The sequence below is a fragment of the Manacus vitellinus genome, unplaced genomic scaffold, assembly GCF_001715985.3.
Source record: "Manacus vitellinus isolate BGI_N305 unplaced genomic scaffold, ASM171598v3 scaffold_4_pilon, whole genome shotgun sequence".
Classification (NCBI taxonomy): Eukaryota; Metazoa; Chordata; class Aves; order Passeriformes; family Pipridae; genus Manacus; species Manacus vitellinus.
The window spans coordinates 12976740-13101439 of NW_021940604.1; the positions used below are offsets into that span (position 1 = coordinate 12976740).

General features: G+C 37.8%; 2 protein-coding genes across 2 annotated transcripts; one reads left to right on the plus strand and one right to left on the minus strand.

The window, feature by feature from the left end:
* The first annotated feature begins 9993 nt into the window (after positions 1–9993).
* Positions 9994–47739, plus strand: SAMD3 (sterile alpha motif domain containing 3). Its single transcript, XM_018078237.1, has 11 exons — positions 9994–10060; positions 10735–10840; positions 11565–11754; positions 14545–14655; positions 23780–23965; positions 24269–24353; positions 31322–31489; positions 44646–44849; positions 45231–45402; positions 47087–47169; positions 47422–47739. The coding sequence occupies exons 1-11, from the start codon at positions 10007–10009 to the stop codon at positions 47737–47739; spliced, it is 1677 nt and encodes a 558-aa protein (XP_017933726.1). The 5' UTR covers positions 9994–10006.
* A 1924-nt stretch (positions 47740–49663) lies between these two features.
* On the minus strand, positions 49664–117771 carry L3MBTL3 (L3MBTL histone methyl-lysine binding protein 3). The gene is made up of 21 exons (XM_029962792.1): positions 117665–117771; positions 105143–105254; positions 102818–102977; positions 101694–101832; positions 100316–100400; positions 98037–98128; positions 94364–94468; positions 92611–92746; positions 91089–91180; positions 90406–90557; positions 81734–81810; positions 80253–80338; positions 77972–78082; positions 76223–76337; positions 72898–73000; positions 65593–65739; positions 64045–64209; positions 60001–60092; positions 54983–55146; positions 54047–54109; positions 49664–51557 (listed from the first exon to the last, which is right to left on the minus strand). The coding sequence occupies exons 1-21, from the start codon at positions 117764–117766 to the stop codon at positions 51414–51416; spliced, it is 2442 nt and encodes an 813-aa protein (XP_029818652.1). The 5' UTR covers positions 117767–117771; the 3' UTR covers positions 49664–51413.
* Positions 117772–124700: the final 6929 nt, after the last annotated feature.

Consider the following 124700-nt stretch of genomic DNA (forward strand, 5'->3'; position numbering starts at 1 on the left):
AGCACATCTGAGCTCCAGCACTGCAGCACTCCAGACCTCATGGAAAGAGGAGGACTAGAGATTTGGAAGATGTTATTAAACATTCTAAACTCCCAACTATACTTAGGCAAGAAGATATGAAAAAAGAAACATCTGTCTGCACTTATAAGGAAGACAAGATTTGCAAGTGTAATGTGAGAAATTCTAAATGCCAGAAGTCTTAAATAATTCAAGTTGCCTGGTAATGCTGATTTCCCCCTTCACCCCTTATCTATTGCTGAAATTTATCTCATCCACATCAAAATGATAATGAAACCTGTGTGCCCACCAGAATCTAATAACTTAAGGTAAACTCCCAAGGAGGATTTAAGCCCTGACTTTATATTGAAGTGACCATGAATGCATTCTCTTCCATCAACTGTTTGAGACCAGGGAGTAGCAAGCTGCCAAGCAGCAGTAAGCTGCAGTCTGCCCCAGCCAATTCTGCTGCAAACATGTAAATGGAACCCCACAGGACTCACATCGGGCCTAAAGACTGAATCTATTCTGCACTAAATTTGGATCTGATGAACACTCATTTTTCAGAAGACTGAGTCTGAGTGGACAGCAGCAGCAATATCACCCTCAGAAGAACAAAGAAACCACAACACCATTCACTGCCCAGGACTCCGAGAGCAATAGGACGTGGATGAGATGAAATATCTGGAGGATCCCAGAGGCAAGCCTAACCTGCAGGAAATCCTACTTTCCCTCATTCAGCTCTTACCAGACATTCCTACCGATTTGATTTGTAAGAATTGCTGCAAACACAGAGATCAGCATGACTCTAATGATGATAAAGACTCACCCACTCAGCATCCGAAGTTTGCGTCAGGCTCATTGTGAAAAACAGCTGTGGCGATTTAAGGTATCATGCCTATGGTGCCAGTGATTACCTACTGCATAGCTAAACTGGTGTACAGGAGTACCCAAACAGCTGGAGTTTAACAGCTTTCCAGCTGAGAAACAAAAAGCAGCTGGAGGTAATGCTTCACATCAGGACAGCTCTTTCCAAAATGACTGTTTTTCTACATCCTTATTTAAGTTGGACACTAGTTCAACAGATATTTTGAGCCAAACTATTACCAAAGTGAAAAACCCTTCCCCCATAGACCCCTGGTAGGCCATTGCCACCTGTGCCAACACCTTCTGTTCATCAGCACAACTATTAGTACGACTGTTCAGTGAACCTGACGGGGGACCAGCTGTGAGAGAAAACTCAGCATTGTGTCAGTTTTCAGTGCTGTTGATCCCCTGATCTGGCTTGTATGACCAGAGAGCATTTGAGTTGGCAGAAGGGAAGGGGGCAGTGTGGGCAGGAAAATGAGACAGAAGAGGGGATAGGGACAGCTTATTCCAGTGGTGGTTGCTCGTTTCTTGACAGCATCCCCAGTGCTTACATCAGCGAAGCAACAAGAGCATCCAAAAGGGAGCTGTCAGGCAAATGGACTGGGCAAGATTTTTTTTTTAATCAAACTGAAAAAAGGAAAGAAGATTAGTTTTTTATGACATGTATTAGGATAAAGTTTTGGACTAAACTTTCATCTCTGAAAGTTTTTTGCTTCTGTACTAAGCATGGTTTCCACATCACAGTATTTCTCATAAATGGTCAGTTTTAAGTATTCACCTAGGCTGTATTTGACAGCTTCATTAGTAACATCTTCCAATATACCCCTGAATAGTAATCAACCTCGTAACAGATACAGTGAAAAATAAGAGTAACAAATCCCAAGCAGTTTACTTACTGACATAAAGTTAATATAGTATTTTTAATTAGATCTTGGGTGTTTGGGGAAGTGATTTTTCTGCTCTCTCATCCAAAAAAGGAAAACAAAGTAATTTCAATATGTTTTGTTGCATCCTGATCACAAATGCTATGATTTTTATGGCATCCATAAATACTTATTTGAATGTGTATGTCTCTACTACTGCATCCAGAAAAGCTTACTAATACATCTGTGTGTGAGTATGTATATACTGGCTCTGTGTGAGTGAGCTGTTTGTGCTTTTTTTTGGTATGATCCCAAGGATAATGCAAATCAAAAAACAATGACTGGAAATACCAATACAACAATATTGTTACATATTTATGGAAAAGGAAAATTCTTACCAAACAGATTTTTCCTGCTGTTTGTCAGAGAAAGATGAAATGCAGAATATGGCAACATTGACTGTCACAGAAACACCCCTGTGCCGTTTTCTGGGTAGAAAAGTGCCTTCATTCCTGGTTTTGTTAAAGCCAGCCACTTTGACTGGGGAAGAAAAAAAAATCGTGGTATTTACTGCTTATCCCTGTGTGATAACGAGGAATGTTAGTTGGGTCTTGGCATGTGTCCTCCATGATTTGTCCTAGGATAAGAACATCAGATAGGGCTGGGTGCTTGCATAATGAGTGCATTTCAGTTATGGGGAAGCTGCGATGATTGTGATTGGCTTTTGGCCTCCATAAAGGTATAAAATGCTGCTGGCGACTGGGCCAATTGTTCACTTGAGGTTGCAGGCAGTTTCTGAGTGGGTTTCCATGTTCCTCCCCCCGTCAGGGATGCCTGCAGGGTAATTCCAGCCTAAAGATGGGGAACACTCACTTTTGGATCAGTGAGTGAAAGCACTAAGATCCAGTCACATACAGAAATAAAATCCTGAAGTAGCTCCATCAGTGGTTTGTTGCTTTGCAATTGTACACTGTGTAAGGTCAAAGTCTGTGACCTTGTTTGTTTCTAGCTGAACCTTCGTATATTATAATGCTTTAGACCTGCTTGTATTATATACTGCATAGGCAATATTTAGATACTGTATTAGCAATAAGTATAATAATAATTATCCATATAATCAGTGTCATAATTCTCACACCTGTCTGAGAGTCTTCTCTCTACTACTCTGCCACATCCTGACTGATGAACCATGTATACCAAATTTTTATTGTATTTGGCCAGTGTGTATAACTAAATGCAAATAACTTACAATATGTGTAGCTGTTTGGGGTATGGATTTGCTTAAAGTTATTAGTTAAATTTTAACAGTGAAATGATGTTTTGACATTAGCACTCTACTTTAGACCCACACAGAAGAATTTCTCACCTCTTTTGGTGTTGTGTTGCTTCAGTCTGCCTGCAATGTAAACAAGACCTACAGTCAGAAAAGATTTATTTATAAAATGCGTAGGTTTCAGAGCCACAGAATGAGTGGAACAAAGCTAAATTGGTGAACCTTACATTTTCCCAAATATATTGTAACTGCCTGAGACTGAATTGCAAAGCTGATTTCCTTTAGCTATTTTGGAAAAGAAGTTTAACTTTATTAATGCATCATACAAGCATAAATTGAACGTGATGTGGCTGGTTTCAATGTACAATATCCACCTGTCTTCAGCCTGGAGAAAGGTGTTTACTTGCCCTTGAGATACTCACTCCAGCCCTTCTCCTGCAGAAGGTATTTAAGCTGAGATCAAGACTTCTGACATATCCTCCCCTGAAAACGACAGTCCCACTCTACTCTGTAATGGCTGGCAATCTGAAAGTTTAAGGTACAGTCCCAAATCCCTGCTCTGCCTAATCTGAAGCAGGGATTTAAGAGCAGTTTTCATGTTTCCTATGTACTAACCAAGAGGCTCTTGGCTCCACAGTGAAACCGGGAGGTTCCTCTTTACATAAATGATTCAGAAGTCCTGAAAAACACAGATTACAGCAATCAACTAGAATGTGGGCCCACTAATTGATACATTCTTTGAGGATACAATCTCAGTAGATTGTTAGACCAGAAAATTTACACCCTTGTCAACAGAACAAATGTCTAGGTCCTTTTGTGTTTGGGGTGGTGTTTTCTCCATGGAATCGTAAATTAGGACAGCTGTAAAGGTGGCAAAAAGCAGGATGAAGCAGTCCTCTGAAGTGGGCTTGTGAATCCTTTTACTTATGTCATAATTATAGTATCACAACAAAATATGAATTTGCACATTTTCAAACTTTCCAGTTCCCTCTATATCCATCACGTGGGTAGAGATTACTGGTGATTTCAACTAACATTCTGTATCAAATATGGAGTGCTTACACGGTTTCTTCATCTGGATATGTTGAGGAGAAAATAGCACACAGGCAGAAATGACTGGTTACTGTGGTAATATTGTAAGAAATGGGCTGTGTATGCCCTAAATATCAACAAACTAAATAAATGCATTCACCCTGTAGGGACATCTATTTTGAATTAATACTGCATTACTTAATTCACTCTTTAGAACATCTTGTACATAAAGAGTTTGCACCAATGGATGCCAAATCAGTTAAACTGTTGCTTCTAGCATATAAAATAGGCCTGTGAGACAGCCTGTTTTTACCATTTAGCTCAATTACACCCACCTCACCTGGTTTCATATGCCAACATAATTCCTTAACACAAAAATCTATGACTGACTGGATCCATCTTTATTTAACTAATAGAACAAACTAAAAAATGTGCATTATGAAATGTGTTAAAATTTAATTATTCATCATCATCTTCATATTTGTGTGATGCATAAACTGGAGGAGTGCTGTAAGTGGTTAGTAACCATATGATTCAGCAACTCTCAATCATGCTAAAACAGCAATCCAGGAGCAGTGGGCAGGAGCATGCACTGCTTAGCAGCAGCGCTCCACTCCACGGCTCAGTGATTCCTAAAAGAACTCAGTATCCAGTATCTCTTATCAAGGAGGTGCGTGACTCCTCCTGAACAGGGGTGTCTTGCCCAGCTCACTACAGGAGGAAGGAAGGAAGGGCTGGTGTGGGAGAGAGCGGCAGCGCCCCCCCGTCAGCCCACAGCTGTTTGTCTTCAGCACGAGCCAAACAAAACCCAAAGGTGTCTTTGCTCGAGCTAGTCAGACCTCGTTCCTGTGCTTCAAACTCTTTCACTTGCTTTACTCTTTCAAAATGCTGATGAGTTTGCCTGCAGCCTAATAACTATTCCTACAGTGTAGCAAACTATTTTTCCCAGTTACACAGTGACAATATGAGAAGAGGCCTCTGGGTAGGTTCTTATTGGCTGGCCAAAATTAATGTTATGCATGCACCTGTGTTTACAAGGGCAGTTTGTTCACTTTCAGGGTTTCTTTTTATGTCTTCCTATAAACTTTCACTCCTCTACTTCGCTGATTCATCCTACTGAATAAATGCCAGGAGAATCAAAAACTTTGTTGTGGTTCTTGTTTCTTTGCTGCCTGGTAAATGTTTCTGGATATGGCTTGTAGCTCTTTTTGAGGTCGGGCTCTCTCAGACATGTGGCCATGCCTGATGATGGTATATTTCTCAGAGACTAGCCATGACCCTTCTCAGCAAAATGTACAATCCGCCTGACAAAATCTTGCATTGATAAAACACGGATAAAAAATCTTACTTTGAATGCAGATTGTAATACAGAATAAGAGGAATTACAGCATATGAACAAAATTCAAGTGATATTTTATAACAACTCTCATGTGCTAAAAGTATAAGAACTGTGTAGATCACTTATTGAAAAAAACATGTGCATGCCATGTAACCGTGTGGTTCCACACGGGAGCTGCAACTTATGTCAATGGGAGCCCCAACTTGTGTCATAGTTCAGCTATGTAGACTCACTTAAGGATATGCATCACTTTCTAGACGTTACTCAGGCTAAAAAAGGTTTCTGTATCCATCCCGAGGGAACAACAGGAAGCAACTTTGTCAAACGTTAGCACCTTTGAGGATCTGCCAACTGATCCTCTTATAAATTACCACCAAGTCTTTTGCATCAGAATAGATTTGGTAAGCTGTTGTTTTCAATTAGCCTTAACCATTTTTTGTAAGGTCGTTATGACTGACTGCTTGTTTAGCTCTCTGAACTGGTTGGTGATTCTAAATCGAGTGGAGCAAGCAAATAACAGAACCTTGTACTCATCCTTCTTAGCAATTAATGGATCAGCCTCATTATTAGTCTTATTCATCAGACAAGCTCGAAGAGTAACCTTGCAAGATGCAGAGACAGTATAATTCAAGCAGAATGATTTGAGGGAAAGGAAATAGGTATATCTCTCAATTTTGTTTGAAGGTGGAATAGTTACTGCTCACAGTTTGGGTTTCTGGCCTAACTTTACAAATCAATGCTCCATTAAGATAGAAATCTTCCCTGATAAATGTATTGAAACAAAGATGAATCTACACTTTGATTAATCTAGAGATATGATTCCAAGATCTATTTTCACCCAATTGGACAGGAAGTTGGTTAAAGACACTGATCCATCCAAAGCCCACCATATGAAAAAATTGATGTTTTCAGCTTAGCCTGCACCACTGACTACATGGTCATATGGATGGCTGCAAAGAAGAGGGCTGGATTATGACTGCTTTGATTTAGGCTACTGTGGATGGCACTGCAGGGCTATAGTGTGCGAGGTCTCTGCACTGCCCAGTGACAGGAGCTGGAGTTCTCTGCTAAGCCAGCAGTGACGTGATCAACAGTACTGATAGTCCTGGTGGGAAACTTGTGCTTTCGGGGAAAAAAGTCAGTGTGATATCACTTACAAGACAAAATGACTTTTTTTCTATAGTCTTCTGAAGCAGTCCCTGTGTTGTACTGAACATCCTCAGTCTGATTGCTTTCTTTGTGGTATATGAGATTTCATTTTTGTGATTCATGAATTTTTAACCTTTACTTAATTCTTTTCCTGTTCTCACTATCCAGTAACATAGTTTTTTTAATTTGATACCATTTTCTTAAAGATAATATAAAAGGGTTTGATTTTACAGGGATTCATTTCTAGAAGGTTTTCTTAGAAAAAAAAAAGACATTTTCTTTTATGACTAACTGTATTATTTCATGGCTTGTGCACTGTTGACAGTAATAGCAAAAATGGAATCTTATCTGTGTTACTATTAAATAACCTTAAAACACAGTCAAATTAACTTTCTTTTCTTCCTTTCAAATTGCCAAATAACTTGCACATCTGTAACAGAGAGAACTTGGTACTTGTGTTGAATTTTGCTGTTGAAGCAGGACAGCTTCTAGCACTGTAGATAACACAGATGAAAATATTTGAAGTTCATATAGTAAAAACTTGAATATTAGAAATGGCATATTTAATCAGAAGCACAGGTATTAAAGAAAGAGTTGATTTTTTACAATATTCTTCAGAGTTAATTCCTGCCAGAGGAGTTGGTCTGCTTAAAAAGCTCAATAAATGGGCATGTTCAGAACCCTTGAAACTTCCCTTAATCCTGTTCAAACTTTAGAAGGATTGTCTGGCTTGTTCCCCTTTATTTACAGCTGACTAATGGTTGTGCAGGTTTTCTTCCTAGATCTTCTTATAAAGCCTCACTTCTAGGCAATATGGGTTTTCTCCTGCATCTGCTGTACATTTGCATGTCTCCTGATCTTGCAGCTGCGTGTCTTACTCTACAATACCATAGAAATGAGAACTGATATGTTGACCTTAAGATTTGCTCCTGCTTTGGTATTGGAATATTTTTCCCTTTCTTCCAGGTGTCTCTTTGAGCATTCAGTGCAATGGTTCATTCTGGCATGTGCCTGACAAATGTCAGCCATAATTCGTTGGTGTTTTCTTCAGGGAATGGGGAGGGTGATAAAAGTGCTGCCTTGGAGTCTTTCCCTATGTGTTATTGAAAAGGTTTGTGGAGAACTGACGTTCTTTTCATGATAACTCAGTATTGGATCCAAGATGACATATTCTGGCTGCAATAAAGTTGCTTGAACATATTTTTAATTGTTTTTAAAAAAGTTTGGTAGTAAGTGGAAAGAAAATAATAAAGTCTCTGCAATGCATAGAAAGATGAAACCAAATAAACAGAGCATAAGAAATGCACATGGGATACTTTGCTGATATCTTCGGTATGCACAAATTCCTACTCATCACACTAGCAAATTTGAGACCTGGCTCTGTACAAAATGTGCCACACAGCTGTGATGTAAAGATATGCATGTATCACATTCCTTACTCTTGTACTAAAATGTACTAAAATTAACCATAATTCTGATCTCGGTGACATCCACAGAGAGACCTGTCAAAGGTTGTGCTATTTGTATTCTGTGGTGCCATAGACTCTCTCACGAGTCAACATGTGAAGTAAATACAATAATTCGCTCTTCATGATGTATAGGTTTGTTCATTGAGAAGATTATAAATAGATTAATTTAGAATTCAAGAGTACAGGAGCTTATTGTATTTTCTTGTGAAGCAAGCTGCAGGGTAAATTAGTGCATGTGCAATATGGATGTGCCAAGCACAGGTGTGCTGGTCAGGAACTCCATCTCTTGCTACTGTGTAACCAACTACATCCGCCAGAAATCTGTACCATAGATAGGTCTTTAGCTTGATATGATTAAAACCCAAGATTTTTATCCTTTGGTCTTCAGGGACTTTACAGGAAGTAGAAGTGTTGTCCTGTCCCATCCTAGGGTAATGTAATTTTCATTGATTTCATTAGTTTCATTAACCACGGCTAGTTAAGTCCTAATGACAGATATTCATCCTAGGTGTGTGAAGAAATGGGTCTCAGTGATTGGCTGCATTTCTTAACAAGCAGAGATCACTCACACTTAGAACTGCGTTGAATAAGTTATGCTGTAAATTGCTCTCTTTAAAATGTTGCTGCTGTTGGATTTTTTTGTTGTTCTGACTTAGAGTTGATTGAAGAATATAAATATTCACAAATTTCACCACACTGAGCACAGGCAACCCTTCGCTGGATAGTATTTTGATGTTAATGTAATAAAGAGAATCATTAATGAAGACAAATATCAACATCTGTGCTCAATCTTTCTTATTGTCTCCAAAATGCTGCTAGAAGATCGGTGTGCTCTTTTTCTGACTCCTTTATCATAGCATAGGCAAGTAAGTGAAATCACTTGTGAGAAGCATTTCAAAATATTTATGTTTCCCACCCTTAATGCATAAAATCTGATTTTTTTTTTAAAAAAAGCCTCCAAGGTATAATCACTTCACTCAATAAAGTGTGCAGCCTGCATTTCCATGTGCAAGTGGCCATTTTGCTGTAGAATTAGCCACCTGGAGCTAAATGTGCATATTGTTTTGCATGGCTATAGTTCACTTGACACTTTTTCAAGTTTTAGTATCTGCCTGCATGCTTTAGAAGTGCTCTAGAATGTTAGTCTTCTTTCGCAAGGGAGAAGTGACCTTGCCAACATTTTAATGTATCTCTCTCCTTTTACACTGCTTGTTAGATAAAGGAAGTATCTTTCTGCTCTGCATCTGGTTTTATCTTTCAAGTTTTTGGAGACTTTTTTTCTGCCCTACTCTTCGCAAGGAAGTAAGAAGTGTGACAGAAAGGTGTGATTTTTAATTTACACCAGAGTTCTCAACAAATAATGACTTTTCACACTTTGTTCTTGCTGCTTAGCCTGGGGGAGGAGTTGTATGGCTACTGTTGTCATATCAAATCAAATCCACTCATATAATACAGAAAGGCATTCCTCTCAAACTTAACCCCTTTAAGTTGCTGAACTTAAAAGGCCATAAGAGCATAAGCATGAAGGGCAGGTCTTTTGGAGGGTGTCTGCTGTTGAAGAATGAAAATGGAAATGCTTTTATTCCAAGTTTTTGGTTTTGTTTTTTTTGTTTTGGTTTGGGTTTTTGTTTGTTTGTTTGTTTCGTTGGGTTTTTTTGGTTTTTTTTTTTTTTTTTTGGAGTGCAGATGCTAATGAGGTTTGTGTGGGTGAATCCTCTTGTTAGCCTAGAGTTTGGTGCAGGCTTAGGGTATGGAAGGAAATGTTTGGCCAACGATGCCAGACACATGTATTCTCATCTGAAAAATTGACTCGAACAATGTCCTGTAGTGTTGTTTGCTGTGCATTGCAAGCATGGTCATGAAGCACTTGGTGCTCCTTTACGTAGTAGAGCTAAAACATATTAGTAAGACAATCCCCCTCGGAGAGAGTTTGCTGCTGCCGAGAAGTTTGCAGCGTGGAACAAGCTGTCTTCATCAGCAATCTTCCTCTGGGGAGTTTGCTGTTGTTTTTGGTATGCGATGTACCCCTCTCGTTATCCAAGTCAGTCCTTCGGACTGGAGGCACTCGGTATGTGCAGGACGGATTCACCTGGAGGGTCGGGTGTACGCATCCCGGCTCTCCCAGAGACCCCCATGCCCACCCTCTACCTTCCAAGGGTACCCGCTGCATCTTCCCAGGTAGCACTGGAGGCTGGGGAACAGAACTAGCAAACAAGAGGAGATGCAGTCCCCTCCCCTCCATCTTTATTGTCCCTAACTGCTGGTAATTGAGGGTTAAGTATTTGCTGGGTACCTGCCCTGGGTGGTGGTGCAGAGAGGGTTAAGGTGCTTGATTGACTATAAACGTATAGGTGATAGACTCTTATCTGATGGTGGGGTGGTTTGCTTTTTTCCTTCTGTAAAATGTCAGCCATTTCCTGATGAGCCTTATGGTGGTGGTGAATTTCACACCTTTTTTCTTCTCTGTGAGGAAATCTGGGTGTTAATGGTACTGGAGCAGGTCGTGTTTTATAAGGAATGAGGCTGTCTCAGAGCAGAGAAAAAGCAGGGAAGGGAGAGGAGGTGAGGAAAGGGATCCAAGGAAACTGCCACTTATAACAGGCATTAGCTGGATTATTTTGCACTATTTCTATTCAGAACATGTAGATGTATCTTTATTTGCTAAGTGCATTTTTTCCTATGAAATGTTGGAGTTCAGTTTAGAGTTCAGCATAAAAATAATCTTCTCTTTCAATTTCACAGGGAAATTTAGCACTGCAACAGCTGAAGATGGAAAATTGGTCGGTTGAGCAAGTCTGCAACTGGTTGAAACAGAGAAATTTAGGAGAACTAGTTCCTAAGTTCCGTGGTAAGCATTTTTGTTGTTTGGAGGGGGGGCTTGTTTAGTAATTCTTGCTATGCCTTTAATTGGCACTGCCTACCTTGTTTTGGGGCATGTGTGTATATGCCAACTTCGGACTTTTATAAAAATTTATTAGGGTGAGAACTGACATAGATCTGATAAATCAGCATATGTGTACCGATTTATTATGAAGTCTCTGAGAAATCATGGGGGATGAGATTAAGCCTGTATATAAATAGAGACACCTCAAATCAGAACTGGCAGTTTAAAAGTCTTGACAGGGCCCATTTTTTGTTGTATAAATCTTTTGAAATAATGCAACTGTAGTGTGTAAACGTTTTATGTCTGAGCATATAAACACTCTGCAAAAGAGTGCACAAGAAACTGTTATGTGAACAGCCTATTTATTGTGTGTTCTCTTAAAAAACTTGCCTTCCTTCATTAACAAGTGACAGTCTCCTGTAGTTTAAGCAAGGCCTGATTTAAAGCATTAAAATAGTCACCTCTCAGCCTCTGCATATTTCAGACTTGGCTTATTGTTAGGGGAAGGTATCTGACCAGTGATTCCTGGCACTGCTTAGGAAAAGACAGTAGCAGTTGAAAGTGACAGCTGGCAGTAGAAAGCATCTTTACCTTTGACCTGCCTTCCATCATGTTTTTAGGCATATAGAATGTAACTGTAACTGTAAAGTTATTTTACAGTATGTCTTTTATCCCCTTCAATCTGTAGAAGAAGAAGTAAGTGGTGCAGCTCTTCTGGCACTTAATGATCGTATGGTGCAACAGCTGGTGAAAAAGATTGGGCACCAGGCAGTGCTGATGGACCTGATTAAAAAATACCATCAACAAAAAAGTGGGCTGGATTCCCTTACAGGCTGTTGTGAAACCACTTCTCAAAAGTTTCCAGAAGTAATCAGTGGGTGAGTTTGTACATGCACAGAATATATCAGTCTGGGTATAGCTGTGTTCTTTTCGTGGCATTTTAAAAACTGGCATTTACTAGCTCTTCAGCTGTGACTTTTTTAAATTTTAAGTATCTGTAACAACATGTGAAATGCAAAATTAGATACTACCTTGTGGTTTTAAATAGGGCATCAACATTCCAGAACAATGCCATTAATTAACTTAAACTTTTCTTCATATCCAGTTCTAGGACCTAGTTTTCATTTGGACAAAGCACTATCAAACTTTCACTATAGCTAAAATTTTCACTATTTACAATATTAAGCTTTTGAAGAACTTACTTTTAAATACTTGCAAATCTTGGAGTAAAATAATGATTTAGCCAGAGATAGTGTTTGTGTCACAGGCGTATTGAAATTCAGTTTCTCAAAGGAAACTCTGAATTTGATCTTGCAGTTAAAGTAGTATGAGGGCACAGCTTTGCTGTGCAGTTCTGCAGACTCCAAAAAAATTAAGAGCTTAAAATATCAAATGTTAGCGAATATAATTTACATTAAAATCTTTCCCTACCTAGCCTCCTTCCTGGAAAATAAGATGCTGGCATCCTTCTATTTACAGGGAAGTTGAGTAAATGACCTACTGTTTCTGAAAACTTTTCTGTGTCACCAAGAATGACAGAATAAAGCTCAAGCACGTTTAAGATGCATTCAGTCATAGATTTTAGGATGAGTAAAAAGTCAATATATTCTGTCCAGTTTGGGGTATAAAATGATGGAAAAGCTCCTGTAGTAAAAGTAGCATTTTGTCATAAAACTAAAAGATGTATCCTCATAAGCAGGTAGCTGCAACATTTTTCTTAACTCTGCAGTGCTTGTCTTGGTGATGTAGTATAAAATTATTTTGTCTATTTACTACATTTTGAACAAAATCCTGTAAGAATAATTTCTTTTGATCTAGTTCAAGGACTCCTGACTAAAGTTCATGAGACACTGTTTTGAACAAATTCAAAATTCATAGTTCCACAATACATGTGAACACACATTTCCTCCATCGCTCAGTAGTGTTAGGCTGAATTGCAGTGATTAAAGTCACTATGGCAGGGTTTGCACTTAGTAGGACCCATAGCTGAGTGTGTGGTCCCACAGTGGCAGGGAAACAATGGTGAAAACTGAGTGTGTGTGTTCCTAGCCCTTCTCCTGTGGTGCTTGAACCCAGGTGAAAACCAACCACCTTTTCTGTTTTGCAGAATTATTTCTCAGTCAGGCCCATTTCCAGAACCAGCTCACACCGCCAGGAATAGTGATAGGGTTGAGAAGGCATTGCTCAGGGCAGGGGAGAAAGCAGCATCGTCACAGTGTCCTTCTGAGTCAGCTGAAGTCACTGTGGAGCTTCCAGGAGCTCTCAGCAGTGTTTCCCTGTTGTATTTCTCAGGTGAATGCTATCCCCAGTGCTTGTTGGTGCACTCCTGGCTGTAGCCTCTTTATCCTGATGTCCTTAGCACATCTTCTGACTGTGTGTGAATTGTGCTGAATTCACCTCGCTGCTAGAAACAGAAATGAAGTCGTTGGTTGGACATGGAGTTTTGAGTACAATAGGTGAACACTTTCTGTGTGGAAGTAATAAATTTTTGAAAGGACACTGAGTGTGACTTACATCTCCAGCAGTTTGGTTTAGGACATGGAAATAGGATCTTGTGTCTGTCACTGGTAAGGTGGATATGTTCTAAATCATGGAGTAGAAACTGTGTTTATGTGTGTGTGAGGAGTTCAAAAATAAATTTCACAAGGTAAATATTAAGATGCTTTCCAATTTCACAATCGGTTGTTTCTAGGAGCCACTCAGAAAACATAATAGGGGGTTTTTTTGTTTGTTTGCTTTAACTGCATAGCTGAAAAATATTGATTCATAGAAAGGGAAAACTCCCCTTATAAATTTGGTAAACTAATGTCACTTCCAATAACAGCCTTTCATGTGTTGAGTGCAGCTGAGGCCAGAAGAGTTTCTAAAGCATCTTTAGAGTTTGGATGTTCTGAAGAGATGAAGTTCAGAAATAAAAAAGTGGTTGATGACTGCCATGAATTCTTGGCAGCATAACAGTATCCCCTATCTAAGCTCTGCCTATCCCTCAGTACAGGGTAAAACTGTTGATGTTGGCTTCTATCAACAAAACAAGAAATAACAGGAATATGAGGAGGAAGAGAAGTGGACACAACTGTTAAGTGGAAAGCAATGGTTTGGTGTGGCACATAGCAAAGTCTGTATCTGGAGTTTTTGGTGTTAGTGACGAGCCAGAGTTAAAGTAGATAACCATGAACAGTGGACTGTGGGACCAGCTGGCATTCGGAGCTGACTTGAAGCTTTGGACTTAACCTCTAGAAAAAACAACTTTTCAAGGTTCCGGTTCCGGTTAAATAGAAACTTACTTGCAATACTGTGTAAATAGTTCTTTCAGCCTACATCTTTCAACCTGTAATGGTTAGTTACTCCCAGAGATTAGGAGATGCCAGGCTATGAGGATAGCAGTTATCCCCTGAGAAGGTTGATTTTTCTTGGGTTTTTAACTGTATAATAATTAGAATATCACTAGGCAGTACTATATATATTTTTCCTTTTAATTTGTCAGAGTCTGATAATTGAACTGATTGATTAGGAGACATTAGCATCATGTAAAATCATGACTATTCAATATGTTAATTTTTGTCCCTTTCTATTTGTGCCACTGGTATTTTAGAACCCTAAAGATCCTCTTTTCTGTAAGCTGCAGAAGACCTGACAGTAAATTTTTTGGTTTTGTTTTTTTCTTTCAGGGCTACTGACAGACAGATGTTAAATTCTTCTGGTCATGTAGAGCAGAAAAAATATCTGTGCTCAAGTGAAAATGAAAAAGGACTAATTGATCACAGAGTGCTAAAGCAGAAGTGAGTTTATAATATATTCATTACATTTTCATTGCCTTTTGAAAATGATGTAAACACTTCTTTTTGCTTCATTTATACTTTACAAAAAGTGTTCTTAATTATTGGAGGCCGGGTTCCGCTATATCCAGGTATATTTAGAAAACAGCAGAAACAGAAATTTATTAGGATTTGGCTGAATGAAAAAGCCTGATGGTGTGTTTTCTGCCCTCCATCCTCAGTCCTTGCTCACTGTTTCATGTTACCTCATGCAGAGGGCAAGATACAGGTTTGTCTTTATTTATATAATTTTTAAAAATTGTCTTTTACAGATGTGTTTTCAACAGCAATCTGACAAATTAGTCATTACAGACTGGAGTATGGCTATTAAAAAAATTGTGTGCTTGATGCACCTTAAATATAGCATTAGTGAAGGTAGGTATGCTGATTCCGTTTGGATGCTCGTTTTACTTGGGTATCAAAACGAGTGTCCCTTAGAAACTGGAGGCAAGACAAAGTGTGGGGTTTTTTCTTTCTGTTTTTTTTTTTTTCCCCTCCTACCCATGCTTTTCTCCTTTGAGATGGGCAGTTAGTGTTGGAAGAGAGTCCTGTTCCTCTTACAAGGCAATTATTTTCTTGTTTGCAAAGCTTTGTTTGCTTATCGTTATCCCCCTTTATTTCCACCTGCTATAGTGTCTCCCTCTGCCATTCTCCCCCACAGATGTGACTGATGGCCTCACAGTTCTGAGATAAGGGGAGATCTTCCTGCAAAAATGTCTATTTTATCACTTTAACGAGGAGTTAGTGATAAGACTGACTGGGAACGGAGGAAAGAGTTTAGTGAATCACGTAGTTAATGCTTTTAAAATAAAGTCTTGCTGCTTCTGTTCTTTAAAAGAACAAACCAAAAACTCCAAACCCAAAGATCCCGTCAGCATTGTTATTGAAGAAACAAACCCAAATCACTTAAACCCTCAGAATAAACTACTAATATGGTCTTGCAATGATGCGTTTTAACCTGTGCTTCCAAAGGATGCTTATTTTTAATTAATTATGACTAATTTGCCTTGTGCTGTATAAAGAGTTTTAAATGGGTTGTGTGAATCAGGGTAACCAGGAACAGGAATAGACTGACTTTAGGAAATGTTCTCAGCAAATATTGTCATTACAAACCATTCAGAGGCCCATAATGGTCTATTAAGGGGAAGAGACTGCTAAAGAACAGTGCCATTTCAGCTCAGGGCAGAGAAGAGAGGGGAAGTCTGCTGCTGTAAATGAAGTGCCCCTTCTCAGTGAAGTAGTAGATGTCGTAGAAGTCAGTGGAGCTGTGATGATTTGTAGTCTTGAAGACCTGAGTAAATTTGATGAGGGCTTCTTTCTAAAGTTCAAATGAAAATCTGGAAAACATCTTTCTCAGAAACAGCTGTTTTATCTAAGAATGTGGATGGAGTTAAACAGCCATTGCATTCATTAACTACTGCACTAGGTTCATCCAAAGCTAAATACTATTTTTAGAGATCAATGCTGTTTAGATGTGTCTATGACTTGACCTACGCTGATAAATGTCTTATGATAGAATTTAGGTTTGATTTATTTTTTTTGTTTTTCCTTTTCTTTTCCTTTCCCTGCAATATTCACTTATTACATTTTCAACAACAAATGGAAAATTTTAATGTTTCATATGCTTGAGGGAATTATGAAAGCTGTAAGCAGGTTATGAAGGGTTGAACAAGATGTTTGTTTTAAAAAAACTATTACAAGAACAGAAAAAGTTTCTTTGACTGTAATATAATGTTAGATTCTTAGCCAAGAGCATAAAAGTAACACACACACCCCTCCCTGCTAATAAACTTAGTTTGAAGCTGGGTGAGCTGGTTGGTTTGTTTGTTTTTCACTCAAGTTCCAGATTTAGGTGCCCTGGTGAAAAAGGGTTTTTCACATCAGTGTTATTAATGGTGGCTATTTTTTGTATTTTGGCATAATGTCAGTTGATATTTCTGATAGATCAACTAGTGTGTTGTTTCTACTGATTTTAAGTCTGTGCATTTGTTTCTCTCCTGTAGTCTCTCATCTTAATTAACAGGGAAAGGAAAGCTGTAGTAATATATGGAGGTTGTTTTGCAAATAAAACACTCTAGACTGTCTTATTCTGTTTAGGGAGGGTAGGGACCCATTTCTCATGAGCTAGGCCAGAATTGGAAGAGCAGCTAAGAACAAGGTTGACTTCCACTTTTACTTAGTGGGTGTTCCCACATCATCCACTGTAGAGCAGTTACTATAAGCACTTCTAGAGTCTGTTCAGCCAGGGGGTTAGTTTAATGTGACGGGATTGATTTCATTGTACAGTTTAAATTATTGATATTTGGCTAGGGTTATACTTATAGCCTCATTAATTTAATCCAATCTGTAAAAGAAGAACTTAAAATTTGTGGGTTGGGTTTTTGGTTGCTTTTTATTATTATTATTATTATTATTTTTATGTGGTGTTGGTTTTTTTTGTGGTTTGGTTTTGGTTTTGTTTCTGTTTTCCCAAAAGATTCATGGAACTACAGCTTCAATAACTGCATGGTTTTGCTTGAAGTGAATTCATGGGTGCTCTTATGGATTATTAATGCTGTGAATTGGCTCAAAGTTTCTTTATGTTTCCTGTGTAGGTAGTCCTAACAACTGTGTTAAATACACTTTTCTATATTACTAAATCTTACCAAAATATCAAAGAAGATTGTTTAAACATAAAAATAAAGAGTAAGCGGATGAAGCAGTTGTATAATTTTATTTTTCTTGTATTGAAATTGTGCATACATATAACCAGATGAGGTTTGCAAGCTACTCTAGTGAAATAACTTTTTGCTAGAAATGACAGAAGTAATAACAACCAGTTTTTTGTTAACCTACCAAGAAGATTAATCTTGAAATAGCGCTTGTCTGTGAAGACAATAAGATAGCTAAAGAGGACAATTCAATAGATATGTTTCCTATATTCCTGCTTTTCTGTATTGGAGTACTAGCAGTTTTATGGCTTGTGGAAGCCTGGTGTTTATCTTGTTGCTAAGACAGAGGCTTGCACTACTTGTAAATACCTGATAGTGCTGTGAAAAAGCAACCTTTTATTGGTTGGTTTATACCTTCTGTCTGCCTTTCCTCAACATGTTTGCTTAGCAAATGACATCCCTAATGTATCTCTTTTTTACTGTTTCCAATATGATGGCCCAGCTGTTTTCCTTCAAGAGGGATGTCCTGGTACATGTTTATTTGTACATTTATTTCTTCTGTAAAAACATGCTCTGTAGCTCTTAAGTGCTGTGTAACAGATTTACTGCCTGAATGCCTTGGAGTAATTTTCTCAGAACACAAACAGGATAACGGATCTTCCATCCGGCCTTGACAGGTTTGAACTTTCCTATTTATTGTGAATTTGGAAGATATGGTCAGTGCTCAACTGAACCTCAGCCTCCTAAGTGCTCATATACCAATAAAGCTATTGCCAGCAGTGACAGAATATTGGTGCTGGTGCCTACATATATTTGAGCTGGTAGCAAGGACAATGAATTGGAAGATTCATCTGAAAACGAATTTGGCATCCATCTTCATGTCCATGATGGGCCTGCATGGGTCATCCATTTCCTCAGTGGAGGAATTCTCCTTAACTAGGGCAGTCTCATCTATTTCAGTCAGGCTACAGGCAACTGCCCTCACTGCTGGTTAGCTGCATCTGAAGTGTCTTTTAGTTTTGATATGTCATTCTGCTAATGATCTTTATAGACCTTTTTCCTTTGCTTCCCCATTACCCATATATAAGTATTGTTGGTCTATTTGATGTGTTTTATCAGAAATACACTTGTGCTTTAAGAAGAAAAGAAAATTTTAAAAGGAAAAGAGAGAAAGAGCAGCTAGCCTGAAAAATTGTCACTTAGTCAACTACTTTGGATGATTTTCCTCCATTTATACAAGAGAACAAATATTACTTTTATATGCATACATATACACACTATAGTCCTACAATGAAGACTCAGCAGGACTGTGCTTTTTTATGTATAGCTTAAGAGTTTCTTAGTTTCCATGCAAAGACCTCATTCTGGATATCATCAGTATTACTTTTAGTACATGTGATGGTCCTTTTTTCAGTTAACTCACAAGGACATGAGAAGCAAACATAAAAAACCTCAACATGTTAAGCCTTTGATAATGGTCAATAATAGAAGAAAAGAAGTACTGCCTGTCTATTTTCAGAAGTACAGTCATCACATGCTTCATTTGATTATACCTTTGGGGATTCCAAAATCATAAATTGCATCTAGCCCATTAATTTTAACAGTGATAGATTGGTTGAATCTTTCTGCTATGAATTTGTCTCAATACTTCTGAAGCTATTTATTGTTTCAATAGTAGATTCTCCTGGTGAATGACGTATCATAACAGAAAAATAATTCCATTTTTATGATTTCTGGTTATTTCAATTCAATTGTTATTCCATCTTCACAAAACTGTTCTATATGTGGGTTTGATTTGCGTAGGGTTTGGGAGACATTCTTTAAATTTACATTTTCATTTTATGTGGATGCAAGAATTTCTGCACTTTTTCTTTAAGTCAGCATTTCATGTCTCTGTCATTGCAGCAGGATGTTTAAGAATGCTAACTTAAAATTTAAAAGACCAAGAAGAGTCATAATAATAAATTCTCTGTGCTTGTTGCCGCAGTGTTTTGGAAGTCCAGACAACTGGACTTATGGTTTTAGAGCACTTCAGGTCAGCAGAGCTGAATTTATTGATATGGTACTGTGAGCCTTCCACAGAAGTTTGCAGGGAAAAAAAAAATTGCTAAATCTCCTTTATTCCAAACCAGAAATGAGCCAAATCTTACAAGTGACTTGTGAGAGACACGAACTACATTGCCTTGTTAAGATCTAGCAAAGTCATAAAAGCAACAGCAACAAAAAAACCCCAAACCCTTAAAATTCTTTGGATGGAGTATAGCACATTTAACGCAGGTGAATATGAATAAACTCTGGGTTTTTTTAAATGGCCCAACTTAGCTGGCAATTCTGTCAGTCAGATTCCCCAAGGAGCATTTTTACTTCCCCTGTCTGTATCCCACAGCTGCTGCCCTCACATGAGGTGGAAGTGCAGAGCCTTCCCTTATGTGATGCAGCTCCTCAAAATGGGAACTGTCAAAAAATCTGGACTCCTTCTAGAAGAAGGTTGTGTCTGCATCTCTCAAACTTTTTTGGAAGTGGATTAATTTTGTCTGTAACTTGTTGCTCATACTGAATGTGATGATTTCTATAGCAAGGTTACTGCAGGAAAAGCTGAAGTGGGAGCTGCTCTGGGAAATGGGCAGCTTTGATGTCTGTCAGCTCCCAGTGTTAGTCTGTTGGCTAACACTGCTGCAGGTAACTTCTTGTTCAGTTTAAAGGGTGCCTGCCCTTATGTATAGTGGGAACTGAAAAATAAAAGCGATCATCAAGCACTGGGCAGACTGCAAATCCCAGGCTTTAGGGAATAACTGGGAAACTCTACATTTGAGTTCAAAAGTTGGAAACGACAGTGAAGCGCCTGAAGATAATGGCATGAGGATTTTTCAGGCACAGATCTCATAACTGTGAATAGGAGAGCCCTTTTTTATCAACTATTGAAAGGGAAAAAAATTTCTTTTGATATTTCATCTTCTGTGATAATTTCTTCCTTTTGATGGAAATTGCTTTACAATCTTAAATGTTGTCATAACGTTGAAAGCATATTATACATATGTTCGGGAAATGGTGTATTTTCTACAGCCGCAGACTTTTCCTTTCCTTCACATCTGCCAGTTCCATGTTTTCTCCTCTGTGTCTTCTTTGACTTTGTAGACATGGACTTTTTTCCAGCCTACAAATCTTTAGACTGGAGTCTTGCCAATGTGTGACGTAGACATGTGAAAGGTTAGACCTTCATCTGTGAAAAATGGGAATCTATTGAGACTCCACCCATGTGCTGAGTTTTATGTGAATGTACCGAAAATGTGAACCCACTGATGTCAGCAAATTTCTGCTCAACCTTTTTCACCTCATGGGAAGCCATTTTGGGGACCTAGACTGTGAAAAAACTAAACCAAAAAGAAAAATCAAAAATTTTATCACCATAGCTCCTTGTAACTTGTTGCAGGACTAGAGGCTTCCCAGTACCAGTAAGAAAGAGTTGTAAGTCGGATGTGTGACAGCAGAGAAAGAGGGGGACTGAACTTTTGCCAGAGCTAGCCATTGGATTGATTTAGCTGTAGAATCAAAAGTCTCAAGAACTGACAGACCAGAAAAGATATAGTAGCTTGTGTTTTGAGATTTTGATCTAATTTCTGTCTCAGCTTAGCTAGAAGGCCAGAGAGGGATGGCTAGAAATGGGCTATATGTGTTCGTACCTACATCTCAACCTGTACGTGCACTGGGATTTATGCATGTAGCCAAGGCCTTCCTTGACTGTGGAGAACAGCTTTACAGCTGAACTGAACTGTTCTTTTAATTAAACATGTTTGCATGTGAGCATTTCTGAGGATAAAGTTTATGTGGAGTTGTGTCTTGTTTCAAACAAGCTTGTATTTCATCGTAAAATATTACTGCACATCTTCAATGTGACTGCCCAACAGTGATGAATCCAGCAAGAGCTAGTAAAATATTTAATCTTGAACAAGGAAGTATTTTGTGTTGAATGAGGCTGAAGATAAATGAAATTTGGAGTATTTTTGTTGTGGTGGCAAGAGTGAAGGGACTGGTGGAGGGGAAACTTACCATGCCTCTCTGGCTATTAGCCACCCCAACTGCAAGAAAATTTTATTTTCTCAAGTAGCTGAATATAATTCAGTTTGCCTGAATTGAATCAGCTAAACCTTGCCACTTTTTGAAGTGGCTTTTCAGCTTCACTGGTGTTACCATCAAAAGGAATTTCAGTGCTGCTAAGATACAAAGGACTGTAAGTTTTAAACTTCTGTCCATTTTTTGAGCTAGTTTAAATGATAGCATGTTGAAAATAGCCTGTCTGCTATGTCACTTTTGTCAGTAAAATTGGCAAAAATACAGGATGCAGACTTACAGGCTGTGGAGTGGCTCACTGATGCTACATTGAACATCTGCACTTCATTTGCACAGGAGGGGTTTCCAAGTGATTTCAGAATGTGAGTTCAATTTTATTTTCCCATTTGTGTATTAATTTATCACCAAAAAAGGACATGAATGTGTCTATGTGGATATGTTGTCACTTCTTGAACAACTTTTCCTTCTTTTGAGACTGCAAAGTACTAACAGAAGTTCACTGCCCTTTGCATCTGCTGTTAACCATTTGTGTCTCAAGAAATCCGATGAGCTCAGAAAGACATGACCATTTTGTACCTCTTTTGCATGGGGAAATGGTAGTGCTGTGAGTACTGCTACTACTGCTAAGATCAGATGAGAGTACCCAAATGATACATTTTTTTTCTCAGCACTATATTGCCATATGTGGTAGTGTTGGGGTTGGTGCAGTTATATCATGGCTGTAGAGTTTTTGATAGCCTACAAGCTACGTTAAAAGATGCCAAGATGGTGTCACAGCATAAACAGGTCAGCAAGGTTGAGACTTACACGCTAATCTACTCAAGAGGGTATTGAGGCTACAGGGACCCAAATAAGCTGCTGTGCAGGTATATAATAGTCTTTAAAAGCAGTGTAAACTAAGGTATTTCAAATGCTCATCCATTGGTATTGCACTTGATTTTGCTGTCCTAAAGATATTGGCTCACATTGAGTAAGTTATTAATTTTTTTTACATCCCTGTCTGAAAAAGATTAGATAGAAAAACCTCCCCATTAAGACCTTGCTAGAACTCTTCACAAGTCTTGTTTATATACCTAGCTCTTGTTATAGGTTACCATAGAGACTGGACTGAAGTCTAACAGTATTTCCTTCTGTAACTTTCATAGACTCAAAATGTAGTGAAGTTTGGGAGGGACAATGGAGCATGCCTCATCCAGCCACAATTCTTTTTGTGGAAACTTTTATCTGCATCCCTCAAGTGGGGAATCCTTAACTTGAAATCTATACTGTATATGTCTCAACAGCTGCAGTAGCTATCTTAATTTTCTTCATAATTAGTGGAAAGAAATAGATGAGGGGGATCATCCAATCTGATTTAGATGTATTCTGGTTGTTCTGTCATACTTCAGTGGTGCTTATGTCTCCTTGGTGAAAATAAAGAGACTGAAAATGATTAATTCAGATATCTATATCTGTACGTTTATACCATTTAAGCATCTACATATGTCACCTATAATTATAGCATTTTATTTTAGAAATTTTTTTTTAAAGTCAGCTAGGTGTTTTCAAATTGCTCCCTGTAATTTAAATTAAAGCAAACATAAACTGCAGTGATAGCACATCTATAACAGGACTCTCTAGTTGTCTTTGGCACCTCTCATTTGAAATTTCTTTATTGAATCTGCACTACTATGACTGGGAAGCTGTCCGGGACTGCCAGAACCACTCCATCTTATAGGTGGCTTTTGACTGACTTCAAGCCAAATTTATCTCTACTTTTCCCTGTGTTCCTTCAGAATTAGGGTTTGAGTAGCCAGAGGTGATAACCTGCCTCAATTTCACCCCAGCTGGGGTGTTACATCTGTAAATAGTGGTCAGGGTGTTCTTGACCAGAACTTTACTGGCTGTGTCTGCTTTGTTCCCAGACATGTGCTGATGATAACTGCCCTCATCCCTTCATTGCCTTCCCCTGGGGAGGACAGTCTTAGGTAATGTCATGTATAGTATTTTATTCAATTAAGCTCTTTGTCTTACTATAGTTCTAGTTAGCAGAAGTGGTAGGAAACACATTAGAAATGAAGACAGATAAAGTTATTTTGCAACAGTACAAGTCCGCAGACCTCTGCTCTGCCTTCCACTTTCAGTTAGAAACCACCTTCTAGTGTCTGCTGGTTATAACATTTCACATTTGACATCTGGTTTAACTCTGTGTGTATTGATTGCTGCTTTTGTAGGTATTTTTTATGCAAAAACAAGGACAGCAAGCCTTGAATTTCTATAGCTGTACCTTTCCTGCATGTTGAGTTTTTCCTTGTGTTTTTCTTCTCATCTTGTCTGCATTTCCATGGAAGAAGGATGTGATTGTGATGATATAATCTTCTCTTTTACAGAAAAAATGTGAAATCATTTTTTGCAAGACACAAGATGTTGCAGTGGACAAGTTCTTATGCTTTGCCAGACTTTCCTTATGATGTCAAGTGTGTATTAGCAGAAAAAAAATGCCCTGATCACAGTATGAGAATAAGGATTATTGAATTTTTACAAGCAGACATGACAAAATACCTAGAAGGATCACTGTGAGTAAACATCAGTAGATTTATATGGGGCCATTACCTATTGGGTGCAGAGGTAAATTTTCAAAAGGATGTAAAGCCGTTCTCTTTAATACACTTGTTTAAGTAGAGGAGGCTAAGGGTCTGAAATCTGTTGAAGACAAGAGGAAGATTTCATGCAAGCATTAAAGCTGTGCCCTTTGTTCTTTGAAGAGGAATTGATTGCCTGAGGAATAGTCAGTTTAATATAGATCAGTATAGACCCTAGTGTTTGTTATTATCCAGAATAACAACTATTCCTTTTACGTCTCCATCTTGTTTGCACAGATATCCGAACAGTCAGCAATATAACGTTGTTGTCAGTGCTCTGCTGCAGGCATACCCATTCCTTGATGAAGATGGGAATGGCTTTGTAAGTATTGTGGGGTTTTTTCCACATAATCAATCACAAGAAAATAACCTAGTTCAGAAGAAATCAATAACAATTTCTTATATACTGGCTTTATTCGGAGCTGTAAGCTTCACCTGGCTGCATTTGGCAAATCACATTCTTATTTCATTATATTAATTAAAGATTAGTCCAGTTATCGCCATATCTCAAAGCCACTGTGAGATCATACAGACCTGTACATGAAGTCCCTGGTTGGTTGTTGGGTATGCTTTCCTTCTGGAGTTATTATTCCAAAAGATAAATTTAAATGTGACTTTTTTTTTTTTTAAACAAAAAAGCCAACTCTTTAGAAAATTGTCTGTATGAGGACTAACATCTGACTGATGGTCTTGCAATGCATTATGTTCATTTATGTGTTAGATATCAAACTACAAAATTCAGTAATACCAGTGGTTTAAGTATGTCTGGAATCTAGGCCTAATTTAAAAAAAAGTTATCTAAACCCACTTTTTGTAATCTCAGTGGGGACATAACTGAAAGCAGTGGAAGGAGATGACTTAAATTTGAACTACATTTTTTTCACTCTTGTGACCCATATCACAAGATATATATATATATATAACTCTGTGGTCTCTGAGGACAGTAGTCACCTTTTGACTTCACATCGTTGCTTTGCCATGTGATACTTTTATAGCACCTTGTGAGGCTTGTGAGCCTCAGTGGGGACTGTTAGCTTTAAACATGTATAAATATATATCTCATGTGCCATTACTGTAGAAAGCAAAATAATTTTGAAAACAAAACAAAACAGAAAAGGTTAGGTTTACGTGGTGGCTATTCTAATTCTCTCCTGAGCCCAGGCATTGTAGAAGGGAAGGGACTAAAGGAAAAAAGCACATCTCAAAGAGGAGAGAGGGAGCAAAAGGATCAGATGGCAACAGTCTATCCTTTTTTAATTAGGGTACCTCTCTGAATACCCCAATGTTGGTCCTCGGGTGGGGTTCTGAGTACTGTTATGGCATATCTGGCTCCCTTTATGTGGGGGAGCTGGAATGATATTCAAGTCAGGTCTGAAAACCATTTTACAGCCTTTAACTTTTAAAAATTGTTTTTAAACAGAGGTTCTTAAGCTAGGTTTCAAAGGCCTTTAATTGCAGCAGGGCCATAGACTGGGTGAAACTACTTTTAACTCTGTTCTTTAGGAAATGGTATTACTTTCCAGGTTGATCGCAGAATTGGTGCTGGCAGAAATTATGTGATGGTGCAGAAACTTCAGAGAAGTTGTTCTTTGTTTTTTGATCTTTCCATCATGCTTACTAGAAAGCACGTCTGGCAATAACCACCGCAAATAAGCAAGCAAGTTGGAATTAGCAGTTTGCAATATTGCTAGTCTAACACTTTCTGGGCCAGCTCCCTTTCCACTGCCTGGGTTGAGACAGGAAAAAATGCACTGAAGGTGTATGCCTGTATACTTAAGTTTGGAGGAGGACGTGAGAATGAACTGCTATTTTTATTGGCCTTAGTGTTAGACATTATGTTCTTATGTATATCATAAGGGCTATAAATACTTATTTTTTTCTTGATCTGAGATAGCTGTGTGTTACAACAGCAGTGGCTTAAAACAAACCCTGCAACATATGTACAGCTACTTATCACAAGACTTGCAGTAAAATTGAATTCATATACCTTTAAGAAACAAATGAACAAAAAAAATTGGCAACTGCCATTCTTTCTTTTTTTTTCTCAGAAATGATCTTCAGCAGCTCAAGAAAGCAAAATTTTTGTAGGCTCTTCTTTTAAAAATGCCTCCAGCTATCAAGGGACAATAATTGCTGCTTGCTGTTCCTGACAATAGTATTAAAATGTAAGATGTAAAATATTAATTATTGAGAGGCTTTGTATACCTTAAACTGGTTGTCATTATTACAATTTTTTGAATAGTACATTGAAAGTATTTAAGGAATCTATCATCAATAAAATTCAGAGGTAAAGCAGAAAGGTCTTTGTTTGGGGACTGACAGGTTAATGGAGAAAAGGAAAACTGGCATAGAGCAGTATTTTAAGCAAAAATCCTAGTTAAATTCCTTATTAAATAACATTTATATATAAACTTCTGGAGATGCAGCTCATGTAATATGGTTTTCTTTTTTACCTTGGGAAGAGAGGAATAGCACTACATAAGTTCTTATTTCTCTGTGGACTCCAGAGAGCCTTGGGTGACCAGCTGTGCACAGCTGTCTGCGTCTGACAGATAACAACCTCCTTTCACTGTTTTGTAAGGCTGGAGGATGGGACACACCAAACACGGCAATTTAGCTGGGCCAGCCTCTGAAAACAATGATTTTCAGCACTGGTAAATTAATAAAGTTATTCAGGTTTTTTTTAGAATACCAACAAGCCCGTTTACATTATTTGGACTTTTAATTTCTTGACGAAGTTGCAGGAAGAATTAATTGTTGCATGTATTTTAAAAACCAAAAGGGCTCAGCACAGTTTGGCATACCAAGTTTTGCATTCACTCTGGTGTGCTGGAGCTCACTTCTGCAGTTGAGTATTTTCCTTTCTGCCGTGCAAAATGCTCTATCCCAATGTACTGTTAATGACATTTACTGCTCTCCATTTATTGCTGTGCCATGTCTCAGTTCCTAGATTCAGTTTAAATTTATGCTTAAAAGGTTCTCTTACCCTTTGGGGTGGAGGAGCAGCCACAGCATCTGCTGGGCTCTGCAAAAGGCTGCAGTAGTTCTTAAGGAGATGTCCTGAGAAGGTCTGTAGTGGTGTGACTTTAATTTTAACTTGTGAGTCTTGCAGTTTTGAGCCCTTCACCAGAAATGGATGTGTCCTGGCTGCTGGAAGGATGCAGCAGAAACTGTTCTGGGATCTTCCCTGGGCCAGTGTGTGTGCCTGTGCATGGTGTGGGTGGGCCGGGGCAAGCGGTTGGGCTTCCTGGATGAGAAAAGGGAAAGCTCATCACATGAAAGGTCTTGATATTCCAGAATCTTCTGACCAAGAGCAGAAAATCAGTAGGCAAAGAACTTGATGTTCTTGATGTACATGGGTGGAGAACCTTTGAACTGTAAATGTCAGCACTTTTGTTGCAACATTTTTGTTAAAATGAAATGACTTGAACAACTGAGAAGGGGAAAGATCTGCTGGAAAACATAGAGGAACAAAACCAGAACAACCAAACTTAAGAGCACCGAATTTCGCACGAGTATTTTCATGACAGGAAAAAGAATTACTTGCAAAACTTTGAACATTCCATTTTTTCAGTTTGTTTGTGAGGTTTATTTTGTTGGGTTTTTTTTCCCTAAAATACTGGAGAATTCCTATTTACAATTTCAAATTGTTTTAAACAAATCATTTAAACAATGCGTGTGTTATGTAGAAATGCAGTCTGATATTTTCAATCTCATACTGTTGCAATGAGAGGCCATTAAAGATTTGTTGTTTCAGGACTTATTAGTAGATTATCCATAATTCTATTTTCTTGGTTAAAAGGTTTCCCATTTCATTTTGCAGTATTGAAAAAAATATGCTTCTGTGCCATCCACCCTTTTTTGAAGGCTATCCAATGCAATATAGTCAGGACAATGAATATGATCCTAAATGAATTAATTTACAAGTAAAGTCACAAATAAGCTGCTCGTGTACCATGAATTTAAAAAGAATTTTATTTATGAGGTCACCATAGAAGCAGGGATTAAGAAAGAATTATCTGAAATTCTAAATAATATTAAAAATAATCATTTTATATTAACGACAAAACTCACTTAAGAGGTCTATAGAGTACTTGGAATGAAATTAATTCCAAGATTAGCATTTGGTGAAAAGAGTTTTCAAGTGATTACCTAAGGAACTTTTCCCGTGATGTTTCCTTCTACTTACAGAACAATGCTATCCTAATCTAACATACAGCATTTAAAAAATAAAAATCTTAATTTAATCATGAAATAGCTTACTAGATTTCTAATGTATATTGTAACCAATGCAACATTTGTAAGTTACAGACAAATAGTTTGTACAGAAAAAGCCAACATCATAGACACAGCAGCCAAAAGCAAATTGGAATGACAATGTTTCTTGACAACTTGCAAGATATTCTCTTTGTATTCTATTCCATCTGTATTGGTCACTTTTACAAGGCTTAAACCCAACAATTCGGAAAGAATTACTTCCCTTATTTAATTTCAGCATGTCGAAAATTATACGGTTTCAAGAAAACCATGACATAAAGTAAAAGAGAGGGCTCTCTCATTCGCAACACTTGCCAGGGGGCTTTACATCAGCGGCTCCCTCGAGCTCGTGGCTGCCGAGCAGTGCTGGTGCAAACCAGCATCTCAGTGCTGACATGCCTGATTTATGTAACTGCTGCACACAAAATGATTATTTGCTAGGAAATTACTGCTTTTAATCTGCATGTAATCCTTTCCCTCCAATGTCAGATAGACTAATCCTTCTACTCCCTTACAAGCATGGTAAGCCTTCTTGGGATGTTTTTTTTTTTTGGAGGGGTGTGAAGGCAGGGAAATAAATAGAAAAAAAGTTATCGGTTTGAAAATGGTAAGGAAAGCATAATTTTTAGAAGATGCATTACCCACTAGGGAAACCACATAAATGTATGTGCTTGCAGTCTCATTCTTAAAATGGGTATGTAAGAAGGGACTTGGCTAAGTTTATGAGAATTCTATTACAGAAATAGATTCAGTTAAAACTTTTAATTTATTGGGGAACTGGAGGATGAAACAGCTGAATGTTTTGAACTTTGAGGGATATTTAAAGCCTTGTATAGGTGTTAGCATATTCTTTCATGCGAAATAATACGAAAAAATGTCTTCTAGCCAAATAAAATTTTCAAAAGAAAGAAACTGCGCAGAGCTCAACTACGGAGATGTTTAAATTGTCAGCTGCTAATAAATTCCATGATGATCATGTTTTAAAATATTATAACATCTGTTCAACACTTCAGAGAAGCATTAGCTAAAGTTTTTGCTTGCTTCTTTCTTAACAGCTTTAAAATAGCAAGCTTCCAAATAAATTTTGCTAGGCTTATAATGATGGGGTATTTGCATCAAAATGCATAGGTCAAGAACTGTAAGTGTATTTAGGAACCCTAAAGATTCAGGTGGAAAATAAGGGGGATTTTCAAGGCATGTAGTCACCCTACTGCTTTTGAAAATGGTGCTGACATGTAAGCCTCCAGATATGGAGGCTGTGAATATGCCTTGTGAGAAGACTGGGTGAGCAGTTGTACTGTATTTCTAATCATTATGTTTAGGTTGATCATGACATGACTCCTGTTCTGGCAGAATCCTAAGTCTGAAGTCTACATACTAGAAATGCAGATGGGTTTGGTCTTTTTTTCTGGTTCTTGGATGTTCAAGTGTGACTGGCAGTGAGAGGATACTTCAGTAAGGGCTCATGTGCCCCTAGGAAGGGCATACCTGCCCTGGCTGGCCCAGGTCTGCTCAAGAACAGCTGAAGTAGACACCACGGGGGTTATATTCTCATAGCTCTTCCACCATTAATAGAGGTCTTGCTTTTAGGATTGAGGACCTGTAAGTCAGTTAGTACCCTAGGGAGGGGGGAACAGTAAGTTCAGCAGGAGAAATGCAAGGTCACACTGCCTTCACCATCACCTCTTAAGAGACCCTGTCAGCTGTATCCTGTGAGTGAGAAGGGCAGGCATGTCAGACTAACTGCAAAGAAAGATACCATACTACCTGATCTACCTCTACTGAATTCAGGTTTACACCAAAGTCAACCTTTCAAATCATTTGACTTTGACTAATAAATGACACAATTTTGGTAAGAGATTTAGGGTAATCATATTTCTGTTTATATTTTGTTTTAGCACGTCAGTGAGTACAGGCTTAAATACAGTCTTACGTGAGTATAGTATTGGAGTAAATTTTAGAAAATGAGGTCAGAGCTATTTGAATCTCTCTTGCCACATTCTGTCATTTACAGTCACTTTTCTGACCAATTTTTGGTCCCTCTGACTGTTGATACCCTTCAATAACTTGAATAAGCAATTGCTTTTGAGGATTGACAAAACTATTCAAAAGTGCAGGTTTTGCCTGCAGATGTGTTTAACAGCCTTTGCTTAGTAATTTGTTCCCCACATGTCAGTAGTTGGCATGTCTAGGTCCTGCCGTGGGACATCCAGCTGGGGGCTGCATGGAAACAGCCATCAGTCCATAAGGATGCACAAGGAAGTTGCTGTCCATCTAATTTTCAGAAGTGACTTTTCAATACCCGAGTAAAGAAAGACAAAAGTGTGACAGAAGCTGTGGGACCACATAAACTCTGCCTTTGGTTGCCAAGGAATCTTGAATTTACATACCTTGTACAAAGACTAGGACCTACTCAAACGATCCTCTTAATTCACTGATTTTGAGTTCAGTTTAAAAATACAGCTGATCCAGTATACCTGTAGGCTCCCAGCCTGTCAGTGCCCCGCTCTGTCTTTCCCTTCTATTAGATACAATCATCATACAACTGTGCAACCACTTAGATGCCGCCAGAGAAAGGGGAAAAATAATGCACTAAATTAAAAAAACCCCAAACACCAAAAACCCCAAACCCAAAAAACCCACTGCACAATTTCTTCGGCATCCGTGAGCTGATCTGCTTCCCTACGTAGTTTTACGACCCAATGTCATGAATGGAGGATCCCAAAGTAAGACCTGAGAAAAGGAAAGCAAACTGCAGTTTCACTGACAGCCCTTGTTATATAGGAGAGATCTAAACCCTAAGGTTCAATAACTGTTATCCACAGCAAGTCACAGCAGTGCCATTGCCCTAGCTGTTAGTTCCCACAGAGTCATATACCACAAGTGCTTGTGTTTCCTTCTGTCCTGAAGCCACCAATGTGGTGATGCCACCCTATGAGTCTTTTTCTGCTTAATGGCAAACACTTCTTTGTAGAGTTAGATACAAAAAAGTGACCTGCTTTAGGTAATGACAGATATTTCTCCCCCACGCAGTTACTATGGAAACGGGCACTTAAAGATCGTTTCAAATATGTGCGGAGACCCATTGAAGACGATGAGCAAGTCCTGAGGAACAAATGCAAGTTTGGGCACAGGAGAGGACAGACCAGAAAATCTCCATTTGCTGAAAACAAACTTGGTGATGTCCAGGTGCAGATAGAGGTAAGATTTCTTGGTGTGTGAGTGAGTTCTGCATCTTTCAGCTCCTCTGTTGACAGTAAGGCAACCAGCCAATAACAGGGAGAGCTGAAGTGATCTCATCCTATTTAAACTCATTTTGTATAAAGCTTGTCCTAAATCAGACCCTTGACTTTTTTTCCCATTTCTGGAAAACTAAGTATCAACAGTACAGCCAAACCTCATACTGGATGCCTTGAACATTTGTTGTCACTTGAAGTTATTGCCAATTGGACACAAAGTCCTAGGGTTTTTTCAAATGCAATATTCCTATTATGCTTTAGTTTATACACCTCCAATTAGAGGGAAAAACAGTAGAGACATATCTAAGAGCTGAAACATCTGTACTAATAAGAATGCAAAGAGGTATTTGAGCTGATAGCAAATGGCCATATTCTACTGTCACATCGCACTTTGGTATATAAAATCTGTTTGTGTTGATGTGTGGTATATGTAAGGATGCTTACAGATCTATGCATGCAGTTGCTTTGTATTCCTTTAGAGAATTCAGAGAGCTATTACTGTCCAGTAAGTGTTTGAAGCACACTAATTAATTTATACAGTTTCATAAATACATTAAGGTTCCAGCTATGCTTTGTCAATGCTCCACACACTTCCTTGTGCTGCAATTAAAACATTTAACTTACATTCCTACAATTTAAACAATTATAGGAATGCAATAAAGAAGATTTGTAAGGAGATATTTGACTTTAATTTACCCACGTCTATCTTGCTGTTTACCACACCATGTATTTAGGGGAGCAAGAGTGGTTTATTGGATGCATTTCTGAATACATTATGTTTGAAGGTAACTGTAGTTTCCTACTCAAGATGCAGATACATGTTTGTTTTGGGGTTTTTTAGAAGTTTCACTAATTTCTGGTTGTCCCCTTTGGGTTAATGTGTGTAGGAATAAATATTTCCCTCCTTGCCTGCTTCAGTTGAAGGGTTGGCAGAATATGTGAAGTAAGAAATCTGTAACTTGGGTGCAAAACAATAAACAGTCTTGCTTGCAGTAAAGAAGAAATTATAGGCTCCTGGTTTTGGGTGCACATTAAGAGTTAGTCATCCTTTATCTGCTAAAGCTTGGAAAGGGCAAATGTGGACCTTTCCTGTCTTATGAGCTAGTTGAGAAGGGCTTTGAGGAGTTCCTGTAGGGACTGCATGCTCAGCTTCATTTTTCTACAGAGAAGGTGTAACTGCCTGTGCTGTATGTCTGTAGACTAGAAATAACCACTCTTCTTAACTGCACTGCCCGAGGCCACCACTGGTCATCCCTTGCTTGTTTTAGATATTGAAGGAGAATTTTACATCTCTTTTAAAGGCCTAGGCATTTTTTTGCTAGCCTTAATGTTGTAAGCAAATTAAGGTTAAAATGAAAGGAGGTAAGAGGATGCTGAGTGTCCCTAAACAAATTTTCCTTTCCTTCTCGCATTTTCCCTGTCTCCCGAACACATATATATATAAATAAAATACAAATATAAATGCAAGAACAACACTTGTGAAGCCTATTAAGGCTAAAGAATGAGTCCCACAAAGCGGAGGGAATCATAACATTTTTAGTTATGTTTGGCTCTGAGATCCTAAATTATGTCACTACATATGTGCAAAACTGAACAAAATGTTTAGTATTTTAAACAAATGCAGCATGGGTTTTTTCAATTTGTATATTTAGGAATACACATAAAGGCACCTTTCTGCCAATCCTTGGCACTAATTACTCTATGAAAAATATAAACTGTTAAACAAAGTGTCTTAGCCTCAAAAAATAAATATTTGATCTAGAAGCCAATACCACCAGCAAAGCCAAATGATATTCAAATTATCATTAGCTAGATCTCCTTGCCTTCATCCCTTTTCCAAGTCTGGAAAAATGAATCAGTCTTGTGTGAACTAGAAGCCAACACACTAGGAAAAAGAGTGGGAAATGAATTCCAGGTTAAGGAGACCTCTGGACAATAATCCCTTTGGGTCACTCCACTCGCTTTAGATAGGCAGAGTAGGACATTTAGGGCATTATAGATCAAAGCTGGCAAAGCAATGCAGATGAGAGAGCACATCTGTTCCCAACAGATGACCTACTTACCAATCACACAGCTGACTTCTATATTGAGCTTTAGGTTTTGAACAGTCATATGTTGTAACTCTGTCAAGTGTACTTTGTGTCAGTATAATCTTGGATTGCTAATGGGAAATGTCTCACTGTTATATCTGGCATTTGTTTTTATATAAAAAGAAAAATAAAGTTATTATTATTAATAAAAGCCTTAATCAATCTTTCTATTTCATAATTTGAAAATCCAGTTGCTTGCCAGGACAAACTTCCTGTGATTTTTGACTGCCCCTCAGTCTGTGCAAGCCCATTACCTTCCAGAAGGCATTCTTCCTCTAAAAGCAGCTCAAGCGTTACTCATCCTCCCATGCAGGGCATTGCTTCCAGGTGCAGCATCTGCCTTTCTCCTCCAGTTTCTTTAAAACATCTGCTGACGTATTCCTCATTACAGAGCATTATATTCAAACAAGACTGAAGTGTAGCTACTCTTTTTAGAGTGACTAGCATCACATGAAAGGTCTTGAGCAAGTGCAGGGCAATGAGATGATGGTAAGTAAACACATAAACCCATGCTGGCGGTGCCTGTCACTGAAGAAGATTTTGATTTAAATTATGCTCCCTACAAATGTTCATCAGGTTGCACCACCATGGAAAGAAGCTTAGACTGTGCCTGACAGATATTAATAGGAGCCTCTGTGTCTGAGGGATATTCAGAATTTTATCAGGAAAGCCTCCATAAGTAACAAATTTTATGACTACGGTGTGAGAATCCTCCTCAGTCATTTTCCATAGCAGCTGCAGTAATCCCTCATCTGCTGCAAATGGAAGGTACTTTCCATGACAAGGGTGATCACACCGTGAAAATACCTAAGAAAAGCAAGCCTGCTTTAGCCAGCTGTGGGATTACTGCTAAACCAGCCCTCCAGTGGCTTGTTCTGATTGATCTCCTTTTTTTTAGCACCTTCCTCTGCCCTAAGGTATTATTTTGTTTATGGTCCTTCAGGCTATGAGGGAAACCACCTCCTGCCAGTTGAAATAGGAGGGGCCCTAGACTTGGGGAAGCCAAGAGGGGTAGAAAGATAGGACTTTCTTGGTGTGCATCTTTGGCCAGAGTATTGTCAAAAGGCAAGAGGTGATGGAGAGAGAAATACAGTTAAAGCTGATGATTGGCTTCTATATGATGAAAGCTTGTAATTCAAACACTATCTTAGTCATCACACCAGCAGTGACCAAAGAGCAAATTGTTCCTTTCAGAATTTTAAGCTTGGAAATCTTGTCAGTCTTGAACAGTGCTGTTCATGGAAAGTGTGACTACATAACCAATTCAGTTAGCTAAATGCAGACATGAAAAAAGCCACAGATATCCTGCATGGCTCCACCTGCCAAATCAAAGGCATGTGTTTCCAATAGGTCCTGTGTCATATTCTGCTACTTCTAGGGGTTTGATACCTCAAATATCATTAAATAACTACATCTATGCAGCTGGATTAAGCTACTTCAATCCATCCCAGACATTAAATGGGAAAATACCTCAGTAAAGGGACTACTGAAGGGCACCTTAAGTTACCTGAATTGTAAGGGAACATAACAGGCTAGAAGACTGTTAGTAGTCCATGATCTTAAACAGAAATGGAGAGAGTACAGTCTCTCTTCTAATGCCTCCAATTTCTCACATCCTATGACAGCCTGTTTGTGAGGTCATCAGGGTTTCTCTGCAGCTTTCACAAAAATAAATTTGGAGTTAGGTGTGAAAAGGAAAAATAGGCTCTGAGAAGACTTCAGTTAAGATAGTGGTAGATGTTTGCAGATAACTGGGCGTATTTGCCACACTCAGCAGAGCTGAGAATAACATAATGAAAACAATTTATAAAGGGGGCACCAGCAGGCCATCTTCTTTCTGTGTCTATGGGACAGAGATTAGAAATGTTTTGATAACTCTCTTAGACTGGGAGAGGTGGAAGGATTCTGCCGAAACTTAAACTCATGAAGTTGGGCATCTGCTGATATTATTTGTGTACAGGGAAGATAAGCAGGAATGTTGAAAATGGTGAATGTGCAAATCCTCTGCCAAGAGGACCAGATGAGAAGCAGAGAAGACCTCTGGCCCATAAAGCAACCAGGTAGAAGCTGAGTACCATATGTGCTTGCTTTGGTGGTATCGTGCAGTCCAAGAGTGGTGAAATTTACCCTCTTGGCTTTATGCTCATCATGATCTGGAAATTGTCTTTTCTGATGAAAGAAGGAATCAGGATTAAGTGATATCTGCACTGTGAGCTGGAGTTTTTTTTACCTTGGATTAGGTAAATTAGGCAAGTTAGACGTTTCCTAGGAATACGCCTTTCTTTGACGTGATAAATAACATCGTGATTGTCAATGATCTTATGCCACCGCAGGAGTTAGAAACTTGAAACAAGATTTCAAGGAGTCCGGAGAGAATAGGACTCGGAAAGGGATGGCTGGAGAAAAAGGGAGGACTGAGGAGAAAACAAGGCAACAGCAGGGGAAAGAGGAACCCAAATGTCCGGAACAAACTCTCAAAATATGAACAGCTTGTGCACGAGATGCAAAAACTCTCTTGGCTTAGTCTTGTGACTGAGACACTATTGGCAGGTACAGCATTAGGTGCCATCTATACTGTGAATGCCATACACAGATGACACAGGGCGATAGCACCTTTTCCTTTAACATTAAAAGTCTCTAAGTGTTTGAATGTTTGCACAGCTAGAACAGGAGGATGCATATATAAATGATCATCCAGTGGCTGTACTGTACTGTTATAATGTGATTTTTCCACTAAAACTTTGATGTGCATACAGAGTGTGTAGTGTTACTTAGTTAATATTTTAAAATGCTTTTAAGTCAAAGCAAAAGGTTTAAACACAAATTCCTGGTATACATCTTGCGCTTCACCTTCTTATTTATGTAATTCAGTATCTCCATTGTTCTGTGAGTTAAATTGTCAAATACTGGTTGTCCCTTGGAAGAAGAAAACAGATTTTACTCATTTTGTTTATGCAGCTTACAAATCAGAAAGCAGTTGTGATCAGAAATAGACTGATTTACGTGGCTTTGAAAGTTTTTGGTTAGCATGTAAGTCTAGTTATTAAATTGCCTGCCTGGCTCAAAAGGGTAATTATGTGTAATTAAAGCAAAGCCTGCTTTAATTAAACATCTCATTTGAGTACAAGTCAGTGTGGATCCTGCAGTAGGTTACATGCTCATTTTGCATAAAAGCAGCCTGTCCATGCAGTTTCACCTGTCTTTGTGTTCAGCATTTCAACATGAGAGGTGGGGTACAGTTGTGATGCCTTCTCAATTCTCTCCCACCATCTGGGGCAAGAAGTTGGGCCTTGCACAGTGTCCAGCTTACTGCCTGCCTTTCAGATTCATATTTGTTCCAGATCAGGCTGGGGTGTTTTGGGGTTTTTATTTGAGCAATTCTTCAGTTTCTAATTGCCATAACTTGTTTTGAGCATTCCTCCTGACATAAAACACCCCAATGTTCAGCATAGTAATGCCATTCTGATGAACCTGAATGTCACCACAGAAAAAGGGCTGTCCTTTCCAATAGCAGTATAAAAAACTGTTAAACACACTGTGTTTTTGTGATGCCTTGTGTATGTGTTCCAAAATAGCAAGACCCACTTTTCAGTATTCAAAAATCAAGACACGAGATTCAGATTATGCTCACTTAACTAACCGTGAAAGCTGTTTCTCACCTGAAGAAGTTATAAAAGCCAATTAATGGAAAAGATTATTCCAAACAAGGGTCCTAACTTGCAGAGAGTGAGCATACAAGCATCGTATCCTTTGTTCAGGTATAGAGAAGACACTGAAACTGCTACTGTCAGGCTTTCTTGTGTAAGTACCTTAAGTTAGCGTTGATGCTATCTCTGATGCAGGTAGACTCAGCAATCAAGAAGTGTCAGCAGCATCAATGCTCTTAGCAATAACATGACTTGGAATATGCACTGGCATCTAACAAGGAAAATTTGAAATGTTTTTTCAAAGGGAACATTATTAGCAGCTGCAGGGAGCTAACAAGAGCAGTAGTAATGAAAGACAACAGCTGTACCAACACTACTACTCGTTCCAGTCTCAAAGTATGGTGTAAAAGGAGCTTCCATTCAGTGCTGACACCAGTGAACCTGTCTGCATGGCACTGCCTTTCCAGGAGATGGTTCTCATTACCATCACATTGTTTTTACCACATTGTTTTCAGCAAGCAGGTTAGTTTCCATTCAAAAGAGTTCCCTCAAAAAAATATTCCCAGAGCACGCCAGGCGAGGAACCTAGATCCATGATTGGCAGTGAACAGACCAACAGTGTGTGGTACCGTGTCCTCATATCCACTGCTTTAACTCCATTGCTCCTGTTTGAATCCACTCTCTCAAATTGAGGAGCCAGTAGGTCCTGTTGGCATTCTTCAAAAAAGAGATCTTGATCTTTGCCGTTAGCAACAGTTAGGCTGCATTTACCATTCAGGAACTGGTGTACACCCTTGTAAAAGAGCAAGAGGTGCCTGCTGTCCTCACCAAAGGAGCTTTCATCACTTTGTGATTAGGCAGTCATGTTACTTATGTGTTGACATTAATGACTTTTACGATTTATGATGCTGTCTTTCAACAGTAACTGGAAGCTTAGACCTTGGAGATCACATCATGCATAAGAATTGCTCCCTTGCTCCCCACAAAGTGATGTAACAGTTTCACTTCCTTGGCTGTGGCACTGACTCATGAAGTGCCCTGCTAGCTGGGGCTTTTTTACAGTAATGTGGTAATACAATCTTGTATCTTGGGAAGAATCTAGATCCATCACAAGGACATTAAGGAATCAGGTCTTTAGTTAGAAATATATCTCCAACCAAATGATTAACTATTCTCTTGCTTCAGTAGATGGGAGAAACGAGGAATTTAGAGTCTAGTTGTTTTATGCATGTATGTTTTCTTGCTTTAATGTGAGCATCCTAACACAATCCTCTTGTGTATGGTTCCAAGTAGAACTATGAATATTGAGTGGGGGTCACTGAAAAAGTCATCTGGAGCATAGGCAAAGAGCCTAACAACTTGTGTGGCTCCCAGATCTAGTGTCTTTAGTCGAAGATGCCTCAGATGCCAAGAAGTCAAGGGTGGTTGTGGATGGGCTACCTATTGCTGTCACCCTTTGCACGTGATTCCAACAGAATGACCAGGAGCTTTGGCAGGACCATCCCGCAGGCAAGGGCTAGGTCACAATGACATACAAGTACTGGATATCCTCTGCTTACCTCATCAACTTCCTTTCTGCATCCTTTTGACCTTTTTCTCTGTTTTGCTGTATTTCTCATGAGCTTGTGACAAAAAGGCAGCTTCTTATTTAAAGAGATCGAGGTAAATTCTCTTTTCTTCCAGAAAGATTTTTTTAATAAATCAAAATTTTATTGTTCAAAAGGAAAGGAAATTCTTTATATTATATACTATGTACATCACTAAATAAAATTTTGTACAAAAGAAAAATTAAACATCACCAATTAAGATTCTTGTAGTTGCAAGTGAAATGGATGTTACTGGTGACACAACTGAAAATCTGACCAGAGGACACTGAGTGACCTCAAAAATTAAGAATTCCTCATTTAATGAGGCTATTTTTTTTTAAGTTCTGTCCTGCGTATACGCTGAACAGTTAGCTGTGGCTTCTTCAGACATTGGGACAAGAGATCTCAGCTTTGGTTTGCTAGGATACTTTTCCACAGTATCAAAATAACTGAGCTTTAACCTTATTATCAAATAAGGTCAAACAGCCGAGCTGTAACTAGCTTTCTCAATTTGATGGTTAAAGAGTCCTCCCTAAATAAGCATGTGATAGGCTGATAGATCAGCTCAGTAACCAGCTCTCCAAACCCAGATTCTTCCTGTTCATACTGCAATGTTAACTATAAAAGATTTTAAATCACACTTGGAATCATCTCCAATCAAATTTCAAATACTTATAAAATGGTGTCCCACCGAGATAACTTATTTCCCCAAAAAGGAAGTCACCTCTCACCTTTCCACTTACCTTAAAAACCAACTTGTTCACAAACTAAGAAGTTGGAAAGATTACAGATGGTGATTGCTCTAAGCAGGATAAACTCTGCAAGAAAACCAATTCTAACACTGACTTCTGCTTGTGTTACTCAGAGGTGGTAGATGATTTACACTACAAAATCTGGCCTACTATCCCCTTTTTTTCCCCTAGTAGATAGGTATGACAGCAATTCTTCCTTATGCTACTGCCGTATTTCTATTGGGAACTTGCTATTGATGTTTATGAAAATGTCAAATGGTCTCCTTTAGCTAATTAATAATGTCATTAGCTAAACTAGCTCTCAAGGACTGAGATGACTACACAGAAAGTCCATCAACTCAAGCAGCGTTTGCCTTGACAAGGGGGATGGAGATAAGGCAGAGTAAAGGTCACAACTTTTTTTCCTCAGTGTTCGTTTCTAAGCAACCCAGTCAGTCAGTCTGTGCTTACAGCACACTGGGTCGACTTTGTTTTGCTTTCTTGTCTCCGTAAGTAAGGCACTGAAGGTGACAGGCCCTCTGGGAATGAGCCACCATGCTCTGCATCAGCTGGCTGAAGAAGCTCCTGCTTTATGGGCAGGAGGCTTGGAAGTAGACCAATAGGAGAAACCAGTAATAAAAGAGCTGTTTGGAGTCAGAGACTTCAAGCTAGTTCTTGCAGAGTAAAAACCATAAATGTAATTAAAACAACCCCAACAACTGTTCAAGTTTGCATGTAGGCACATGTGAGAAAGAGTGAGCCTCTTGAGACTGACAAGAATGGACCAACCCCTGATTCTGTGCAGTGGTCATACTGAAGCAAAAGACAGTCTGTCTGACTTAGGGCAAGTTAGCAAGTTAAGGAACAGCTGAATGGCCCAGTTGGGGATGTGTGAATACTAGGATGGTATTCAAGGTCAGTAGTTGATACAAGTCACATACCAGAAACAACCAAATGCCAATGCAGGGAGCTTGTAGAGATGACACATCAGCAGCAAAACAAGACTGATGACTGTGAGTGATTTGATGGAGATTTACACAAAATTCTCGTTGTGGTTTTCTGCCTTTTCTGCACTGGTTATAAAGGCTTTTTCAACCACGTGAGAAACAAGAAGCCTGATGCAGCTAAGGGGCAGGAGCACTCAAGGTGCACTCCACTCTATAGGCACAGGAGGGCTGACAGAATACAAACCCATACCAGAAGAACTAGACAGATTTTGCAAGAATTCTCAGGAGTTCAGATGAACACATTACTGGGATCATTCCTCACAGATAGCATCAGGGCATCTGTTTCAGACCAGCATGTCAGTAAACGGGTTAGAGAATATTACACTAAAATGAGCAGTAACACATTTTCAGGAACAAGTATTCATGCACAATATTCAGCTGTGTCCAAGGATAAAATAGGTCATTTTTTATTGTGATGTGCAATTTCTCTTACGAAACATGACACTATACAATTGGGGGTAGCTAATTTCATATCAGTTTCTAGAGTTTCAGGAGAGAGCTAGGGAACATAGTGACCAAGAAACTTGCTGTCTTTAATGGTCAAATTGGCAAGAAGTGTAATGCAGACCCAAGAGATGAACACATTAGGAAGGAATCAACAAAGTTTCAGTAAACAGAAGTAATTCTTCATAAATTCATCAGTTCTTTGAAGCACTCAACAACCCTGAGGACACAGGAAATCCAGCTGATATAATACTTTAACTTTAGAAGAGATTTTACCACATGCCTTTCAAAGGCTCTTAGAGGATGTAATCTAAAGGGAAGGTCCTTGCATGGATAAGCAGTTAAAAGATAGACCAAACAAGGCTAGACAGAAATAGTTGGTTTTTACAGCAGAAAAGATTATTAATGCTTAGTTTAAGCAGTTCAATATATTTCTAGATGACATGGAAAAAGGAGAACAGTTGGCAGGCTACATTTTGTGATGCTACCAAGGATACTAAAGACAAAGATTGAAGACTTCCAGAAGGACCCCATACTACTGAGTTTCAGGGAAAAAAACCCCAGCAGATAAAATTCAACAGTGATAAATGAAAAATAAGGCACAAGGAGAAAACCCAGTCCTAACAACATTTATAATGATGGGCTCTCAGCTTATTAGTACCATGCACAAATGATATTTTTATACTAGGCCAAAGAATATTTGGCACAATCAGTCTAAAAAAGCATGTTGAATACTTAGAATTATTTAAGAAAGAAAGAAAAGGGGATGCATTATTCCACTGTATGCCCCTGTGTTGTTCCAGTATCTCAACAAATACTTTATGTTACACTGTGTTATCCTATGCCCATTTCATAAAGGTTACACTGAAATTAGAAAATATGCAAAGATATTAACAAAGATAATTGAAAGTATAGACCAGCTTTCATACGTGGAATAATTAAACAGCTTAGGACAGTCTTGGGCAGAAAAGGAATGGCTGAGGACAGAATATGACATATCTATAAAACTACAGTGGCTAGGAGAGGGTGAATAGGTTTTGAATCCAGTATGATAATTAGACAGCAGAAGCAACAGGAGAAAAACAAAAGAATGCATTTCCTCTGACAGTGCATAGCTAAACCGCCAAATTTAATGCAGCATTTTGTGGCAGGTATGATTTTATGACAGTTTGAAAAGTGACTGGGAGAAGTAATTGAAAGAGAAAAATCTACTGAAGGTTATTAAATATAAAAACACAACCCTTGGGAGTCCACAAATCCCGGTGTAGTGGAGTCTTGACAGAACTCGGGATCAGGACCACTACACACCCATCCTTCTTTATACTTCTTCCTAGCACACTAAATCGTTCTGACTTCCCACCTCTGTTCTGTGCACTGAGGAAGAGGACAGAAAGGCCTACTCAAGCCGGTCACAAACAAAGATTACTATTTGGCAGCCGGTCACTAGTGGTGTCCCCCAGGGATCAGTGTTGGGCCTAGTTCTATTTAATATCTTTATTGATGATTTAGATGAGTGGATTGAGTCCACCATCAGCAAATTTGCAGATGACACTAAGTTGGGGGGGAGTGTCGATCAGCTGGAAGGCAGGAGGGCTCTGCAGAGGGACCTGGACAAGCTGGACAGATGGGCTGATTCCAATGGGATGAGGTTCAACAAGGCCAAGTGCTGGGTCCTGCACTTTGGCCACAACAACCCCCTGCAGTGCTACAGGCTGGGCACAGAGTGGTTGGAGAGCAGCCAGGCAGAAAGGGACCTGGAAGTTTGGATTGACAGGAAGCTGAACGTGAGCCAGCAGTGTGCCCACGTGGCCAAGAGGACCAGTGGCATCCTGGCCTGTATCAGGAAGTGTGGTCACTAGGTCCAGGGAAGTGATTCTTCCCCTGTACTCAGCGCTGGTGAGGCCACACCTGGAGTACTGTGTCCAGTTCTGGGCCCCTCAGTTCAGGAAAGATGTTGAGGTGCTGGAGCAGGTCCAGAGAAGAGCAACAAGGCTGGTGAAGGGACTCGAGCACAAGTCCTATGAGGAGAGGCTGAGGGAGCTGGGGTTGTTCAGCCTGGAGAAGAGGAGGCTCAGGGGAGACCTCATCACTCTACAACTACCTAAAATGAGGTTGTAGCCAGGTGGGGGTTGGTCTCTTCTCCCAGGCAATTATCAGCAAGACAAGAGGGCATGGTCTTAAGCTGTGCCAGGGGAGGTTTAGGTTAGATATTAGGAAGAAATTCTTTACAGAAAGGGTAATCAGGCATTGGAATGGGCTGCCTAGGGAAGTGGTGGATTCTCTGTCCCTGAAGGTTTTTAAGATGAGACTGGATGTGGCCCTTAGTGCCATGGTCTAGCAACCACGGTGGTAGTGGATCAAGGGTTGGACTTGATGATCTTGGAGGTCCCTTCCAACCCAGCTGATTCTATGATTCTATTATTCTATTGTAATACAATGAAGACTAAAATGCTCTATTAGAAAGAATGCAGACTGTGCTAATACAGCATCTTAGCAAGGGCCAGGGTGACCTGCTGGGGTCACATTAGGTAGCTGAACTGCATGCAGGGCTTATTTTCTTCTGTGATGCCAATGGCTATGGAAATCTATGGATATATACTAGGAGGGAGACAGTTTCTTCACTGTATACCTTGTGCAACCATTCTTGGAATACCACATGCACAATTTTAAAAACTGTTAATTAAACTAGAAAGTTTAATTGCACCTGCAGAGAACTGTGAAGCGGTTTGAGATGTTGTATGTTTCACAGTTCCGTGTCTTAATTGTTCTGGGGAACAGTATGAAGTGTCTCAACTCCCTCTGGTATTGACCTACAGACCACCCATATGTATTGTCACAGCTGCAACAGTGACAATACAGATGGGAAAAGCCAGTGTCAATGCAGCCTGAGAATGGTAACATGTTCTTGGCTTGTTTCAATGAGCAAATTCATTGCATCCTCTGACAGATAAACTAAACAGACCCAGGCTACTGCCACTGGTGTACTGCTGTCAATAGCCACTCTTCTTCTTAGTAATTACTAGCTTTGGAATTACATCAGGGACACTAATAATAACTTTGAGGAAAATTGTTAACTATCTCCAAGTACAAAAACACTTTTTGAAAACACTAACAGTCAAATTGCTCAAATAATGATTTCCAATAAGTTTTCTTAGTTGAGCTGGTCTCCCCGGGGGTAAATGATTCAGTTGTAAAAATGTAAAAGTTAGTTGTCCTGCTTTTAAGACCTGTGTGAGTATGAGAAAAATACTATCTATTCTAGTAATACAGAATTAATATTGCTAAACACAAGGTCATCATTAGAACTCACTATTCATTTCTAATAAACCATAATGAGGCAAACCAGACACAGGCAAAGGAATTTCACTAGTAGCCTCAAATATCTAATTTGAGCTTGGGAAACTTGGCTGATATATACTTTTATATGAAAACAGTCCTTTATCTAACTATAAAAATATGAGGATGAGCTCACAGAGCTGGTACTGAGACCACACTACACATACTTTCTTCTGAGCTTGACTACACTCAAATCACAGAGGTCACATCAAACGACACAAGCCCCATCAGATAAAAAAGCTGATTTGTTACAATTCTGTCCTTCATTTCTTCATAGGAAGAACCTGCTTATCTTAAAGGCAGTACAATGGATTTACATATTAAATGGCTTAAGCAAGAATATATGAAAACTCAGAGGAACTGGAAAGAAGTGGATAACAAAATGAATGTGACAATAGACATACGGAGAAAGATGATCAGCAATAAGGCACCTTTAAAAGATATTCTTAGGCTATTTCCTTTCTTAAGATGCCCTTATCAGGTAACAGAGCTATTTTTATTAATGACATTGAATTCTGTGTTATAGATGTGACAGAACTGTAGGCATGTTATTTTACTGGATGCTTCCAGTGAAGTATCCATTGGTATTGTTCTCTTTAACTCAAATTTTTGCAGCTAATCCCTCTTTGAAAGGTTCACCAGCTCTGTGTTAAATGTGCCACACACACTACCAGTGGGTTATTTGAAGTATTTTGGTGTTACTTGATGTATTTCTTCCCTGCTTTGAAAAGAAATGAAAACCATCCTCTCTAGTTTATAATCTTATTTAAATGAGCTGGTTTTATCCTGTCTTCAAAGTGCATGCATTGTTTACAGTTTTGGGTTTGAGTTTTGAAATATCACATATTTGTTTTTCTTTTAGCTTTTTAGGGAGTTCCAGCTTCTCACACACATGGACATTTATAAGAAAACAGTTGGGATTTTGGAGATTTATTCAGAAAATATATTATCTTTGTATGTCGTGAGGAATAATCCAATTAACATTATGCTACAAGAAAATCTGAAGCAGCACACAGAGGAAGATGTTCTGAAATGTCAGTACTAATCTCCTATGCTCTGAATACCAAAGTTTTGTTGTAGCTAATTGTTCTCATTTATGTACCTAAACTAGTTTCAATTTTACTGCAAAAATATTTTAAAAATGTTACAGTTTCTCTGAAAATATACAGTGATGGGGAAGCATTAAGAATAAAAACTAGTAAATCAGTAGAAAAATTAAGTCAATCAAGTATTGAAACTTTTTTTTCTATTGGATAAAAGACTGTAGGTTTGATAAAGTTAGTAACTCCCTTAAAGTAAGTATTGCTAGATGAGCAGATACGTATTTCTAGATACATAAGAGTGCTTATTATTTTCTAAAAATACCCACAGAAAACTTATTTTCTGCTCTAGAAACAGTCCCATAAAAAAAGACACAATTTCCTTTAGAAAGCAAGGTACTGTTTCTATGGTTAAAACCTTTATCCTAGTGAAATCAAAGTAGTAGTTCTCACTAACAATTTCACGTACCTCATCTTTGCAGAGACACATTGCAGGAAAAAAGGGCACAGACTGGTACCTCTGGTGAGCAGGTACCAGAATCATGGAGATTTATGTACCTCAAAGTGTTTGGCTCCCTGGCTGCAGGGGATCAAGTACCTGCTCTCACTCAACTTCTTTCAGTCTGAGAAGTCTGGAAGCTGCAAAGACAAAACCTTTGAAGTAGTTACTTAGAATGGTTATTCTTCCCCAGCTGTTGCTGCCTATGCCCAAGCTTAGCTCTTTTAAGAAGTGCTCCTTAGACTCATTTTCTATCAAACAGGCCTAATGCCACGATGTCAAATCAAAGGTCATATGATACAACATATATTTCCTATAGCGGTTTCACTCCATTTATTGCCAGGTCACTTCTTAAAGAAGCAAGCAGCATTGGTTGAAATACTGGGAGTTAAGCTTAAAAACACAAGTACTCGATAGCTCATGATAGATTAAAAAGTATTAAGGTATAGACTAATCCAGAAAGCCTTCATGGACTTTTTACTCATAGCTTTGACCTTAGAAAACTATGGATATTGTAAGTAATTTCCCCTTTTCTTATACAGTATGTCCACAGAGATCTTAACTCATACCTTATTAAAGTCCCAAGGCCTTCACTTTTCTGTTTTACTCTCACAACCAACTTGACATGGCACCTAGATAATAAATGCTGGACGAAGTCAGTTCAGTGAAACACACAACACTAGAAGCTTGAGCTGCAAAAAAGATGTTATAGTCAATAATAGCTGAACCAGAGGGGTAGCAGGTACCAGGTCTCGGGAGGTTCTGCAGCACCAGCTTGTACTGCAGCCTTCAAAGCTGAGTCCTTTGGCAACAGGACTCCCCAGAGACATCCAGTTGACTGGGGAAAGGGGCGTCTGGGGACGCGTGGTGGGGACAGGAGGACTACTCAGCTCACAAACTCCACTAAAAGCAAACCAAAGGTCAACTTATTGTGAGAGAAACTGAATTGTAATACTGAGTAGCAGAATTCCATGAATTATTTGAACACTAATGTCCATTACCAGCTGAGGCACCCAAATATTCACTGTGGTACAAACTACTCTTCCAAATGGACTGAACAACAGCTCCACTACTCAGCTGTTAACTATTACATAGGCTGTGTTCTGTTTTTCCAGGATGATACTGCAGTGCCAGAATGTTTTCATTTGTAATTTAGTAGAAATCCTTGCCTTTTGACAGATATGAAAATGACTGCTGCATGTTTACTCCTGCCAGATGTCTTTGGAGATGATTCCAGTCTGTTTGTTGCAGTAAACGAGGAGGTAGGAGACAGAGTACCAGCAGTCTTGGTCTCTTTTCCTTCTATCAGCTCCCTGGGCACATCACCTGGCCTTTTGGTGGCTCAGCTTAGTTCCCGGAAAAAGGTGACATTAGCCTGTTTTCTGAGTAGAAGGCAAATACTCATAGAAATACTAGCTAAATTCAAAGCAGTGTTATCAAGCTTACTTAATTCTCTGAACTATTCATTTTAGCAATGCTGTGGCATCACTTGAAATGCCCTTCTTTTAATTTAGGTAAAGGCAGTGACACCAGTGTTGGAAGTAAAGAATCCCTTCAATGTGAATTCATGTGAGTTTGCACTGTATGTGGAAAGGGAAGAGCTGGCCCAGCTCGATGACTGCACTATGGCCCTGGCAGCACTGGTAGCTGCATTTCATGTATTCGACATCCCGTGCCCAAAGAGGATCCACAGGACACTAAAATTCCTGGAGTCCCTGGTCTTTGAGGTGAGGAACCCAGCATCCCTGCCCATCCAGGTAAAGACAGGGCTGGAGGCACCCAAGTATCCAATATCTGATGGTGCACACAGCACTCCTCTTGGGAGCATTTGATATTTTGTCAAAATAAATCCCTTTGTTGTGAAGATAAATCAGTGCCATTATTTCTAGTGGAAGTGTATGTATATTTAAATTGTTAACAATGCCCTTTTTTTTTATTGTACTGGCTACTTTAAAAAAAAAAACACTTCAGTTTTATTTAAAATGCAGATTTTAGAGAAGTCTAGAGATAATAAAATTTTCTAGATTACTTCATGTGTCATGTATTATTTTTCTATATGGAGCATTTGACAAATTCAGATAATATTTTGACTGTCAGAATTAAAAAAAAACATATTGTGAGCCTATGTGGGCACATCAATACTTCAGATGCTAATACAGTTAATGTTTTGAAGTGGTACAAATTAAAGATTACCATCACTTCATAATACTATGATCACTGAAAGCCTAATTTAATAATTTTTGTGGTTTAAAATGGTTGGTCTGACTTTTAATTTGCAGAATGATGAATTTTCACTACTTTCTCCTTGCATGAAACATTATTTTCTTTTGTTTTAACGTTAATCCTGAATTTGCTAAATAGGGTTTCTAAAATGAGCTCTGAAAGTAGCAAGAATGACTTATCCGCGATGCTGCCATGTGCATTTGTAACCACAGCTTTGGTGCTTGAGAAAGAATGCCTCATTTTCTTTCTGAATTTGTTCCCCAGAACGCATTAGCCTTCTCCACATGATGACTCCCTCTCTGCCCACACAGAGCAGAGGCCCTCTCTCTTTTTTCACAGCCTCCTCTTTTCCCTAACATGCTCCTCTTAACTTGTGCATGTCTGGAAATCCCAGGGGATACTGCCTGGCAGTGCACAGCTTTGGACAAGTGCCTGGCAATAAACAGTAGCAGCAGCCAGCAGACATAACCCATTGCGTTCACTAGAAATAAAAAATGGCTTTTTATTACAAGCCTACGTTCTATAAGAGACCAATCTCCAACCAGTTCTAAAAATGTCAGTGTAGGCAAAGCACAATTCTTTAAACACTCAAACACACAGCCTGGAAGACTACAGAAGCTTTGTTAAAGCTTGGTTGTGCAGGGGTGACTTCAAGGTAGAGAATACAGTGGGAGATCCTCCTGTATGAGAGGAGATGGCTCCATTTAATGGCCAAACTCTCTTGCTAAAGTCTCAAGACTTTTCACATGGCTCCCATGGAAATGAGGGGACAACCTCGAGCAGTGTGATGGCTGGGCTACCTCCAATCCAACACACAAAACAAACCAACTGCCATTTTAAAGATTCAGTAGGTCTCCTGAATGTTTTTAGTTTCTAAGTGAATTTGTTTGGCGCAGTTTTTGTAACAGAGGTGGCTACACCCAGCTACCTCATCACATAGGATACAAAAGTAAGGATTATATATATGCCCTCACTATTGTATGTGATAGCTGTATGAATAAAAAATTGGGCTCTTTAACACTTAAGTGAGCTTTAGTCTACATCTTATAAACACTGTTAATTCAAATCCATTTCTTAAACCACAATACTTTGTAAGTAGGTGTATATAAAAATTCAGGGAGCTGCAAACATCCCCGAGTAATCTCTGTTGAGCTGCAAGTCTCCTCATTGGTAAGCACTGCAGGCTATAGACCTGGCACACAAGAGAGACATAGAAGGTAAAGGAAAATAAACTACATGGAAGTACAGAATGAAAGAAAATGGAAGAATTTGACATTTTAGTGATCTGCTAGTGCAACTTCAGCTGCTGCCGGTGACAAAGTCCAGGTCTATAAATGGCATTCTGACTATGATGGCAAGGGGCCTGTAAGCCTTAGGAGTAAGTGCCAAGGGAGAGGGCAAACAGGAGTAGCCAAGCTGCTCTTTAAAACTCATGGCCACATTAAGCTACAGTGAGGAATTACTCCACAGTACCATCAGGAACAGCTGGGGTTCATGTGGGAATCCTGGGCACACACAAAGGTAACAGACGGCTCCAGTTCAGGTTTTATTGGTATTGTAGTACAATAAGAGTGCAATTTGAATGTACAAATATTCAACAAAATGTAAAAATATTATTTATGCAATGCTATGGAAGGAAATTAACAGAGCAACGCAACTTACTTCATACTGACCCTGTTTCACCTTGTATTATGGCAGGTACCAGTCACCTACACGATCTGGAAGGGGCATAGAGTTCTTGAAAACTTAAGAACTCCAGCCAAAGAACAGCCTAGCAAAATCTGTGGGAAGATGTAAAATTCTCCCAGCTCTGTGCAACGGAAATACTCTGTTTGTTCTCAGCTCTAAAGGCTGAGCAACTGCCCGCTGCAGCTCTAAAAAGAGGGCTGCCAAAAAGCTTGATCCAACTCTTCTCTCTTTTCTTTCAAAAGTAACATTCTGGAACAGTCCTTGGTATACAGGTAGCTAGGCTTTCTCCCATATAAAGTGCATCTGGTTTACATCTTATGTATATATACCAAGTGCAACGACTGTCCCTGACTTTCCCTGACAAATCGTTATAATAATCCTCCAAGAAAGGAGGTTGCCTCACCCAAGTACCTGCTGGTAACATCTGCAGCCTGCTGATGACCCAGTGAAATGCATGCATTTTACACCTAGGATGTGCCCTCGACTAAAGGCATTTAAGCATCCCTTTTCCTTGAGCTTTGTCTTTCCCCTCATGTTTTATTCATTTACAAATCAGACTTTTCAGCTAGGAAGTGGTGAGTGAAGTAATTCTTCCACCACTGGGAAAACAAACCTATGTTGAATATGAAGTCAGAGTAGCATGGTTTTTCTCCACTGTTGTGGTAACTGTACTGGAGACTGAGAAGTGCAGACATGATTAAATGTAATTTCTGTTTTGCTAATCTCCTTGTCTCAAAATCCACCTATTTTCATTCATGTGCTGAAGGTCTGTAGCAGGCTCCCGCATAAAAGGCTGGGACTCTACTGCGCAGCATAAACAAAAAGTCTTCTGTGAAGTCAAACTTTATTTTTCAGTTGCAGCCTTCTCTACACTGGTCTTTTGATAAAATACATTAAAGATGCTGGTGGCAAGACTCACGTAACATTTCTGTAATCGTGCAAAAGTAAAAACATTCAGTTATTAAAAAAGCATTGTAATTTCAACCCCAACAAGGTTTGTTTTGTTACAAGCAAAAAGACAGTTTTATAATCTGTAAAGTTATATGCTGTAGCATAAAGTGTCACATATGTAACATTAAGTGTTTCATTTTTCAACTATGGTACAAATACATATTAGCCATAACAGTCTCCTCTGGCTACCTGTAGCCTAATTTTTGGCTAATCAGTTTTTCTTTTGATAGAATGAAGTAAAAGCTTCTGAAAAGTAAAATGGATACATGAAGTAGTATTCAAGAATCCTTAGAAAATATTAACGTTCCCTTATATAATACAGCATAAATAATTTTTCTTGAATTTTCTTGATGTCCAGAGAAAGTTAGGGATCCTAACCATCCATGAGAATTAGCGCCATTGGTTTGGTAAATAAGACCAGCTGACTCAGTTGTTACACAGTACCTTCTCAAAAGCTTGAACACTTCCCAGAAGGATTCAGATATGTACTGGCTCTAGGAGAATATAAATAGTCCACCAGTGCTGAACTTATGTTTCTTCCTTTCTGAGAGTCCTTAGTCAACAGTTCTAGTGAGTCTTTGTGCTTTGAATAAAACATGAGCTCCAGTGGAGAAAGCTGGCTCGTGCACATTTTCCATTATCTTCAAAGTTCATTGTGTGAGTTTTTCTCTGCAGCTTTGAACATCAGAATGGAATTAAAGATTTTTAGGGCTGGTCCCAGTTTAATGCTCATTATTTTCACTATGTCTGATTGAGTCATTAGCAGAAATGCTTCTCCATCAATTTGCTTTAAAAGAAAAACACAAAGCTATTAATAGGTCTGACAGTGCAGCAGTATAGACGGTTTCAGAAAACATGAAAAGTCCCAGCAATTTCAGACAATGTAAAGGACTGTCTGAATACAAACATTTTCAAATGCTTTGAAGAGAGCTTTGACTTCAACCTTTTAGGCAGATCAGCTAGTCCAAAAGAACAGGATGATCTTCCTTCTGCTTGAAAACAACTGTCTGGCTAATTTTTAGCTAAACAATTCTCATTTTCATACTGACAGTTTAAAAGCTATTGGAAAGTAAAATGGGTAAATGAAGTATAATTCAACTGTACCAAACCACAGCACTGCTCTTTAACCTCTTAGCTATTCCTTTTATGCAAGCCTCCACAGGCAAAGCTGCTGGATTTCACTCCCAGCTACAGAGTTGGAACCCCCTTAAGGCCACCACTTTCTGTTCATTAAACAATAAGTTAAAATGAATTTTGATCCCACATGAAAACAGGGGCCAGGCTACATAAAACTGCCTCTTTGACACGAACACAATAGAACTTTTAAAAACGTGGAGTATTTTTTTCTGCCAGCTTGGTAGTGTTGCTATTTTAGTAAACAATAAAAGTCAACATTCTCCTGTAAGCAAATCATTCTGTCAGCAGGAGTCCTAAATCTGAGCATGAAGAGACCCAAGGTTCTCCCTTCCAAGGGCCTTCTGTGTATACTTCAGGTCACTTAGGTACCTAGAGGTAAGTTTTCAGTGGAACCTAAGCTGGATAGATATACATAAAAGGCAACTGTGGTTAAACCAGGAGTACTGATTAGGCTTAAAAATACTAACCTGAGACAAAAACAGTGTAAGTTTCTGTAGGACTAGAAAACAAACTTTCTGAATCAGACACACTGCAAAGGAAACCTGCAAGGTATACCCCAGCACTGTAAGTTGAGGAACACTGCAGTCAGAACAGCATCACGTGTCACTACAATTACTTTCTACTCATTTTGTACACGAAGCCAGACTTGGTGGGCTCAGAACCTGAAGTGTGTGAAGCTGGGTGTGCCCAGATAAAAAGCTGCAGCATCTTAAAATAAGCAGGATGAGGGTTCATTTCCACAGCAGAAGTTTGAGCCAGCATCTTCTTCCTACTGAAAGACCTACTGATGTCAGCCAGTCCATGCCAGTTACTAGTCACAGAGGAAGCCTGAGGCTGAATTCTGAAGAGGGGAAGTATTTTCTTACATCTCTGAGAACAGAAGCGTTAAGGAGTTAAGGATATATCCACCTCCATGGCACTTGCCACTTGCTGACTTAATTAGCAATATGCCAGCTTTTATTCTTAAACTCATTGATGAGACACCCTAAGTGACACAGGGGATGATCTAGCCTTGCATACCTGCTGCAACCCGTAAAACACCCAACATTTGAGCAAGTGCAAAATGCCCAGAGGTTCAGCCTGTTCGTCCTTTGATATGCAGCCGTATTAGCCATTACAATCTACAGCACAGCCTGAAAACTTGTTGCAGGAGATTGGCAGGGCCATCTGTGTGCATTTTTCTCAGGAGGTGCCTTCTCAAGTCTAAATACCACAATTATTCTTCACTTGAAAGGCTGGCTGACTCTGCCTATTCACGTTGTCTGGCTGGGATAAGCACCTCAACTATTCACTCTGGCATCTGTGATCAAACTACCTTCTTCAAACTAAGCATTAACAGGAATAACAAACTTCTGAGCAGAAAAGAAAAAGCCAACCTAGTTTAAAACGGTCTATTGTACCTAAAAGCCATATCCATTTCTAATGACAACTTTGGAACAACAATCTCAGATACTAGAAATGCAAACCTGGCATGCTCAGAAAGTGAATAATGCCCCTTTGAACTTCATCAGAACCTTCAGATCTTCTCAATTCCTGCTCACTCAAATCATATTCATAAATTGACTATATGAGGAGGAAGAGCATCAGGAGCCAAGTGTGATCAGACAAGATGCAAGGAGTTACGTTGAACCACTGTTCTGCTTTATTTTACTTATTAACATCCTGCAGAACTAAAATTACATACCTGCTTATTAATTTCCTCAGACCAGATTAAGAGACAACAGTAGTCAATCAGAAAGTTCCTAAGTAATTTCAATTGGCAGGAAAAAAGCTAGAAAAGCACAATAGACCTCACTGACACTTTTCTTTCCTCCCACTTCATGAGCTGCAAACCAACTTAATCTTTCATACATTTACATCTGACTTTAAACAATGTGGCACTGGAATTGCTTGCCCAGGAAGGTGGTGGAGTCTCCATCCCTGGTGATATTTAAGGAGGTATCTGAATTTACAGGGTTACGGTGACAATGCTGGGTTCAGGGTTGGACTTGATGATTTATAGGTCTCTTCCAACTGTGACAATTCTGTGATTCTGTGCACTTCATCCTACTTCTTTATATGCATTTTTAGTTATGACATAAAATTAGTATTTCCACCAAGCTTTGTACTCTGTGTCTTTTTGCAATAAAATTCACCCACCTCATCTTTAAACACCTTGCCATGTTCTTCACATCCTGGTAAACTCCGTATAAACTCAGAGACCTATCACCAAAGTATACAACAGAAGATTTATTAAGACCTGTGTTTTCTCAAAATGGTCTTTATGATTGACAATCATTAAAGTCTTTTAGCTATTGTTTTTATAGCCTCATATTTGGTGGTCCACCTTCTTTGGTAAGTGCACGGAGTCATGCAGATGGGTGTCTAAGGACAGGATTCACAAAATCAGCAAACTAAAGGAATACATCCCACTCTAGTCCACAGGACTTTTTTCAAAGTCCATGCTTCTTTTTTTCTCTGATTAGAGGAGATCTGACTGCCTCAGGCACAGAAAACTGCCTTAAGTCATATGTGCTTCTGAAAGTAAAGCAGTGACAAGACTGCCAGTGCAAGCATTATTGCATACTTGAACAGAGGCAGGGCTCTAATCTTAAAATCAGGTGTTATGGCCTGACCATACCCATACCATTCCTCTCTGGACTATATTCTCACCCTCCAAAGCAGTGTGCCACATCCAAACTATGAACCAGGAAGAGCTCTTGGTTCATGTTGACCCCTAAACCATTCCTCAGAACATTTGTGTGGGTACTAGCTATTAGTAGTGTAGACTGTGAGCACTTGATATGCTGGGCCGTACATTTAGCACTTTTCTTTCCCTTCCCTAATTAATGCCAGTTAATACGTTTTTATATACATACACATATTTATCTGTCTCTATACACATATGAATTAACACTTCTGCTTCCAGGCTGGAAGGCAGCGGAACAGGCATTTTGGGGATCAGTTACATTAGGTCTGGTTGAGTCTAATCCTCTGAGTACTAATATATTATTCTTAATATATGGGAATAATCTAAACCTCTGAATCAACCTTCAAGGGCAGTGGTAGTAAGACAGAAGATAAAGGTGAACCTACCTCATCAGTACTCCACTTAGAAACTTTACTGGCTGGAATTCCAGCTACACTTGGAAGGAGCTTGCTCTGCTGTTCCCAACGCAAGGGTAGGCCAGGGATTTGCAGCTTGGAAGACACAATAACTGGTTGAGAAAGAAGCCTCTGTGCGCTGGGTTCTTCAACATCTTCAACAACAGGAAGCAATAAACAAGCATTAAATCCTTCAGTCAACGATGAAATCAGTCACAGTAAAAGCACGTTCATTTCTATTGATAGATATGGGCCTGCCTACACAAGCTGTACAGTTTTGACTACACCAAAATTAGAGTACCATGAGCATTCTTCCACTAGTATGACTATCATTATATTGGCTCTATATAAATATAACTACTCTTACTTTCAACAAAACACAATTCTATGACAACTGTTAGCATACCACACCATAGGTCAAATAATTTAAAATATTTTAGTACAATAAATCACACACATATTTAATAGTTGTACAGCAGTACAAGAATTAACTTAATTCCAGGGTTGAGCTGTTACAAATTCATCAAGAGCAGAAATGCACTGCTACAAAATTCCCAGTGAATCAGTTATACAGTTCCGGCCCACGCAACATTTATGGCTCATTCACAAGAAAAAGTTTTTCAGTTCTTCTGAGGAAAAAAAATCACAAATGTCTGCAAATTCTCTGCTTTAATTGAATGGTGTTTTTGGAAAGTAACATTTAACTTCTTCATGCTGAGTTTTATCTTACTCATCCATAATGGAAGGGATGATCTCCCACCCCCCTGGCCTCAAAGGTAACGTACTGGATGAGAGGGTGTCTTCAGCCACATGCTGCTGTTGCTGCTGTTGTCTGGATAAAAGCAGCAGTCGCAGATGTGCGTAGGAGGAAAGAGCGAAGAGGCATGCCTCGAATGATGTCAAAATGCATGACATCTACGTTCATTTAAATCTGTTGGAAATGCACAGTGAGGCTCCTCTAGAATATATAATATGGCCAACATAGGATGTTATTACACTTGCTTAGGCTGTTCTGCTCCTCTGGCTTAACTTTTTGCTACTTTCAAGACTTATCCTCATTTTATACCGATGTCTATTATTCAGAAGTTGGCTGATAAGCCATTTAGTCAGCACTGTCAGCCTACTCATCAATTTTTTTAAACAGACTCCTTGATTTTTTACTATCATCATACTCTAACTCTTGGAAGTGAGTTCTCTAAGTGTCTGTTTACATTTCACTGTTGTTCTTCAAATGTTCCTTAGAGACTCTAATACTAGTAAAAGTCTCAGTGAGAAAAGAATGAGTCTTGTAAGGCAGCAAGCATACTGAATGTAAAACCTATTTTATGGAATAGTATCTTTTTAATTGTTCCCTTGAATCTCATTCCCACGCTTATCCTCTGACTTTATCATTCTAAAAAAGATCTCTTAATAGTTGAACATAAGTATTTCGCTATTTTTCTGTCTTTCATTCACAAAACATATAATACATTGATACTGCCACATAAACAGCAGACTACAATACTGTGTGAAGATAATATCATACAAATTATACCCCATATTCACACATCTAAACAAATTGTACATAACAGCATATAGGTATATGCATAGCAGCAATGACAGCTGAGGTTATTTATGTCTCTGTTTTCAATACTTTACAGCTGTGTCAAACCCTAACAGTACCAGATGAAAAATCTATGCTGGTCATCTGTCTGTGCTTTGGGTTTTAAATTTCAAGCAAACACAGGTCAGCTGTTTATGAATGAGGTTAGCAGGAAATAAGTTGGCTAAGGTGACACTGCAAAATGCCAAACCTTGTACTTCATCTACTCACATTCAAGAGCTCTATTTACTGACATGGAAAAGAACGCAATACCTAATGCCTTTGAGGATTTGGACATAAATAAATAACTCTGCTCCTCAGCCTGTATGGTACCTGCCTCACAGATAAGATGAAGAGCACGAAAGGACCACGTAAAGTGCCAATTTACCCAACTAGATGGGAGGAAAGAAAAACTAAAAGTCTCTAACCCCGCAGCAGGTATAACCACGTTATGGACAAAAGGAAGTTTAGGCTTAGTGTGGGTAACCTTCTTGTAACAGAAAGTCCAAACCACAGCATTTTGGCTACCATCTATGTCTGTAACACCAGACATCTGAAAGTTCTCCCCACTCTCATTCTCTTGTATTCCTTGCTCTGCAAGCCCTGCTTCCCATTGAGAGGCAATCTCTGTTTCTGGGCCAGGGAAAACAGGACATGTACGCAAACTTCTGTCTCAATTGGGACATTTAGGAGAGGAGTAACCTGAGGCGCACCAAAGGTTAGCCAGTTTCATCACAGAGCCACAAACAGCTTCTTGAACCATTTAAGTGACCGAAGAAACAAAATCTGCTCACCAGCTTCACATGAGATAGCAGTCAGAGGCAGTAAGTTCACACTTTTAAACCTGACCCATTATCTGCTGACATTTTGCTTCAGCATCAGCCCACTTGCCTTTACATTCTTCTTCATACTTTATGTCACCTCATTATCCTCTCTGAACCACATCATTCTTAATCCATCTCTATCTTCTTAGCGAGAACAAAATAGAACCTTACATTTCAAAGAAGCTAAACAGCAAATACTTTCTAGCATTAACTAGAGACCATTAACACCGCTCTATTTCCCCCTGCACAGTTTTAGTCCTTACCATGTATAAAGTTTTTAAGCGCAAAATTTATGTCCATAAAAAAAAGTTAGTATGAACGGACCATGATTTCCGTGAAGTTCTTCACCTCCAAATAATCTTTCTCCAAGAAAGGGAAGATAGCAGTACACATTTATAAAGTTACCAGTAGAGAACTAGTCAAGAGAGCATGGCAAAAGCAGGCTGAAGAATAATCATGTAAGTGACAGGCAGAAAAAATAAGGCAACAAGCAAAAGTACCAAGAGTCACAGTTCCCAAAAACAACAATTATTTTATCTTGAGCTCTCCATGAGTATGATAGCAAGAACTCAATGACCCATTTTCATCCTACAGATTAAGTATTATGGCACATTTAAACACATAATAACACGACATTACATTTATAAAAAGGACAACTTTTCTAGACAGTAATGTAAGAAAGTGTTCTATTTTCATAAATCTTATTATGCAAGAACCTAACAAGCAGAGCTTGTTGGTGAAACTTTATCCAAATAGTCAATTCTGTCAAACTCAAAATGCTTCACAAAATCAGGTCAGTTTTCTTAGAATTAAAAAAGAATTCCAGACCATTTAAAATGCTCCCAACTATTTGAATTTTTTTTCTCTTTTGTATAATGCAAAGTCAAACAAAAACTGCATGCTTCCTTTCTGCTGAAACAAAATACTTAAAATGACCAAAACCTCTCTTTCTTTATTTGCTTTAGAGACTTTCTTCTTTTAATGCTTCATTTTCTCTAGAATTCTGAACTACATCATGTTTCAAAACACCATAACACCTTTTTCACAGCTCTTACAACAGATGGAATCTCTCACACTTTACACATTCTTTAGAGTGCCTCTTAGATCTATCTCAAAAGTGCTGGCAGATAAATGATATTTTAAGATTAAAAAAAAATGCATCAGAGGTTAATAATTAAAAATAAACCACTACCTTAATTTTATTTTTATGCAATGCTCTACTAGTCTCAAAGAATTTTCTGAATTTTACAAAGATGAGATCACTCAGAAGGTAAGCTACATAGCCTTTAAAGAACCAGTTACTAAAGACCTATGAATTTTGATGAAAGCCTTATAAACTTTGTGTTGTTGCACAAAAATTGCTGAATAAAATCTAAAAATTTAAGGAACTAAGATTAGGAAATTAAGACATTTAGCTTTGTACTGACCTTGCATGAGTTAATAAAATACTACAGCAAAAGCTGCACTGAAACAATGCACTGGCTCAATCCAGTAACTAGCTTGACATATTAAGTTTCACACACACAAAATAATTATCAAATATAAGACTGTGATGTTCTGCATTTGTGCTGTATTCTTTCTGAACAATGAGAATAAAAATGAATAATGAACAGCTACCTCAATCTGCCCAACTGGATCTGTGAACAGCCAAGAGTTTTGACAGAGCAGTACATACAACCACACAGAATCACTGAACGAAAGCACAGTCCATGTTGGAAGGGGCCTTTGGAGACCATAGGATGCAACCTTCTGTTAAGAGCAGGGCATTAGACTAAGTTACCCAGGGCCCCGTCAAGCCAAGTCCTAAAGATTTTCAGCAAGAAAGATTCCACCTCTTTCGTGAGCTGCCTATTCCAGTTTTTCTCAGGGTGAATAGTTTCTTCCTTATATTGACACAGAACTTCCCTGAAGCAACTTCTGTCCATTCCCTTTTTCCCACCACTGAGTAGCCTGGAAGAGAGCATACCTCCATTTTCTCTGTAACTACCTTTTAGTTACTGAAGGACCGAGACTACATTGCTCCAAGACTTCCTGTCCCAAATTCTTTCAACGTTTCTTCATATGTCAAGTCCTCCACTGGACTGTCTCCAGTTTTTCAGTGAGGTAAAAATTTTAGCAATTCTTTAACACTCATGAAAAATAAAGAGTCTGCTCTGCATATGGGCTGCTGGAAAGTATCAGACTGCACAGAAGACTGTTAAGAAATTTTCCTGTCTAACCAACCAGGCAGTCACCCTCAACAAGACTGAAGCTGGGCTGAGTAAGTGAATGTTATACTTTTACAACCTGGACTGGTTTAATTACCTATTTTTAAAAATCATTGGAAAAACATTCTTAAATTGAATTTTTTTATATCAGTATTTATTTTGCACTCCTCTTTACAATTGTGATAAAATTCTTGGCAAAGCCTTTGATGATTATAAGATAAAGAAACAGTGCTCAAAGTGTTGCTGTCAAGAAATTTTTGGACACAAATAGTGAATGTGGAAAATAAATTGTAATGAGAATTCTCATGAATAAGTTTCATGAGAATTTCAAGGAACATCACACTGCTTCAATTCTGCAGATTTTAATACGAAACAAATGAAGTACTGACAATTTACCTTTAATTTCATTTGAAATTAGCAGGTTATTTTCTGTCTCCTCATCTTCACATTCTTTGTTCTTTATGGTGTCCTTTGTTTGTAATACTCCACTGAGGAAAATAAGATGTTCAATTTTTATTAATACATCATAAAAATCACTAAGCATGATGACATCTCTTGCTAACAGTGCTATTAACACACCAGGATTCCCACATAAAGGATGCTGTATCACCATAAAATAAAAAAACAGAGAGGATGTAATTTCTGACTTGATTTCCGGTATGACTACAGGCATGAATTTTGTGAAGTCTCAAGAATACTGTAAACTAAGATTATGTAAATCACATCAACACATTTTACTTCATAATTGAAACTGGAAAATATACAAATAAAGGCAGTGGATGTGTCCACAGCACAAGATGGGAAGCGTAAACCCACATATATACCTGCATGTCCTACAAAGCCTTACTGGTTATCCAGGCCATTTTCAGGAGCTGTCTGAAATAACATCTAATATTTCTCTGCCCAACCTTCATCTCCACCCGACATCAACTCCTTTACTATACTGACACCCTATTGTGCAGCAGTTAATGATCCTACTGAAAATATCTGTATTCCTTTGTATGTTTTTGCATTACTTCTTACCCAGCTAGAAAAGTCACTCTTTGCCTGCTGCCTGTGGCTGCTCCCTCAGCTTTGCCAGTCCAAATATTTGCAGAGGGAACATCTTCCCCTTATTGAGAAAAACTGGGCAAGAGAGGTGGAAATAAGAGAATTTCTCAAGGTGGGTCTGGGTGCATTTGCATCTTAAAATCAGCCCCTGGGAAATTCCTTTTTAAACTCTGCCTTCAGAAGGTATTCCCAGCCTCGTTTCTTACAGACATGAAGCTGATATGAGCCTGCTGACATTACGTGTGTATTTCCTTGTGCTTTTAAGAACTTGAGAACACTTTGGTCAAGTCTTACTAAACCATCACAGATGCAGAGCTCTCAGCAATACTAAGTACATAATGAGCATTTTCTAAAAATAGGCACCAGACAGAAATCTTAGAGTCAAGACTACAAGAAAGCCTACTACTATATGAACGGATGCTTCACCTACATACCAGAGAAGCAGTCAACAAGAACCCCTTTACAAATGTCACAAACACAGATAAAAAGCCAGTCTAGACTAACACCTTGTTAGACCTCAAGATTAGCTAACCTCAAAACACAAATCCACAGAAGAAACAGACTTGTTTAATTCCACTGTTTACATTTATGCTATTAAATATCATTTTTATATTATATACAAGAAAGCATTTGTCATTAAATCAACTAGGAGCTTCGAGGTCACTGACATCAATAATAATGTAATTAACACACTATTAATAGTGAAAAAATGAACACTGAACACAGCAAATCAGAAAATCCAGCCTTTGTAGTATAGCAAACAATACCAGTGGGATGCGTACAGCAGGCATGCCTTCTTGTGCCACAAAGGCCTCCTTCACAGTATTTTCATCAGATACATTACCTTGACTTATTTACCTAAAAATTATTTTCCTAACTCCACAAACACAGACAACTTCTAAAGTAACCTGCTACAAAGTAGTGCAATTGATCCAAAGGCAAAGGAAATGACAACTGTAATTCAACGTGAGGAAAAGAGATCACCAAAACCTGTGAGGAAACAGGTACCTCCCTATTTTCCTGAAGACGATTTTCATAGCAACATGCATCCCGAAATTTTACCTCACTCATTAAATACAAGACAGTAGCATGAATTGAAGGTTTTGGGGAAAAGGTTAGAAGACAAATGGAATTGCCTTTTAAGAAGCAGTATAATTTGATTCCCAAGTGTGAGTGTTCACCTTCTTTCACCGTAAAGATTTCCAGAGTGGAATTCCTATTACAGGGAAATTCTTTTGCTACTTGGAAGATTCTTTAAAATTAAACTTGAATATGCTATAGGCATGTAATTTTTATACTGAATTTTCATCCTAGGAACATTCCAGAGGGACAGAGAGCAAGCAGTAATTACATACATAATTCTGCAAACCAAAATAAATATTCTAGTATAATTGTTTGATGCACAGAAAGCTCAAAAAAAAAAAAAAGAAAAAAGAAAAGGAACAAGTGGAACTGGAGATTAGCTGAGTACCACTTAGATTTAACACAACATAATAAAACTCATGTCTGGTTTCCTGTGTGGTTGGATCCTCAACCAAGGACTTCTTTGAAACAAGAGATTACCTGGAATATGAAGGTATACACAACTGAACTGAAGTCAAACAGAATTAAACCCACACTGTGAACTCAGCAGCTAAAGAGCACACTAGTGTATGTATCTATGTCGTCAATTATGCATGTGTACTTTGAATACACATCTAAAAAGATCCACTGGGTACTGCAATAACCAGATGCTCAATATTTTATAACCCAAGCAGTTCATACATACCTAATGTTGTGAACATTATTTTTTATGCCCTTTTCAAAGGAAGATTACTCATCTGAAAGTCTTCTATGACTATGCTAGATATGTAATGAATATGGAAAGCTAGATGATAAAATGCAGACAGTCATCAGTGTATTCAAATAGTTCAAATACAAACTGAGAAGCCTCTGGGTAGTTCAAAGTTGGCACAGGACTATTAATTCTCTTAATGAAAATGACTCAACAATGAACAGACAGCACATGTATTGGTTATCTTAGGTCTTCCAAGGATAACACCCTCTATAAAAATCAAAGACAACAAAAAAATTTTCTTCAATTAATTGTAAGAGATAGTCTGTAAAGCCAAAGTGTATTTCAAAAAAAAAAAAAGGTGAATTTACTATAATGATGGTTAAAATGATGAATGACAACTATTTTGTAACACAGGTTATTTCAAAATTACACTTGAAACTGTCTTTTTCTTTTTCTGTTTATATTCACTTGAGTATGACTACTTTATGCTGCTTATTTGTAGCATAAAAATTATACCAACACTGCTTGATGCTCCTACTAGAACTTTTCCAATATAACTTGAACACTATAATCCCATTAAAATAACACGAAAGAATGTTTTAAAGAAAAGCTGGCCAAAACTAAAAGGACGCAAAAAGCTACACACTTAATTTAGGATAGGTTTTTGCAACAAAGGAAACAATAATAGTCCAGAAAAGAAAACTATCTAGTGGAAAAAGGAAGGGAAATCATAAAACACTGCCAGATTTGGTTAACTCAATTCGAAAAACAAGTTTTAAAAAAAATCTTGCAGTGTTTTCAGAGGATTTAATTCATGGAATATCCTGAGTTGGAAGGGACCCATAAGGATCATCAAAGTCCAATCCTTAAAAAACAGTTAAGTTTCAATCATCAGCTTTACTGTGGGGTATTTATCATATAATACCAACTCTCCAATGTTTGTCTCTCAAGACACTATTATTGCTAACACAGTTCATATATTATGAGCACAAAATAACACCACATGTAAATATATAACACATAACACTTCTTGTTCCAGGGTGTCATCTATTTCTGTATGAAAACAGTCAATAAAATAAAGCAGTGATACCATAACTAATTAAAAATGTAGGGAATCCTATTGCCTCACATATTTACCCCATGAAAATACCGAATTGCATCTTTTAACTTCAAAAATAACTTTTTTATACCATAAATATTATTTTCCAGTGCAAGCTTGGAAACTATCTCATGTCATTTTCTGTCAAAAATGTACTCCAGATGCTGAAAGTTAAGGAACTACTTTTAATTTTCCCACATTTCTACGTGTTTATTCATACACAATAACATATTTGTACACAGACCTAGGAAGAAGGATCTCAACTTCCAATAACTGATCTGTATTGTAGGTATTTTTCCTCTCATCTGATACATGTTTCTTATTTATTATATATGTTGTGATACTCCCTTTCCAACTATTTCTAATATAAAGACAGATTAAGAACTTCCATCTCCTTCTCTGCTGCTTTGAAGAATTCCACAGACAAATTACTGGACTGCATTGCCTGGTAAGTTACATTTTATACACTGACTGACTCCAAACAACCAATAGGTTGAAAGGAATTGAGAGTTACCCAGGTGCCTTCTTTTCTTTCACATTGCATAAGAGGGGCTTCTTGCAAGGAGATTTACTTTCTGCATCTTCCAGCTTAGTTGTTTCTGGTCCAGTCTTCCCAGATGGTCGATTGTGAGCCGAAGATTTCATACCTACGTGACCAGGGCTGGGGCATTTTCTGTCACTGTTTAAAACAAATTAACACAGCGTTTAAAAGTTGAAGCAGCTAAGCTGTTGTTTAAGTTATTTTCTCTATGGAGAAAGAGTCATTAGTATAACAGAAGACATACAAGGTGGGTTTTTTTGTTTTAAGAAATACATGGTTTACTTGCCACCAAGAAAATTGTATACCTGGGATTTTCAGAAATCACAATACAGAACCCTCTTCTTCATTAAATCAATGATAAAATGATTAGGCAATTCAATAGGAACAGAATTTGTCCAATAGTATTTTTGATAATAAGCTACCCACTTCAAATACTTGTAACACAAGAACACTTCGAAGTATCATTTTCCTCCTATCCCTTCTCTCCCATGATATACCACTATGCATCCTTTAACATGTCATATGTAGCCTCTTAATTGGGACAATGAAAAAAGAAGCACTTGACACAGTTCCCATCACAGAGGACACTCCTCAAACTGCTACTGGATTCACTGGGATGGTACCCGAGCTACCTGGCAGTGAGTAATTATATCACTTCAGATTTCTAAACCCCTACATTTTATAAGAACAATTGAATCAAGCAGTGCTCTTTGACAGTGTAGTATTTTGGTTTTTAAAGTATGAAGCTGAAACTGTCTCCAAGAATGCAATTTAAAATACCTTCTATTGAAAATATGTGGTCATTACAGTGGGAACTGGAAATCTTCACTACAAAAATTCACATTTTTACATTTATATTAATGCAGCCCTGAAAAAGAATGGAAAGCCTCTCTTCTTCTCCTTTCCTTCTTAAATTCTCTGTGTATTCCCATAGCCCAAAATAAGCACAGGAATCAGTATCCACAATGTCTTACATAAAATCATCAGAAAATAATCATCTTAGTATCACACTCCTTTGTTTTTTCTCAGTGCTCCTGCTTAAAAGCTTCAGCTACAGACTTTAGCACTGTTCTTGCAAAACTCAGTCACACTAGCTTCATTCCTCAGTCCCACCATGACAGAACAGTGGCTGTTCCTCACAGAGCAACATTACTTTACAGTCATGTCTATAAGGCCACTCCAGCAACTAAAGAAACACAAATAATTTTCTTAAATGTGAAACCAACTGGTAAACATTCAATTTTTAATTCCAATTAACCAACTAGTGGTCTAGATAGTTACACTGAAGATGAAATCAAACTTGTTAAATCCTAGACAGTAAAATCAGTATCAGTCTTTGACAGCTTGGTGACCTTTTTCATAAGCACAGATAAAACCATTTTTCCTCCCTGTAAATGAAAACGTAGATAAATAGGAAGGCCTTTCTCAAACATTCAGCCATTGCACAACTATAAACTGCACTGCAGAACACAGAAATAAAGTACTGCTGTTAGTCATGGACATCGCTTTAATCATAATTACTTGATTACAGGAGAGGTGGATCTTTCACTTGCTTCTGCTTTTCTGTTTCTGGGGACAGGACTGGCTGCAGGCATCTCCCCACTCAACCGGTCAGGTAAGAGGCTTTCTTTGTTCAAGTTCAACTCTGAATACGGGCAGCTGACTGCACTAGAAGTTGAAGAAGAAAAATGACTCCTTATTCTCAGACACTTTACAGACTTCATTTATTTCAAACAAAATGACATTTGAGTTTCCTAGAAGCAGATGCAATAATTTAATATAAAGAAGATTAGAAAAACATGCAGTAAGTAGTCATACTTCAAAATGTTAAGAATTCCACCGATTAAAAACCTCAACCTGAATGACTTTTGCATTTCCTTTCGACGGCAACTTATGTAACGCAAATAGTATTAATCTGCATTATAACATTCATTGCAGAAAATTGCTTGATGAATATTTAGCCTGTTCTCCCCTAATCTTAATGGTATTTATACATAAAATACAGGGCGTCTTGGACTAAAACCATCTCTCTCCAAATGAAGTCATACTACCATTTTTTTTGTGAAGGAGGGTATTTCTACTATGTAATGTCTACATAGAAGCTGCATTGCAAGGCCACAACATGAGGAATGGTGCACATCCTCTTACTGCAGCGAGTGCCCCATCTTTGCAAATGCCCTTTTGTGATATTCCATTAAGGGACTGTGGTATTTTCCCAGTCTTTCTTAACATTCAACACTTCCTATTTCCCTGCACTCCAGCTAGGGAAATAATTTGATACTGTGCATTGATATAACAACTTGTAAATATTACTCTAACAAATGTGAAAGCTGTACCTCTCTAAGTCAGAAAAAACTGTGTTTGCATAAAAAGTAGGGGAAGGAAAAACGGCAACACAAAACAAAACACATGAGGCTGAACTAGGATTTTTTCTTTAGAAGAGTGCTCTGCAGTGTTCAACTGATCAACAGCCAGGCTACACACTAAACACATCAATGATAATATCCTAAACTCTGAATAGTATATGTATGCCACAACAGTGAATAACATCATGCTCAAGTTTTCAAAACATGAGCTATGACACTAACTCTAATATGAAATTATGCTTTCCTACTCCTCTGCATTATTACAAGCGCCTCTATAATGTTAACTGGTAAAAAACCTATGTTTTGCAATCTCACTTATTTTCTTTTCAAGAATATAACTACTTGCCTTTCCATAAACCACTGCAATGTCTTATTTGTTTCACTGATAGTTACTTGCATGATTTCCAAACAGAACTGTCTACCTTGACAGCCATATGCCCTGCCACCTCCAAATTACAAAACCAAAGAGAAAAACAATAGCTTTCACTATCATGTTCTGTTTACAAAGCACAGTATTTAAAAAAAGTGACTTTTTTTCAAAATATGCAGTACACTTTCCTTTACCAAGGTAGCTCTGGATTCAAGAGTATGTAACAACTCCTATAAGGGGGGCTGGGCTGCATCAGTGATCTAATTTTGGTCTCACCAACATAATCAACAAGTTGGTGGAAATTTACATTTCTCTCAGCACTAGCATAAAAGGAGAAAATTCCTTAAGGCTACACAGGTCAAATCAGTCAGTTCTTGCTGAGGTTATCAAGACAGGAGTCCAACAGCATGTCTGATTTTTTCAGTTGGTTCATTTGAAAACAAGAACTTTTTAAAATCCTTGAATATCAGCTATGCTGAACTTGAATTAAAAAAAAAAAAAAAAGAACACAGTTTCTGCTTTTCTAATCAAGATGAGATCCCTGTTAAAGGGCACTCTGAGCAGATGTTGTTCCACAATAGCCTGTATGGTGTTCTCAAGGGTCATGCAGTCATATCCCCAGGTGATCTAATGAAGCACAGAACAGTCATCTTTGCCTTCTTCTGAGGAACTTTTAGTTTACACAGCCAAGTAAGACATAGTCAAATGGGTGGCTGGACTCTAAAACACTATACTTGAAATCAGGTATTTTTTTAATGAATTTTTTAAAGACATGGAACAAAATATACAAAAAAAAATTAACTTGGAGCATTCACCTTTTATTTCGGCTTTCTCTTAAGCAGAATCAGGCATTTTATTTTAAATCTATTTATATATCTCTACTTACATTTATTTTTCAACCTACTGTTTTTGTCTGTCTTAGGACTAGCCTCTACCAAATGTCTTAAAAGCACAAAAATAATTAACTGAAATATGGGGAAGAAATCGGGAACATTAGGAAAGAAGGGAAGTTGCTTTATACTCCCCATTCCTTATGTTGCTGCATCTATCACAATGATGTCTTCTTTCCCTTTCAAACAAACTACAAGATGAAAGACGCAGGCTTCTACTCAGAGGTTTTAAGGTACCAATGCTAGTGTGATCTAAGTTCTTGCTGTGACAAACACATACCACTGTGATGAAATACAGTTATCAGAAACTCATGGATATATTGGTTAATCTCAGTTCTGCCATTGCTATAAGGCAAAGCATATAATCATCTTTTGGCTTCCTATGTTTACAGGGGTGTTTTAAGACTTAGTGTTTCTGAGCAGTTAAAGGGCTGGGCTGTCACAAGGAAACACTGAACACTAGCAATATGGTATTTAACTTCAGTTGTGTACTATTAAGCAAGCCTTACACCACAATGAAATCTGACAATAGGATTGTCATACTCCAGCAAGTTTTCTGTTTATCAACACCAATAACGCATTTTAAATTAAAAGAAGGAAAAGAAAAAAAAGAGCCTCAATATTCAGTCCTTTATTATAACTTGCCTGCTTATATAATGCCTTTTCCTTTAGTATTTTCTGGAAAAACAGAAGTTGAATGACAATTTCAGTCAACAATAGTTATAATATTAACGATGTTTTAGAACACTAGATTCATATGAGTTTTTCTTTGTAATTAACCATTCAAGTTGTTGTATCATTTTTTAAAAACTCATTGATAGCCCTTAGATGTTACTGTTACTTGAGGCAATAAAAAGGGTCCTTGTGGTTTCCACCGTTACCTTTGGTACAACAAAACACAGCATGAATGAACCTGTGTACAGGTTACACAGCTTCCAATGCCTCCAGCCTTCAGTTCTGTTTAACTTGTCTACTACAAAGAATAAAGAAATTAATATTTTTATTCCTTCACAATAGAAGTATTTGATTTATATAGGACTAAGTTTTTAAGACAACTCATCTCAAGGGCTCAGAACTCTTAGGTTATTTAATATTAAACCAGGACTTTTAACTCTTCTGACACCTTAAACCTAGATTTCTATTCCAGCTTACAGTTTGCTTTAGCACACCATTTTGAAAATAGCAGAAGGTCAGAACGCAAATTCCAAACTGATCAGATGTCCTTGGCTTTGGGGTACCAAGGTCTGCCAGAGGCTCAGGAAGAATAGTAAGAAGCAAAAGCAGCAGGTACTTAATGTGAAACCTCTGCTATGCATCTGACAGGGCTGTACACCCTCCAGCACTGCTCCACAGCTTTGAAACCAGTCCAGCACAAACATCTCAATTATCATCTGAGCTGTTTCAGTAAACAAACATTCACAGTCATACCACCTGACACACACACACACACACACACACACACACACACTCTGCACAGGAAAGCAATCAGCCACCTCTAAATGCTGAAGGAACATAGCATAGCAATTAGCTGCCTACAGTACACTACTAAAATGGCAGTAGATTGGCTGGCAATATGTACGTCCATGACATGGTTTTCTGAGGAAAGGGAGTCACTGTTTCCAGGGTCCTGCATACACTGAGTAAAAACTGAACATTAAAATAAGTTTCTGTTCTTATTGAATCATGAAAGACGAATTAAGGGAAAAGCCAAGGCATGGATTACTACTTCTTGTATATACAATTCTGATCACAAGCCTGGAATTTTCAAGTCAACAGAGGTTTTACATAACCAGCCCTTTCCAGAACTGTCCGATGGAACACAAGTGTTGAAGTAGCATATCCCACCTGTGTTTATTTTACAACTGCTCTTCTATCATACTCAAGATCTATGTCTAGATAGTCACACATATTTCTCTTTTCTATAAAGTTCAAGAGTAGGAAGACAAAACTGGGCTACTAATAGGTAGGCATGGACCTTAGTCTTTTCCAGACATTTGAAGATGCTCCTATATTGTAGCAGTATACAAATTTTCTGCTGCACAGAGTTTAGATGGATTACTCAGCCTCAGCTACACCTAATATCAGAAGAGAACATAAACCAGGGTTTTCTCCTAAAGTGAAGAAGAGTAAGGTAGCACTCTGTTCAGCCTAAGAACTTTAATAATGAAGTACTTTTAAATACAGATTATTAGTCTTTATGACCACTTGGACTTTGCAAACCTGCATCAAGCCATAGGCAGGTCTCCTGATTTAGCTGTATTGGTAAAATGACACTTGAGACTGGCATCAAAATCAGACAAGTTACTTTAGCAGACACTGAACAAACAGGTGCAACATCCTGCTGAACTCAGGTTTCCTGTGTTTCTGTCCTGCGGTTCTCTTACAACACAGCCTCCACTGGGGCACATTCAGTTCACTTCAACTTACACAACTAATACACGTGAAGTTTCTGGCAAAAATCTTTATTCATGGAGACTCAAACCACTAATGAACTATTTACAACTGACCTCTTTGCATTACTGCTTGAACTGGAGAATTATTGCATGCATTAAACATCAGAGTATACAATTCACAACCATAAATATGCAGGTGATCTGCATAATGGTAACAACCTGTACACGAGGCTGTTTCAGCTGCACAGCACATAACCCTAGATCAACTGTTGATAGATGCTGAGTCCTTATTATCAGCTTTTCCAAAAAGTAAGTGCTTTAGCCCTGCTACCTAATTAATCACCAAGGCTTTCATCTCATTCCTAAGGAACAAGCTCTCAAATTATTTCAGAACTACTTAGCATTTTAAATTATCATCTTTTCTGCACACAGGCATTTATGCTGGAGATAGATGTTGTACCTCATCATGAAAAAAAAGATAAGCATGGTTAAATACATTTCAAGGTTGCCAAGATCAAAGAGCCAAGGGAATGGTACCTGATGTGGATAATTACACCAATTTTAAAACCTCTATGTTAATTCAGGAAAAAAGTGACAGTACAATGTCAGAATTTTTGGGGTGACCTAGACCCTCAAGTTTGTATGCTCCAGATGAATAACAAATCTCTTTTACTTTCCTCAAAAATGCTCGAGAACAAAACCAGAATATCAGCACAGAGAGCAAACCAATACAGCTAATGAATAAGATACTTACCGGTGTTAATTTTTTTGCTATGAAACAGCAAATGGTTGTCTTATAATCAACAAAGTCTCTTTGGTTATATTTTTATACCCTAGAACTACCAGTTAATGTGCAAATAATAGGATTGCTAAGACTGCAGTAAAACTAAAAGACAGTAGATTGTCATGAGTTTATTTCTTTTCTTAATATTGAGGATGAGTAAGTATAACAACTTTAAATAGCATGGAAAATGTAGCTATAAAAGAAAGGCTACAAAAAGTAAATAGACAAAGCTCTTACTCATCCCTTCCTCTAAAACATTTGAACTTTTAATGCCAATGTTTATTTAGAGAGATCATAAATTAAAAACTTCTGAGACATTCATTTTCTTTTATTTTAAGTTTCAGCCTTGGGCTGAAGCCCACAGTTACGTTCGCCTGATTCTAAGTAATTGAGATAGCACATGTAAGGAATTGGAATTTATTGCCCTTACAGATCAGGTGCATTAATAAATCATACAAGACTCAAGTTTACTAGACTGTGAAATGAAATGAGTTTCAGACAAGCAGCCAGGAAGCTTTTTAGGCAAGTCTAGTTTACTGCACATTTGCAATGGACTAAGCACATGAATGCAGTAGGTTACCATATGATAGCTGAAAGATGGTAACCTCTTAAGGACTGACTTGGTTGTTTAAGGAGTTATTCTAGTTATTGTGTGAAATAAAAGAAAGGTATTAAAATTGGGAAAAAAAACCAAAGAAAAATAATATGGACAGAAAAATACAACAGGAATAGGTTGAGAATAGCCTGAAACACAATGATGTGGCAGACTGTATCATGACAACTTCACCACAGTTCATACCGAAAGAAGTTCTGTCACTGGAGCATCAAGAGCTCTTTTGCCTCCTAACAGCACAAATACCATGCTTCTGCTGTAGATAGGGAAGAACTTGCAACAGAAGATGCCTTTCGCACACCAAACATGTAAGAACACAGTGGGTTTTGCTGGCCAGGTACCTCTGTTAGGGATTAATTAGGACTTCAGCCAGTGCTGATATACCATCAAAACCTTGTAGCATAATTCTATTCGACAGGACAAAATTCTCTCATGAAAACCAAAAGACTGCAGAGCTAACTTTTGGATCACAGGAGTTTAAAAAGATACTTTAAAAACACAAATAACCAAAGAGCAATCCCCTAAACATATGAGAGCAGAAAGAACAAAGTGGTATGACATTTGAGAATCCTATGACTGTGTAATGGAAAAATTAGAAGAAAACTTCTGGAAGCTCTAATTTGCAAAAGCATAATAAGATGATATTTATGACACTTAATTCTCAACATACAATATTACCACTGTATCCGTTACTGACATATTCAGGAATCACCTCACACTAAATATTTTTAAAATAAAAGAAGTCTCACTTGGCAAATATTTCCCATTTACTCTGTTGTTGTCTCTCTGTCCCTCCATTCCATTCTCCCATGCTACTGTTTTTCCTATATCAACTCCTCTCTAGGACGGGATGTCCACATTTCTGTATTATACTTCAGAAGGGGTTCAACAAAGCATCTTTAGAAACACCAGATACAAGCAGTAAGCTGTCATTTGGGAATATGTCAGTTGGAATTTCCTTTCTAGCATTTTTGCAAGCCAACAAGCAAATCCTTACCCCTACAAACCAAGCAGAACAAATACATCCAAGCCATAATAAAATCAGTGGCCTCTTATTTAAAAAAGTTCAAAAGTTACTGCTTTATACATATCTGTGTAATATTTGCAATCTGAACAGCAAGACAAGGAATCCTCATAGGAACAAAATACAGAGTAACTGAATCCACCAATTGTGACAAAAAGTAATGTACAACAAATCTCAGCACATCCCGATGAAATGAAGTTACAGATTGCTAATGTTTATTTCAGCATGCTCACCATGGCAACTGAAATCATGGCATACTTAGGTTTACAAGATTTCCTTATTCTTTCCAGCTTGGATCTGTTTTCTTGTGAATAACAATTTAAAAAAACCATCTGCACACATCCCTCAAATGAAAGAAAGAATAAAATTAGTTTCAAAGAACATACCTATGATGGCCAATATGTCTTGCTCTTTTAATGTGTCCAACTCCCTTACATCCTGCTGTGGGACATCCTCCATGCTCTAAAGCTTCCACCAATTCCAAGGGACCTGCATGTCAGGTGAAATTATAAATGAGATTTTAAAAAAATTATCTAATATTTAAAAGCTATATAAATATGCAGAAATACCAGCGCATCGTAGCAAACATGAAGAAGTAAGTAAACAGAAGTACTTTAATAATGCATTCTGCAAAAGCATGATGGAGATTCAAACAACCTAATTCACTGGAAGAATGATTTTATTCTATGTGAGTAAATCTCTATGAGAGAACTACATCTATATAAAGAACACAAATCTTGGAGGAACTGCATGACATCAAATTCCTCTTCTACTAACTACATTTAGTTGGAACTTCATTGTTTTTCAAGAGCACAGAAGAAATAAGTTACTCTATCCTTGTTCCTGAAGACAGGGATGTCTTCATAATGGGTACTGACCTCACACATTTTTTAGCTAAAGTTTTCCAGTGAACAAGATGTGAAAACAAAGGCTGAAAAATACTACTAAAAAGAACGAGCCATAAGGAGATTGATATTTTTGCTTATGTGAATGTATGTGTCTATCTGACTTTCATCAACCTGTAACAATGATGCCTGCAGAAACATTAAAGCATATACCTGTCAAAACTGTCTTTGACACTCAAGCAAATGTAGTATACAACCCATAGCTTCATAGCAAGTGAGAGACAGACGTACTCCAGTACATAAAACTGAGAACACATCCTGCACATCTGCAGGCATGCACTGTCCCTCTCCAGTACTGGTTTTACTCGAAAAGTACATGAACCTGTATCTCCCTCTACAGACAACAATACAGATATGAAAAGGTCTATTTACATAATTTTTTCTAGATGAAAGACAGATTCTTGCTCACAAATGGATAATGAAAGAGAGAATTATTATGTATAATTAGAACAGTCCAAAAGGGTTTTTTACCAAATGTTCAAGCTATGCAAATGTTGCAACACTACAACTACACTGAAGTTCAGCGACTTCTATAGCCTTTAAACAGTGTAATGAATGAGAGAAGAGAGATTTTACCTCTTGTACCTTTAAGAGAAAATTGATGCTTAAGACGTAACAAGTAAGTGGACTCAGAGTTATCTGAATAGGGGTGCTTTTGTGAAGGGAAGTCCTGCCTGACTGATGTTCTGGTTTTGCAAAAACTAGCTCCCTATAAATGCTGTCTTCACTTAAAAAATTTAAACTCTTTAAAAATGTAATTTAAAAGAACTGCAACTGGTTCTCCCTGTTTACACAAGAAGCTGTTGTTTGCATCACTGTGAAACAATATTAAGAGCCACGTATTGGTGATTTTAAGTCCCTAACTGCTATCAAAAAAGTCATAATCCATCATGACAACATTACATGTGAAAAAACTATGAATACATAAATACTGGTAACTGCTCTAGAATAATACTGCTAACATTGCACAGAGTTCACACAAAAAGCTTCTAATGTTATAGACAGACCTAGACCTCATTGGTAAAAGGACTATCATACCGACTGAGGCAAAAATACTGTCTTGCAAAATATTTTCTTCCCTCCTTATGAAACTCTTTCACAAGCCTGGTAATGCACTTTAACTTACTTGGAAACAATATTAATATTTTTATAATATTCTATGTGGCAATAATACAAAGTCATATTGTTGGAAGACTATATTACTCAGCAATCATCCTATTTTATTAGTGTTGGTGTAGCTTATTTTTTCTATTTAAAAGGCAGTCAACTTTCTCTCCTGTCACATTATCCATCTTCATTTTTGTAGCCTAGCAAAAAATCAATTCTACCAGTTACTTCCTAAAAGAGATGAAGCATGCCTCCTAAGCCATCACTTAGAGGAGATGACATGTTGTATGTGATGGATATCTGTATCTTGCTTCTTTTAACATCTCCAAAAAAATCAATTTATATATTTTATATTCCCACCTAGGTTAAGATTTTGATTTTTATTTTTGCATTCTTAGGTAATAGAAATGCTGCAACCTTATTCAGCTCTTTTGCCATATGATACAATTTTTATTTATGTGGCCATAGACTACTTTTCCTATTGGGCTGCTTGTTCAACACACAGGACAAACATGTCAGATTAAGAAGCGGATATGCAGCACCCTGCCTTCTCCTCATTACTCACTTTGTGCTCTGGCATTTACTGCACTCTATTCAGACTCTGAAGGCAGAATGATTAACTTCCTAACAGGCAGTCATCATTGCACTGTTGGAGTGCTCAGAAAAGTAATGAATATACTCTGATCACACTCTGGATAGGAATTATTTCTTCTTGACATTTTAGAGACACTGAATTGAGGTACTGTAATTTCCAGGTAATACATTCACACAGTCTGTGCGTGACTTATCCCGGTTATTTCACATTTAATTTTTTCACAGTACTCGGCATTGCTCAGCATTTCTTATTTTCCAAGTACAGTTCTTTCTGATCTTGTTACAGCTGTGAATGCTCAGCACTTGTGCAAACTTTACCTCTGAGTCACCATATAAAACAACCTCAGAGAAGAGCACTACTTAAAAAATCACCTGTTCAAAGTTTGTCTAAAGTGATTTCATTGCTGTTACCTAGAAACACAGTGGCATAGGCAGGGATATATTTACTACAAAAGTCTCTTCTTCCTTTAACCTTCAGTCTCATTTATCAGATATCTCCCACTTCTTCAACAAGTAAAAAAAAATCCCCACAGAGACCAAGGTGGTAAATACAGTGTTATTATTGGTACCAAGCTTCTGTTACAATTTATTTTTAACACAGGCATCATTAATCCCTCGTTGCTCAGCTGAAGAAGAAAAGGAAGTTAGCTGGTTTTGAGGATTTCTCACAGCATTTGAAAGGAGTGCCTTCTCAATGCAGTCTGCACTCCTGGAGCCAGAAGTCCACTAACCATCAAGAGGATGTGAACAAAGGAAACAAAGGATCTTAAGAGTGATACCCTATCCCTACTGAGTACCACAGCAGTTTCATGACTGGCTTCGAGAGGGCCAGGATTTTAAAAAACAGATCTTTAATATTACTTCAGGTTTTGACTGTGGTTCTTATGCATACCAAGAAACACTGTATTTCCATTACAGTAAGGGTCAATAGAGTGATCTACTAAAAAGCGATTAATTACTGACTGTTGATTTTGATCTAAATGTCACATTTACATTATTTTGCATATTCTAGTTGCTTCTCTTCCTTAGATGGCACTGACAGGGAAAAAGACAGCACAGTACATATGCCTTTTACCATCATAATATTACAGTATGTTTCTCTTACTAAGAGGGGGCTGAAGAGGGTGTCCGGTTTTTGCACACCAGCCTGCAGGATGGATATCAGGGCTATCTACATCAGTCCAATAATCATAAATATTATCCCAGCCATCAAAATGAACCTAAAATACAAAAAGGAGAATAATACATTTAGATCAGGAACATTCTTCATAAAATTAGTTTACCTAAGTAATCTCTAGAAATGACATGTCCATTACAGAAATCACTTTCAGAGAACTATTTAAGTTACACAGAAAATACACGTACATTACATTCAGGATCCAGGCATACTCTAACTAAAGTAAAGGGAGTAAACAACCCTATATTATATGGTTGTTTACTGCATTATCAAGCTCAAATCCCAGGAATAAAGCAGTTCTCACATTAGTTCTTACATTAATACTTAAATTAAACATGAATTTCTGCCCTTTTCATCTCTCAAAAAAAATGCCAAACAAAAAGCCAAACGTTTTTTAATCTCCTGTTTGAAATGGATTTAAGAACAGCAGAGCAGTAAGCAAAGGGCTAAAAAAATGGCATTTATCTATAAAAACCAACAACCCCCCATCATAAAAGTAACAGTATTATTAAAATCAGACTACACATGATGTAGAGTTGAAACTGAAGAGAAAACAAAGGATGTGACTTCCCCGAAAAACACCAGTATGGGTTATACACGCATTTTTTTCATGCGAAAGCTAAATATCTTCACATCTTATATGACCTCTGTCGTAGTAAATAGCTCAGATCTCTCATGCACGCATGTGTGGATGCACGTACACACAGATACATACAGAGCTCTTTCAGCATAGAAGTTACCCTAGAAGTTACAAATTCTGTCATGTAATAAATTAGACTGGAGAGTGGGTTTTTTTGTTTGCTTTGGTGGGGTTGTTTTGGGGTTTTTTTCCATCACCACCCTAAAGTTAAGGTAGAAAACGTGTAGGTGTGAAGATATTAGTTCTGATGACTCCCTACCACCAGTTAATTCAAATGATTCAAAATGAAACATCAGCTGCATTTCCTACTTGAAATAACAGGTATGCCTAATAAACCTGTACAAACTGCAAACACATATAACCTTCATTCCTACTAACTGGATATCTGGTATATGCTAGCCCTCTCAACAGTTAAGGGCTTCAGAGTGTAAACTGGTTTTGTACAATAAAAGAAAATTAATTCAAGTATATAACTTCTGCAAAATATATTAAAAACACATTAACTTTGAATTATTCAATCTAAAGTCCATAACTAATAAAAAACATCAGAATTTCAGAAATCATTGATGAAGCACAAGAGATCAGGGTTATTTCTATCATATCTCACATATATATCTCTCTTCTCCCTTTGGAAGTTTATAGAGACAGATTCAATTAACCTAGACCAAATATTTTTTATAAGACAATTTTATTTTATATAATACAAATATCCAAGTAGCCCTTTGACACTTGATATTAAATAATCACATTTCTTGATAAAATAGACAATTGTCTTCTATCAACTATTCCCAAAGCAATTTTCCAACATACTCAACTCTGCTCTCTAATTACTTACCTCAACACAAGTAACTAAGAGCACAATAAAAAAAACCCCTTCTGAAGGAATTATATAATATTAATCAGTGAAAAGCATGAGCAGAGATTAGCAGTAGAGAGCAGTGTGACTCAATTCTTTCCATAGTTAATTTTACAACTATAGGATTTGAATTGTACAAAGTCAGTTAAGCAGGATAGTACAATAAGACAGAGAAACTTACTTTTATTCTGTAGTCATCAGTATCTACAATGGTTGCTACTCTGATAAATACTGGATTTCTCTTGTCAACCACTTCAAGTTTCATGTTTTTCTGAAAGCTATGAGAAGGTTTCTAGAAAAGAACAATATTATATGAAACAGAACAAAACCTCAAAAATCTTCTGTAGCTGTAAAATACATAAAATCCATCAAAAACTTTCTGCCCTTATTTTCTCAAATCTGCCCTCTCTCTACAAAAAATTCAAGTATAAAAACAGAATTCAAACCAATTAAACTAGCAAAATAAAGTAATTACTTTGGAATTCCAGGTTCTCCTGGAATGGGTTGGATTCAAGTCATCTAAGGAAGAAAGTGGGAATCTTTATTTTTAATCAGTTTTTTTCCTAAATTCTCTAGGAATGTTTTCCTAGAGATTTCAGCCAACAGTTTCAATGCAGTATTTAATAAAGTATTACATACTAGCAGCCTGAAACCTTTATGACATTATCTACAGGAAACATAGTTGTGCTCTTTAGTATGTGTTTTTGTTTCACGAATCAAATTTTTTTAGACTCATACTGGAAACATAACTAATTCATAGTATAATAGAAAATACTCAGAACAAACAGGACCAAACACAAGTTTTTTAAACACTATTTTGGCAAAAATGGTGTCTTTGGTAGGAGTATTGGATTTTCTTTCTCATCTACAGCTATGAAAGCTAAAGCAAACTTATTTCCATTTTAAAGGAGCATGCACAAGATGTTAAGGTTTTTATTCTAGTTTTCTAGGAAAATAATGTATCTGTCCCTCTAGGACCTTCCAGACCACTGGTGTTTTTTCTTCATCTGCAGCTTAAGGACTCAATTTTCTCCCATAACACAATATAACGCCGTGTTATTATCTCAGATATAACTAAATACCTTCCTAGTCCTTGCTCAGGGTATTCTTGGTGAGAATGTAAGATTAAGAAATGTTATTAAGCCAGATGCACCTTGGGGTGATAAACTGCAGGTCATTAATAAACTCTGGTAATCTGCTGACCCCAGGAACCACTATAAACACCAGTTTTGCTTTTGTTAATCCAGTTGCTCTTAGCGAAGTGTTATTCAAAATTAGTGTCCCTCATCTGAAAAGCTGAGGCAAATGTGCTTTAGTGTGCTGTGAGACAAGGGGCTGGGAGCTACCAGCCATTTGACACTGGCTCCCACCATCAATCCAAGATGATTAGAGGGATGAAACATCTCTCCTATGAGGAAAGGCTGAGAGAATTGGGTTTGTTCAGCCTGGAAAAGACACAGTTCGGGGGTGACTTAATTGCAACCTTCCAATAACTGAAGGGAACTACAAGAAAGATGCAAGGATTTTTTTACAAGAGTATGCAATGATAGGGCAAGGGGGAATGTATTCAAACTACTGAGAGTAAGTTTAGATTAGATATTAGGAAGAAATTCTTTACTGTGAGGGTGGTGAGGCACTTGAGCAGGTTGCTCAGAGAAGTTGTTGATGCCTGACTCCTGGAGGTGTTCAAGGTCAGGTTGGATGGAGTTCTGAGAAACCTGGTCTAGTGAAAGTTGTCCCTGCCCACAGCAGGGGGCTTGGAATTAGATGATCTTTAAGGTTCCTTACAAACTAAGCCATTCTATGATTTTAAGATTCCTTTCTGCATTAGTGACCATCACTGAAATCTTAAGAGCTCAAAAAAGACAGCTGTCACCGAAAGAAACTAGCAAGAACAAAGATAAAGGAAAAGGATGTTGCCCACGAGCACCATAGCTAAGCTGGAGAAGCCGCCTGTGGACACTGCCCATGAGCCTTAGCTGCAAGCTTGCAGAAGAAGAAGTCTACTAAACAGTGCTAAATACAAGCTCTCTCTTGGTTACTGCCCAAGGCAGTGGACTAGCTGGACAAGTAGACTAATCTCTTACAGTATTTTTTACACTGTATTTATTGCACTATATAAAATGTACAGATAAAAATATATACCTTCAAAACATGTTATCATGACTCAGTAGCTACCTCATTATTTCTAATAAGTAGGCAGTAATTTTCCATAGCAAATTACATTAATTAGTAATGTATTTGTAGCATTTAATCTCATTTACAATAATTAAAATAATAAAGTAATAGTGATTTATAATAATCCGATTTCTAACAGTGAACTGCAAACTTGCATAAAAATAAACCACCTATTATGCAACTAATTAACTGGACACATTTGGAAACACAGGAATACCATATATGTATTTTCTTCTTAAAGTACTTAATTACATGAACTTAAAAAAATATAAGCATTTTCTCACCACTTTAAAAGCCCTTGCAGGTGCAGGTAATGAACTGGTTTCTTCCAAATACTTCTCCCAAGAAAAATGCTTAGCATGTGGATAATCTGGCACAGAAGAAATGTGACCAAAATTAAACACAGCAGTGCAAAAAAATAAAGTTAATGTCTAATTTACAGAGTGCCTAGCACTTTTATAATACTGTTCTGATTTATGGTTTGGACTTATAAAATAATTACAAGAAAGGCTCTTCTAAAGCGTCTTGGACACATTCACCATACAGGTCAAAAAAGACAACAGCCTTCTAATACACAATACTGAGAAGCTATTGTACCCAATTGCTTTGGATATGGCAATATTCTCTGATTCCCTCACTAATATAAATAATGTGGACTGGAAAAATCTGTCCATTTAATTAAACAAATTCATTCAAGTAATAAACAGTCATCCACTGGCAAGGACAATCTAATCAGTGATAAGTTTGTACTACAGCTGAGCACACCTTACTACTTGTTACTCTTTTAGTGAGCTCTTTTTAACTAAATTTCTAAAGAAATACCCTGGACCTTTATGATAAGACTAATCTACAGAAGATGTTGCCTTTTTCAGCAAGCGTCGTGTTTATAAACACTTTATGCAAGAAACACAAAGATATCTTGGCAGGGCCTGTCCTTCACCTTTAGTCTGCACCAAAAGTTTAGCTTGAAGTTTACACATTATGATTCGCAGTCTAGAAGAGAACAAAACCTATTCTAATTTGTTTTACAAGGGATTTAGCTGAATAATGGGCTGCAATAAACCTCCTGACAGACAGGCTGCTTATAGCTTTTCAAGACTGCTGGCTATTAGAATTACTGCCAAAGTTGGTTTTAACCAAGTAAAATTTTCCATGTTCTCAGACCACAGATGCCAGTTAAGGGTTATTTAGATCATCCAGCCAGACACAACAGTCCTGGAAAACAGTGGTGGTCTCAAGTTTCATTCTAACGAATACACTTCCATTCTTCTGTATTGTCTCTCTCAGTGTTTTCCTCCCTTCTAAAGACCCTTACAAGTTTGATTCCTTGATCAACCTTGACCACGTAGGGCAATTTTCTCATCAATCCGTTACGTTGCATATTCAGTTTGCATGAACATGTTTTTCTTATGCAACGGTTTCGCACACCTGGAATATGCTTTATCAGCATTTTTAGAATGTGAGTCTTAACAATAAGTGGATACAGTCAGCCAAAAACTTATTCAGATTTCAAGGGATATCTTTTGTGGATAGACATCTCTACTAAAGCAGTATACATTTGCATACTTAACACTTAACATCAGTTACACTTCTACTTTCAATATATTATGTCCTGTAAAAAAAAATTTACAACTCTACAAATATTAATTTTTAATTGCAGAAAGAAAAAATTCAGGAGAGGTAACAGTAAGATTATTATAAGTTTTAATGATGTTAGCTGATTATAACCTCCTTAAATCTTTCAGATATGTAATAAGATACAAACCTGGTGGGGTGATGAGAGTTCTTTTATGTTCTTTACACCATCCAACAGGATGAATGTGTGGGCTAGCTGCCTCACACCTGGAGGAAGGGGAGAAAAATAGGGCATGATAATGCAGTTCTTCATACATCTTATTATGCTTTCAAAACTAAAGATACAAGAGAGACTTAAATTCCAAACAACCCTCGACACCTTCAACTTACACTTAAAACTGCAAACATAACTTCTTAAACTGCAAACATAACCTGCAGACATGAACACATTTAACACAGATATTACCACTTATACAAGCATTAGGCTTTATTTACAATTTCACCGGAAGATCAAAAAAATCAAGTCCTTTAAGTTCCATTGAGAAGTTATAATGTTAGACCTGAAAAATTCACATATAGAGACTCTTGGTAGAATAATGTTGGCTGGTTGCAAGAACACAGTAATCCCTGTCCAAGACAGATAGAGTTTTGCAACGCTAAGACCAAAACTTTAAACCAAAAGCTTAAGTATCTTGATTAATGATCTAAGTTGTACCTGAAGACAGAGGGGAAAATCACACATAATTGTAATGCATGTCAATAACAAGCAAAAATTCAAAACTGTATTTCGAGTGGTTTAAATGGAGCTATAAACGATTTATTGTAACCCAGCAGCACATAAGCAAAGTCTGAAAAAAACTGTCAGGAAAAAAAAAAAGCATTTTAGGTCCCAAACTGCATGAAAGAATCCAGAACTAATCCATGATCCAAGACTGCAAACTGCTCTAAAAACACTGACCAAACTCTTTTACTTAAGGGGTTAACCATGTCCCATATTTACTGTCAAGCGCATCATAATTGTATTAGTGCTGTTGTCTGTGGCATGCCACAAGAACCACAGAATACTAACAGAGGCAGAGTGAGATACACTTGATGTGTTGGCATCTGTCTGAAGCAAGGAGAGATCGCTCTCACCGTGCTCACTGAGTCAGTTACACTGTGCACAGAAGAAAGTTGGGTGCTGGCTATCAAGTTCTCTTACAAAAACAAAACAAGACACACACACTGGAAAAAAATAATTTATATAAAAGTAGATGAGAGTAAACCCGTTTAAGCCTTCTGTAATATTATATGTAGAACTATACGTTCATGCTACATTTTGTTATATTATTTCATAACAATACATTTTGCATAATAGAACACACATTGTATATAATATATAATGTACATACTATAATTATTATATTACTACTCAATATTATTAGGAATGGCAAAAAGACAGACTGATATACAGGAAAAGTAAAAAGCTATCAGACTCTGCTGTGAAACATGCATCATCCCTATGTCTGCAGTGATACTTAATGATTGTTTTTGAGTTGGCCAAACAATTAACCGGGCTTTTTTAATGAAGAACACAGCACTTATGTAGTCAGGATGACTAAGAAACATGATGCTAACATAAAAAGCCAGCATTATTCTGGATGGCACTGTACTACGCCGTGCAAACATACTATTTGCCCCTGCAGATCTGCCCTTAAGGACCTCGCTTCTCTGAGGAGCCTGCCCCACCTAATTTCTTCTTTAGTTAGATAAATTCCATATTACAGAGCTCGCTCTCTCTTTTTCACTATTTTCTATGCCTAAAGGTATTTCAGTAGCTGGCCTTAAATATTTCCATCTACACCTCCTCTCTCTCTTCTGGAGAACCCCATCAGCATTTTCACCTCTCTAGTGACCACAAACTCAATGTCCTACTCACTACAAGGACCCATCGAGACCAACAAACTGAAGCCTGAGTATGTGGAAGTAGCTAAGTCCTTCATTCCTGGTTGCTCAGGGAAGGATCATGAAACCAACCTTAAGTAGCCAACCAGTGGTCCAGACTGAAACACCATCTCCCCCTCCTGCTGTTTTCCAAACACTTCTCAAATATTTAATGAGAAAAGAAAAGCAGACAGCATCCATGCATGAAGACACTACTTCATACACAATAATAACTGCATAAAATACCTAAACACTCACGATCCAGTATCTATTTAATCCCTCTCTGAAGTCAATGTCTCCATCATTAGGCTGGAGAATAACAGATATTCTCTCCACTTTTCCTCAACCCAAGAGTTACTAATGCAAAATATCTGAACAGTGTGGATCTGCTCTCTCTGAGTGTTATAAGCATTATCTGTATCTACCCAGAAGGTATTAGCATGCTGGAAGTTTAAATTAAGTTCCCTTAATTAGCAATACTAATTTATATGTTTTTAAAATATCACATGCTGATAATCTGCAATACCTAAGAGGATGCAATAAACCATACATGACAGAAAAAGGAGTTAAAGGTAAATTAGCAGGCACTCTACCATCTTAAGGGTCAGATTAAATGTGAGGTCTGTAGATCTTGAACACAAACATATTTTAAGGATTGCAAAAGGAAACACACCACAGAAAAGACTGTAGACTGAATGCTGGGCTATTACCACATTAGAGTTTTAAACCCAGGCTGCATAAAAGAAAAATGAAGGAGAACTACATGGAATAACACTTTTTTTTTTTTTCTCTGAAAAGTACTTTTACAAGATGCCTAAAATTCAGTATGGATATACTTCGACAACAGAAATGCAGGTTGGGTGTCTCAGAACGTTGTCTCACAACAAGCACTTCTCTAACCTTCTACCTAAAAAGAGTCAAACACTAATGATGAAAAATACTGGCCAATGTAATACAATTATCTTGTGGCTATATGTATGAAACAGTTCCACTAGTATTTCTTTGTAATGATGCCAAACAGAAAATTCCTAGCAGATGACACCTTGAAATCTACCTTTGATACAGTCTGTAATGGCTCTGAAAATAGCTAAGGATTCAACTTAGTTCAAGAATACCAACCCTTTTTCCGATTACACTACATAAAGCTATGCTGTATGTATTTATAGTATTGCACCAGGTACTCTCTACATCACTGAACTTGCCATTAGCAAAAAAGTAGCAAAGGAAGCAAAAGAACTTTTGTGATAATCTTGCGCTGTTAAAACTCAGCACCTGACTCCTAGAAACGGTTTGCCCCAAACAAATAAGAGGAAAAAGGTGAGTGCTTCATGCTCCTTCCGGTCTCTTCTAGTCTCATTACAGTAGCTAAAAAGAAAAGCAACAAGCCTGTGGGGCAGCACTTCTCTCTTCGATCTCTCTCAAGTCAGAGTTTTACATGGGTAAGGTATGCTTCTGCACTGAGAAGGCATACCCTCTTACTTCCTAAAATGTTTTGGAGTAAAGTCCACAAATTCTTTTCAAAAGTCTCCTGAGTTAAATTTGGGAACAAGACCGGTGTTCGTGAGTCACTATGGTATCATCAGTATTATACTTAAAATAACTAGGCAGAAATGTAAAAACACTTACCAGGACAAACCTTCTAAATGCATTTGTTTTGGTTTGCTTTTTCAAGTATAGTTTCAATACAAATTTTAATAAAATTCTGAAACGTGAATGCCACTGCACACACTTCTTGCCTTGAAGATTCAAGAAGAAAATGACCAAGGTATGTAGCAATGAAAGATGCACTCCTGGAAGATGCTCTGACATTACAGCAATGGGTGTGAACACGGAACACAAAGCAACATGTGCTACAATATCATTGCACAATATCACTACAAAACATGCACTAATTTTGATTTGCTTTAAAACAAAACCCCAGTCATTACAGATAAGCCTATATGAAGTTTCTGGAACCACACTGGCCTCAGGAAAAAAAAAACCAAAACTGTTCCAGCAAAACCAGATCATACAGTTCATCCTCACCTACTGATTTCATATAGTCTTTTAGCTTCTAACAGTTCATTTAACGACAGAAAGTAGAAATCAGTAAAAGTCACATACAATTTAAAGTAGAACTATTATGCTTTAATGTGTGTTACTAAATGGACATAACATTTGAAGAAAAACAACAGTCTATCAGACTAAGCCCAGGTCTTGTCAACTGGAATGCTAAGGGCTACGCTGACCTTTCACAATCAATTTGTAATATCCCACAGCTTTTTATTTCCTTTGTTCCAAAACAGAAGGCAGATCACCCAGCTCACACGCTTCATAAAACACAATTATCCACAAATTGGGAGGATGCTTGCTAGGCCAAAAAAGGTTGCCAACACTCGCAGGAGCTGAAGGATTTTGCACCTCCAAACCTACCTAACCCTGGACCACAGCAGAGCACCAACACCACCTTCCGCCAGTGGAGAGGTGACAAACGCACGCTCAACTAATGAAACAAGATTACAATGTCCACACCACTTGTGAACCATTCTTTCTGTTGTGTGAGAACATGCAGACAGAAAAAGGTATCTATTATCCATATGGGAAACTGAAGCTAATCCAGGAAGCTTGAAGTGGAGCCAAAAGTAGCAGAGTGTGCCAGCTGAATCTGTAAGAGAGCTATGCAGAGGGACAGAACAAGTGACAGCTTGCTGAGTTATGGACATCTTAACTGCAGAAAAAACCTCAAAGCAGGTAAGGGCTACATAATGTAAAAGGCCAGGAAGGAGTTCTGCAATAAGGAAAACTGAGGGCAGCTGACAACATGACCCCCTGGTGCATGCACTACTTTGCATGAAAGGAACATGTGTGCAGTTCAACAGTCCTTAACTCACAGCAGGAGAGCATATCCCAATGGGAAACTCACACATGGAAAAAGACTTAGTATTTTTCTATTGATCACTTTCAGCTCTGTTAATTTTTCCCCAAAATCTGTTCTATATAAACAGTTCATTATAACTAGATCAAGAGAGATGGATAATAATGGTAGCTGTTGAAAAAGTTAATAGGCAATTATTTTAGAAAAATATTTTCCAAAATAGGTCTCCACATGAAGTTCTGGACAGACTTTTTCACTAAATAGTCAGCATTTCCTTTACAATAAACTGTATGTGTCATACTCATTTTCGGTTTTGAAATAACTTATGATTTTCCCTTTTGGGGAAACAAACCCTTTGATATTTTGATTTTCACTTTATTAAATGTAGATACAATCCATAATGCAAATGTTAACTATAAAAAAAACACTCAGACACATGCCCCATACAACCATAAATAACAATATGCCCTCAAGAATCATACAAGTTCTTGATTGTGAGATGTTAGTCATTGAACTGTGCATAAAAAAAAAAAAAAGAAAAATGTAAAACTCATCCTGCAGCCCCATCTAGTGCATAATTGAGAATACTTCATCACTGGCAAGTATAAAACTGGTATTATTTTACGTCATGACTTCCCAAAACATGGTCCATGAGGTTATGGCATGCATCCAGAAGTGGTATAGCAACATTACCATATTTTCTATTTAATGTCTGCCAAGACAGCTGCATGGTAATTTGCATAAAATTTTAGAGCTTCAGGGTCAGAAAATGGTTCATTATCTATTTAAATCATTAAAAGCACGCACCATGACTCATGGTTCTATAAGATTGTTTTACCTTCTTTTTGACATAATATAACCCCTTGAAAAAGGCTGTTCCTTTCAAAGACAGAGTGGAGCACATTAATTATCTAAAAAATGAAACAAGCAGAGCACAACTTTTAAGGACTTGGCTGTTAGCAAAGTAGTAAATACTGGTGGAGAACAAGGCTGGCCTCTTAGTCTCACACCAAAATCCAGTATGTTCCAAAACTCAGACTGACCAGAAAATGGTTCAGAAAATCAAAAGCTAATTTGTTTTCATGAGACACTTTGGAAAATCATTTTTCTATGCAAGACAGACAGGAACAGAGCAATGAGTGACACATAGCCCATCATATTTTCTCATACTCCTGGTAAGCTGATCCCAAAAGCTGACTGCACCACCTTCTCTGGACGGGAAGTTCAAACCAAGACAAGGATGAGTGAGGGTAGCCAAAGCCCTATGACGCAGCAGGTTTGGGTTGCAGCATGTCCAGCAACGGCCATCGCTCCACTTCTCCTGTGGGCAAGCAGCAACAAGCTAGCACAGCTTGACCTCTTTCAAAAGCTCTGGCTGTGTTTGGATTTGGTCACAAAAAAAATTAGGAAGCTGAGGCAACAAAGATCTGTGTGTAAGCAAAACTGGTGTAAGAGAATCGAGGAATATAGGATGGATCTGTAGTTGATTCATAGTTCTGATATACTCAAAGATTCCCAATGCTATTTCCAGATTCAAATACCAATAAGAAAATTCGGAAGTTCCATTCAGAGGGATGTTTCTGGTTTTTAAAGAAGTATTACCTGTTTCATCAAAAGAGATGGGACAGATGGAAACGACCTGAAGGCTTGTGTCGTATAGGTCAAAATTCTCCTTTGAGAAGTAAAGTCTTACATTTGACAATTTTGTTCACTTTTCTTCCATCTAAAAGCCACTATTCAAAGGAAAACTTAATAGGATTTATAATACACTGGAAGTATCATGATAGTGCATTAAAGAGCTGGTGTAAAGACTAATTCTAGCCAGACTACTTATTTTCAACCAATAATGTATTTTCTAATGCTCAGAAAAATAGTAAGGAAGAGTATCTTCGGGTTGAAAGCCTAAAGCCTAAGTAAGCTTAGGTGATGGTTAGATTTTTGTTGCCTGAAGTCCAGTAAAATCAGTCCAAGAACAGGAAGGGTTTTTGTAACCTCAATGAAACCGTTTAATCTACTCTAAATAAATCACAAAAGGTATAGAGGAAAAAAAAAGGTTTTTGTTTAAAAAGAACCAACATACAGTAAATACATTTTTCACCTTCATTATAATTCTGAGGTTGAAAATTATATGCAGGTGCAGGGAAACTGTGAGGCTCTGCACTAGGTAATCTCAAAAAATCTTTTTGGTTTTAGTTACAGACAGCAGTTGATAGACATGACATTTATGCATCTAAGATATCTTAAGGCCCCAACAAACCTGGTATCTAAAATTAAAAATGTAAGTGGGATGTATTCAGATTGCATTTTCGCACACTCTGTTGGTTGGACATTCCACTGCTACTTTCATTTGCTGTTCTTTTCTCCCATTTTCTTTCCTTCTTCCTCTATTCACTCTTGTCCTCAAGCCCATCAATGCAGAGGTAGGCCACACTACTCCATGCACAGTACTTCCAGTAGCATCTTCTTGCCACTTCTTGTGTTTTACAATTTCATCAAAAGATCAAAACTTAAGTTTGACTTCAGTTCCAATAATTTCTCAAAACCTAGAGGAAAATCTATAGATTTTCCACTTCAATTTTCCCTCATCCTTTAAGAGGATATTATTTCACGTATTCTACATATGAAATTCAGAAAACCCAGTTCAGAATACTATAACTGCAAAAATGTAAAGCCTGGTTATGTACTTAAAAACTGCTTTTCCATCTCCTGAGAAGATTAGTGGACAAAATTCCTGCTGATATTGGTACATTAACAAGCCTGAAATTCAGCGTATGTCTGCTATATACAGTGCACTATTTTAGAGAGATATCAATGCCACCTCTGAACAAACTACAGTTATATTGCATTGTGTTTCCCCTAAAAGCCTTGCCAACTGCCATTTTAATTATTAATTAAGGGCATAACATATTTTAGTGAACGTTCAAATATCAGGAAATTCAGAGTACCTTTTCCCAGTCCCCAGTTTCTTGATGCTTTGTAGAAGAAATGTATGTTCTGTGTTACTTCTTCATGGAAATAATTACTAATCTTTCTGGTCTTTGACTCATATGGTCTATTATCTCAATATTCAGTTCTTGACTTCACTGAAATGTCTGTTCACCACTGCTTCAATAATGCAGTCATACTACAGTTGATTTGTCACGCAGGGCACACAATTATTATTTCAAGAGATGGACTCACAAAGTTTTGAAGCTATGTAATAGTCTTGTGCCATTTTCATTGACACAGTGCCTAAGCAGTCATCAAATACAGATGAAGAAAATTTCCTTCATTGATTTTTACAGGCTCAGCTATACAATTAAGTTGCCACTGATGAACCCCAGACACAGGCTTACAATGCTCTACCTGTTCTGCAGTGAGTTACTCTTCAAAGACTGTAAGATATACTACATTGCTCTAAATTATCTGCTAAATGAAGAACCAAGTGCAAATACAAACCTGCACTGTGACAGCCTAAATCTACTCCATTATCTTTATGCTCCTAGTATGTCCTTCTCCATCCACTGACTTTTCTGTATAGATACACAGAGCCCCTCTACCATCCAACATGCAGAAATGTCATCCCTAACACAAGTCAGGATAGCAGGATCCCAGTTTTCAGAAGAATGCAGAACACAGAACCAGGTTTTGCCACTATTCTGATGCCTTATGGAAGATGACTAAGGTTCAGTTTCAACAACATAAGTAAATGAAGAACCTTATGAATAAATGCAGCCTTTCTTTAAATTTACAACTATATGTAAAACTAATTCCAAGTACAACTACATTATCATAGTGCATATTCTGCATTGAAAATATCAGCCTCGAGATAATATGTAACTGAAATAAGAAATCAATCCACAACTCCAGATGCAGCAGCACACATGAAGCTTCATTTAAGACAATCTCAGCATTTTTTACATGCAACTTGACATGGGACATTTAATTCCTTCAGTCTGCCACTGAGACATACTTTGGTGGCCATAATTACAAATCTAGCAAAAGTTGGTATGGTAACTGTTTCGACAGTCTGGAAAGTATCACAGTGCTCAAAGCTAGCACATTTCTGATAGGTCTCACTAGGATACAAAACAAAAACATCATACCAGTAGTCATAACTCTCATCCCAGTTGTCAAAATGAACCAGAAAACGATTGTCCACCATGTCTGTTACCGTAGCAACACAAATGAAAGTCGGGTTCTTCTTGTCTACAGCTTCCAGCTTCATCCCCACTCGAAATCCCGATGGGATCACTGTCTACATGGAGAAAGACATTTAATTGAAGATAAATACTATAAATCTAGAAATCTCCTCAGTGTCCACAATCAATATATTCATGTCATTTCTAAGTTTCCCAATTAGCTGTTCCAACAGTGGCAGCAGCCTAATTAGCTGACATGAGAGATGCTCAAACACAAAGACCTGCGGTTTATGAAAACGAAAGTCCTGAATGTGCTGCTAAAATTAAATGCATTAGTTTTAACTCTGCCTTAGATACTCTCTCTGAAAGACCATGGTCGTTGCACAACACATGGTGCAAGACCCATCTTAAATTTAATTTAAGATATTGTTTTAGAATGTACTGGAAGTTTAAATGGATAAGTCAAAAAGTAATGAATCAGAATTGCAGAGGTCAGCTGTAGTGGAGATTGTTATTGAATTTGTTGTAGATGTTTTTCTTAAATTTCAGGTCTCAAGTCTGCCATCACTGAAATGTGCTATGAGTCTCTACTACACACATGAGCAAACCAGGAACTTTACACACCTTAGTTACAAGTGAGTACTTACTGCATTCTGGTTTTCAAACAGTGATTTAGGAGCAGCTTGAGCCTTGCATGCCTTCAGGTAGGAAGGCCAGCTGAATTCTTCTTCCTTATAACCTACATGAAGGTCATAAAACAAGGAAAAGAAATGACAGGTATGAGACACTAGGTGCATGTATCAGTAAGAAATCAATTTTTTACTACAGTCTTCTTCCCTTTGAACAAACATCTCCAAGCAGCACAGGCTACAAGCCACCTCTTTGTCTCTCCCCAGGAAAACTGCACCTTACCTGCCTTGCAGGTACCAACTAACTTCCCTTTGGCGATCTGACTGACACACACGAAGGCATTTCCCAGCTTCTTTTCAGTCTGTTGCTTCTACTTCAGAAACAGCAAAAGACCTACAGATCCCAAAGCCCTCTCCTCTATGCCAGTCAGTCCAATAAAAACACCACCTCCTCCTCCAGACTTCGCCCTACTACATCCTCAGGCTATCACCAATACAGCGCAATCAGTATTAGCTTTAATACAAACCCCCTAGGTTACATCAAAACAGTTGCTTACACAATCAATGCTCCTTATGTATTCACAGCGTAAACTGTCCTCTGCATAGACTTCATGCATTTTTTATTCTGTGTATATAGCACTTGGAAAGAAATCTAAGTTTCTGTTGATGGAATGCCTCTTTTAGTTTCTTAGGGGGAAAAAACCCACAAGCAATTCATAATATATTGATCTGTATAAAACAATCTACAAGAAACCATTTGTAGTTCTAATCCACAAAACAATGCCAAGAATCGGGAGCAAACAGACTCCCTTCTTCATTCTTTTGTTACAAAAAAGTTATAGAAACATCTACTTTAGTCAATATGTTACAATCCAGTAAAGCAAGATCAAAATCACAACAAATTTCAGTGACTGACTGCCTTTACCAAAATGTGTCACCTCTTGACTATTTGAAGTATTACTCAAATATGCCAGAGACAACTGCTCTGTTTAACCTGAGAATCTCGTATTACCCAAGGAACCATCTGCCACTCTTACCTTTTTTTCTCACTACTGATCTATTCATTCCTCTTTTTGTCTTTATTTCAAACTTACTCTTTGTGGACAGAGCAGTCTTTATTAGTCTGTGCCAACACATGTACAGTAATGGTGATCAATATCCAATAACAAAAATGTGCTAAGACCTTCCACTAAAGGCTTCTCAGTTGCTTGTGAGACCTCAGTTTAAGCATATGTGTCACCAATATGCTGCAATTTTACTTGCAATAAGCATTCATTTGGGGTCTAGGTTTGTTGCTCAATTTTTTTTCCTAATGCTTTATAAATTACTCTTATGGTGCATTTTGTTTTCTTGGTTTCTCTGAATTTCCATTGAACAAAAAAGGTAGGATTTTGACCTTGAAATTTTAGGCAAGACTTAGTGTTTAATTCGCCATTTTCAAATACTCTTGACTAAATAAACCATAACATTCCTGCCCCCCCAAAATTACAGCATTACACAGGTAGTCTCGATCTCAGAACTGTGTAAAACTAAACAATACCTTTAGGTGGATGAAGCTTGTGACCTGTTTTTTCACACCATCCAACAGGATGAATATCTGACGAATCAGCGTTCACCCAGAAATCGTAACAATCTGGGTATCCATCAAAATGGAGTCGTATTCTGTAGCCACAAACCTAAATGCAATAATTGAAAACATAAGACACTATGTTTTAACATGGTCGCCCTACATATAACAGTTTCTGTTCAATATTATGTATAATCACTGTGTGTTTTCAGTCAGCTTTTTACTTCTGCTCAATCCAGCACTGGACTGTAATAAATTCATTTAATAAAAAGGAAAGAATGAAAAGACAAAGCTATTCTCAGTCTGAGTGCATCCTCTTCTGGTCAAAAGAATTAACTAAAAGCCATTAGTGTTCAAAAACTTGAAAATGGTTCAATCCAGCATTAGAATAAAAGATAAACCCCACAGAAGAGCATGATACAGCCATGGACAAACTGCAGATAACGACATTCCCAAGCTATCACGATTAACCAATATACAAGGGAGCACTGAACAACAACAGTGTTTGAGAGGCTCTCCAGAGAGATACTGAAAACTGTAACTAAAGATGAGAAGTCAGTGGAGGTATCCCTCAGAACTTTGTTATTCCATGCAGTAGTAAGTCAACTACTGAGAGGAAGAGAAAAACAGGACACAATACTCTCTCTGTACAAAAGTTCTCTATATCTGCTTGAGTGCCAAATGCCATAAATTTACTGCAGTCATCAGTGAAAATCTCTTGACATTAAGGTCATCCTATCTTATACTTAATTTGTATTCTGACATAACTTTCAGTTTGCCATCTCATAATTCTGTGGAATTCAAGTGGAATTCAGGCAATCCTACTGTAAAACATGACCCATCACCTAGTGCTGAGCACAGGGTACGTAGGGAATACTCAACCACTGACACACCATCTGCAAGAAAATGAAAGAGATATCCACAGAAATGGGATATGACTACAGGCCATGAAGAGATCCTGAAACAGGAACACAAAAGCCTAGACTATTAAAATATAAACTGCAAAATTACAGCTGCCTAGAATAACAGTGATACAGAGCAAAGTACCTACCTGTTTTCTGTTTCCCCATTTTAATTCACAAAACAAATCCAGAAACTCGGTAAAACTATGTAAAAACTAAAGTAAGGCATGTTTGAAAGATATACAAAATGTACCTGAGAAACAGGTTCTCTATCAAAAGTAAAGAAGTTATTTATTAGAAAAACTATTTCATAAACCACAGTAAAAAGAAAAACTGAGTTTGTATTTTATGTTAACTTGCATAGGTTACCAATATAGGCAATTTTTGAAGCCATCAGTCTGAAAAAGTTGTAGCACAACAGCAACACAAGAAATTATTTATTTGTGTCAGTGAATGGACCAACTGTAAACACTATCAAACTTCTATAAAACTGCTATATATCAGTTGTCATACTTGGGGGGGGTTAATTTATTTTCTCTTTTAAATACAGATTTAAACTACAGGATTACAGATAAACCCACACATCATCCAACTAGTCTAATACTGTTTTCTCTAGTTGTCTATGTTAAACATATGTAAATAGTCACTGCTGCATTGGCACTGGATTCTGCATATTCTTTGTATGTCTGTCAGGCAGAATTAATACAGCATTATTAATTTAAAAGCCATTTTCCTACATACGGTTTTTCATAGATAAGAGTGAGCATTTTCATTTCTGTCTCTTCTGTAATCCTGCTCCATAGCAGTTTGCAACCTCTACTTACCTCAGCCACTGTGAGAACACAGTATATCGACTGGTGCTCGGGATCCACGCCCTCCAGCTTCATCCCTACTTTGAATCCATTTTTGTTGTATGGGAAAGACTGATACTGCAATGGAAAAGAACAGTTTCAGTACTTCTGAAAGTACCAGAGACAAAGAATATCTTCATAAGGAATAGAACAATGATTATTTATTATTCATGTTTCCGAGTGAACTAATAAATCACTTAAAGTTTCGCATTTTCAAAAATGCAGAGCAGAAAAGAGAAATTGATGACTGTTTGAAAAACACATTGATACTAGAATGACTTGAAACTTGAGAATATGTAAGAAAATTAGAATCAGCAAAAGGGCTAGTCAAGAGAAAGATGATGACATGATTTGTCTTCAATTTTTTTCATTAATTGTCAATAAAACCTTTTAACAATTTAATTTTTTATTTTTCAGCCTGTACAGTGACACTGACCCCTTCCTGGTAGACATCATTCCTATAATAATCACAGCAATGATGCTGTATTGCCTTTTCCACATTTCAGGCCACGAAAGATGAACTGAAAGGCAGAAATATGAAACACAGTATACAGAGATGGCCTATTTGATGTCCTTTATATGTTGAATACAGACTAGTTTTCCAGGAGTATTTCTGCATCATAGGAACATGACTACCCTTACATCATATTACAGAGAACCCAGCAGAACATCTTTCAAAAAACAGAAAGTGAAAACAAGGCTAAAAATTGATGTTTTCAATCAGAAGGCCTCAGTATCCCTCTGGTAAAGGTGAAGGAAGGTAGTAAATATTAAGGTTAAATTGGAGGGAATAACAGAAAAAAAAAAATGACCATAACTTAAGACAGTTTTCCACAGGTTTGCAAATTCACAACCAAACAGTTTTTATGTCTCAAATGGTTACAGAAAAAAAACACAGAGAAGCATCCTAAATGTTTCCCCTTCCTTCTGTTCCTGCCTAAAAGCTACACATTCTCCCCAGACGACTGCAGCATCTCTTCAGTTAATGGGAAGAGAAGGATACCAAGGGAGGTAGTCAGAGAGGTATCACCAGTATTTGGTGGCTTTGGGTGCTACTGATACAGCTGAATAATAAACCCAGGAAAAAAAAATGCAATGCATGGAACAAGAGCGGGAATATGCAGTCAAGGGGAAGGGAAATGGAGAACCAAACCAGTTTAAACTGACCTGCAGTGGCCAGCTAATAGATGTTTAACCACAGCTCTAAGTCCCTGTCTAAAAACAGCTTAGAACATCTGGTAGACCAGAGTTAAGGGATCAGAGTACCTGTCTGCAGTACACGCATTTGAAAAGTTATTTCATCCTAACATCACCACATTTAATATTTTAATTATCAATGAAAGTTTAATGAAGTTACATTATGCATAATTCTAGATACTTCCTCAAAAGGAAGGTATCAAAAGGAGAATTTTTCTTAAAAACAATAAACTGATATAATAAATTCAACACAGTCCATATTGTTGCACAGACTTCCAGCTAATGACATCTACATAATAAATAGTTTACAGATAAAAAAATGTCAGTGGAAAACTGAAATGCTAGAAATATTGACACACTGAGGAATACTGCTCAAAAATATAATGGAAAGTTTTCAAAAGCAAGTGCAAGTAAAATTATAGAGAGAGGAAACAATTAAAAAGTCACACATCTATTATTTCACTTCTATAATAAACATTACTGTACAAACTGTACAAAATTCTGCAAAAAATACACTAAAATTTAAGCAATTAAACACATGTATTTCCTGAAATTTAAGACATGAATTATTTACTATTCTTCCTATTGCCAAATCTATAACTTCTAGTTTGGTTTCTGTTACAGCCAAATTAACAGGCAACTTTTAGAAGACTAATAACCTTAATACTATTTAACAGATTTCAATTTTTTGCACAATTCTCAATACGTCACCAAAAGTAAAGCTAGGATAAACTTAATAATCACACATTATTTTTACAACAAACATTTAAAGATATTTTGTTCAGGAGGGATACAAAAAGCAAGTAAGATGAAAGGTTAAAGTCAACAAACGAGCAGATGGCACACTGAGGAACAGAAGGGTCAATAATTTTGTTTTAATGGCGTAACCACAGCTTGTCAGACACAGTTTAGAAATTACTCTAAGTACCAGGAAGTGGCAGGGACTCTCCATCATCCTGACCATTTCTAACTAAGGTTACGAAAAACACAGCGAAAAGTACCACTTCTGAACTGGAAAAAACAAAAAGAAAAAAAAGAGTAATTCTCACAATGAACACAGAAATAAAAGGATTCAAAATCATTTCGTTTGGGTTTTTTTAACGTTTCTGTACCTGTGGCTTGCTTGTTCATCTCTAAAATGGAGAAATATTTCCAGACCACTTCTGGGTGTTGTTAAGAACTCTCTTTCTGCTACAGGTTTTAAATACCACACACTAAATCAAACCCTTGCATTACTCAGGGGCTAAAGACTTTGAAAGAAAATACTAAATAAGATGCACTGAACGAGAAAGGAACATGGTGGAGAAAAGTACAGGAGACATTGCGTAACTCCAGACTTTACCACCATGTGCAGTGCCCTGAAAGGCTGGTGTGTTGCTATAGCATTTCATGAACTTCAGACAGGCAGAGCAATGCTTTATAAATATACCTTCCCACTAAGACACTCATTATTTGTTCTCTTGTTAATTTTCAAACCAGTACATAGCACAAGGGGATACAACCAAGGATGGTTAGGGAACTGTTGCTCTCGCACATACAAATCTATGGGTTCTGTACAATGCAATCCTAGTTCTTCACTTTTCGAACACAATAACATCTGAAAATGCCAACTGAAGGTCAGCATCACATGCATATGTAAGCTGAAAAGCTAATTCCCAAACAAAAGATTTAACAGTTGAAGTATGAAGCCTACAGAAAGAAATGGATGCAAGAAACAGACTACAAGTAAGAACAGAATTATCAAAAAAAACAACACATAGCAGCAGTACAGTAGCTGAGACACATTCACATTTCCCCCGGTTTTGTAAGAGAAGATAATAGCATGGAAACTTTGTGGATTTGCACACAGAGCTCTCTTCCAAGTAAGAAAGAAAGCAACAGCAAAAGCACTGAAATGACAAATGAGAAAGACTGCCATAGCAGGCAAAGGACAAGCAAGAGATGATGATGTGACATCCAATCAGATGGCAGGCAAAACGGGAACAAGACAAACTAACATCTGATGTAGTAACAAAATATGTCAGCAGGAGCTGCAAAAAAGACAGGTGATGTAATTGAAGCAACAAGCCAAAAGATGATCTTTACACCAGCTTTCTAAATATATTTAAAGAACATTATATGGCATGAAAAAGTGTGGGTATGCATCAGATTTTTAGCTTTAGAGATTAGAAGGAAAGGCTAGCACTTGCAGATTTTGGAAAAGCATCTCCTTTCCACAGTCTGATTTGACAGCATTCACCTACAACAACAGAATTCTCTGAAAAAGAAGAGAAAGATAACTACTTTCATATTTCCCACTCTCTTGATGATTGCTGATGGACAGCATTACTTTATCATTTGGGTTTTCCTCCACAGAAATGTAAAATCTTCAAATTATTTTTGTTTATTGATTTCCTAGAAATTTTACAATCTTAGTTGGTTGACTGACTTAAACTTCAGAAGGTCATACCTCTTTAAAAAGCTTAGTAGGTACTGCAATGGCCCTTTCTTCCTCCAGATAGGATGCCCAACACCATGCTTGCCTTCCTTTAGAGGGTACAGCTGAAAAGAAGCACACAACAGTGAAATAATTCTGTAACTGTTAATGTCTCAAGGAAAAAAACCCCACAACACTTTGAAGTATCAAATCTACATTTTATTAAATGCACTCATGGTGTTGCTCAGGACTTATTTGAGAAAAAGAAGTAGCTCTGCAAGTTTAAAGGCATCAGGAACATGAAGGTTCCTGGTTTGTCCAGAAATGTTTCCAGCAGTTCAAACCTTGATTAGTAACAAGAAAAAGCACCTACAGGTGACACGTAAAACTTACCAAGTCCAGCCTCAACTCCTTTTCATTACTGATATTAAGAAGCACTAACGTACACAATTTACAAATGTGTGAAAAGATCGGTTCAAATCACAAAATATCTCAATCTTTTAATTTTTTTTTCCCGAAGAATTTCTTTTACTGGAAAGCTTTTTCAACTGGATAGCACGCATAACATGGTTTTTTATCACAGTTGAAACACCCCGTTCTTTAACAGTACTCACAATGTTTCTAACTTACTCCATCACTTTGTAGTTTGATGTTTTTGGGTGGAGAGGCAGTTCCAAGCCATCAGAACTGTCACCACTGCTTTTTCCCCCCATCATGTAATTAGCACATGACAGAAACCTCCAGTTTCAGGTTTGCTCATATAGTGTGAACACTTGCATACGCTTGCACAGTAATTGTAATATTGTCTACAGTCCAGCTTAATATTGGCTACAGTCACATCAGTGAGTAACAGTTTTCAGGTCTTGAAAACAAGGCACTAACTGCACCTGCAATAGCGAGGAACTTCAAAAACAGATGGCCTGTGAGGCTGGCCATGTATGTATCTATGTTCATACACTTCCACTCCGCTTTACTGATCTTCACCTAAAATGCCTCCTCTGCATATGCAGCTTAGCATTTCAGACCATAAGCTCACGCTGCCAGTAGGATTCATCACAGTTCACACTATGATTCTGGCTTGATCCAGATTGTAGGCTACTCATGAGAGAAATAAATCCCTGAAGTAACAGTCTGGCTAAGTATTTTTATTATTAAAACATGAACCATAACAATAGTGATGCCAAACTCTTCAGAAGAAATCTTATAACATAACCAAAAGATAAGAAATTTCAGAACGACAGCAATCGCTCAACACTATTAGAGTACATTCATCTTATTTGGGATTTACCCAGTTTTTATCTATTCTATGTAAGAGATTAGTGGCTCAGCACAATACCACAGTTTCATAGTTGGTTCTGAATACAAATTGGTCTTTTTTACCATATCTCTTGTGCTGAACTGGTATTTTCCCAAATAGAAATAAAAAAACCTGAACACGACAGAAGAAATCTGTACAGATCATTCTGTCAGTGAACAGCAGTGATTTCCACAGAGCATCAGCTCTGTGCTTGTGTCTCACACACTTCTTATCTCTTCAGCCTTGAAAACAACTGTAGAAATAACATTTCAAGAGTGATTCTACCTTGGGAGGGGGATTTTCCATAACTTTTTTTGTTGCATCTTCAATCAGTATTTCATCTGCCTAATGTGCATCAGAGCTACTTGGAGCTCTGCTGATTAGTGGCCCGGCAACTTCTGTGAATATCTCCCCTCTACCATAAGAAACACTCTGGAGGGTAAGATGTCAGTCTGTGGTTAGTGTACCACTGAGGTATCATAGCAGCTCATTCTCCAATTTTTCCTAAAACTATCTGTCATACAATTAGCTTGAAAAAACAGTACTAATTTAAAATATGTTTTATTATGCTGGTTGATGCAGTGTACATCTCTTTGGACTGATTATAGCAATTATTCCTAAACAGTTCCACAAATGTGTCTATTTCCAGCACATACTGAAGATGCAAAACTGATCCCCAAGGAAACAAAAGTAAACTTCCACTTCTGCTTGATACATGTCTTTCAACATCTGGAAACTCAATGGGGTTGATTTCTTTTAATACTGTCACCCTCTAGAGGGATGAAAAAACCAAACCTAAAATGTACATCAACTGCATTTACACTTACTATATCCTTCTCAATGCTGTCTTAAAATTTAATTGCCATAAATAACACACTGGCACTCTCTTTTTACAGAACTGAAAAAAAAGTATTAAATAGGGAATATAAATTCAGTGAAACAATGCTGGTAATTCACAATAAGAGATAAGTATTACCTAAAGAATTGATAATTTTTGTTTCATAATCTAACTTACTTTGTTTCAAAACTGTTATTTCCCCTTTTCTTTTTCTCCTGGCTCTCTGTGAGACTCTCAAGATCCTTCCTTCAGGTTTGTCCTCCTAAATTAGAAAAAAAAAAAAAAAAAAAAGAGTACAGTAACCCCATTAGTTTAGAAGGCTAGGTACAATAAAACTCGAGACACCAAAGGTTAAACTGTGATTTAATTTAAATGGCTACTGACCTAGCTCCCCCCTACCTCAAACAAACCTGCAGATGTCTAATCAAAGCTAGTGAGCCATCAGTGACAAACCACAGCGAACACAGTGAGCGTGACAGACAGAAGGACTCTCAGCACCCACCACTCAGCCAGTCAGCCTTGCCTGAACCAGGGACAGATCATGAAGCCTTCAGCAGGCCTCACTGAGACACTGATAAATAACAGTATCTTCAATATGCTTATGCTTCCAAAATAATTGAAAGGAAAACCTCTCACGCTTTAGCCCATTCGTTTTTCAACTGTACAATTGCTTTATTAAATGTAAAAAGGATCAATCCATTTTCTTTAATTCACTGTTTGCGTATTAACAGTTTTGTGAGCACTCAAACAGATGAATGGAATAAGTACTCATTTGGGAGGGCAGATGCATGGAGGCAAAAAAGGTATCCTCTGACTTTTGCCTAATATACTACTATACAGGGATCTGCAAATTCCCTTCTGAAAACTCTAGTGTCTTCAGCCTTTTGACAATCTGGCAGATAAAGAACTCTTCCCTTCTCCCTCAAAACTGTGCTCCTTCCAGTAGTGTTACAGCTATTCAGAAGAAAACAAATATTACAGGAAAAAAAACATTACAGGAAGGTACTGTGGTTTTTTCTAAAAAGAAGAACAAATCCCAAAGGAAAAAAAATATGCCCCAAAGCACATTACACTCCAATACAACAGAAAACCAAATATTTGGCTGTGATTTTCTAAGGCAAATTACACTAAGAAAATCCAAAGTATTCCCTTCTTAACTGTAATGTAACTTTCTTTGCAAAATAAATTTTTAGTCTATAGTTATTTATTCATGTGCAGAGTGACAAAGTAACAAGTGTTGAGAAATATGTACTCCTGTTTTTCCATGCTGAAGACATGGCAAGTCTAGGTTAGCATAATTTTTCCTTTAAATTCTTTTTGTTATATTCTTAAAAAAGCAGGGAAAAGAGATAACATCTCTTATCAGTTCATTGTCAACAATTACAATTTATTGGTGAGACATAATTAAATTGGTAAATGAACCAACTACTTATTGTGGTTCTGAAATAGAGATTCAGTCACTTCTTTTTGTAGACTGACGAAGTTACTGACATTGCAATATAAGGCAAACTTGCACCAAAATACTTGCAGGAATGGGTTTATTACACATACTAACAATTTCATCGGGATTCTCTTTCTTCTCTCCATTATCCCGGGACTCTTCTTTGAGAGGTAACTTTGATTTTCTCTTCCGAATGCCTTTAGAATCATCTTCCCCATTGCATTCCATGCTGAGATTTTCCTCCTTTGGTTCTCTATTACAATAGTAACACAATGACACAAAGCTAATATTATTCCACTTCTAATATTCATAAATCAAGTAAAAAGCAAGTAAATCTGAAGGTCAAGTATTTGTGGGTCTCATGGTATTATACCAAATATATTCTTAGAAATCCTACTGAAAATTACATCTGTCAAAAGAATTAATCTGAAAGACACACAATAGCAACTGCAAAAAGAAAGCTGACAGCTTATGTTGAACAAGTTCTGCATGTTTTAAACAGTGTGTCTTTTCCCATGTATCATCAAATCTCCCGGAGAAGCAAACTGTGAAATGTTTAGGACTGTAGGGCAGTTTACAGAGAGGAAAGGAAAGGTAATTGTTAAGACTGACAAATCCAATTGGAGAAAGCTGGTATGTGACTGTACAAATTGCTAAACAAGGAATCAGGACAGAAAACTTTGAAGCAATTAGCTAAAAATGAAGGAAAGTGCAGAAAATCACACATGTTAAAACCTGCCATAATGTAGCAATATGCAATAGAGAATGGACATACTAACACAAACATGTTTTTATGATGAGATGAACTGCATTAGCTGAAAAAAAAAAAAAGGAACTGAGAAACTACAGTATGCTCATGTTTTCACTCACTGTCATCTATAACACAGCTCTTGCACTTAATTATTATAGTTAACTTACCACCCCAACTATCTCTTTACTGATTAGCTTAATTCTGATGACTATGAAACAAGGTGGGAGTCTGACATTGATTCATGCATCTGATAGACTGTTTCACTGTTTGCATCTCACAGCAGAACATAGCACAACGAGCAAAAAAGACTGCCTTCAACATCACTGTTAGACAAACCAAATGTTGTTAAGGCATTTACACGAAAAACAGTGAAAGAACATTTTAAACTAATGAAGACACCAAAACACAGCTACTTAATACCTCCCTTTGCCCACCACTTTTATATTATGTCAAATTCTTTGTTTCTATGCTTTATTATAGCACCTACTTGTTTTTTACTTGCTGGGCACATTTCTGGCTGCAAAATTTCCCTTCAGGAACAAATTCTTCTAAGGTACCATAGCGGTAACAGTTTTCACAGAAAACAAGTCCATCCACTTTTGCAGTTTCCTTCAACCTTGTGGGGATCCCTGTCTTTTCTGAAAAGGCTGCACAATGACAAAAGTTAACTTCACTTAGGTAGAGGTGATACATTTCCAACCATCCTCTGCAGGCCATGCCAAGCAAACAGAAAAATGCCAGCCACACCACTCTTGTCAGAACGAAGAACTAGGAGTTAGTGTTTGTATGGAATCCATATTACTGACAAGCAAGTTGGGTTTTCATATTGCAACATGAGAGAGGAATCCACTGATATGATTCTGTTACAGTGGCACACTGACACTGCTTCATGTGGCTACTCGTGGAAGGACTGCCGACAGTCATCACTGCTCAGAGTCCATGACCTCATCTCCTGCTGATGTGCCTCATTTTTGACCTATACTTGGGAAAAAATGGTTGGGGGGAGTTATCTTTCATTAGGTGAACTTATTTCTGAAAGCAAATCACTGACTACACTCTAGTCTCTCGTAGTACTAGCTATTGCTCAACCTGCCTGAGGCCTACCAGAAGTGAAAAATCACTAAACTTGTAACAAAGCAATCTTCAAATACTAAGTAACTCACTCATCCTAAGCTACAATTTCCTCACAACAGAAATGTAGCCTAGGAAAGGATGCAGGTTTTTTTCTCTCACAAGCAGGTATGAAGCACTGTGTCAAGTACTCCAGCTTCTAGAGCAGGTCATTGTCTTTGCACTTCCCCAAAAGACAAATTTCAATCACAAACTACTTATTTTGCTTAAGCACTTTACTGCCTTTGAAAGCAGAGTCAAATGAACACTTGAATACAGAATATCTCCCCTAGAAGAATATATAATATACGTGTTATATTTACACACCAGCATCATTAGTGGTTCAAAACAATTATTTCCTCTCACAACGGAAAATTTTAGCAATATTTTTATTTTTGGGGAGCACTAAATTAATCAATGTAAGGTAGAAGCACAATGCTTATTTGGTATACTTACATGTCCATAAATACACCTTAATTTAGTAGAAACACTATTTTTTGTTAGGTTTGTAAGGGATGCAGTTGCCTGCTTTACCATAGGTAACTGTGATCTCAGTCTGAGGAGAGAATCTGTTGTGCTACTACACTATCACAATGTTGCTACTCTCACTGCAGATCTGAAACTGGAATAACTATCACTGCCTTGGATACAGACCTACAGAACATATTTGCTGCGGTCTGAAGATTCAGACCTCACAGAGGGGGCCCAAACTACTTTCCCACTGGTGTAAATGATTCACCTATTCACAAAAGTCACGTGACAATTATGATTTAATGGTGAGGGAGTAGCAAAGGAAAGCTTTCACTGACTTCACTTCTCACGCTTATAGTAATGATTATTAAACAAAAATTGTGAAGTCTGCTTTTCAAAGGACTTACAGAATGTGTATTTTAAAAGAAAATTGTTAAAACACAGTATCAACAGGGAAAAAAAACTAGGTAGTTGTAAGTAATCGCAAAACCAATTGTGATATTTTCATTCATGCTGCTCCATAATTACTGGAGTTAGTGTAACAAGATTGCTATAATTTATGATCATGTAAACCAACTTTCCTTGAACAGAACAGGTGTTTCCTTCACCAGTATTTTAAATCCAGGAAACACCTTATTTGGTAGACCGGTACTAAAATTATTAGAATTTTACCATTCAAGATAAAACACAAACTGTTACTACACTCTTTTAATACTGTAAAAAAGCACAGTCAGCAGCAGCAAGGCTGCACAGATACACACTGCACATCTAACACTGACATAGGTGGTAGCAGCTGAGCAGCAGCCAATATCATGTGAAGGCAGTTTGCAGTGCACAGTACTTTAGTCACAAATGAACTCTAGTAAAGTCTGTGAACAGTCTGGAGAACCAGTTCAACAAAAATTACCTCCACAAAATTCTCAATAATTTAAAGAAATTTACTATTTTGCTAATTAAATAGAGGAAAAATATGGATTTTAAATTTAGAAAAAGTTACCATTAAGAGAAACTGTGGTTGTAATTGAACTTCAGACGTTTAACAGTGGAATTATTTCCTTTTAACTTAAAATGCGTTCACATGCCAAGAAACAGGTAACATCACCAGAGATACTCTGTCCATTAAAGCAAGTAAGTTGTTTTTTTTATTTGGAGGGGGAAAACTTTAAGAAAAGTTAATATATTAAAGAAAGTACGGTCTACCACAAAAAATGTTTACTGCCTCTTAACTGACCTTCTTGAGCAGTTGGAACCATCCAGGTTGTGGTAGCAGTTGCCTTTTTAACACTTTCCATTTCAGTTTCATCTGTAATCACTTCCAGGGCCCCAAATTCATTGACTCTAAACTGTAAGATAAAACAAATGGCATAGAGCACAGCAAAAATTTACCAAAAGTCTCTTGGAGTGTCTGCTTCCATTCACCAATACAGTTTTTACATGGTGTCCTCAACATATTGCCTATTTTCTATGTGTTTCTACTTATCCCCATGGAATCTGAAACAAGCCATTCTTGTTTCTTTCAAGCATAATGTAATTTCAGTACCTAAAAATATTTATTTGCAATAGATACTGATAGAGATGCCTCCACATACAGATAGATATCTATCTTACACACAAAAATCAAAAAATCGGCAACACAAATTCATGGGAACATCCCCTAACTGTATGCTTTTTATTGCCAGCAAAATGCACTTCAGATACTGAGTATTTTTTCTGAGGAAACGGGAACTGAACATCACATACCGAATGCTTCAGAGCACAGAAATTTCAGCATCCTCCAAAAACACAGTACTTCTCCACTATAAACTGCACATAAACAAACATCTCAAGGCAGTTTACGAGCTGTTTAATTACATGCTGAATGTGATATTACTGTAAGTCGGAAGCAAGGCTCAACAATACCCCTCATGCTGTGCTTACACTGGAGCACCAGGAGTTATAAGCCATCCTGCTGCCAGAAGAAAAGTTTCTTCCCAATGTAGTAGTGATTACAGCACTACCACATGAAAATAACTTCAGCTTCCTAATCACTATGTGGTTTGCAGGCCCAGCTGGTTACATGGGTTCAACTCAAGGCAGTGTTTTGTCCCTGGTCCTTTGCTCTGAACAGCAAAGAGGTGTCTTTGCCACAGAACGGGTCTGTATCAGTAAGGTATTCTCACCAACAGTTTTCAACAGGGAAAATGATGTCTGAGAGTGGCTTTCAAAGCTCCGCAGCACACACTGAAAAGAATACTCCTTCAAGTCAGTGGCATGAAGCCTATTTTTCCCTGGTCAGGCAACTTTACCTTGGGGAAAATGAGAAGGGGAACAACTGCCTGGCTCAACACTGACCCTCTCCATGCCTGCAGAGGCTGTCGAATGAATCGCTCCCACTCACTTTGGACCCCACTATGGTACAGTACTGAAAATAAGCTGTTCTGGTTGAAAGCAAAGGTGAGCCCCATAATGTACATACCACAGTAGTGTGCTTTCACTAATACAGTCCTTCCAGCCTCAGCTTTTGCAAAGAGTCAACAGGTCCTAAGGAATGTGAACAGTTAAGAAATAAGAAGCTGAGGGAAGGGAGAGGAAGAAGAGGCCCTCACACAGTCATAGGACATCTGGAGCCAAGATTTTTATTTGTGATCAGCTATGCTCACAATAGGTATGAAAGTATGGACAAGCTGTTGACAAATCCATCTGGACTGAAAGACCATGAGTTCAACTTCAAAATGCGACCAAATGCAGTAAACACCACGTGCTCATACTCCAGTTTGTGTACAGACATTCATGCCGTTTCACTCAAAGAAAAGCAGTAGAGTTACCATCCAGAAGAGGATCCTTGTGTCTTACAGCTGACTTACGCACCCCAGTCTTGCTCCTATTTTGGTTAAGCTCCTTTTTGCTATTGGTGCTTTGCTGCCTCTGCAACAGGTGGATGCCCTTCTGGCTTTGAAGGGCTGACTGATAGGCACCAAGCAACGGAAGACAGATGACTGCAGGGATGGCTGCTCCCAGCTACTCTTTCACTGGAGGATGTTAATGGTAGCAAGAACCAAACCATTAAGGAAGAAGCTTTTCAACAGTTGGGCCACCACACTAAGTTGGTCTCAGTGATGGAGAGTAACAACTTGCTACTGCCTTAGCAGGTGGGAGGGCACAACAGTCCTACTGGGCCACTCATTGACCACTGTAACTCCTGGTTTTGCCTGCAGCCTCCCCTTTATCAGTCAGAAGCCTCCAGCCCCTGTTTGCATGCAAATTTGAATTCACATCTGCTTTTGCTCCCTACTTCCCCAGCTACAGTGTCAGCATTAAGGTGCACACCAAGCTTTTAGTGGCTAACCAGAACAATGTCTCCGACCTGGTAGTCATACTCCAGTTTTAGCTGGGGAGGAAAAAAACCTAACAACTCGTAATAAAGGTTAATTGCTTAAGAACGGGATAAACAGATGTACAAAGCAGCATGCTGCACAAAGCCATCATAGGATAAGAGCTGTCAGAGGAACACGTCAACTACTGTCTACTGTTGGAAGCATGTCAAAAAAAAAAAAAAATCTAGGCTAATGGTAGTTTATGTGCCTATGAAAAAATTCAACATACTTGTAAGTCTCTTCTACCTCAGAAGTAAGCAACAAAAAATCTAGAAGTAAAGGCTCTGTCATAATATTTCCTCCAAGCCAAAATACAGTAAGAACAGTTCTCCCATACACTTCCCTAGGTGTCTTGACAGTCTGCAATTTCATAGCAGGTGACATAGAGGGAAAGAAACAGTGTAATTGAGCTAACTTCTGAAGATGGATCCATAGCTTTCTGAGAAGTAAAAATTTGCTTTCAAATCACAAAACTCCTTAAGTAAATATATAAATTTGCATTGGAGGGATTTTCCTTAAATCTGCCTTCACTGCATCAAACAGTAAAATTCTCATTGACAGAAACAAAGTCAGACCATTACCAAGTACTTTATAAATAAATTCACAAAGAAGACTGACTTTTGTCACTTCGGTGTTTTAAAGAGAATAAATTATAAGGCTTGTTGGGTATGAATTTCATCCACTTGACTTTTGTCAAATGCCTGTCTGCAAATTTTACATAACCTCTTAAGATAATTCTCCGTCCCACTCAAGGGAGCCAACGGTCTTAAAAGATCAAAGAGCAAAAAAGAAGAAAAAGAAACCTCAACAGCTTTTCTGAGCAAATCCACAGTAAGATAAACAGGAAAAAATATAACATTTGGATAGAAAATTTAACTTACGAAGTTTCACATACAGGTGAGCAACAAGGGCAAAAATACACATGTTCACATAATTGCCATTTGTTTAACACAAATATATTGTAACTGACTTGGCAGGACAAGTCCAACTGTTAGTGGCTAAGTATACAACACAGAACTTACTTAGCTGCCTTATCTGCAGTTTCCACAAGGATCAAAACCAGTAGCTTCCATTTAAACATCATTAAAAAGATTCCTTCCATTCAGACCTGAGATACATTTTCATACGTTCTCAGGAAACAATGCCCTGATATACTAAAACTTCAGCTTATATGACTGTTGATTTTATCTACCAGGAACATTTTATCTCCAGGAACATTTTAATATTCATTCAACAGATAACAAACACATTGAGGGAAGCCAAGGTTTAACAATCAAACACTATAAATACTTTCTGAACCAATTGTGTCTGTCCGCATACTAAGTTTTTCTACAGGGACCAAAATTACTATCAAAAAACGTTTTCAAAAAAATAATTGCATGAAAATTTACACAGGACTGGAATATCTATCCTAAGTCACTAATATGAAGCCTTTGTCCACTGCAGGCAACACTATCACACAAAATATCCCAAAAAAGTTTCAGCTGTAATGGAGAACTGGTCAGATTTTCTGTTACCAGTGTCTCTACTGCAAGTCCATTCCTACATTTCTTTCTTGAAAAAACACCTTTCATGTTTTACTTTCCATGTATTCATAGTCAGTTTATACCCATTTTTTCTTAAGCCAACATTACCCTATGGATTACACAGCTCTAGTACCCTAACACTTAATTACTTTCTCAGTATACGATAAAGCAAGGAATTATGTACCCCCTCAAACTTGATTTTACTAGCTAAGCACAAAGTTCTTCTGTTCTTATGAAAATGGTGCTCCATTTCTTCTTGTTCAGCCTGTCTTGTTCAGCCTGGGTTTGCCCACCATGTGCTATGCTGAACCACGGAAATCCGTTCTCCCAGTGAATATGACTAAGCAGAACACCAAAGGTGGACTGCTGCTGTCTCTCCTCTAGTGTCTCTCCTTCTATTTCTAATGGAAGTTCTTTGCCTTATTATGCTGGTTGGAAGACGCTCTGTAGTTTCATGTCAGCGTAATTAAGTGTTAAAAGGGCTTTCAGTTATCTTTCTCTATATTTCATAAAAATACTCTTGAGTACTTGTCTCTATGTGGGATTAAAAAAAATTTAAAACAATGCAAAATGTCTATCATATTGCAGATTAATTCTCAAACTCAAACCTGTTGGGAACAAATATATACATCCCAGTTTTAAATTAAGTCCTCACTGTTGAATGTGTCTAACTCAGAGCAACAAAGACCAGACTATCAATGTTTGCTGTTACCTGTGCCCTCTTAAGAGTGTAGAGCATCTCATCAGTTCCTACAGATTTCAAATCAGAATAAGAGTTGTTATCATTTTATAAAAGGTAAAATTATTATTTGGGAGAACAGACAAATACAAAGGAAGAAAAAGGACGAACAACTGAAATGCAAAGGACCAAAAAAGAAGAAAAAACCCACATATGTTAATGCACAGCTTTAAAATAAATTAAAAATTAGCCAACACTACCATCTACTGGGCAAGATAAAGACAAAGAGTTCATTGCAATAAGGACAATTGTTGCTGCATTCTGACATTAACTTCAGCAACAAAACATATCTTGACCCCACAACAGTGTAATCGTAGACTAGCTTAGAAGAAACCTGCAAAATTTTTATTATCCAAAAAGTAAATTGCATGAATGTTCTTTATGCCTATGAAGTAGCTAAACTTAAAGTAGCAGAATTACAAAGCAATTTGTCCAGAGGACTGACACCTGAGACTCCAGCGATATAAGCCAAGAACTACACTCTGACCTCTGGTTAGCAAACAGTTATCATCATTCTTGATGTTAATCACCATTTAATCACAGTGGTTTCCATGGGGCTGCTCAGATAAATCAGAGCTTTTCTAGCATTTTACAGTTTCTCCCCTCTTTAAAGTAAAGGAGTCAGCTACAGACATTGCATTGTCCAAACACATCCCACTACATGTCAAACTACTTTTTATACATTACTTAAGTCGAATAAGTTATTAAATGCCAGAGCTTGTCGATTCAACCAGTCCCCTCTTCTCTTTGTGTGGATACAGTCTTTACATGCACAATCACATACTATTTTCTCCACAGAACCCCTGCCCCAGGCAGGGGCTGGACAGCATTCAGAAAAATGAGGCAGTTGTTGGTATTTTTATACTTTCTTCAAGCAGTAAAGCCAATCTTATTTACTCTACATGGTTTGAAAGCAGAATGACAGTTTTTTAAAAAAACAAACAAACAAACAACAAAAAGAACATACCTAAAAAAGCTTTAGGCACTCTAGAAATCACTGTTACAATACAGTGCAAAGTAATTCCTGAAACAAAAATCTCTGTTCTCAGCCACTTACCAAAAAAAAACCCCAAATCAAAACCAACAAAAACAAACCTTTTCCTAGCTCTTTATCCCTCTGCTCCCATCTTATTTTAAAGCACTGGGTAAACATGTAACCCCTTACGCTTGCCTCGACACAAAATTTTTACTCTTTCAGGGATAGAGAAGATCAGGGAAATGTGTTCCTGCACCTGAGTATTCCCTTCCTTTAATGATGAGAAGGGATCCTGCCTGCACGTTACTACTCTGCAAGTATGGCAAAAGACAAACAACTCAAGTAGGATCCCAGGGTACCTAGGGCTCCCTAAAACATAATCAGCAGGGAATAAATTCCTCACCACAACCAATGGGCAGGGCCAGACCCACTCACTGGAATGATGTTGTCAGCAAGAAAGTCAAGCACTTCCACCAATATCAGATTGATTTTAAGATGCTTCAGTAACACTGTGATAAGCTAATCCTGAAGTAATGAAGGAGAGCAATTCCCAGATAGAAGGAAAGGTTTTTTCCTATCTGGGCAGGCACAAGCAGGAAGGGATTACTATTAAATTATATCCTTCCAAAAATAAAAATAATAGGAACATTCACTCATTTCTTCTGAACAGAAAGCTTAGGTATATCATCAGAAAATATATACCTCTAGCAAGAGAGACTGACATTTCCCCTGCAAACCACCAATACCTCAGTCTTGTCTGCAGCAAGGTTTATCTATTTTATTCTTAGACACTCCTCAGGCTCTTCCAAACCCCCCCATCCCACTCCAAGTGCTCAAGAATTATCTCAGTACCAGAGGGCTTCTCAATGACTTCTCTGCACTGCAAACTCAGTCTGCCTTATTATCTCCACTTGAGTAGGAAACTGCAGCTAAACAGACTTTCTTAAGGTGACACATAAATCAGCAACAGAGCCAGAAGTCAAGGTCTGCCAAGATGACGCTTATTGATCCAGAAGTTGACCTACAAAGCAAAACTGGCTCTGAATTATGTTGGCCAGAATATTTCTACATACAAAACGCTGATATCTCATGGGGAACTCAAGCTAGCAACAAATAAGAAATGAATGGCTATCTGCCAAAATTTTGGCTCCAGTGAGTTGTTCAGCACTGCACAGGAAGGCTGTGGTAGAAGCAAGTGCAGTGCGAAGCTTTCTTATGTGGGATTTACCAGCACTAATCACAAAACTATCCCTTTTCCACCCCGAAACCCTCTGCCTAGTTATTTACATGTTTAACAGCATCTACAGCAAATGATCAGCAGATTTTGTGGTAAAATAACATGTGATAACTTAATGGAAGACTCTACCATGACTACACATGAGGAAACCCAATTAAAGATCTAAATGCAGCATTTCTTGGCTTTGGAATTTTAACAATTTTAATAGTGAAATTTCCTTTTTGGTCTTTCTTTTCTTAAATAAGGTAGACTCTTATGACAATGCAAAGTTTTAACCGAGAACATATGGTAATGAGGCACAGCGTGAGCTAATTAATTGCACTAGATTGCAACATAATAAATTCAATTTCATGTGGAAAAGACCAGGCCACTAGGTACATCTGCGGCAGCTCACACTTGGTCAGAGAAAGTCCTGTCTACTTTGCCTTCCGTTTTCTGCACTACTCCTTACCACCTTCCCTGAAGGGAATCTACCTTCTCTCTGAAACAGCACCTGCCCACTGTAGGCAGTGATTTAACTAGTTCCCGGTAGTCGATATTTCCTGTGGACACCCTCAAGGACTCTCCCTGAGAGAGAAACACTTTCCCAGACTCAAAGTACAGCACATGCCACTGTGTGAGAACAGAAACAGCTTTGCACTGAAAAAGCACTGCACTTACTTATCGCCTGAGACCCTACTGATATTTTCATAATGTGAGAAGAGAAATAAGTTGTTCTCATAATCATAATTATCTCAAGCAAGCTTCAACACAATTTCATAAAAGGCAGGTGGAAGGATGTACTTTACTGCCTTGAGTTGCTGCACCCCTGCACCGAGAAACACAGCACTCTGAATCACTGTCCTTTACAGCACAGCTGGAAACACCAAACACCACTGACCATTATTCCACCATTCATGTTCCACTATTATAGTTGGTTTCCTACAATATCTGCTGCCCAACTTTATTTACAGGCTAATTTCCCCATCATCAAATTTTAATTTTTTTTCTTTATGTTCAACCACAATTTGCAAGCTGCAAATAATGACCAAAATTCAGTCCAGGTAGTATATTACTGCTCACTTTCCAAACACAGCACTAGAAAACGCATTAAGAAGTACTTCATAAACTTCTGTCACTGCAGTAGGAAGTGACTGTAAATTATTACAGCTTTTTCAATTTAATGAGTACATTTAAATCTTGAAGCCATGGTGTTACTGTGTGCACTCAGCACAGAGATTTAAAAAAAAAAAAAGACAGAGAGAGAAAAGAGGAGTACTTCACATTTACATTCACACCATGCAGAGTAACTGGTTAGCACTGATGTTTTTCAGATGAGCATACATTACTTAGCCTGCCACATGAAGGCATTCTGTAAATTGTAAACTATTTTAAATTCTACTGGAATTCAAGTTTTCTGTTTTATTTAAACATCTTGAAAGAACTAATATACGGCGCTAACATTTTTGTTCTCAGTCTTCGGTCCATCATACTGCACAATTTTTAATTCTCCCTATTCCCTGTGTAATTTGAAATTGAAGCATTTTCTACAACTACTCACTATTTATCTCTCACACAGCATGCTCAAAGCAGTGTTCAAGAAGCATTAGCTATTTGCTGAAGATTTTTAACAAACTCTGTATGAGAATATATTCCTCCAGCTACAAGTGACAAAACACTAACAATTAACACTGTGCAAAATCATGGAAGAACATTTTCAGCATTTTACCAATGCAGAAACAGATGCAGGCATAAGAGATAGCAGTATGGCTGAGAAGAGAGATTTGGTATCTGATTTGGCTCCCTTGTTTTGATTAGACTGGGAAGTGAGTGCCCCCTGGTGCAGGTTATCAGTGAAGTCTGGTAGGCATGAAACGGCCCCCAGGACTTCATAACAAAAAGAAATAATGCAAGTTTCTATTTCTGATTTAGCTGTTCTTCTGTATCATGATTTAGATTTAAGCAATGATAAGAAAATACTGAGAAAAGTTAATTTTAAATGTTTCAAGAAACATTTTACACTATTACAATAGGTTTTTACCAACTTCTATTTATTCAGGAACTTATATTCACAAAAATGAAGTGGTTCTTCAAAAGAATGGTTGTTCATATATACTTGCCTGATAATCTCAGGCTGGATACTAATATAGTACACAAGAAAAGAGATTTCTTAAAACATGCATATGTTAAAACAAGCATGAAACTTCACATGCAAGCAGTAAAGAGAAGCAAATGCCACAAGACTTACATGACTAAAAATAAGGACTTCAAGCAGGTAACTCCCCAAAAAAATGTCTATATTAAAAAGTAACATTTCAACATGGCATAGGTTTAACTTAAAACATCCTCTTAAGTTTACCAAATCTGAGTGTTCACAGACAATTTCCCCTAACATTTTAGGAAGAGAAAACACTAAATGTAAGAATTTGAGCAATACATTGTCTGCAATGAATAGTTCAGCTATTGTTTATTATTTGTTATAAAACTCCTCAGACGTTGTATTACCAAGCTGTCAAAATAGAATATTTGGATTTCTGTATTTTGCTATTACATGCTTTCACAGATTTTTCAACTGCATTTCAATGTAAATACATGGCAATGGTTTGATACCTTTAGTTTTAAGACTATTACAGGCTAGAACAAGTCTATTATGATTTTTGAAAGCTTACATGCAAGCTTACAAGAAGTTACTGCTATGTAAGGCCATTTACTTTAGGTTCAGGACAAAACAGTAAAATAATCTGTGATCAGGACAGTTCTGGTAAATCATCCACATAAACTCTGTTCTGAGAATTTCACAAAGAGCATAACATATCTTCCATGATCACATTTATAGTTTCAAGTGCTTAGTCACCCTTTTAGCCATCAATATTTAGAAGCAGTCCTGAAATATGAGTTGTCACAATTATCATAAAAGCTTAAAAATCCTTACTATTCTAACAGCTCAAATTATTTTGGTCTCTATGTAAACATCTAGTCTTTTACTGACTCTTAATGCTCTCTAGTCCAGCTACATCCTGAGGCTAATTTGGCATTGTTGGAAAACATTCTTGCTTCAGTCAGTCTTAAAGTGGTTCCATTTCAATTTCATCCAGTAACCCCTTGCTTCTGTATTTAAAAAAACACAAACAAAAAACCTCTGAACAATAACCCAAAGAGAAGGAGTTGCCTGGTCAATACTCTGTATCTTTCATTATTCTGAGTAGACTACTATTGCAGCTCTGACTGCGCCTTCCCTAATGCATGGATCAAAGAAAGAATCTCTAAAAATCAAATGCATGGTTGTTTCCAAATTAAAATAAATAAACAAATAAATAGAAGAGCAGCCTTAAAATTAAGCTCATGCTTTCCTGAACAGGACATCATTAAGAATCCTCTTATGTGGTTTCTTGAAGTTACCCTGAGCTACACTTCCCAGTCCCTTCCCTCACTTTACATGGGAACTTTCCCGTTTCTCTACTAATTAATTACTCAACCTTTGCTTCTGTTTTGTTTCTTTTGACATAGGGTAACCACAACTGAACAAAGCACAAACCTGTGATTTATATGAGACTATTATACTTTCCTGCATTGTTCCCTTTTGTATTGCTCAAACATTTCAATATTATGGTTGCCTTTCACATAATGTTGCTTATTAAATTAGAAAGAAATTTGTAAGGCCTTGACATTTTTTACAAAAATACAGCAGCGTTCAGGGATGTGGAGGTTGGTGATAGTCTTGGCTATCACTATAAGATAGTGAAGTCTGAAATTCTGAAAATAGTCAGCAAAACAAACACTGAAACAGCAGCACTGGACTTCAGAAGAGGCATATTTTGGTTTGTTCAGAGATCTGCTTGGTGGGGTCATACAGGAGACCACTTTAAAAGGTAAACAGGCCTAGGAAATTTGTCTCCCTCTCCAGGGACTTCACACCAGGAGAATGATGCGTGTCAATGTGCAAGAAGTTAAGCAAATGTGGATGAAGGTGAACACAAATGAACTAGGGACTCCTGACTTCAAAAGAAAAGGAAGGTAAGCAGAATGTGAAACAAGTAACTTTATACAGACAAGGTATATGATGATATTGCTGTAGTGTACAATAATGGAATTAGGAAATCCAAAGTTCAGCCAAAGAATAAACTAGCAAAACCAACAAAAAAGGCTTCTCTGTGTATACGGGCAGCAAAATCAAATCACCAAATTGAAGGGAATGGCTGATAAACTGATGGGCAGCTTTGCTGTTCAGATAGACCTCAACATGCTGAAGAAAGCTGGCTAACAAGATACCAGGAAGGTCTACCAAAGCAGACACAAGGCCTTTGCACCTGGAAGAGAGCATCTGAATGCACTCCTACAGCCCAGAGGCTGACTATCTGAGAGCAGCTCTGCAGAAAATCTACAAGTTGAACAGGAGTCAGCAATGTGCCCTGGTAGCAAAAGTGGCCACGAACACCCAAGGCTGCCTGAGCAAGAGGGCAGCCAGCAGAACGAGGGAACAGATTATTCCTCCCTGTTTAACACTGATGAGACCATATGCAGGCTACTGCATCCAGTACAAGAAAGGCACTGACATACTGGAGCAAGTCCACCAAAACAAGCAGGGACTGTGGCAGGTGACATGCAAGGAAAAGCTGAGTGAAGCCATTTGTTTAGTCTTAAGAAGACAAGGAGAGATTTTACTGCTGTTTTCCAGTAGTTAATGAGAGGTTATAGAGGAGATAGAGCCAGGTTCTTCTCAGATGCACACAGTAAAAGGACAAGAGGGAAGAGGCACAGGCTACAAAAGTGGAAATTCCAACAAAGTATTCATAAAAGGAAAAAATTACTATAAGTATATAAAAATGCCCAGAGAGATTGCAGTATCAAACTCTGGAGATAACCAAATTCTGAGCAACCTGATCTAACTCGCCCTGAGGTGACCCTGAGGTCTGGGTTACCTAGTCTGGGTGGTGTCCTGAAGTCCCCTGCAAAGAAAATTATTCCGTGAATTTATTCTATTGTTCTGTGATTAAAAAAAAACTCAAATGAACACAAAACCAAACACACAAAAAACCAAACAAAAGCAACTTACGAAACACCTACACAAAAACACATTTGCAACATGTCTGTCCTGAATTTCAAACATTTTTTGACTCTTCACTTCAACAATAGAAATCCTATCAGGCACCAAAAGATATAAAGTTCTTTTAAATACCACGTTTTCTTGTGAGATTCCTTTTAAAAAATAAACTATGAGAAAGCCTCATCAGTGTTAGTCTAAATGGAACGATATGAAAATATTGATTTTAATCAACAGGAAATAGGCGCAAGACAGTCTCTAATATCAAAATCGGAAACACAGCAAAGGATACCTTCTGAGGACACAGTAAAAAGTAAGAGATAAATAAAAAAATCTGAAAACAAAACAAAATTGTTATAATTTACTTCAAACACCACCAGTGTGAAAAATATAATTAAAAGTACTCTTCCAATACAATTCAAATTTCTAAACTGTACCAAGCTCAGAAGCACTTACTTAATTCATTTTTTCTAGGCACCCACATGACAAAAGCACAGCAAAAATAAACTATTTTTAGAAATAAAAAGAACTAAGAATTGAGACCATGAGAGTCAATGACACTATGAAGATTCTTAGTGATACAGTAATATAATGATTTAAGTAGACTAAATTTTCACACTTCTGAGATTTCTTTGGGATTTTGTGCACTTGATTACTTCTGTCTACATAGTGAGGCAGTGCTAATTTATGCCTTCCTACGGGGATGTCGGTTGTCTGTGCCAGCACCATAAACTGAATCAAGGAACTCCAGAGCTAAAACGTAAGTCTCTTAACTCAGAACTGCAGGTTCATGTTTTATTCATAAAAGCAGATACCTACACACCAGCTTTTGAAATGCATTCTTTTGTCATTTAACATTTTTATTTTGCTTAAGAAAAAAAAAAAAAAATCACAGATCTTACCTTTAGGTCACTTCCTGGTAAAGTACCTATGCCATCCTTCCAGTCCATTGCACTAAATACATCAAACTCTTGACCATTTCCACTAGAGGCAGATTCATTCATGATGCATGTACTAAAAAAAATAAAATAATAAATAAATAAATAAATAATTTGAAAATTCTGTACATGGTTTAATGCTTATATCACCAGATTTCTTCCAACTCATTTCACAGATTAGTATCAAATGCTTCGTTCTGCACACTGGTAACGTGGACAAGAGATGACAAGGGTGATAATATACACTGATATAATAAAAGTAAGGGAAAATCTTTTAAAAACTTTGAAAATAATACCTGTTTCACACACTAGGAGGCAATGAGGTTGTATTGGAGAGGAAAGAAAAATTTCAACCTGCAAGTAAATTGACATGAAGAAAACATACTTCAAGTACACCTAAGAAAAACATCTGTTCTGGGAAAGGCAAGACATGAGTGCATGCCTATAATAAATAAATTAAGGACTGATTAACAGAACCACATTTCCTTAATACTGGATAACATGCTGACGTGAATGCTTTACTCAACTTCAAATGAGAATCTCAAAATGAATTTGAAACTGTCATTTTCCCTGTCTGACTCAGGGCACTCAAATATTCTTTATCTGTTTCCCTACAGTTTCACTAGACTTCAAATTTCATTTGTAAAAATCTATTTTCACATAGGAAAGCACATATACACCAGAAAAAACTACTGTTTTGCAAGACTTGATCCTACTGGATCCCTCTGTTTCGGAAAAGTGAAGGGAGAGAAAATAAATATTGTGTTCAGAAATAGTGGATCTGGACATCCCCTTCTGTGGTAAAATATCTGCACAAGCAACAGAAGTATGCCACACTTGTCTCTGACTCCTGGCTTTGGTCAACTGCTTGTCACTGCCACAAAGATGGCACCAGTGGCACTGAATTGCAGGTGTTTCTAGCAGCCAGTTGTGACTACCACCAGCTTTTCCTTTCCACTTCTCACAAACCCAGCAATCTTTAAATCTGTGGCCTGGCACCTGATTTACCATTTGTTCAATGTAGAATCTGACTCATTAATTTTGTTTCTGAAGAACTTCTGCACTACGCCTAGCAGATGAAATAATTTGCAGCAAAATTAGCTCTGTCATTGGTTTGTGAACTATTAGTCAAAGCTTGTCCCTTTTGAAATTTACACTTTCCGAACTTTTTGAAATTTAAACCTTCTGAACTTTCAAATAGATAATGAGCTTCCTCAGTGCTTAATCTTGTTTTCTAAAATCTAGTTTCTAACGTAGGTCCCACTGCCCAAATCTACAAATATCTATTAATACTCTCTGAATATCCTGAATTTTCACACCCCCCCCCAAATAAAAGAAAAAAAAATGGTATTTGATCACTCACAGATAACAGAAAAAGATGCAAACCAAGCAGAAGTAAACTCAGGTCGTCCAGAAGATTTTAATGAAAGTTAGAACAGAAAAATGCTTAGTTAACTTTGTTACATGAAAAATAATTGAATTTACATTGTATTTATCAGAAAAATTGTACCAATCACTGTAACACCACCACTACGGACAGATACTACTCTGGTTTTGGGTATACAGTGTGAACTCCCTTGTATTTCTCCTTGGTTTCCTCCTCATTTCTAGCAGAATTCTTCAAAATCCTGAGCAACTCCTTACTCCATGGGTACTTTTGTTACACTACAGTAACTACACAATATCAACAAGTGGAGCTGGACCTCAGTCAGTATCCACTGCTAAGAGTGAAAGCTTCTGCATTCCTCTTCATTTCATATGACAGGCAGGGTTCACAGAAGGCTCTTTGAGAAAACTTCATGTATTTCATATGACAAGCTTTAAGTAGGAAGAACCACATGATTCAATGTGTCTTCTCCACCTTTCAGTAATTCTCTATGAGAAAACCATACCATCAAGGTACAAAATTTTAAAAAACTTCAATGAATCTAAACAAATTCAGTGCAAACTGATAAATTCCCCAAAGCCATAGATCTCATCTTTTAAAATCACTCCCATAACAAAATCTACCATCCTACCTCAGGGCAGTTCCTGCAATAAAACTTGGGATCTCTGCTTGATCTGAGAGCACAGTACACTGCAGAGCTCCAGCCTATCAAGCACTGCAGCAGACCAACTCAAGCAGGCTTCCACCAAACTGAACCGCAGGGAGATGGCAGAGGTGCAGGCCTTCCCTCGAGAACACAAGACCCAAGTCGCTAAGGAGTAGTTGAAAAATTGGATCTCTCCAGACACCAGTGAAGTTTTAAGGACATGATACATGCTGGTTTAAGAATGTTGGTATAACAAGCTTCCCAAGATTAGCCTGGATAAGCAAACACAAAGTTGTGTTCTGTATTAACTGAAGTAATCTTAAATTATTGTCCTGTTTAGAGGACACTTCACTCAACCCTCCTGTGTTTACTTACTACAGAAAACATGTTGTAATGAGTTCAGCAGAAGGCATGACAGAAGACAGGAAAAGACTCGAGAAGCTGCGTGGAAATGTTTCCTCACAGCAGCCACTGTACCATGCAGCAAGGAGCACAAGACAGGACAGCTGCTCCATCAGATGCTGACATCTCTGACTGTGCCACTCTTGTTATTGACATGAAAATTACATGGGGGAAAAAAACCTCAGAGCCTAGCCTACTTAAGCAGGGTGTAAACCATGAAAGTAAATAAAAAATTGGTAACAGAAATGTTCAGGGCATATTTGTCTCAAAAACCATACAAATTCTAACTTAATTACAACTAAGAAACTTTGCTTGGGTAACAAACAGCAATAATGACATAATTTTTATAAGGTATTCATTATTGCTTTCCTTTTAAAATTTACTCAAAGTCAAAGGCATAATCTGTATTTTTCACATTCTGCAGCCTTCAGAAGTGTTCTTGGTGGGGATGAAAAGGTCACAGGGCAGTGCAGACAGAAATTAACTTACTAAAAGGAAATACTTTTAACAAAATATCTGTTTCCAGGTTTCCTGAGTTTAAACAGATAAAAGATACAGCTATATTCCTCTACTAATGATAATGAGGAAGGAGATATAGACCAATAAAATTGTTATGGCAATGAGGTATTAAAAAAGGATGAAATCATTGCAATATACACATCTAAATCTCAGTACAAAGAAGACTAAAGAATGTCTTATCTACTCATTTTAATTTTTGTTTTTAAAGCTCTGATGCAGTTCTTTGAATTAGTATAACTCCTTCCATAATGATTTCATCTGCTATCATTTCTGTTGTTGCACTGCCAAAAAAGTAGTAAAAATGCTACATGAATATGGGGCAAAGTAACTACAATACTGTCCTTATGCCTGTCACTGCCATCTGATGTGATGGAAAGGACATAACAGGAAGAACTTGGAACAGTCGTTATCCAAAAGCATCTCCAAAATCCATTATTAGGGATATAACTGTATCTAAATCTTCACAGCCACAAGAGAAGTGTGCTGTATGTTAGTGTTTCAACATGTTGTTTTAGACTTATGTAATAAATTCATTTAAATAAACAAGCATATAAAATAAGATTAGACACATCTTTTGAAAAACCTTCATTTTTACCAAGTGGTTCAACAATAAATGAGTACTCACAGAAAAAATACTTATTGAGAGTAACAGCACTAAAAATGAGATAGTTTCATCAGGTGAAAGACTCTCTAAAGATATAAAGCAAAGAAACAGGATAGAATATGCCAATTAAACTTACAAGTAGTTTTTGAAATAATTATAGGGTTATGTACTGAATATATCAGCAAGTAGTAATAGGACTCTTTCTTCCAGTCAGTGCTTTGGAAAAAACTACCTGACAGCTGTCCAAACTTTTAAAATCTAAGACGCCAACTGTGATATGTCCATACAATTTCTAACCAGTAGGGTAAACTCAATACCAGTCACTGGGCAGCAGAGAGAGATTTCAGCAGTAAAGCCACCAGTCATCTGGTTATGCCAGATTAGCATAACCTGTCTGCAATGATTTGCCTTTTCTTTTTATGCATCCCTGTGTACTTTTATTTCTACTATCAAGGATTTCTGCAGCTACCATGACAGGAGAGCCTAGCAGGTTTGCCCCATACTGATCGTCTCCCCAGCTGACAGCTCCTGCAAGAAGCAAAACTGGGCATGTAGAGCCAGGGGAGGTCTCAGCAAATGACACCAAGAGTGAGGTCCAAGGGAAAAAGAGGTCCCAAGGGAGGTGATGTCCTTATGGAGTTGAGCCATGGGTCCTCTTCCCCACAGTGCTGGGTGACACCAGCACTGATGAGTATTCAGAAGCCAAGGCAACAGATGAGGTTTTTTGTCCTAATATTGTATTCGGTTATTTTGGACATCTCCAAGGCTGCCTGGTGTAGCACCCATGAGCTGAAAAGACACATTTTCCCTACCCAGTAAATTAGGAAAATAAAATGGATCTGCAGGGAACAACTCAGTGTACCAGAGCTGCAAATACACCAACTTCTAGACAACTGGGGACAAGTGGATACTCAGCTTAGCTTTATTTAACATGTAAGAATGTGAATACTACCAGCACTGACTTGTTACACTGCCGAAGCCACATGAAGCAGAATTACCCCTTGCAGTGTAAGCTCCCTCTATTTGCCGACAGTAGTAAGCTCGCTTCATAATGACAGCAAAAGCAAAGCCAATTGACTGTAAACCCACCGGGGCGAGCCCTGCTTTTCGCTTCGCAATCCCCTCTTTGAGCTGGGCACGCTCCATGCTTGCCTCTTTCTCACCCTTCATATTTTTGCACCAAATTCTTCACTTAAAGAAAAACAACCACAACAGGAACAGTCAGGAAATGGTAAAATTCTTTGATGCTACCCACCGCATTTTAATACGTGCTTTTTCTTTTATCTGTTTAAAGGTGCAATTATTTTAATGCTTCATTAAAAGAAGTATTTGCAGATTCCACATTTTCCTCAAAATCTCATTTTTCATTGCTTAGGAACTACTTTACTAGTCCTGCCATGTTTCTATTCTGCATGTTGAAAAGCTGTTTGAGTAAATTTCACTACTTTGCCTGTTGTTCATGAAGTTTATTACAAGTAAGCTATTTTAAAGATAAGATACATAGCTTTTTTATGAATTCACAAAGGGACCCCAGCTTAAAATTCTTTGCCATTCTTAACACTTGGAACAGAAAATGGACCAGAGTTCCTACTGATGTCTCTGTAGCATTATTTCCTCTTATTTTATCTGTTGTTACATTTCTGACTGTTAGATTCTCCAGGGGTACCGCATGTGCTTGCTCCTGGTTCCCAATACTTTGGTTTTCAACCTTTTTCCCCTCAAAGAAAGAATCTGGCCACAAATGCATTACAAAATGCTGTGCTAAGGGAGGTTCTTGCTGTCTTCACTCGAGTCTAGTCTCTGTCAGCAAGCTAACATGGTACTGCTGTACCATTGCTAGAGACCAGGTAATAGTTACAGCCTTCCTCTACTACTTCATTTGCAAATATCCACAAAACACTATAACAACAATAGTTACCCAACAGGAAAGCTATCCCATCACCTAATGAAACTTACCAGTCATAACCTTTTCTTGTTTATTAACAGCCTGTACCTCACACCAAATAAGTATTTCCTCTGCAACCATTACTCCTTTATTTCTGTTACTGTCTGTGCAGGCCTGAGTCAAGATTTATTATCTGAGTAGATTAAGAGTTGCATACAACAACTCTGAAATGTTTTGTCTTAAATTCTCTTAATTGCCTGAACTAGGTACAGAAAGTTACCGAACACTTCTGCTTTTATTTGTACCTACTTCCTTCCCCTGTGGAAACACCTTCTTGAGAAGAACTGTGATGCACGGAATCTTCACACCAAGTATCACCTGACCTATTTCAAATTGTTAATTTCTACCCCAAGTTAATTCAATACACATCTGAATGTCCCTTTTGTCTGTCGTACCCTCCTCTTCCTCATCTGACAGTTCTTACCAGCTTCCATGAGCTCTGCTGTTCTTAAACAATTAATTCACCTTCTCTAGCTCCTAAATACAATTCTGCATGTATAGACTTTCCCTTCTCTCCAATTCATAAAGAGCTGGTATCTCCCACTGTAATGAGCAGTCCTACTACTGGAGCACTAACAAGCTATGACTACACACATGCTATCTCTTTCTTCAGTAAGGCTCATGCCAGCTCATCACTGACTCCTCACACCATCACTCACAACCTACCATCACACTTAACAGCAGTATTAAAAAACACAGACAGTAAATTGAACAGCCCATAAAAAATCAACCATCTCTCTTCACAGAATAGGTGACGCGAAATAAAACTCAACAAGTCAGAAGAAAAAGAGTCATCACAATCATTTTCTAAAGTTATTGAAACTTAAAAGCAACACTCTAGCTAAATTCATTAATCTGAGAGGGAAACATACACCACAATAGCAAACAAACCCCAAGTTCACTGCAATTGCCCAGCTGACAACAAACACCATCCAAGACCATTGCTTCAGCCACCTTTACTAGAGCACCATTCACAAGAAGACCAACTCGACCATAGCCAAAGTTGCTGAAATAACACCAAGAAAAAATGTACACCTGGCACGGCCCGGATTAAAGTGGAAAGCTTTACTGCCTTCAGCCACTACTTTCAGGGAGTTTCTCTCTTACAGATATTCATCATATAAACTTCTGGGAACATGATAACTTCCTTGGTAAAAAGCACCAGTTTCCTAAACAGCTTTAAAATTTGCATTAAGAAAACTATGTTACAATCCTGAACATAGACTACTTCCTAAAATTGCACATGCTGAACTTTTTGTATCATGAGCTTTATGCTCACCACCACCTGATTTTTAGCACCGACGACTTAGCATCCATTCATGAGTAGAAACAGCAAAAATGATCAGTCCAATGCCACTCAGCTACACGGAGGAAATTAGAAAGAAAACAGAACAAAACTGACAACGTAACTCATGCTGCCTTTCGCTGTGAAGCTTACACACCACGCTGCTAAGCACAGGTAATTAAAAGACCTAGAAGAGGCCACGACCCTCACCC

Coding starts and splice junctions, on each gene's coding strand:
- SAMD3 (XM_018078237.1), top strand. CDS start 10,007: ATGCGATGTACCCCTCTCGTTATCCAAGTCAGTCCTTCGGACTGGAGG. Junction 24,354..31,321: donor ATGAAGATGGGAATGGCTTT/GTAAGTATTGTG, acceptor TCCCCCACGCAG/TTACTATGGAAACGGGCACT. Junction 47,170..47,421: donor TTGTTGCAGTAAACGAGGAG/GTAGGAGACAGA, acceptor CTTTTAATTTAG/GTAAAGGCAGTGACACCAGT.
- L3MBTL3 (XM_029962792.1), bottom strand. CDS start 117,766: ATGAATGAATCTGCCTCTAGTGGAAATGGTCAAGAGTTTGATGTATTT. Junction 101,833..102,817: donor GCCCAGCAAGTAAAAAACAA/GTAGGTGCTATA, acceptor CTATTGTAATAG/AGAACCAAAGGAGGAAAATC. Junction 98,129..100,315: donor AATAACAGTTTTGAAACAAA/GTAAGTTAGATT, acceptor GCTTCTTTTCAG/CTGTACCCTCTAAAGGAAGG.